The sequence below is a fragment of the Macaca thibetana genome, chromosome 11 (genome assembly GCF_024542745.1).
Source record: "Macaca thibetana thibetana isolate TM-01 chromosome 11, ASM2454274v1, whole genome shotgun sequence".
NCBI classification, from domain to species: Eukaryota; Metazoa; Chordata; class Mammalia; order Primates; family Cercopithecidae; genus Macaca; species Macaca thibetana.
The window spans coordinates 80,985,086-81,106,981 of NC_065588.1; the positions used below are offsets into that span (position 1 = coordinate 80,985,086).

General features: G+C 35.2%; 1 protein-coding gene and 1 pseudogene across 3 annotated transcripts; both read right to left on the bottom strand.

Annotated features, from left to right (window-relative positions):
• Nucleotides 1-38,508: 38,508 nt before the first annotated feature.
• Nucleotides 38,509-108,537, bottom strand: SLC6A15 (solute carrier family 6 member 15). Of its 3 annotated transcripts, none has more exons than XM_050746642.1 (13): nucleotides 108,147-108,537; nucleotides 87,507-87,989; nucleotides 81,940-82,097; nucleotides 81,464-81,590; nucleotides 79,895-80,076; nucleotides 72,548-72,658; nucleotides 69,116-69,357; nucleotides 68,632-68,824; nucleotides 66,482-66,674; nucleotides 63,025-63,184; nucleotides 59,437-59,599; nucleotides 57,891-58,020; nucleotides 38,509-38,683 (listed from the first exon to the last, which is right to left on the bottom strand). In XM_050746642.1, the coding sequence occupies exons 2-13, from the start codon at nucleotides 87,793-87,795 to the stop codon at nucleotides 38,589-38,591; spliced, it is 2,043 nt and encodes a 680-aa protein (XP_050602599.1). In that variant the 5' UTR covers nucleotides 87,796-87,989; nucleotides 108,147-108,537; the 3' UTR covers nucleotides 38,509-38,588. The 3 variants fall into 3 exon arrangements, with proteins under 3 accessions (XP_050602599.1, XP_050602598.1, XP_050602597.1); XM_050746641.1 differs by having other exon boundaries at nucleotides 38,593-38,683; nucleotides 57,707-58,020; nucleotides 108,147-108,536; XM_050746640.1 differs by lacking the exon at nucleotides 38,509-38,683 and having other exon boundaries at nucleotides 56,674-58,020; nucleotides 108,147-108,536.
• On the bottom strand, nucleotides 89,555-89,703 carry LOC126931943 (uncharacterized; annotated as a pseudogene).
• Nucleotides 108,538-121,896: the final 13,359 nt, after the last annotated feature.

The window sequence follows — 121,896 nt, forward strand, 5'->3', positions numbered from 1 at the left end:
AGGGTCACAAACAAGCCACCAGCATTCCCTTGCTCCATCAGCCAGCTTTTCTTCTTCCTATATTGTTTTTATTATCAGACAATTTGATCACTCATGGTACTAAAGATGGTCACTGGCTGCCCTAGGACCATACCATTCTTAGAACTCAGGCAAAAATATTTCTTGATAGTAACTCTTATTGGCTTGAATTTTGTTATACATTCTTCCCTGAACATGTAGTTAGAGAAAGGGAAATGCTGATTCACTATAGTCAGATGAAGGGAGATAATATGTGGCATAACCCCAAATACCAGATTGACAACCCTAGGAGATTAAGGGGACAGTTCTCAAAAGGACCTTATTTTGGACTGATAAAAAGACATAGATGCCTTTATGATAATATTGAGAAAGTCAATTATATTAACAGTTGACTCTTCTGCATATATAAAGGGAATAACACTATAACTTCTATAATGCTAAAGAGAATGAGAGTTATCAGTAGCTAAGAGACTTCTTAAAACGATTCTGAGATATAAAAAGGAAAATAACCCTAATGGTGTTTAATAGAAGGAATGAAATCATAAGCAAAGAAAGGACAGGAATTAACCCTGAGCTTGAAATTGCCATAGGATTAGAAGAAGAAATAAAACATTAAGGAGGTGAATTGACAGCAAGTCTGAAAAGCAAGTGGTATCCTCGTGTTTTCTTATTCTTTTTCCACGTATTCTATGATTTTGCTCCCTGGGTACAAGTAGCTGAGTGTTTACTCTCAGTCAAAAAGAACAGAGTATTCTTTAAAGAAATGGAACAAACTACTTGGGAAGCAAATTAGAGCAGGATATTCACACCTCACTATAGAGCCTCCCCAGTCTGGTATTTATTTGGGTCTATGACACACTAAGGGCTAGCTCTGCACTAGATAACTTAGAGTGAAGCCTGCAAGAAGATCAGCACTTAATATTCATCGTCTTCACAGGCAGCCTTATTTTATTTATTTTTTTTTCTGACGATGTTTCGCTCTTGTTGCCCAGGCTGGAGTGCAATGGCAAGATCTCGGCCCATCGCAACCTCTTCCTCCCGGGTTCAAGCGATTCTCCTTCCTCAGCCTCCCAAGTAACTGGTATTACAGGCATGCAACACCACACCCGGCTAATTTTGTGTTTTTAGTAGAGACAGTGTTTCTCCATGTTGGTCAGGCTGGTCTTGAACTCCCGACCTCAGGTGATCTGCTCACCTCAGCCTTACAAGCCTCAATCTTGAAGAGGAATGAACTCTATAGAAAATAGAATGACATGTACACATCTATAAAAGAAACTCATGCAACCACCAAAAATTACCAACTCAAGTTTTTCTAAAACATGATGAAAGTATTAAAGTTTACTAGACATATGAAAAAAATCAAAAGCAAGAGAGAACCAAAATAATATTACAATTCATCCTATACATAATAGACAACTCAGGCAACAGAAATAACTTTTTAAAATCAAGCATCCTCAATTATATTCAGGCCAAATTACTTTGCTCCTATAAAACAGAAACAGGGTGTTATTTTAAAGCAATAATTCAGGAATAAGAAATTCTAAAGAGAGACAGATGCAATGGGGAAAACTATCAAAAATGATTGAAAAAGATATCCTGGACTTAAGAACATCACAAGTCTGAAAATTTTAAAGGTCTATACAGTGCCAAGCCAGATAAATAAAAGACATACCATTATGAAATGCCAGTATGTAAAAAAGACATAAAGGATCCTATAGATTATGAAGTAGAGAAAAAAAAGAACTTAATGTTGATTATAAAGAAATGAGTGTCCTTCTCAATAGAATGCCAGATGATCGAGAACACTAGAGCAATGCCTTAAAGCTCTGAGGAAAAATGATTTTGAACCAAGAATAATCTACTCAGAAACATTACAAATTTAGAAAGAAGGGAGTAAGAAGACTTTTTCTGAGAAATAATGTACCCAGTCTCATTTTCAGGTGAGACACCAAAACAAGAAGTGGAAATAAGTGTTTACCAAAAACAAATAAATAAATAGTGAATAAGCCCTGTTAGAGGAAAAAAAATCCAAGATGATGGCAGTACACTAAGTTTAGAACTAAATTTGCAAACATAATGGGGAGAGTGAGGGGATCTGTGAAGGGTAATGAACTCAGAAAGCAGCTTGCCTTTCAATTCAGGCTGCAAAGAAAGCAGGTCTCAAGAAAGTCTGGCAGGAAAAATAGTTTCCTAAGTGTCAGACTCTATCTGTGAATTTTGTGTTCAAATTAGAACAGGTATTGAGTGGAAGCAAAGAATAGTGTCTTAAAAAATAATGGAAAAAATGATAAACAATAGATTTTGAAATGAAAAATATATCTCATTCCCATATAAAATGAATAGCATAAAGGAAGACGACTGGAAAGGAAGGAGAGAGGGAGAATGAGAGAGAGAAAGAAAACATAAGGCAAGGAAACAGGAATTTGACCAGAAAAAGCCTAAAAATTAATGGCCCAGAAATGAAACAACTAAAATGTGGCATGATTTCAATGACTATGGAACGTAAGAAAAAAAAGTCTATTTGACCTTGACTGTAAGAATGTGATCTTTCAAAGAGCCATCCTAAGCTTATCAGATTCGGTCTGAAGTATCTAAAACACATAGTCATAATAATAAACATGGAATTTATTTTGTTTTTACCTTTTAGAATTTGTTAAAACCAAAGTGTAAGATTAATGTATAATTATACAAAAATACGTACAGATTATTAATGATGGCCATGTAAAATAAAGGTCTACCTGCAAACATTTCGAACCCATTCATAGACAGGAGAGGTACAAAGAAGCATAAGGATCCTAACAATCCCTTTACAGCAGTGAGTCAAGAGATAATCTTAAGTGGGACAGGAAATAGAGTTTCCCATATTTAAAGTTAAATAAACAGCAGAATGAGTTGTTGGACTTTCTGCTTTCCATCCACATTACAAATCCTTTTAAGGTCTCCTTGTCTTGCTGAAGACACCTGGGAACTATATTTTCCCAAATGTCTTTCCCCGTGTGGTTTCAGGTTAGATTTGAGCAACTCATGGGAGAAGGGAAGCCATGATTCTCTGGGGGCAGCTGTGGCCTGATGCACTGGCAGATGTGAGACTCAAAGAAACTTCCTGGTGAAAGCGTGAGAACTACTCTTTTTCCTGTTAGATAGTAATGTAGTCAGTAAAAGCTTTTTAAATATGCTTGAGAATAGCAGGAGCTTCTTGAAAATGTCTTGAAAATTATTCTACTTTCTCCTTAAGGCTGAGTCTCATAGTGTCTATCTTCGTCTTACTCTCAGGAATGACTTTCTTGGGCTTCTCCCCAAATCTGCCAATGTTTGTGCAAGTTCCTAATGCTATATTAAACCTTTAATCCTGGTATATGTGAAATAGCATCTGGTTTCCTGACCAAATCCTGGTTGATACAAGCTATTAAAAAATGGGGAGAGGGAGAGGAAGCGGAAGTAAATGTGAATGCTTCACGGCATTCAACAACAGTTAGAATTTGTAAAACAGGAAGCATCCATATGGGTGGGCTGGGAATGGGGCAGGTTTGACCAAGGTAAGGGAGTACAGAAACTCTTTTGTTAGAAATCCATATGTATTTCTTACTATGTGTTTATATTTACTCCTTTCAAGACTTGCCTTCTGTATTACCCTGTTTTTCAATATAGTAGTTTCCTATTGCTGCTGTAACAAATTGCTATAAACTTAGTGGTTTGAAACAATGCACATTTATTATCTTACAGTTCTGGACGTGAGGGGGTTGCAAAGAGTCTCACTGAACTAAAATTAAGATTTCAGCAAGGCTGTGTTACTTTTTTTTTTTTTTTTTAATTTTTTCTTGAGATGGAGTTTCGCTCTTATTGCCCGGGCTGGAGTGCAATGGCGCAATCTCGGCTCACCACAACCTCTGCCTCCTGGGTTCAAGCAATTCTCCTGCCTCAGCCTTCCAAGTAGCTGGGATTATAGGCATGCACCACCACACCCAGCTAATTTTGTATTTTTAGTAGAGACCAGTTTTCTCCATGTTGGTTAGGCTGGTCTCAAACTCTCTACCTCAGGTGATCCACCGGTCTCGGCCTCCCAAAGTGCTGGGATTACAGGCATGAGCCACCACACTTGGCCAAGGCTGTGTTACCTCTGAAAGCTCTAGGTGAGAATCACTTTCCTTGCTTTTTCCAGATTATAGAGGCTGCCTGCATTCTTCGACTTGAGGCCACTTCTGTCTTCTGAGTGGGCAGATTATCACATTCAAACTTCTTCCTCATTCTGACTCCATTCTGCCTCCCTCTTCCATTTTAAAAGACCCCTGTGATTGCACTGGGTCCATCAAGATAATTCAAGATAATCTTATTTTAAGGTCAATTGATAAACAACTTTAATTCCATTTGCAATTTTAATTCCTCTTTGCTGTTTCCCAGCTTATCTTTGGGAGGTGCACAAAATTATCTCGTATTAAGACCCTTCTCCATTCTTAAAATCTTTTAGTATAAAAGGAACATTTTGAGGGGCCGGGGGAAGCATAGAGCCTGTCCTGTAGATAAGCCCACTTATTTCATTATTTCCATGCACATGAGATGCTAATCCATATCTGCTATGCTAACAATTTGATTTAAAGAACAGTGTATTAATTAATTCTACTTTTAAAATACCTACTGTGTATGAGACAATATGCTAAACACTGGGATTATGGAGTAAATATATTAAACACAGCCTTGGTGATTGCAATGGGTGAGAAAATAAAATGTACAACTATAAGTTTAAAGATATTATCTTTTTTTAAATTTTTATTTTAAGTTCAGGGGTACAAGTGCATGTTTGTTACATAGGTGAACTTGTGTCATGGGAGTTTGTTGTAGAGATTATTTCGTCACCTAAGTATTAAGGCTAGTACTCTCTCTTTTTTTTTTTTTTCTGATCTTCTCCCTCCTCCCACCCTCTACCTTCTAAAAGACTCCAGTGTGTGTTGATCTCCTCTATGTGTCCGTGTGTTCTCATAATTTATAAGTGAGAACACGCAATATATGGTTTTCTGTTCCATGATGCTTAGGATGATGGCCTCCAGCTCCATTCATGTCCCTGAAAGGGACAGGATCTTGTCCTTTTTTGTGCCTGCTCAATATTCTATGGTGTATATGTACCACATTTTCTGAAGTTATCTTTTTCTTAGTGTCAATCATTTTCCCAGTTTTATATTTTGCCTAAGAAAAGAGACTTAGAGAAAACAATGAACAATATTCATATGTGTATATATAAACAGGCAGATATTTAGTGGGGTTTTTCAAAATGTAAAATATCAGAGTAATGAAACATTATTAAAATGTATGCTTTGTGAAGGAAAAGTGAAATTTTGATCTTTCAAAGTCTGGTTATTACATATAAATTGACAAAATGAATCTTTAAGGTTATATCTTCTTTCATAAACTTTTTCTATAATAGAGATCTATTTTATAACTTTTTTCTTTCATAGGAAACATTCTTGTATTCAGTCTGTTCTTCCAGTATAGTTATCATTTTCATTTACTGCATTGGTAACTAGAGCACATGCTTGCTCATAACACTTTATCTAATATTCAAATGGCGTAATCTCAAAGTTGATCTTTATGAAGATATCTATACCACTAAGACATGTGTTACATTATCATTCCTATAACGTGAGCAGGTTTTTCCTGACTGATGCTATGATAATCAGTTGTCTTTTCAACTATTTTCTTTAGCTGGTAAAGTCAGGAAAGTAAGAACATTTTCATTTAACGTTATCTTTTTAACACCCATATGTGATACATTCTTGCTAGTTCCTAGGGATAAAAAAAAAAATTATCCATTTCTTTTCTCAAAAGAATCAGTCTAGTAGCATAGAGATGGGTGCTAGCACACACAAAAGGTGTAATACAAATTTTAATAATCTTTCTTTAGTTCACACCATCCCAATTCTTTTTGTTCTCATTTCAATTCATCATCCAGGCTGCAACCTCAGTTTTTTTTTTTGTTTTTTTTTTCTTAAAAGGTAAATCTCACCTCTTTGCTAACTTGCATTAAAAATCTTGATTTAAATTAAAGTATCTTAAGTAATATTGAATAATAATTTTGAAAATGGTCATCTTGAGCCATTTTCCATTTGGAAAAAAATAAACTCTGTTAGAAATGTTTGCATTATTTATTAGAAGAATAAGGGCACATGCACATTTAATCAGTAATTTATAACTCTCTTTTGGTCATTTCTTAGCAGTTTCCTAAATAACAAAATTTCATTGGCTACAGTATATCACCGATGGTACATCATTGTACAAAAGCTGTAGGAAGAGATTATTTACAGACTTTAGTAATAGTATCATAGGTGATTTATTTTGGAACCAACTACTAAAAACTTTGAGAATTCATTAATTGATAAATTACAGGCTATAAATATACAGATTTGTAAGAAAATACACTGCAGAATAAGCCAAATGTCTCTCAGCATTTAAAGCTGAAAATAGAAAAAATTCATATTTTATCATCAAGTAGTAATAATGGCTAACATTTATCTAGAATGTGAACACCTTACAAAGCTTTTTGTATTTGTCATCTCATTTATTCCTCATACCACTATCAATAAGGTATATTTTTATTGCCAATTTACTGCTATGGAAACTGAGGCACAGAGAGGTTTAGTACCAGTGATTACATAATGGAGTGGCAGAATCAGGATGCAAATTAGGCAATTTGACACCAAGGCTAGTACAAAAGAAAGAGAAATCTTGAATTTCTCAAGAAAAAAATTTAAAAATACACTCTTAGTATTATAACTCTCTCTGTAGTATCATAAAATAGAAGCCTAACTAGGTTGGACAAAAGGAGAATTAATTGGTTAACACATTTGAGAGTCCAAAAAATAGGAAAAACTTCAAGAGTATTTTGATTCAAGGGCACATACAATACCATCTCTCTATTTGCAGCTATGTTTTCCTCTACCATGGCTTCTATATCTAAGTTTCATTTGGTATCGAGATGGCTGTTGGCAGTTTTTAGTCCACATCTATAGGTTGAATTCCAAAGAGGAAAGAGAGGGAGAGAAGTTCTTGTCTATAACTTTGTTTAATTGTTGCAAAATCATCCCTGAATCAATCAATGTGACAAGCACAACGTGATGTTCTGCTTGGTCAGGTCTGATTTGCCTTCCAAACTCTGGCCCTAGAATTTGAGTCAAAACAGCCAAATCACCACAAATCGATCTTGAGAGATGTTTCATTGCTTAGAGAAAAATTGGAGCACTGAAACCTAAAGGAAAAAAAAAAAAGTCAGAAATAAGGGAGATAGGGAGCTATCCAGCATACAAATATGAAATCCTTCAATTTGTAGGAATTACAATTATCTACTTTATATGCCTGTGTCCTAGAAAATATACAGTGCTGACAGTAATTGAATGGTAGGTTACTATCTAGCAGAACAATGGACTTTAGTTCTCAAAAACTCTAGCAGTATTGTAATACCAGTATATGAATACAATGTTAAGAATAATTATTAATAACTCAGTTGATAACCAGTAAGAAATTATTGCTTATACCTAAAAATAAAAAGCACTTATTTGACTATAAGGACTAAATAAGAGAAGAGCCTTATTTTTTTCAGTACCTGACCCTACGAGGCAGATACTCCAACTTCAGAGATTAGGAATATTTGACTAAAACACTGGCATACAAGGCACTTTAAAAATTAATCCAACTTACTTTCATGGTACACTACTTCCTCTTGCAACTTTTATGCTGTCACATATGAAAGATTTCATCACTTTTAAAACACTCTTTTCTTCATGCCTAAAGCATGTTCTTGTGCTTACTGCTTATTTTACTGGACATCAACTTTTCTGTCTTCTCAGCTAAGTAAATTGATAATCGCCCATCATACTGTCATAAAACATATATTGCTTCTTGGAAGTTTTCCCAAATGAGATTGGGTAAGTTTAGACTCTCCTATAGAGTGCACTCACGTGGCATTATATTATTGATTATATTTGTGTACCTTGTATATTTCCTTCTCAAAATTTGCTTTCAAGTGACAGTTTTTTTTTTTTTTTTTTTTTTTTTGAGACGGAGTCTCGAGTCTCGCTCTGCACCCAGGCTGGAGTACAGTGGTGTGATCTTGGCTCACTGCAAGCTCCACCTCCCAGATTCACGCCATTCTCCTGCCTCAGCCTCCCGAATAGCTGGGACTACAAGCACCCACCACCACGTCCAGCTAATTTTTTTTGTATTTTTAGTAGAGGCGGGGTTTCACCGTGTTAGCCATGTTAGCCAGGATGGTCTCAATCTCCTGACCTTGTGCTCTGCCCACCTCGGCCTCCCAAAGTGCTGGGAATACAGACGGGAGCCACTGTTCCCGACCAAGGTTTGTATTTTATTCATCACTGTCTCTCTTACGCCTAGCATAGCATGGTGTCTAGAACACAGTAGGAACTCACAAACTCTGTATTTCATTACATCTAAAATACTTTCTTATGTAAGGGGAGCCATCATGTTATACACAACTAAGTAAGAAGAAAAAATACTTTAGCAATTAGAACTGTTTTTTATATGGTATTTTCTTATAGGTTTTAAAATATATTCCTGGAATGTATTCACACTGAATCTGAAATTTTAGAATTCCTTTTCAACTTGGATAGATTGGTATTCTTTTTATTTTTCTCACAAAGTCAAACTCTGTGTCATTACCAACACTGGATGTTATGGTATTTCTTGAGAGCATCCTTAACAATTATGCTAAATTCTCTTCCAAGAATGACATACATTCTTCAGGTTTTTATACTGGGCTTCTTTGATCAAGAATTCACATGCCTTCTTCCAATAGTACTTAAAAGTTTATTGATGAAAATGTCAATAGTTATGATTGTGCCATTGTGCCACCAAGAAGAATAACCAGGTTAGTGCTGAAGTATGTTTAAAATGAATAAAGAAAATAAAATAATTATATCTAATATTTATTTCTTTTTTTCAGCATATTATAATGAAGGCTTTCAAACATAGGGAAAAAATTGAAAAGTTTTACAGTGTCTACTCACCTACTCAGCACTTAGATGATATAATTAATATTTTATTATACTTTCTTTATCACATACTTACTCATCAACCTTTCTTCTATCCCTTCATAAACCTATGTTATTTTTAAGCACTATGAAGTTAGTTGCAGACATCAGTACACTCCTCTATGAAGACTTCAGAATATATATGATTATTTAGATTTTAAACTTTGTTTCTTTTGAGAAAATGCTTACAAGCAACTAAATGCAAAGATATTTAGTATATCATTTTATAAATTTCCACAAACACATACACTTGTGCAAGCCGACATCATATCAAGATATATAATATTAGCATGACCCCAGGAATTACTTTCATGGTAAATCATAGTATCAACTCCCCGGAGATAAACACTATGTTGTTTTGTTTTGTTTTTTATTATTCTAGAAGTTCTTATATATGTAACCATACAGTCTTATATATGTAACCATATGCAAGGTTATATACAACCATACAATCAATTCTTTGGCAAAATTCATTCATTCAGTGTTTTTGAGAGTCACTCATGTTACACATATCAATTGCGTGTTCTTTTGATTGCTTAATAATATTCCATTTTATGATTATGTCACAATTTGTTTATCCATTATTTTACTGAAGGACTCCTGATATATTGCCAGAAAGTTTTCACTACTATAAATATAACCAGTATGAATATTCTTGTAGGTGTCTTTTTATGAACATGCTTTAAAATTGTATTGGATAAAAAAGCTTAGGACTAAAATTGCCATGTCACGGAAAATATGTGCTTGGTATTATAAGAAACAGCCAGATCGTTCCAAAGTAATTGTAACATTTTAAACTCTCACTAATAATACTTAAGAGTTCCAGCATCTCCACATTCTTGCCAATATTCAGTGTGGTCAGTTTTTCTTTTTTATTTTAGCCATTCAAGTATAATAATAGACAGTGACTTCTCATTGTGGTTTTATTATGATTCTTTTGTGGTGACTGAGGATATTACACACTTTTTTTCTGGTTTTATTGTTCATTCTTATATATTTTAAGACATCTATTAAAATATTTTGCTAATTTATATTATCTTTTAATATTTGATGTAAAGGAGTTCATATTTTTGAGATAACAGTACTTTGTCAGAGTATGTTGAGCAAATATTTCAAATATGTTTTCCACATCTGAGACTTAAATATTTGTTTCCTTTATGACATCTTTTAATGAATAGAGTTTTATTTGATGAGGTCTAATTTATTTTTACTTTTATGGCAAAGTTTTACACCTAACAGACTTTAGTCTACTTACAAGTTGAAAAGATATTCTCCTGTCTTCTAAACCCTCAATGGAGGTTAACTTTAACATTTAAGTACATCATCCAAATTATTAATCTCAAATTAATTTTGTATATAAGGAGAAAAGAGTTGATTTTTTCCTCCATATATTTAGTTGTTTTACCACCATTTGTTGAAAAAAAAAGTCTCCTTCCTATGTTTTTCCTGATTCATCAAAAGATAATTATTTTCAGATTTTTGTATTAGACATTATAAATGATATGATGTAGAAATTCTGACTCTTATTTTCTCACAAATACTTTATTTTAAAACCAGCAATTTAACTTGGCTAAACTCTAATTAAGAATTGTTTCCCTTTCAGTGAACAACAGCTTAAATCTCAGATCAGGTCATTTAGCTTCTTCTGGACTGCTTGGAGACTTCCCCCAAGCATACATACTGTGGGGCCAAACAAAGATGTAAGAAGAGTATACATAGAACTTGGGATTCCCCTTTTTGACTTTCTTCCTCTCAGGATTTCACCCCTAGCTTTCCAGTAACTTTGGTCCTTTCCTGAGCTCTGCCTTGTTCTCATGTAAATAAGACTGAGGGGTTTTCATTGAAGTTTTAACTGACCCACAATGTATAATCTCAGACCTGCCTCCAAGTATGTAGTACACTGTAAGTGACAAATTGTAGCTATGAGATCACCAGTACCCTTAGGTCCACTCAAACATCTTGCAGTGCTGACACTATGTGTCAGCTGGCAATCTAGCCCAGGGATTTTCAGTCCTGGCCCAAGGACTTCCAGGAGGCAAGATCACCTCAGCACAGATGAAATTCTCATATACCTAAACCACAAAACAAAGCTTATCCTTACAAGTATAGCTTAAACTCCCTCTAAGAAAGAAACGTCTTGTAACTGACGTAGACTCAACACCGGTATAAGAAAGGAGGAACTATCCCCCAAACTCTGAGCACGGTCTCCAGATGTAGACCTTCTTGGGCAGACAGTCCTCTGACCCCTAACTGCATCTCTCTATCTGGCCCATGCCACAAGACTGCTTTCACTATCTGTGGTGGCATATGCCACAATAAACTGCTTGAATATCAGAGGGTATCTAAGTCTCTTTTTGTTGTTTGCTTGTTTTTAGACATGGTCTCACTCTGTAGCCCAGTGGTACTCTTATAGCTCACTGCATACTTCAACTTCTGACTCAAGCAATCCTCCCGTCTCAGCCTCTTGATAAGCTAGGACTACAGGCACATGCCACCACACCCAGCTAGTTTATCTGTTATGGAATTCAAACTGAAAGTGAAAAGTAACTCCTGGGGAAGCTGATTAACTATGACCATCCAAGAGTCCTGAGTACCACAAAGTAAAAGCTGTAAAAATGGGAAAATATCCCAGTGTAATTCTTTTCTTTTCTTCTAAGTGTCACCTCCTTTTCAGTATCTGCCTACTTTTGGACAGTCTCCAGTCTTCTGGTAGTGGTTTGTATCTTTTCCAGAGTTTGTGGTTATTCTTGGTGGTATGGCTGGTCCTGATTCAACAGGAGATGCACAGCCATACCTAATTACATTAGATAAATACACTAATTTTTTTACATCCACTTATATGTAGTAATTCATTTCTTCTACCAATAGAATACATTATGATACAGTGAGATTTTTCAGTAAGATTAATTATTTTATTCCATTTTTGTCAAAACCAATGGAAAATACTAGGTTTAACAGAATATGAACTGATAGTGGAAAGATAAGTCATAAAGGGAAAAAACAAAAATAAGTTTCTGTTTTGTTTGATAAGTTTATATCAAACATGTAGATAATCCAGGAATAAGACTATTTTTTTCTTTAATTTTTAGAACCAAAGATATTTTATATATCCTATATATAGCTTTTATGTTACTCTAAAAATGTCTTTGTTATCCAAGAGAAAACAACTTTTTTAAGGCCAATACTTTAAAAGAAGATATAAAATTTATCAAAAAATTCTGACAAAAATAATTTTTATTACTCTAGTAATTCTAAATACAAAATATTTTCAATCCTTCTGTATACAAGTGCATTATTTTCTCTATATATAGAAAGTATATTATATACATAATAAATATCAAAATAGTGAAATATTATTACAGGGAAATCAATAAATAACACAGAAGTCAACCAATCTGTGATTATTTATTTTATATATATACTTCCAAAACACCTCAATGAAAATTAATGTATCAACCACTTCTATATAAATTTTGCCAAAAATTATCCCAATGTTGCTAAATAACTGTCTGAATGTTTCTAACATATATAAAGTTGTTTTGAATTAGCTTTTGCTGTAATTCCACCAGGCAGTCTATATTTACGGAGTACCTATCTGTGCAGTCACTGTCTAAAAAACAATTATTCCAAATGAAGAAAGCTGAAGAATGATAAATACAGAAAAACAGAGAAATAACACAACCATATGAGAGAAACACAAATCATATTTTTTAAAAAAGAGGATTAAGATTGGCATTTGGAAAGAATTAGAAAATAAGAAGTTATGAGATTTAAAAGTGTAAAAGGTAAAAATAATAAAATGTAAATAAATGAAATCCAAATAAGAACCAGCTTTGCAAGAATTAAATGAAATGCCATTTAAAGATTGGAAAGAACATACACAGAGCATGTTTAAAACAAACTAAAAGCCCAATCATAGGGCACCTAAATGTGAAGTCCAGTTGACATAGCACGTGGTAAACATAATTATAGTTAAAATGGGAAAAAATAATTAAGATTAAATCAGTAAGAATATGAGTTTGAAAAATATCCATCAAATAAAGTAAATAAAAGGTAAGTGGTCTATAACAAGTTCCAATAAACAGTGCTTGAAATATATCACCTTCCAAAGGTCCAATTTGAGATTTGATTATGCTTTCCTTCTAGAGATGAAAGAATGCCAATTGCCATTTGTTGCTTTCTATCTTTATTATAACATATTTATTTTCTTGGTCTCATGTATAAAGCTTGTGGTTCAGATATATTTGGAATGGAGTTATGGTACACCATATTTTTTCAGGCTGTGACCTTGAAGAAGTCTTCATTTCCAATTATAAGGGAATTGAATGGATTTTTTTCTCTCTCGAACTTATAAAAATGAGTAAATTTTCTAGTCAAACAATACAAACAATAAAACAAAAAGTGTTCCATTTTGAAAAACCTTTAGTGATATTCGGTTCCCACACACACACACATTAAAAAACTCAGCATTTATATGTGCTCCTAAAATTTCCAAGTTATACTGTCTGCTTTTGATTTATGAACCTGCTTTAGATTCCATTACCTAAGTGGATAACCTATGTAATAAATGATTTAACTACATTCTTCAACATAATTCTTAGATAAGAAAAAAGTTGCAAAGAAAGATGGTAGAGTAAAATCTATTTTTAGTACATCTTCTCATTTACTGAAAGTCCATATCCATTCTGCACTGATGAATAATGTAAATAAAACTTTGTCTAAATTTTCATATTTCAAATATTATGATACACACTTTTTTATAGTTTAACATATCTTCAACTGGATATATCTTAGAATTGATGACATCTTACAGTCACTTTCTACCAGAGGGCAGTTGTGACAGGAAATATGCTGTTACTCTTTAGGCATTGGCTTAGTTTTTGTTCCTTGTAGCATGACAGGATAATCACAAGTCCTCAAAGTTTCAGTCATTATATTATCTAAGAATCATTTAAGAAAAGAATACCGGTTCCAGTAGTTACCTGAAAATGTTCAATTGACATCTTCTGGCAAAATCAACAAAGTGCTAGCATTAAAAATTAGAGTGTTTATCAGTGCCTTGTGTGAAAATCCTGGAAATAATGGTGAAACTCTCTTAAGGAAAAGAGAATTAACAACCCTCTTGATGACACAGAAAATGGTATTGTAAGGAAAACCGTGGAAATTGATGACTAATCCAAAAGTTATTAAGAAGATTCAGACTCTAAGTGGGAAAACATTTTGGTGATACCTTAACCAATGTATTTCACTTATATTTTTCTTTATATGAACACACAAGATGTGTGTATATATATGTGTATGTGGTAAAAACTTTCAAAGACAAAAATAAAACTTACCTTTATTCTAAATGTTTCTCTTCTTCTGTTAGACTATCTGAAATAAATTATCATTATTATTGAAAATTGGAAATTGATTTTGCATTTAAATTAGTAACTAGAGTAACAGTCATTTTTTCATATGCAGTATACATATACTACCCTATGATATTAAAAAAGGGGGAGTTCTGGGGCCAGACTTTTGAGTTCAAATCCCTTCCTTGAATGTTTAATTACTTAACATTTTTATGTTTCAGTTTTATTATTTGTAATACAGGTATAATATGTTATATCATAGATTTATTATAAAGCTGGCATGTGTAGAGTGCTTACAATAGTGCCTCCTATATCATTACTGTTAGTGTTATGTGTATTTACTATGCAATGAAGAGGAACTCAAAATTTAAAGCTATGGATATTACAAACCATTCAGTTTTTACTTATCAATCTTTTCTTATCTTTTTATCAACAAGTGATCTTTGAAACCAAGAGTGAGTGATGATAAATGTGGAAAAATATCAATCAAAAGAGAATTATTTTTTTTCAAAATTCTGCCTAGAGTCCATATAAAGCCTACTGATTCACTATTCAGGACAGGAGTGAGGTAGAGAATAGAGGTAATATGTGTGGGACAGGTTTTTTTTTTTTTTTTTTTTTTTTTGAGTTGGAGTCTCACTCTGTCACCAGGCTGAGTGCAGTAGCATGATCTCAGCTCACTGCAACCTCCACCTCCTGGGTTCAAGCAATTCTCCTGCCTCAGACTCCCAAGTAGATGGAACTACAGGTAGGCACCACCATGCCCAGCTAATTTTTGTATTTTTAGTAGATCCGGGGTTTCACCACGTTGGCCAGGATGCTCTTGATCTCTTGACCTCGTGATCCACCTGCCTCGGCCTCCCAAAGTTCTGGGATTACAGACATGAGCCACCACGCCCGGCCTGGGTCACCTTTTTATCCCAACCATTGAGAGTCTTTTTTTTTTTTTTTTTAATAGGATCTAGATTCCAGAATGACTCATAAAAATGAGACTTCCCAATGTTTCAACATTGCAACCTTTTTTTCTGTTTCTTAACAGCCAATTCAGAAGAGCAAAATGTGGCAACTATTTTGGTTACTTATTTTTAGTTTACTCTCCTCCAGAGAGTCAAGGAAAAGGGAAAATTAATAGCTCGTGCTTTTCTTTGTTTTCTTTGCCTCATGGAAGTCTCCCTCTTTCTCCTGAACTGTAATGTTATAGAATACTATGACTTCCTCTTTGATAATAACAGTGAACACGTTTTCTTTACAAGATCGAAGAAATGGCAAAGCTAGACATTTGAGTTGCTTTTAGATTTTAAAAAATTTAAAAAAAATAGCTAATTTTTAATGATTGTCAGTGTGATGTTTTGTGCTTGCTCTAAGAAAGGGTAAACAAAACTTCCTTAACAACAAAAAGTTGAAAACGCAAACCAAAAACATGATTAAAAGTAGGTAATGTGTTTACCTTTCTGTTCCTGGCTTATTTCACTAAACATAATGTCCTCCAGTTCCATCAATGTTGCCATGAATGACAGGATTTTGTTTGTTTTTTACTGCTGAATAGTTTTCTGTTTGTGTATACACCTCATGTTCTCACTCATGTGTGGAGGCCTTAAAAATTTGATCTCATAGAAGTAAAACAAAGGATACTAGAGGCTAAGAAGGGTTGAGGAAGAAGGAATAGGAAGAGATTTGTTGAAATTGAAAGATACAAAATTACAGCCTGATAGGAGGAATAAATTCCAATGTTCTAGATCACTGTAGGATGACTGTAGTTAACAATATGAAACAATTTCAAATAGCTAGGCAGAGGATATTGACTGTTCCCAACATAAAGAAATTATAAATTTTGAGATGAGATATATCCTAATTACACTGATCTGATACCTCTACATTATATGAATCACAACATCACCATGTACCCCATAAATATGTTCAATTATTATGTGTCAAAGTAAAATTTAAGTAAAAAGAGTAGATACATATGCTCTCCTCTTAAAATGTTACTAATACTAATAATAGTGGTAAAAATACCACTTTCTGTTTTAAAAATTACTGATAACAAACTTGGATCATCAAATTTTGCCCCAATGAATATGCCTTCTTGTAGATAACTTGTGTAATTAACTGTAACTGTGTAACTAACTGTAACTGTACATTGAATTTTATAGCAGACTGGCTTTTCTATGAATCTAGAAGTCTTGCTATATATAAACTTTAACCTTAACCAGGGATCCAGAAATTCCATTTAATGTCCAATCTATGCATGGATAAACATCAATAAATAAAAATCCTCAAAATTAGGTTCAATTTATTATTTTTACAGTTTATAGAAAGCACATTGTAACCTGGAACTCACTCTAAGATTGCATTAGGCTCCTCTCTAATTAATATATATGATTATTTCTGAAATTTTAGCTGTTTGGCTCTTTGTTAATTTGGAGGCTGCTCTTCAGTTCCCTCTATTTGTTTGGATCCTTCCACACAAGTGAAGGATTCATGGATCCTTCATTTATTTATTCAACATAATTATTTGTGAGCCTATTATGAACCTGACAAAGCAAGGAACAAAAAGGTGCTGTCCCTGTCTTCTGAGTCACTGGAGGAAAAGTCTACACTTTTGAAAAAAGAGTGGAAGGGAACTCTCAAGCTAGGTTTACATGAAGATGGAGTTTTATTAAGAATTGAGAATTTCAGGTTAACATCTGAGATGAAGGGAGGCTACTGAGAAGGAAAGCCTAGCATTTCAAGGGAATGGTTTCCCCTGGTTTCTAGGTGACTTTAGAAGCAACAGTCATGGGAATCTTAACAGAGTAGAGAGAAGTAATTTCTTTTGAATACACCAAAAAAGTACTCAGAAAGAATCTTGGTGTTAATAAAGGGCATTGAGTAAAATCCAGACATTTTTTTTGTCCAGTCATTTAAAAAACAGGTTTTTTTTGTTTGTTTGTTTGTTTTGAGACGGAGTCTTGCTCTGTTGCCCAGGCTGGAGTGCAGTGGCGCGATCTCGGCTCACTGCAAGCTCCGCCTCCCGGGTTCACGCCATTCTCCTGCCTCAGCCTCCCGAGTAGCTGGGACTACAGGCGCCCACAACCTCGCCCGGCTAATTTTTTTTGTATTTTTAGTAGAGACGGGGTTTCACCGTGGTCTCGATCTCCTGACCTTGTGATCCGCCCGCCTCGGCCTCCCAAAGTGCTGGGATTACAGGCGTGAGGCACCGCGCCCGGCCAGTTTTTTTGGTCTGTAATGTAGAACTATGATAAACCTTAGGAAACAGAACCAGTATCTGCCCTCTTGGAGTTTGTACTTTAGAAGAGCCAAAGTTTATTTATAAATATACTTATTGTGCTATATTCTGTCTTAGAGAAAATAAAGCAAAAAATATTCAGTATCCATCATGTGTGTTCAGATATAATTGTTAAGTAGAGCAGATTGGCTCCCTATAGGTGAGGAAAACATACCAGTCAAATACATACACAGATATGCAAACTGGCACATGTAACAAAGTGAAAGTATGGTGTACCACATGAGAGTACATAAGGGGTGACTGACAAGGTGGGGACTTGAGGAAGACGTTCCTGAAGTAATGATGACTGAGCTCATAATCAAAGGACCGTCAAGAGTCAACTAATAAAGTGAGATGGAGGATGGGGTGGAAGAATCAGGCCTAGGCCAAGGGATCATCTTTAGCAATGAAGATAAACTCCAATGACCTGATCTAATATCTTTCATAGCCTGTGTTCTAATCTACCATGATGGACCCAAAAGTTACAGTCATTCTCCTACACTTTGCAAAATGAGATACTAAAAAAGTCTAAAGAAAACAAATAGTGATTTTTCTGGGAAGAAACCTTCCTTAGCAGAATTCTATAGGAAATTATTTTTCCCCATTCGAAACGACCAAAGTGAGGCAAAGGGCTTTCATTGGGTTGACATAGAAAATGCAGGCAGGAAAGATTATGGAAGTCTTGGAAACCAAAATGAATGTTCCATTGTGTGTAAGGACAGCTCTGCCTAAGCCAGAAGGGTTAACATGTGAACACTAAGACTTGTGGACCTGATGACAAAAACAAAAGGAAAAGCATGAAGCCTGAGACATTTTAGGAGACCAGATGGCAAAATAAATAAATAAAATACCTCTTTAACAGCAGACCCAGAATACAGTGTGAGGCAACTGCAGTCAAGCAAAACCAATGCAGTGTTAAAAAGGAGAAGACCAAGAAAGCACATAGCAGTGGCGTTAATAAAAGAAACAGTGATGAAGAGCATTTCGTGGTTCAGTTTAGCAAGCCCTTGCACTGTGACAATATGATGCCATGTCTGAAAATCACTGGAGGCAACCTAAGAGCTCCAGCATGAACTGAAATGGATTAATGTATTTATTCATCAGTTTACCAAATATTGGTTGAACTCCCACTCTGTTCTAAGCACTCTGCTTGACATTAGGGATACAGCAGTGAACAACAACAACAAGAAAATCCTAGCCTTTATTCATTTAAAGAAGACCAATAAAAACTTGTAAACTAATCTTTAGTACAGTAAATAATTTTAAGTGCCACAGCGGGAAAATGTCAGATAAGAAAGCTAAACACTTCTGGGAGTGGAAAGTCAACCATAGCTCAGTGACAATGCAGCATTAAATAGAGTCCCACAAGAAGAGAAGGAGCAAATGATAGGGATTCCTGGAAAATATTCCAGGCAGAGAAGAGGAAATAGGCAAGACTCTTCCTCCAGAATTTTCCTCCTGAGTTCATAATAGTGGCTTAGACAGCATTCACTAAGTGCTAGGCACTGTTTCTAGTGATTAACAGAAGTACACTAAGATAACTCATTTCATCTTTACAACAGCCCTAGAAGTCATATACTATTATTATCATCATCCTATTTTACAGATGAGAAATGGAGGAAAAGAGAAGTTGAACAACTAATCCAGAATCGCAGTTACTATGAGGCATTGCTGGGATTTGAACCCAGATGGTCTGCGTCTATATTGGTCTTGAGGCCTTCTCACATCACATCACATCTGACCTTTTCCATAGCCACACCCTTCTTTGATTCTGTCTTTTCTGCCTCTCTTTTTCAATTTGAGAAACTCTTGTGATTATATTGCATCTATCTGTATAATCTGGAATACATTCTCTATTTTACAGTCAGCTGATTAGCAAACTTAATTTTATTGCAAATTTCTTTCTCCTTCACCAGATAACATAACATATTCACAAGCTCTGGGGCAGAATGTTGACATTTTTGTGGTGAGGACAGAGGGTGGGCAGGCATTAATCTGCCTACCAAAAGCTCTAAAAATGTACTCTCAACCACTAAATTACTCTACCCTTACAAACATAGCCAGAACACAGGTGGTTTCTGTTTGGGTCAACCAGACTAAGTCTCATATCCTCTGCATATTCTAGGGCACCCACATGATTAAAACTAGACAAATTTGGGTTCTGAAATATGTTTTGAGTCTAGTCACAAACTCAACAGGCATGGAGTTGAAATGTAAAGGACAGGGGTGCTACTCATTCAAGTGGCATGGGATTTGAGCCATATATGATTACTTGAAACACAATTTTATTATTTCTATGTTGTAAAAACATGAAAATATTTTAATATATAAAACTTTAGTTCTCTTACTTCCCACTTACTTCAGTTCTATTGTCATTTGTATAACTTGTTTCTAGTAGCTTTTTCTCTACTTTTTTACTCTGCATTCATTCTTTTGTATCACACATGAGAAGTTCCAAATGTTATTCCTGTCTGTTGTGTTTTTCAATACATCTAAAAGCAAAAATAAAGAGTGTCTGTCTACAATATAATTTCTCTCAAAGATTGAGACCATTTTCCTTTTCTTAAACCCATCCTATACTTAGTCTTATCTCTACAGTCTTCAATCATTGTTCCTTCATCCACTCTCCAGTCTTGCTGGTAAATTCTACTCATCTTTCAAAGCCTGGTTCTTTTCCCTGTGTACTCTTGATGGCATTTGTTTCTTCTTTATGATAACACATATTGTATATTGTTATGTTACTATTTGTTGCATTCATTTTTATGTATTACTTATTGAATTTTTTTGTGTAGCAGTATATACCTGCAAATGATTTTTATAAATAAACGTAACTCTTTAAATTTTTTTTTTGATAAATTAATACTGGTCACATTTTTCAGTTATATAAAAAATGTGTCGGCCGGGCGCCGTGGCTCACGCCTGTAATCCCAGCACTTTGGGAGGCCGAGGCGGGCGGATCACAAGGTCAGGAGATCGAGACCACGGTGAAACCCCGTCTCTACTAAAAATACAAAAAATTAGCCGGGCGCGGTTGTGGGCGCCTGTAGTCCCAGCTACTCGGGAGGCTGAGGCAGGAGAATGGCGTGAACCCGGGAGGCGGAGCTTGCAGTGAGCCGAGATAGCGCCACTGCACTCCAGCCTGGGCGACAGAGCGAGACTCCGCCTCAAAAAAAAAAAAAAAAAAAAATGTGTCTATAATTTTCTAACATTTCTTTATTTTCCTGAAATTAAATTCATAGATTAAATAATTACCTGCCTATGACTAATTAAAAATAATCTATCTAATATATCTAATGCCAACTTTGGAATCTGGCATTTGATAAATAAAAATAAAGTAATTTATAATAAAACACTGCTTTCTTATCCTGTGAATGCCCCAGCAGGTCTGCACTACACGATATGAGTGGCAAAAAGGTTGTGCCTGTGTATAAAATTACAATGGATTCACTGCCATGTATGCTCATTGATTCTGTGCATTATACTATCGACTTAAATATTATCATTGGCATTACTATTATTTATTTTATTTCCCACAACATGAAATACTCTTGGTAAATTCCCCAACAGAATATATATTTTCTCTTGATATATACAGTAGTAATTCTGTGTAAATCAAAATAGTGTAAAAATCCTTTATGATTACATGTAAAAGAGAAAGAAGAATATATTACAAATAGAGTACATTTAACAAATTTTAATAAGAACATACAACATGAGATATACCCTTATAACAAATTTTAAGTGTACAATATAGTATTGTTAGCTATAGCCATGATGTTGTACAGCAAATCCCTAAAACTTACTCATCTTTTGTAACTGAAACTTTACATCTGTTGGATAGCTTTTCATTTCCCCTTCCCTCATACCGGGGCCACCACCATTCTACTGTCTGCTTCCATGAGTTTGGCTATTTTACATACTTCATACAAGTGGAAAAAATACAGTATGCATTCTTTGATGACTAGCTTATTTTACTTAGCATAATGTCCTCCAGATTCATCCATATTGTTGCATATTTCGGGATTTCCTTCCTTTTTAAGGTTAAATAATATTTTATTACATATGTATACCACATTTTCTTTGTTAATCCACTGATGGACATTGAGGTTGTTTCCACGTCTCTACTATTGTGAATTACACTTCAATGAACATGGGAGTGAAAATATTAATTCTTTCCTTTCTCTTTTTTTCATTATTTACTCTCTCTTTGCAAAGAAATAGTGCAAGAGAGTATGATTTTACAGCATTTCCTTTTCCTAATGTTCTAAGATTTTTCTAAATCCAAACATCAAATTCATGTTTACACAATATGCAGCTAGTAATTGGTCAGACCAACTAATAATGATATATGTATGTCTATGTATGTGTGAAGGTGATATATTTTGAGCATAAAATAGGTATCTTAATAAACATTTGTTTAATTGGATTTAAAATCATTGTAGTCAGTACAGCCATGGTCCTTTCTTCTACTTTTTTTTCGCACTTTGATAATTAGGATTGTTGAAACTTTCTTCTCTAAGTATCCTCCACAACATTGCATATGTTATAGGTTTCAGAAACTATTTTGAATGAATTTTAAAATGAATGCATAAATAAAGTGACTACTAATTGTTAAGCAAGAGGCTTAGCAAGAGGCCTATTATGGTTTGCATTCAGCATCTGCCTCGTCAACTCTGAAATAATTACTTTGATTTTCACCATTACCTTATTTTAGAAAATAATGTTATTGGATTTTGAAGTTAAAATTGAGGATTATTTTTCTTGCCTATACCTACCTGTGTTTGTAGCTAGATCAAGAGGAACAAAAATGCACAGCTAATTTTTGAACTTCAAGTATGGTCTCCTGTGCTGCAAACTATGCAAATAAATTAACACACCTGGGTGACCTAGGTCAGAAAAAAACACATAAACAACAACTTCAAGTCTGTTTAGCAAATCTGGGTATTATTGCCTCATGCAGGCCATGTCACTGTGGACAGCTTCTACAGCTACAGCATGGCTGCAGTGCTGTACCACAGAAAATGTAGGCCCTGTTGGATCAAAAGTAAACAACCATGCAACAGTGAACTTTTGATAGACCACAAGTATATTTAAGTAGAAAAACAGCATCCCACCATGTGATTACTTTAGCCAGCTGTGTGAATTTGCCTTGGGCTGAGGCAGACCCTTCACAGTGCCAATCCATCATTAGTAGAATTCTGAGTATGTGTCTTTTAGAGCCAAGAAAATGGGATAGAGAGGGAGGGAGTATCCAAATACCTAGGTGCATTTTGGCAAGCAAATCAACTGGACACAATTATATTTTAAACTTTGCACAGTAAAAGAATCATAGCATTTGTGAGAAAAAGTGTCTCATTGATTTCTTTACCCTTGATCACTTGAATGAAAGGGCATTAAATCAGCCATCAACACGAGACAATGTTTTTCTATACAGAGAAATGTAAGACAGAAATTACTCACCATGTTATAGCAATGCAGAAAAAATAAAACGTGTTTATAACCCCACTTTAACAAAAAGAGTCATAAAATATTTCTTACTTATCTACTCTGTATTAGGAGCTGTTATAATTGCTTAATAGATATCTCTGAGAAAATGCCATTCTCCTTATAGATTATATGTTCTAATAATAAACTAAAAAATAAATTAAGATTATATATATGTATGTGTATATGGAAAGAGAGTACATAAGGAATATATAATAAGAGAATAATACAACAAAGAGTGATCAGGACAGGAAAGAAGTTTGAAAGTGGGCACTTATTTTTACTGAAACTGTCAAAGAAGACCTCAGAAATGACAATTATGTTTGTATGCATTCTTTTATTTATGAAACATATACTATAGGAGTTGAAGATTTCTAAGAAATTTGCCAATAATTGTGAATAAATAGACAAATATCCCTACCATCATTACCTTCCAATGATGATGGAGAAGAGGAGTGAAAACCAAAAATATGGTCAGCAAACATAATAAATAACTAATATAAGAGAGTATGATATGTGCCATTTAAAGGTGATAACAGATATTTGGGATCCTAAGAGCTGGTGGAAAGCTGCCATTTAAATAGGGATCAGGAAGTTTTATTGGAGAGATAATATTTGAGCAAAGACTTGAAGGAGGTAAGAGATCTAGCCATAAGATATTTGGAATAAGCATATTCCAGGAAGAGGCAACGTCTAGTGCAGAATCTTGAGGTAGTTTGCTTGGAGATTATCAGAAACAGCAAAGAGGCCATTATGTCTGCAGTAGAGTTAGGAAGGGGATAGATTGCAGAGAGGCAATGGGAATCCAGGACGTGTGGAACCTTATCGGACATTGTAAGGTCTCCGGGTTTGATTCTTAATGATGTGTCTGTAGCTATATGTCAAACTATTTTTGCCTAAAAATTCAGCACTGCTTTACTTGATAGAAAATAAGCTCTGAAGGGAGGAGGTGCACCTGTGCAGAATGAAAACCCCTTCCTTTTCTCTCTTGATCTTACAAAAGACTTCTACCCCAAATCTTCATCCACATACTTCTCCAACATACACCTATGTCTACATGCACTCCCAGCAGAGAAAATCATTTGTCTAAGTCAGTGGTTCACCACCCTGGCTGGGACTCAGCCTCACTGCTGGAGCTTATTAGCTGCACACGTCAGAGGCCCACTTGAATGAACCTAATTCAGAACTAGGTTTAGACACAGGCTTTTCTTTTGGTGTGAAACGTCCTTCAGGTGACTTTGATGGGCTGTCACATATAAGACCCACTGGTCTAGATGCTAGCTACTCAGTGTGCAGTCTGTGGTCCAGCAATATCAGTATCATCTGGGAGCTTGTTAGAAATGAGAAACTCAGGCTTCATCAGAAAACTATGAAATCAGAACCTATATTTTAACAAACTCTTCACTTGATTTGTATGCACACTCAAGTTTGAAATGCATTTCTCTAGCTCTTTTTCTCAACTCTGAATTACTTTACACTCAGTGTTCGTACATATGCCCAGGTACTTCAGATCATTTCTTAGATGAAAGTAATTGCAGATCAAGGAAATAAGGAGATTATTATCTCCTTCCTAACAGAAACACTTCATCAAACTTCTTGTGTAAATCTGTTCTTCTTTCTCACCCGTATTTTTATAACCTGGAAACGATTTGTAAAATACTTTATGTGACCAGAAATCCTTCGTGATAATTCTGTGTAATTTGATACCCTAATAATACAATTATTTGTTAATTCTTTGTTGAAACTTTTTTTTTTAAGTTTCTATGGGGAAGTCTTGAAATTAAACATTTCTCCTGATATGGTTTGGCTGTGTCCCTACCCAAAATCTCATCTTGAATTGTAATCCCCATAAACCCCATAATCCCCACATGTTGTGGGCAGAACCAGGTGGAAGTAACTGGATCATGGAGACAGTTTGTCCCATGCTGTTCTCATGAAAATGAATGATTCTCACAATACATGATGGTTTTATAAGTGTCTGGCATTTATTTCCCCTTCTTGCACTCACTCTGTCCTGCCACCCTGTGAAGAAGGTGCCTGCTTCTCTTTTGCCTTCCACCATGATTTTAAGTTTCCTGAGGCCTCCCCAACAATGTGGAACTGTGAGTCAATTAAACCTCTTGCCTTTATAAATTACCCAGTCTCAGGTATTTCTTCATAGTAGTATACGAATGGACTAATACAGTAAGTTGATACGGAGGTAGTGGGGCATTGCTATAAGATACCTGAAAATGTGGAAACAACTTTGCAACTGGGTAATAGGTAGAGGTTGAAACCATTGGAAGGGTCAGAAGACAGAAAGATTTGGGAAAGTTTGGAACTTCCTAGAGACTTGTTGAATGACTTTGACCAAAATGCTGATAATGATATGGACAATGAAGTCCAGGCGGAGGTGGTCTCAAAAGGAGTTGAGTAACTTGTTGGGAACTAGAGTAAAGGTCATTCTTGCTATGCTTTGGCAAAAAGACTGGTGGCATTTAGCACCTGCCCTAGATATCTGTGTAACTTTGAACTTGAGAGACATGATTTGGGGTATCTGGTAGAAGAATTTTCTTAAGCAGAAAAGTGTTCAAAAGGAAGCATACAAGTTTGGAAAATTTGCAGCCTGATGATGTGATAGAAAAAAAAATTCTGGAGAGAAATTGAAGCCCACTGTAGAAATGTTAATCACCAAGACAATGAGGAAAATGTCTCCAGGGCATGTTAGAGACCTTCATGGCAGCCCCTCCCATCACAGGCCCAGAGGACTAGGAGGGAAAAATGGTTGTTTGGGCTGGGCCCAGGGCATCCCTGCTCTACACAACCTTGGAACATGGTACCCTCTGTCCCAGCTGCTTCACCTCCAAGCGTGGCTAAAAGAGGCCAAGGTACAGCCTGGGCTACTGTTTCAGAGGGTGCAAATTCCAAGACTTGGCAGTTTCCATGTAGTGTTGAGCCTGTGGGTATACAGAAGTCAAGAATTGAGGTAGGAACCTCCACCTAGATTTAAGGGGATGTAAGGTAATGCCTGGATGACCAGGCAGAAATTTGCTGCAGGGGCAGAGCTCTCATTAAGAACCTCTGCTAGTGCACTGCAGAAAGGATATGTTGGGTGGTAGCACCCACACAGAATACCCACCGGAACACTGCATAGTGGAACTGTGAGAAGAGGGCCACTATTCTCCCATCCCCAGAACAGTAGATCCACCAACAGCTTGCACCATGTGGCTGGAAAAGCTGCAGACACTTGGTGCCAGCATGTGAAAGCATCTAGGAGGGGGGCTGTACCCTGCAAACCCACAGGGCTGGAGTTGCCCAAGGCCATGGGAGCCCACCTCTTGCATCAGCATGACCTGGATGTGAGACATAGTATCAAAGGAGATCATTTTGGAACTTTAAGGTTTAATGTCATCCCTATTGGATTTGGGACTTGCATAGTGCCTGTAGCCCATTTGCTCTGGCCAGTTTCTTCTATTTGGAACAGGTTTATTCACCCAATGCCTGTACCCCCATTGTACCCATTGTATCTTGAAAGTAACTAACTTGCTTTTGATTTTACAGGATTATAGGCAGATGAGACTTGCGTTGTCTCAGGTGAGACTTTGGAATTAGACTTTTGGGTTCATGCTGGAATGAGTTAAGACTCCAGGGAACTGTTGGAAAGGCATGATTGTGTTTTAAAATGTGAGGACATAAGATTTGGGAGAGGCCAGGGGTGGAATGATATGGTTTGACTATGTTCCTACCCAAAATCTCATCCTGAATTGTAATCCCCATAATCCCCATGTGTCGAGGGTGGGACCAGGTGGAGGTAATTGGATCCTGGGGTCAGTTTGCCCCATGCTGTTTTTCTGATAATAAGTCTCATGAGATCTGATGGTTTTGTAAGCATTTGGCATTTCCCCTGCTTGTGCTCACTCTGTCCTGTCACCCTGTGAAGAAGGTGCCTGCTTCTCTTTGCTTTCCACCATAATTGTAAGTTTCCAGAGGCCTTCCCAACAATGTAGAACTATGAGGCAATTAAAGTTATTTTCTTTACAAATTACACAGTCTTGGGTATTGCTTCATTGCAGTGTGAGAGTGGACTAATAAATCTCCTCTCCTAGCTTGTAAATACATGTGGAATCTTCTACATGTTGGAAATTAGAAAATGTTCAAATTAATATAGGGAAAATTTGAGGGAGGGGCCCCAAATATTTAGGCAAACTATGTAATTTTTTTTTCATTTTGTTCTCTTTCTCTCTCTGCTTTTAATGAGCAGACAGGAGGAATACACTTATGGCTCAGAATTTCTTTCTCCACATATGCATTTTAAATAAGAAATAACAGTCCCTAATTGAAACAAAATATTTAATTAAAAAATTTGAAAGGAAATTATTTAGGCTTTCACATATATAAATAAACTCTAAAAGCCTTATTTAACATGATACACTAGAGATTATCACTTTTTGGTAAGGTCAACTTTAATGAGAAAAGATTATTAGCTAAATTAAAAAATAGGAAAATGAGTAATTAGTTCAGGAGAGAAAAATAAGTAAAATACTTTGGGGGAAGCATCACAATGCTGTCATGAACTAAAAAAAAAAAAAAAAAAAAAGTTGGCCTGCACCTTTTAAATCCAAAAACCTGAAGATGTCAGATAAAATATACCGCATGTAAAAAGTGTTATGTAAAGACAATTCATATTTTTTTCTACTTTTTAAGGTAGCTTTTATTTTAAATATTTCATTTCAACCTCACTATAATTTTGTTAGTTCAGAAGGTCAAAATCTTTAGGACAGCTCCTTAGAAATCCAAAATCCTTTGGATTACTCATCGAAAGGTCAAAATCTTTAGGATTGCTCCTCACAGTCTTTAAACATTAACTAAGCTATCTTCCATCTAGGTATATACTTTCCAGAAACAACTATCTTCTCTAGTCCCTTGTACATTTTCTAAAGATCCAATGGTTTGAGGAACATAGAAGAATGGATGAAGAGAATACATAATATCAGTAATTTGATTTATTGACATACCTAGTATCCAAGAGGGAATGTCTCTGTGCCTCCATTTATAAGACCAAAAAAATTGTTCTTTGTAGTTAAATTAAATTTCCCTAATTTTTAACTAGAACCTTCAGATTCTAATACACAGTCATTATAGCATAAGTTAAAATAAACTCAAGGTTTTCAATAGTGTATGAAATTAGTTTGAATAATATATGCCAAAAAACTTTTACTGAATTATCTTAGAAAAAGAGAAATATGTATTGTACCTGTTTTCTTGAGTAATGTGGGAGTTGTAGAGGTAAGAAACTTACTGGTTTATTTTTAGCAATTCTCAATTATATCAAATGTTTCTTCAGAATGGAGCTATTGCAATACCAAAATATATGCATTTGAATCACTGACAATTTAGAGACTATTGTCTGGGGAAAAATTATGAAAGAAGTTCAAATATTTTGAAAACTGTTTCTAAAGGAAAACAACTTTTTGATAACACCCACATCTTTTCATCCTATTACACTAGTTCCCCAAATTTACCACACACTAGAATTTCTCACACTACTTAATGAAACTACAAAATTCAAATGTTAATCCCTGAAGATTTTGATTTGATAGAGATCTAGAATTTGAGTTTTCATTTTTTTAAAGATCCCAACAGACTTGGATGGTCCCCTAATATAGATATGAGGTTTTATAATCTATGCCAAAAGATGCAAATATATAAGATTATGTTAAAGAGATAATAAAATAAAACATAAAAATAAAAATAACTCAAAATATGTAACAATTCCATAAAAAATATAAATATTATATTTCAGTGTGGAACTACTTGAATTTTCAAATAAATTAGTTTTTTTTTTCTGTAAATGAGTCAGTCTAACTTGCTTAAGGCTATGTATTATCTCAGAGACCAACCATAGTGACTACGAAGTACAACTGGGCACTCATACCAGTGTCCTGAAGTAAACATAATCTTTTTCAGACAAGAATCAAATCCCAAGTAAATATCTCTGCAATTACTGTTTTCCACACTCCATTATGTCATGTTTATTCTTACCACTCTTTCCTATGACACTATGACATTGCTTTATCTATGGTTATTTTGGGAATCTACTTGAGAAATACAGGAATAAAGTGTTTGGTGAAGAGATTTTAAGGCTGTTTAGAGTAAGCCTCATTGAAAGTGTTCCCAATTAAATTTTGATTAGTGGAATTATGTGTTTCTTTATTTACTTTATTACTTACTGAAAAGTTACAAACTTTTCAGTATTTTGTAAATTTACATAATGTTTCTGAATTACTTTCACAATTAGAAAGAAATTTTTAAAAAGACCAAATGCAAATTGTAAATGGTATGAATATTGTTATAATAATCAAGGATATCTACACCAATTTGCTTATTCAGGTGATAAGATAATTCATTAAGTTAATAATTTCTGTGCTTTCATTCCTGTTAATATTTTTCCTTCCCTTTTTTTCAAACCATATCCTTGGGCACCCCTTCCTCAGAAGCAAAGCAAAATACTTTCCTTTTCTCTCACACAAAAATTTGAGTTCATTGAATGTATACAGACTGTGAGAGGTGAAAGGAAGCATTCATGATGATATGACAAATGTGAATTATTGAATATGAAAGTCATTAGTAAACATGAATTTATGTTTTAGAGTAGTTTTCAAACTATTGGGGTAAAAGGAAGCAAGGAAAGTGCCCATGCAGGGGGAAAGAATTAGCCAAAGACTCTGCATTGGATCGAAGGAAGTCAGATTATTTAGATCCAGGTGTTTCACAGTAGGACAGAGTTAAGGGCATCTGGTAGGGTAAAATAGTTTGTGCACCTAAGTTAGTGCAGTATGGAATATACTCACTACTTTTTTTTTCTTCTTCTCAATTACTAAAGTTTATTTAATATACTCTATGGAATAATATTTCTTACAGTAAGTGACACAAATCATTTGCATCAAGATCCCCGAAGATATTTGTTTAAAAAAAATGCTGATCACTGAATCCCTTCCAGATATGTTAAATTAGAATTTCTGAGAGCTCAGAAGTTATCATTCAAATGAGCTACATAAGTTGTTTTAATCACAGTAAAGTTTGAAAACTATTGTTGTAAATGCATAAATTCATATTTATTAAATACCCTTATATTCAATAATTAACGTTTATCATATCATCATTTTAAATATGGGAGAAAATCTTGTATCCTTTCCTCAGTCTGAGAGGAAGTCTTCTGTGGTCCACAATACATGAGAAAATAAGGATAAGGCAGTGAGTGTATAACTAGTTCTCAGCCTCCTGGAGAACTGATTGCTGTGAACAGGAGGATAATGAATCTTTATCACCCTATTCACTTCCATATATTTGCTTCTGTCTAATCTAAGGTAAGTAAATATGGTATTTAGTTTTCTGAAAGAACTTTTAGTAGAAGGTATCTACAAGGGACAGATGCTTGGAAAATGCACAGCAATTACCACAATTTCTCACTGGCTCATAACCCTTTGGGTATGGTTTTGGAATTAGGGAGAGCAACACAAGGGTGAGTTACAACTCTTTGGTGTCTACATGGAAGGCAACACACCCTATAGATATATAGTGTATTTAATATGAATATGGGCCTTATTGACAAATTATTATTTGAAACTTGGAGTGCCAAAATCTGATTCCAGACCTGTGAGCTATACCTGAAGTCCCAGGTCTCATACAGACAGTTCTGTTTAAGCCTCCTCTACATTTCTCAGGCAGTTTATTTTAAACAGAATGACTTAGACCTATGATATTTACTCAGGTCTATTTATTATGTCTCCCAGATTGTATTAATGGAGGGAAAGAAACTGATTATAAAATAATGGAGGGAAAGAAACGGATTATAAAATAAGGCTGGACTCTGCAGTTTTCAGTGGAGTTTTCCAAGAGGGAAAAATGAAACTGCGATAGCTTAGCGGGGAAGTATTGTCAGGAGATAGAGAACAAAGAAGGCCTTCATGTAGGGTAGCAGGGCTAGGTTCTGGGGAGTGTTCTCATGGGGGCCTGGATTAGTCTGAAAATCCTTTGGTTTAATGGTTTCTAATAGCATGGGAATTTTCCTAACACTTATCATAAAAGGAAAGACATTTTTTCCCATATTCTCTCAGAGTATAGGTGGGATTAGGAACTTTTGATTGTTGACAACGGACCTTAAAATCTGCATGAACTTTTCCCCAAAGAAGATAAAATTAACCATAATGGAAGTAACATGTAAGATTGGTCGCTATTTTAGTGTTGTTTTTAGAAAATAGGAAGGGAGCACCTGTTCATTGAACCCATCTCAAATGAGGTGATAGAATTATAATTGCCTCTTCCCATGACCCATTGTTTCTGCCCAAGTGGAAGTCGTAAAAGTGGCCAAATTCCTCTTTACTTTGCAACAGTCACCTGGTTGTAAACAATACCAGAACTTCCCTCTCTGGGAGGCCCAGAACTTCTCAGAGATTGAGAAAAGGAGGAAGAAGAGAAGGAGTCATTCTAATTAGAACTAAGGGATGAAACCTGTAGGGATAGAAACTGAATGTGTTTAATGCTGGTTTGGGGTAAATAATAAAAAGGCATAGTAGATTGGTCTCTGCCTCTGTGCCATTTTTGTTTCTTACAGAAGAATCAAACTAAAATTACATGATGTCTGATATTTGCTTTAAAATATTCTAGAAAACATTTACAGAATAGACTAAACAAGATTGGTAAATCTTTTATGATTATTTAAGTTGGATGAAAAAGGGTGCAGGAGGGTTTGTTTATTGTTACCTTCTCTCTCCCTTATGTATGCTAGAAAATTACATTAAAAAAATTGAGTTTTAGCCCAGAAAATGCTGTCATCTCTGATTTTAGCTAGCTCTAAAACAGTGACCTTTTTAAATGCCCCCTGCCTCTGCTTCGAGTCCCCAAGTGAAATCTGGCCTTTTGTATGGCAACACCTCTGTTGAAAACATTTTCACATATACTGGGGAGGGCAATGGTCCTGAAGCTTTAGACCATAATCAGTAAAGAAGTTGCAGTGAGTTCTATTTTAGAAGTGAGAGAATTGGGAAAGAATACTTTAAATATCTGCTTCCACACGATCTAGTTAGATGAAGATATAACTACCTTCTCTCTCAAATACAGTAGCAGAGAATGATCCTCGAGGAATATCTGTGTATTTCTACACGTGTCTGTGTTCCGTAATACGTTGCCAACTGCCTCTTCTTTTAAAGGGTTAGCTTCAATTCTGACAGTATATTCTTCCTCTATTTTTTATTCCAATGTCTCTATGAAGTGGTGGGGATAAAATATGGTAGCATGGCAAATATTTTTGAAATCTCATTTTATGTTGTTCTGCAGAACTGTTTTGAAATTATTTTTAAAAATCCAGGAATATTGTCTTTGTTTAATCTCCTTTATTTGTCTATTCCATCCCTTCATCTCATTCCTTTAATTATATGCTTGTCTTATTTGTTTACTTCTATAATTTTTCTCCTCTATTCCATCAAGTCTCATTATGTTGAGATTTGTACAATCACATACAATCACAGATATTTTTCTAATTAAAAAAAATCACTATTCACTCTGGTCACCTTCCAAGATTCCTGTGGACACACAACAAACATAAAACAGAAGGGTGCATATTATGTAGAAGTAACACCTTGATCTTCCTTTTGCAACGGTGAAGGAATTATGAAGTAAAAATTAACAAAGAGACTTTCACCTTTGTATGTCCAACATTTTTTCAGAGCTGTGTTGGTTGATGGTGATTACATTAATAAAGTCTATTTTAAAGAACAGAAACTGGGCCAGGTGCGGTGGCTCACACCTGTAATTCCAGCACTTTGGGAGGCCGAGACGGGCAGATCAAGAGGTCAGGGAGACCACCCTGGCTAACATGGTGAAACCCCGTCTCTAATAAAAACACAAAAAATTAGCCAGGCGTGTTGGCAGGTGCCTGTAGTCCCAGCTACTCAGGAGGCTGAGGCAGGAGAATCACTTGAACCCGGGAGGTGGAGGTCGCAGTGAGCCGAGATTGCACCACCGCACTCCAGCCTGGGTAACAGAGCAAGACGCCATCTCTAAATAAATAAATAGGTATCACAAAGAAAGTAAAAGGAAGAAGCAACCATCATCCTTTCAGTTGGAGGAAAAAGGAAGAAGTTGAAGGTATTAGAACTTAGAAGTTCGAAAGAGGAACCCTGTAGAGTTAAGACTTAGTCTTCTTAGAAAGGGGGAAGACCAAGTAGTGCTAATATTTTAGGAGCCAGGGAAAGGAACTCGACTGAGCTAGGACCTAGGCCTTGGAATGAAGATGTTGCTTGGCTGGTGCTGGTATCCCAGGAACTCAGATCCAGTGCTTTGCAAAGATGGAGCTCATATCTCTAAAGAGAGGGCTCTACTCATCTGGAACTAGTGCCTCTAAGGAGATACAATAAGTCTGTTTGGGGAAGAAAGTTATTCCTGTCACCATAATTAAAGTCAGGAATAACATTAGCATCACAGAGCAGATAATAGGTGTAAGTTTGGAGATAAGAGAAAAATGACTAACATGATAATAAATCCCTTCTGATTCTAATCACTTGTACACACCTTTCTGCATATATTAAAATGTCCATATAACAATATAAACAATTTTATGCTTTTGTCTCAAAGTATTCACTTATCTTTTATACACATGAAGATGTTGTCATCTACTCCCTAAGGGCAGACAAAATCTAAACAGTGATGGGATCCATCTCTGGATACTATCCATTAATCCCCATCTGAAAATACTGTAATCTAAAAACTCAACTGTAAAGTTGACCATCCATGACAATCCTTAATAAGATAAGGGTAAGAATGGGGGGCAAAGTAACTGGTACACATGAGCACACACACACACACACATTACATCACAACATGCAAGAAGAAACAGGCTTAGCTGTTACAGTACTTGTTTTTGTAACCAGCCTTAAAGCCATAGTTGATATTATGCCCTGATTTTTAGCATTGGCTGAATTCTGTGGCGGTAAGTATTCCCATGAATGCTAATTTCAAGATGTCAAAGTGATGTCACTAAAAACACAGTTGGGAAATGATGCACATCAGTGATTCTGGGGAGTTCATATGAACCTGTTGCAGGGTGCCAGCTCTTTCGTAGCATTGAAAGTTAAATTGCACCTACCCATCTTGCATTTGGCCATTTTGCACTCCTCATGCTGTTGAAACAGGATGCAAAGAGGATAGTATACTGAACAAGGCGATAGATCCTAACTAACATAAAATGGGGTTGCTACTCCACAGGGGAGCAAGAAGGGCTCTGTCTAAAACCTATGGAATACTCTAGGGGATCCTCTCATTCTTCCATTCCAACTGGTAAAGGTTAATTAAGAAAAAAAAAAAAAAACCTTCAATGAAAAGTTGGAGCAAAGTGCAAAACAAATGAAAAAACCAACAGGCAACCATAAAAGAGATGAGGCATGTTCACTCATGATTCAGACCTTTCAGAAATGAAGGTTGAGATCACTACCAAATAAAGAACTTCAACAAGCTGAGACTCTTGACACAAAACTAGGGGCATATGGAATATGCAATGAAAAAAGAATACTGACTAGCCATATTTTTGTCCCCAAAATCTAAGAGAGCTTTGGCACATTTAAATACTCGAAAAAGTACTTGCCAACTGAATAAAAATTGTCTACCAAGCTAATTAAATTGTCATTAAACCAAGTGATGTTTTCTGAACTAAATGATCAAATACATTGATGTCTTTGGGTTTGAAATTCCCATTGCCTGATACATGTGTGCCAAAATATGACCAAAAAGTGACTCAATTAATTTTGCCAACCTGATAAAAAAATCTTCTGAGTAATCCTGTACAGAGGTACCCACATTTCTCACTTTGCTTTTTATTATATTGATATGATGGCTTTTGAAGAACTGAAGATAAAACTTTTATCTTCACCTGACTTGAATGGCAGGGCTGAATAATAGCAATTAATTTGTATATTGAGCTTAAAGAAGAAATAACACCAAATCACCTATAATAGACACTGTTTTCTAATTCTCAGTATCATCCCTATCCTTCAACTCTCTCCCCAAAACTGCGGGGGAAAAAGGCCCTATTTCCCTAATTCCCTGTCAGTAGGGCCATGAGAAGCACTCATGTAAGTTTGGGAGGTAGGAGATGAGGAGGAGTATTCTGCGACAGCTGTGGGCAAGTTGAGGGAATCTGCAGGCAAGCAGCAGATAAAGGGTATTTGAGACAGGAATTCCACCTGAGGATTCTCCACGTTAGTATTCTATGACTTGAGATCATTAGTAGAGACTACCTGAGGCTTTCTGGGGTCCTTCAGAAAATGACCCACCCTGGTACTGCAGGCAGCTGAGGTCACTGGCAACTAGTTTTCTGCTCCATTTTCATTTCTCAATCTCCTAAAAGTGCCTTTCTCAGCCCTTATAATGGTTTTGGGAAGCTACTTGTTATTCATTTAAATCTTTTCCCCGTATTACAAATCTGTGATCACCTATGCATGATACACCATTCAATTCCATGCTTTTCCTTCATAAATTGCATAATGAAGACAGATGAAGCAGAAGGAATAAGGAGAAAAGGCAAAATAGATCAGTATTTGTTTATTTTTCTTGGAAATTAATACAAAGATTTCCTAGTCCCAGGGATACTTAGAGATGGATCAGATAAACATTTGTCAGAAAGTGCTGAAAATCAGTATTGTTTAAGGAATCTAATAATTATGTCTAAAATTAGCTTTAATGCTACAATATTGCATTCCTAAGAGCCATCATTGAATGGTAGGTGTTCTGAACCATTGTGGAATTGTTATTAAGTTATCTAAAATGTGATAGAATAATAGCAGTAATAGGACTGATAGCTTATATTACCACTTAAAACTATTTCTAGGTACAGGATTGCATAATTTCCTCCTAAAACTTTCCCTGTGGAAGCATTATTCTATCATTCTTTTCACTCTTCTAATTATTTTCAAATGATACAAAAATCTCCAATAAATTTATATATTAACACACACAAAATGTTTCATACAGACAAGACCCGATGCAATACATGTACTTTGGGAAATAGCAAAAAGTATAATTTACATGCTCCCTGATTTTACAGAGAACCTCAGAGTCATCCATAATCACCATGGGTCTGCCTCCTTATCCCTGCTTCTATACATTTTTCTCCCCATCCCACCACCACCACCAAGCTAATTTAAACTGAGCATGGAGATGACAGTTTAAAAAAAATCAGGATTATACAAATCACCTGATTTTAAACTTTCAGGGCTTCCACCTTTTTAAATTACAACATGCATATGCCTTTGGTCACTCAAGTTCTGCAAGACAGGGCTCCTGTACATCTCTCAAGCCTTATCTCGTAATACTGCACCCTTTCCCTTCCTATGCTGCAGCCACTCTACCCTTGTGTATCAACCTCCTTCCTTTGTGTTAGCATCTTCGTATTTTCAGTTCTCTCCCTTGTAAAATCATTGGTGTTTTCTTTGTTTGTTTGTTTGTTTTGAGATGGAGTTTCACTCTTCTTCCCCATGCTGGAGTGCAATAGTGCCATCTTGGCTCACTGCAACCTCTGCCTCCAGAGTTCAAGCGATTCTCCTGCCTCACCCTCCCAAGTAACTGGAACAACAGATGCCCACCACCATGCCAGTCTAATTTTCATATTTTTAGTAGAGACGGGGTTTCACCATGTTGGCCAGGCTGGTCTTGAACTCCTGACCTCAGGTGATCCATCCGCCTTGGCCTTCCAAATTGCTGGGATTACAGGCATGAGCCACCATGCCTGGCCCACTAGTGCTTTTTTCAAATAAAAAAAAATTTTTTTTTGAAATAATTTTTGAATTTATGTCAATGTTGTCAGCTAGTATTAAGAACTCGCAGAAGCCGGGCGCGGTGGCTCACGCCTGTAATCCCAGCACTTTGGGAGGCCGAGGCGGGCGGATCACAAGGTCAGGAGATCGAGACCACGGTGAAACCCCGTCTCTACTAAAAATACAAAAAATTAGCCGGGCGCGGTTGTGGGCGCCTGTAGTCCCAGCTACTCGGGAGGCTGAGGCAGGAGAATGGCGTGAACCCGGGAGGCGGAGCTTGCAGTGAGCCGAGATCGCGCCACTGCACTCCAGCCTGGGCGACAGAGCGAGACTCCGTCTCAAAAAAAAAAAAAAAAAAAAAAAAAAGAACTCGCAGAAGCACTTTTTCTAGAGTAGGACACTTGCATCGATAACCACAGCAAAATAATCACAATCGTGAAATTATCATTGATCAAATGTTGATTAAATATCATTATCTAATCCACAAACCTTATTCAAATCTCCTTGATTTTCCTTGTAATATGCTTCTAAGGACTAGATTCCAATCCAATATTGTATAATACTTTTAGTTGTCATGTTTCATTAGCTTTTAAAGACTGGAACGGTTGCTCAGGCTCTCACTGTATTTCATGGTTTTGAGAGATTAGAAGAATGCAAGCTAGTTGCTTTGCACAGTGTTTTATATTGATTTGTATTCTCATTACTTTGTATCAGAAAGTACATAATGGTTAATTGTCATTTTACTGATGATATTAACTTTTATCATTTTGTTAAGATAGTGCCAGGTTTCTCCACTGTAAAATTAAGTAATATATGCATTAATTAATGTATAAGTTTAATTATTTTGTGAGAAATATACTCTGACACTTTGTAACTGTCCTGTTCCTCATCAAAATTTCACCCACCAATTTGCATCCATTTAAGATTCATGCATTAATTATTACTATGATGATCGCCAAATGCTGATTACCCAATTCCATCATTTCTTTTGCACTTATTAGTCAGCAATCTACTTAAGCAGAATTTGCCCTCTCTTCCATTTAATATTTATTCAGTTATTGTTTATTTATGGATTTTAGATTTCTGTTCTACTCAAAATGTTGACATTGTTACTATAGTTATTTTGACACTCAAATTATCTTATATTTGTTCAGTGGAAGCCTGTTCAGTGTTGCTGCTATATCTTTTTGACACACCTACATTGTTCTTTGAGCACATTCTTACTCCAAGACCAAGTGGTTTCCAGCTCATCTTGTATTTCCTTGCCCAAGCCTTGGAGTGAGCCACTTCTTCAAAGAACCTTGGTTCATTTTAGTGAAGAATTATATTTATGAACCAAGACCAATGTGCTAATGTGCTCATTTCAAATGAAGCATCACTGTATATTGACTGGTCTGTGGAGAGAGTTGGGAAATATATATATATATATATATATATATATATATACACACACACGTATGTATATTTACACATACACACATATGTGTGTGTATATATATACATACACATACAAACTCACACATATGTATCTATTTTAATATCAACTTATATATAATTTATTCTTGAAAATCATGATTTCACGCTGCTACTTCAAATTCTAGCCATTCCATTTCCATGTCTGTAACTCCATTTTTTAACAGTGTGAAACTTAGCTTCCTTTTTCCTCAATTTGTTTGCTTATTTTCTTCATCCTCTTATATTGTATGTAGCAATCTGATAGCAGTCTTGGTAACAGCTCAACACCTATGCAGGGGGAAAAATGAAAAGAAAAACAAAGAAAGAGATAATCTCACCATGTCTTTCAACTAGTTCAATTTCACCCTTGAGGTCTTAGCTCAAATGCAACTACCCTTTAAAATGGCCTTTTCACACAGGGCCACACAGGTCCCAAGTGAAAATATAAGTACATTGACTACCTAGTTTTTATAATGTTGTTTTTTTCAATGTGTCAAATTTTTGATGCTTTATTCCAGTAAACTGGTTAAGATCTTAGACTCTTTGAGATTTGATTCTGCCAATTATTAGCATTATGAAATTGGGTGATAGATTTCAATTCTCAAATATAAAATGGAGCTCACTGTACAAAGACAGCTAACTCATCCAGATGTTGTAAAGAACAAATGAGATCAGAACTTAAAGTTCTTGGCATGAGTTTTATCTGGCATGTAGTAATCACTTAACTAAGAAACGTTAGCTGTTGCTGAAATATATTTGCGGTAGTATTGTTGTTGTTATCAGGTTCAATTGATGTTAATATTATCTTTAACACTCTTCAGATTTTTTCCTACAATAATTTATGTATCCTCCAAATCATAACTACATGCTATACGGTTACCATTAAACTGTCTGAAGATTTTTTCTTAAGAAACATATAAATTCACAGCAATAAAAATCTTGCATAATTTTAGCATAGTATTCATAAGGATGTGAATATATTGATTATGTTAGCCTACAAATTACAAAGAGATTCTGTTATTTTCAAGTTGATTCATGGCATTTTACACACGCTAATACACACCCACATATATAGATGCATAATACATGCCTAAGCAATGACGAAAAAACTGACAAATTCATCTTTTGTTTATATTTTAATAAAAGTGTTTTTAAAATATATTAATAATGTCCAGAATTGTTACTAGAAAATCAACACATTATATCAATTTTCTTGCTGCTTGCTTTTATTTAGAAAAAATTTTCTTGCTGTTGCAGCTTTATGGCGTTTGCAGTGAAAACAATATGTTTCAAAAAAAAAAAAAAAAAATGATTGTCTGTATTTTGTTTTTACGAATCAATAATGTTGGTCTCTCGTGTTTTTTAAGTAAAGGTTTCATTTCTAAATAGAAATAAAATACATTTTATTTTAAAGTTGAATGATAATAGAGTGTACAAAATAAAACTAAAACAACAACAATAACCAAAAACAAGAGGATTTTACATCAACTACACCTTCCAAGCAACCAATTATTAGCGTCAATTTACTTGGACATAACATCAATGAAAGTAGTTGAAAACCTACTGGTATGGAAATGTTCCACTGCCCTCTTATGGAAGATACTTGAATGACACTCAATGGTTTCACACATCACGTTTGGAGTGAAGATATAAATAAGATTACAGTAAACAATATGGTTTGATTCATTACACTTTATTCTGTTCATTTATTGTTTAGATTTTTGTAAGTTAATTTCCTAACTACAAAATATTTTAAAATTATATTTGTATAATATTAAAATTCCCCTTGAACTAATCAGTATAGAATTTTGATAAATTTCCTTCTCATATATCTTCCTTCAAACTTGTATCAGAATTATAACAGTATGCTTAGTGAAAAATTAAAATACAGTAGTTGAGCATTTATCTTTGCAGGTGGGTGACAATGCTTCATTTTAATGTTTAAATCATGGCTGGTTAACACAGATGGAAAAGCTGGATAGATGTGGAAAATAATAGTTCACATTATATAATATGTATTATTTGACATGCATTGTTCTAGGTCTAAAGTATTCCACATTATTAATCCACTATATGCTTACATCAACCTTATGAACCAAGTACTGTTATCATTTCTAATTCAGATGGAGGTATGGAAAAGTTACATGAATTATTCAAAGTCATTTGGATTCAAAGTAGCAGAGCTGGTATTTCAGCCAAGGCAACCTGGTTTCAAATAATTTATGTGAAGATCTTAGGCCTACCTTGTTTTATTACACTTTGCTTTACTGAGCTTTGCACATACTGTGATTTTTCTTTTACAAATTGATGGTTTCTTCCAACCCTTAATCCAGCTAGTCTATCAGAATCAATTTTCCAACACCATGCTCACTTCATGTCTCTATGTCACATTTTGGTAATTATTGAAATATGTTAAGCTTTTATATTATTATCACAACTTCTGTGGTGATCTTTTATGTTAGATTGTTGTTGTTTGGGGGTACCATTAACCTCCCCCTTATAAGACAGCAAACTTAATAAATGTTGCCGGTGTTCTGACTGTTTCACCAACTGACTTTTCCCCAGTCTCTCTTACTCCTAGGGCCTCCCTATTCTCTGAGACTCAAGAATATAAAAACTAGGCCAATTAATCGCATTACAGTTCTAAGTGTTCAAGCGAAAGGAAGTGTTACTCATCTCTCACTTTAAATCAAAAGCTAGAAATGATCAAGCTTAGTGAGGAACGCATGTCAAAAGCTGATATAGGCCGAAAGCTGATATAGGCTGAAAGTTGATATAGGCTGAAAGCTAGGCCTCTTACACCAAACAGGTAGCCAAGTTGAGGATGCAAAAGAAAAGTTTCTGAAGGAAATTAAAAGTGCTACTTCAGTTATCACACCAATGATAAGAAAGCAAAACAGCTTTATTACTGATACACAGAACGTTTTAGTGATTTGGATAGAGGATCAAACCAGCCACAACGTTCTCTTAAGCTAAGCGTAATCCAGAGCAAAGTACTAACTCTCTTCAATTCTATGAAATCTGAGAGTAGTGAGAAAAAAAGAAAAAAACTGAAGCTAACAGAGGTTGATCCATGAGTTGAAGGAAAGAAGGCATCTCCATAACATAAAAGTACAAAATGAAACAGAAAGTGCTTATGGAGAAGTTGCAGAAAGTTATCTAGAAGATCCAGGAAAGATAATTAGTGGGATGACTACACTAAATAATAGATTTTCAGTGTAGATGAAATAACTTTGTATTTTAAGGAGATGTAACCTAAAACTTAAAGTCAATGTCTAGCTTTAAATCTTCAAAAGACAGGCTGACTCTCTTGTTAGAGGCTAATGCAGCTAACAACTTTAAGTTGAAGCCATTGTTCATTTACCATTCCATCAATCCTAGGACCCTTTAGAATTACACTAAATCTACTCTGCCTGTACTCTCTAAATGTAACAACATAGCCTGGATGACAGCACATGTGTTTATAATATGGCTTACTGAGTATTTTAAGTGCAGTGTTCACTGTTAAGAACTACTCCTCATGGGGGAAAAAAAAAAAAACCCTTTTAAAATCGTATTGCCCATTGCCAATGCACCTGTTCATCCAAGAGCTCTGATGGAGATGTACAAGATTGATGTTGTTTTCATGTCTGCTAATACATTCTTCAGCCCAAAGAGCAAGGAGTAATTTTGGCTTTCAAGTCTTATTATTTAATGAATACATTTTGTAAAACTATAGCCGCCAAAGATAATGATTCTTTTGATGAATCTAGGCCAAGTATATTGAAAACGTCTGGAAAATTATCACCATCTAGATGCCATTAAGAACATTAGTGATTCATGGGAGGAGGTCAAAGTATCAACATTAACAGCAGTTTGGAAGAAGTTGATTCCAGCCCTCATGGATGACTTTGAGGAGTTCAGAGACTTAAATGGAGAAAGGAAGCGTAGACACGATGGAAATAGTAAGTGAACTGGAATCAGTAAGTGGAGCCCGAAGTTGAGACTGAATTGCTGCAATCTCATGATTCAAATTCAATAGATAAGAAGTTGCTTCTAGTGGATGAGCAAAAAAAGTGGTTTCTTGAGATGAAATATACTTGTAGTGAAAATGCTATCGACATTGTGGAAATGACAAGAAAGGATTTATAATACTGCATAAACTAACTTGATAAAGCGGCAACAGGGTTTGAAAGGATTGAATCCAATTTTGAAAGAAGTTCTGTGGGTAAAATGCTATCAAACAACATCACATCCTTCACAGAAATCTTTCACAAAATGAAGTCAACCTATGGGACAACCTTTATTGTCTTCTTACTTTTAGAAATTGCCACAGCCACCCTAACTTCAGCAACCACCACCCTGATCAGTCAAGTGGATATAGGTAATAGCATGTAGAAAGAAATTAAGTCAACAGTGCAACCATCAACATCAAGGTTAAATCCTCCACTAGCAAAAAAATTAAGACTCACTGATGACTCAAATGAATATTAGCATTTTTTAGCAACAAAATATTTTTAATTAAAATATGTACCCTATTTTTTATGCATAATACTATTGCACAGATAGTAGACTACAGTATTGTGTAAACTTTCTATGCACTGGGAATTTTAAAAATCCATGTGACTCACTTATTGTGATATTTGCTTGATTCAGGTGGTCTGGAACTGAACTTGCAAAATCTCTAAGGTATGCTGTGTATTTATCCATGATCCCCAAAGAGAACTTAGCAATGGTCAGCTCATCTCTACTTATATCATTATAATGAGTTTCCACAATTTAAGTGGGAAACTAATTTGATCCTATAATAAGAGTGTGATTGTTCAGATGGGGCTCTGTTTATTCTCCTCTAATGCTTCTTCCTCCTTCGATACCTGCTTCCCTTCTACCCCATCTACTTTAAAAAAAAAATACAAATACAAAAAGCATGTGTCTTCCATGTCAAGTGCTGTGTAAGTTCTGGGAACATGATTCTGAACAAAACAAAACACCTCACTTCTGGGAGTTTATAGACTACTGTAAGAAACATAATTTCAATACAGTAATGAATGCTGTTCCAAGGGTGAACAGAGCACATAATCAGGGCAAACAGCCCCACAGAAGAAAATACAATCTAAACTAAGAACCGAAAGATGTGCTGATTTTAGTCAATGATTAAGGGAAGAATGGTATAGGTAATAGCATGTAGAAAGAAATGAAGTAGAAGAAATTTAGAATACAATAGTTAAAGAACGATGAATATAGCAATTGCTAGGGGACAGAGGCAGAAACCTATTGCAAAGAAGGAGGGTTACCATCTTAAACACTTTGTACTAAAGGAAATAAAAAGACTTAAAATGATTTTTGTACCTTAGAAGGTGTATGTTTATGTAAAATCTTGTTTCTTTATGTTTTCTTTGCTTAAAACTTTATTTATACACCTCTACTAATATGTAATTTTAAAAGAAAATGTGTTTGTATTTCTCTGTAGAAATAAACTTAGTAAAATAATATTAAAAGGTCTACATTATTGATTTCTAAAAACAAAATACAATCATTAAAAGTGTTCTCCTAAATGAAAGCAAGCATCAAGAAAACTGATACAGTATATTCATATTCCAATAACAATTCTGGACATTAGTAAAATATTTTGAAAACACTTTCATTAAAATATAAATAGTGAAAAGATTAATTAGCTAGATTTTTTCATCACTGCTTTGGCATTATTGTGTGTGTGTGTGTGTTTATGTGTATTACTGTGTGTTAAATGCCATAAATCATCTTTGATAATAATAAAACCTCTTTGTATTAAGTAGGCTAGCACAATAAATTTATTTACATCATTTTGAATAATATGCCATATATGTCTAATACTGCTAAGATAATAATATAGATTTCACTATTTTCGTTCATATTTCTAGAGAAAAATACAAATAACTGAAAAATTTAAAAGTATAATTCTAGTCTGATCATTCTCTTAAAAATACGTCAGGCTTGATAGTTATTCAATGAGCCAGACAAGGTTGCCATGCCTGGCTGATCAGTGAAGGACATCAAAGAATGGAAAACAAAAGTAGGAGCTCACAGTCCATTACTCTGTCCCGTTCACATTTTTCTTTAATGATATTACACAGCTAATACTATTTTATATTAAAAGATAAAATCTCATCCACATATAGTTAGTCCTTCATCTCTGATAATCAAAACTATAATGTGAAGACAGAAATTTATAATTCTATTCAGTCTATTATCAAGTAATTATACTTTTTATTAAGACAAAGCATAATTTAATGCCAAAAATATTTTCTCCCTATATGAAAAACTTTTTTATGGCCTTAACATTACCTGAAATTGTATGACTATAATTTTAAAAAGTTATTATGCTTTAATAATATACAACTATTGAATTTTCTGAAACAAACTACTTGTGAAATTTCAGATATTTTCACGTAGTCATCAAAAATTGATGAGATAGAAAATTAGCTGGCGGAATCAAGGCAAAATCTCAGAATTACTGTTTATCAACATTACATGCATCATGAAATGCACAGTAATGATGAGAATGTGAAAAAAAGTGAATGTTTCTACCCATCCCTATCATAGAGGTTTTTGCTCACTCTGCCTAAGTGAATCAGTTCTAACAGCTTAATTTAAACAAATTGGAAATTTGAAAATTTGGAACCTCTGGAAAACTGAAGTTTAGTATTGAACTACTGTGTTTTCTAAAAACACACAGGTAAATATACAACAAATTCATAACAAAAATAAGTGTTGTTTTTGCTATTGAAACGAATGAATAGCAAAACCAGAAGATAGATTTATTTACTTATTTTGGTTGAAATTTGTTTGAATATAAATATTTTATTAACAGTTGAGAAAAAATAAAAATGAAACGGTCTTGGATAAGAAAATGCTCCCTCTGCTTTATGGATGAGTTATTATTAAAAGAGTTATAAAGTAAAAACACAATAGAAAATAACTTCCATATCATGATATTAAAGTGTATATGATGTAAAAGGTCAGACTTATTTTACTGAAACTAATTCCTAGAACCAGTTTGCCAGTTGCCTCATCTGGCGAAAGAAATGGAGAGTAGGGCTGGGCATGGTGGCAAGAGCCTATATAGTCCCAACTACTCAGGAAGCAAGGCAGGAAGATGACTTGAGCCTAGGAGTTTGAAGCTGTAGTGTACAATGATCACATTAGTGAATAGGTACTGCACTCTAGCCTGGGCACCATGGGGAGAAAAAGAAAAAAAAAAGAAAGAAGAAATGAAAGGGAAGGAAGAGAAGGAGAAGAAGGGGGAAAGAATGGAGGAAGAAGGGAGGGAGAGAAGTAAGGAAGGAGGGATGAAGAAAGGAAGGAGGGAGGGATGAAGGGAGGAAAGAAAAAAGGAGGGAAGGAGGGGAAGGGAGGGAGAAACAGAGGGAGGGAGGAAGGAAGAAAAGAAAGTGAAAGAAGAAAAAAAGAAAGTAGGAAAGAAAACAGAGAAAGAAAGGAAATAAAGAAAAGAAAGAAAGAAGGAAAGAAAGAAAAAGAAAGAAAGAAAGAAAGAAAGAAAGAAAGAAAGAAAGAAAGAAAGAAAGAAAGAAAAAGAAAGAAAGAAAGAAAGAAAGAAAAAGAAAGAAAGAAAGAGAGAGAGAGAGGGAGGGAGGGAGGCAGGGAGGGAGGGAGGGAGGGAGGGAGGGAGGAAGGAAGGAAAAAAGAAAGGAAGGAAGAAAGGAAGGAAGGGGAAAGAGAAAAAAGAGAGAGAGAAAGAGAAAGAAATAGGGTAGATATTGCTATTTTAGAATCGCTGGTTGTTTGGTTGGTTGTCTATTTCAACATTGCATTACTTGATACAGGAACTCAGAAAAAACGAATTTGAAAATATTAAATCTCTTGTAGGAATGCTTACATAAAGAAAGAATTCAAATTATTATTTTGAAAAGTGGATTAAGAAAGTATAGAGTGAATAGTTAAACTTTGGTCTGATTTGTTTAGCAGAGATTTGGATATCCATGTCCCTTCTGCTGAGACAGGCAATCTTCATTGTTCAGTTCTATAAGATATTAATTTCATTATTGTAATGCTCATATGTTCCTTTTAATATTTGCTCAAGCTAAAATCTTTAAAATTGAGGTTTAAAAAGGCATATCCCCGATGAGACGAAGAGTGCTCTGGAGGGAATAAATCTAAGCCAGGGGTCTGCATTATGAATTCTATTGACCTTGCAGTAATGTTTGTAAATGCTAATAATGAGCAGATAGAATGGGTGCCACATTGCTTTTGTGCTTGAAAATTTTAAAATTTACTCTATATTATCAGGTCAAGGTTTGCTGGGGTTTCATGTTCTACTTTTTATTTTTATTTTTATTTTTATTTTTTGCTTTTTATAATGAAACATTCCTTTAAAAACACTGAAACAACAAATTTTTGTAACTAGAATAATAGACTGTTCCGAAAAAAATTCTATTCTCAGAAAAATAAATGTCAATCTCTACTAATTAGTTTTTTAAAAAATCTTCTTTACTGTGCAACTGAATATACTTTGAAAAGGCAATCGATGAAAAATAATAGCAGCGGGGATATCACCACTCATCTACAGGGGATGGTTTCTTTTATTTACACGGCACCACATATGGTATTGCACAGGCATTACATGGCACATTTTTGCTGTTCAAACAAATCAAGTGTTTTTGGCCTTGGTGGTGACGGTGTGGGTACATAGGTTTTGATGGTGGTGCTAAAAACAATCATGGTGTGTTAAAGCAATAACCAAATCCAAAGGGCATTTAATTTAGGATAAGATAATGTGTAGTCCCTTTTTTTCTTTTCACCTCCATATGAGAGGCATTCTTAAGACAAACTTTTAGGTAGAATTTCATGTCATAATAACTAGAAGATGAGTCAGTTTTGGAGTCAAGCATTTGAGGCAAAGTAACATATGAAGCATTTTATTTCAGTTCCAAATTGTGAAGGTGAAAATATGCTCTACTCAGTAATATATAGCTTATGGAATGTTTTGTTTTGTTTTAATATTTCCAATAACTTTCTAGAGTTTTATGGTTTTCTCTTTTTGTCAAAACTTTATGGCTCAAAAATTTACAACTAAGCACTTTCATTTTCATTCTGTTTGAGAAAAGGCAATAATAATTTGTCTTATTTCATTTTGCGTTGCTATAACAGAATACCAAAGTCCGGGTAATTTATAAAGAAAAGAGTTTAATTAGCTCATAGTTCTGCAGGCTGAGAAGTTCAAGAAGCATGATGCCAGCATCTGCTTGGCTTCTGCTGAGGGCTTTTGTGCTGGTCACAACATGGTAGAAGGTCAAAAGGAAGAAGACGTGTGAAAAGGGACCAACCAGGAGGAACTTCCCTTTGCAACAACCCAATCTCACGGGCACTATTCCATTCTTACAAGAACTAATCCAGTCTCACAAGAGCGAGAACTCACTTCTGCAAGAAAGCCACCAAGCAATCCATGAGGGGTCCACTCTCATGACCCAAACGTTTCCCATCAGGCCCCATATTCCAATACTGCCACATTGCAGATAAAATTTCTACATGCATTTTAGTTGGGGAGAAACTATATCCAAAGGATATCAAAATCAGTATTTTACTTGTCATTTTTAAATTTTCTTTGCACCCATAAATCCTAACCAAGAATGCATATTAGAATAACTTTGAAGTTTTAAAAATATACCCTTGTCCTGCTTTCAATCCCAAAAGAATTTTTATTTAGTAGGTTGGAAATTGATATGGTTTGGCTCTGTGTCTCCATCCAAATCTCATCTTGAATTGTAATCCAAATTGTATTTCACATGTGTTGGGGGAGGGACATCATGGGAGGTGATTAGTTCATGGAGGTGGTTCCTTCATGCTGTTCTTGTGATAGTGAGTGAGTTCTCACAAGATATGATGGTTTTATAAGGGATTTTCCCTCTTCACTCAGCACTTCTCTTTCCTGCTGCCATGGGAAGAAGGACGTGTTTACTTTGCCTTCTGCCATGATTTTAAGTTTCCTGCGGCTTTCCTAGCCCTGCGGAACTATGAGGTAGTTGTACCTATTTCCTTTATAAATTATCCAGTCTCAGATATTTCTACATAGCAGTGTGAGAATAGATTAATACAGAAATATAGCTTTAACAAAGGTACAGGTGATTGAAAACATAATTTTAGTTAAGAAGCACTATGTATTGATATTGAATTTACTGGAACCACATACTCATTTGCTGATTTCTTAAAAAGAAGTAACTTCTGCATAAAAATACACACAAACACAAACACATGAAAATGCAAGCATATTTTCATGAAATTATGTCCTAAGATCTCCCTGCATCGATATACTAGACTATCTCATTATGACTCTCATACCTTACTCAGTACATTTTCTCCTTCATTCTTTTATGCTTTAATTTTTTATTTTTAATTATTGTGGGCACATTGCAGGTGTACATATTTGTGGCTGATATGGTTTGGCTATGTCCCCACCCAAATCTCATCTTGAATTGTAACTCCCACAATTCCTACATGTCATGGGAGGAACCCAGTAAGCGGTGATTGAATTAGGGGGGTGGGTCTTTCCTGAGCTATTCTTGCAATAGTGAATGAGTCTCACAAGGTCTGATGATTTTAAAAATGGGAGTTTCCCTGTACCAGTTCTTTTTGCCTGCCACCATCCACCATCCACATAAGGTGTGACTTTCTCTTCCTTTCCTTCCTCCATGATTGTGAGGCTTCTCCAGCCATGTGAAAGTGTAAGTTCATTAAACCTGTTTCTTTTGTAAATTGCCCAGTCTTGGGTATGTCTTTATCAGCAGCATGAAAATGGATTAATACAGCTGCATGCGGCCGGGCGCGGTGGCTCAAGCCTGTAATCCCAGCACTTTGGGAGGCCGAGACGGGTGGATCACTAGGTCAGGAGATCGAGACCATCCTGGCTAACACAGTGAAACCCCGTCTCTACTAAAAAATACAAAAAAAAAAAAAAACTAGCCGGGCGAGGTGGTGGGCGCCTGTAGTCCCAGCTACTCGGGAGGCTGAGGCAGGAGAATGGCCTGAACCCGGGAGGCGGAGCTTGCAGTGAGCTGAGATCCGGCCACTGCACTCCAGCAAGGGGGACAGAGTGAGACTCCGTCTCAAAAAAAAAAAAAAAAAAAAAAAAAAAAAAAAAAAAATACAGCTGCATGCATGAGACATTTTTATACAAACCTGCAATGCATAATAATAAACTCATGGAAATGGGGTAGCCATCCCCTCAAGCATTTATCCTTGTGTTACAAACAATCCAATTATACTCTTTTAGTTATTTTAAAATGTACAATTAAATTATTATTGACTATAGTCACCCTGCTGTGCTATCAATAGTAGGTCATAACTCATTCTTTATAACTATTTATTTTGACTCATCAAGCATCCCCACCTCCCCCACACTCCCCAACTCTCCTTCTACCTTTCCTAACCTATGGTAACCATCCTTCTACTCTCTATCTTAATCAGTTCCATTAGTTTGATTTTTAGATCTCTCAAATAACTGAAAACATTCAATGTTTGTCTTTCTGTGTCTGGCTTATTTCACTTAACAAGATGACATCCTCCAGTTCCATCCATGTTGTTGCAAATGACAGGATCTCTCATTCATTTTTATGACAGGATATATTCAATTGTGTAACTATCACATTTTCTTTAACCATTTATCTGTTAATGAAAACTTAGGTTGCTTCCAAATCTTGGCCATTGTTGTGACAAACATCGGAGTCTAGATATATCTTTGGTATACTGGTTCCCTTTCTTTTAGGCATATACCCAGCAGTAGGATTGCTGGATCACATGGTAGCTCTATTTTTAGGTTTTCAAGGAAACTCCAAAAGGTTCTCCATAGTGGTTGTACTATTTTACACCCCCACCAAGAGTGTACAAGGGTTCCCTTTTCACCACATCCTTGCTAACATTTGCTACTGACTGTCTTTTGTTTCTCTGCATTCTCTATTCTGTTCCACTGGTCTATGTGTCTATTTTTATGGCAGTATCATGGAGTTTTGGCTAGTATAGCTTTGAACTATAATTCAAAGTTTGGCAATATGATTCCCCTGGTTTTATTCTTTTTGCTCAGGATGCTAAAAATGGGGCCTTGAAGTCCCTGGCTATTATTTTATTGGAGTTTCTGTCTCTCTTTAGATCTGATAATATTTGCTTTATATATCTGGGTTCTTCAATGTTGGTCACATATATATTTATAATTGTTATATCTTCTTACTGAATTTACCCCTTTATCATTAAATAATGACCTTCTTCATTTTTTTATAGTTTTTGTATTGAAATCTATTTTGTCTGACATAAGTATAGCTACTCTTGCTCTTATTTGTTTGTTTCCAGTAATTTGGAATATCTTTTTCCATCTTTTATTTTCAGTCTACATGCATTTTTATAAGTGAAGTGTGTTTCTTGTAGGTGACAGATTATTTGTTCTTGTTTTTTAATCCATTCAGCCGCTCTATGTCTTTTGATTGGAGTATTTAGTTCATTTATAATCAATGCTATTATTGACAAGCAAGGACTTCCTCTTGCCATTTTGCTAAACTTTTTCCAGTTGTTTCATTGTCTTCTCTTTTTTCTTTTCTGCCTGTATTTCTTTTAGTGGATATTGTTTTCTCTGGTGGTATGATTTAATTTTTTACTTTTTGTATATCCATTGTATGTTTTTCAATTTGAGGTTACCATGAAGCTTGCAAATACTATCTTATAATACATTATTTTAAACTGATGACAACTTAATACTACTTGTATAAATGAACAAATATGCCAGAAGAAACCTTATAAAAACTCTATACTGTAATTTAATCCCCTACTTTACAAACTGTTTTTCTTTCTCTTCATATCTTATTGTACTATGTCTGAAAAGTTGTTGTACTCATTTTTAATGGTTCATCGTTCAGTCTTTCTACTTAAGATATGAGTATTTCATACACCCCAATTACAATGTCATAATATTCTATCCTTTTCTATGAGCTTACTATTATGTGTGAGTTTTGTATCTTCTTGCTTATTAAAGTCATTTTCTTCCAAATTCAAGAACTCCCTTTAGCATTTTTTTGTAGAAGAGGTCTGGTATGAATGAAATCTCTCAGCTTTTGTTTGCTTGGGAAAGCTTTTATTTCTCTTTCAGGCTTGAAGAATATATTTGCCATATATACCATACTAGCGTAAAAGTTTTTTTTTTTTTTAATTTTATTTTTGGCTTCAGCACTTTAAATATGGTATGCCACTCTTTTTTGGCCTGTAATCTTGCCACTGAAAAGCCTGCTCCCAGACACACTGACATTCCATTATACGTTATTTATTTCCTTTCTCTTGCTGCTTTTAGGAGCTTTTCTTTATCCTTGACCTTTGGGAGTTTGGTTATTATATGCATCAACATAGTTTTCTTTGGCTGAAATCTGCTTAGTGTCCTATAACCTTCTTGCATTTGAAAGCTGATATTCTCTAGGTTTAGGAAGTTCTCTATTATTATCCCTTTGAATGAACTTTCTACCCTGGTCTCTTTCTCTATCTCCTCTTTAAGGGCAGTAACTCTTAGATTTGCCCTTTTAGGCTATTTTCTATATCTTATAGACATGCTTGATTCTTTTTATTTTCTTACGTGTCCTCTGACTGTATTTCAAATAGTCTGTCTTCAAGCTCACTAATTCTTTCTTCTGCTTAATCAGTTCTGCTATTAAGAGATTGATGCATTTTCATTATGTCAATTGCACTTTTCAACTCCAGAATTTCTGCTTCTTTCTAATTATTTCAATCTCTTTGTTAAATTTATCTGATAGAATTCAGAATTTCTTCCTTGTGTTATCTTGAATTTCTTTGAGTTTCCTCAAAACAACTATTTGAAATTCTCTGTCCAAATGATCACATATCTCTTTTTCTCCAGGGCTGGTCCCTGGTGCCTTTTAGTTCATTTAGCAAGCTCATGTGTTTCTGAATCATCTTGATGCTTATGGATGGTCAGTGCTTCCGGGGATTGACGAGTCAGGTGTTTATTGTACTCTTTGCAATCTGGGCTTGTTTGTGCCTGTCCTTCTCGAGAAGGCTTTCAAGGTATTCAAAAGGACTTGGGCCCGAAGCCCAATAATGCTGTTTTGTTTTGTTTTATTTGCAGATTCACAGAGATACCACCTTGGTGACTTGAATAAGATCTGGGAACATTTTCTGGATTACCAGGGAGAGACACTTGTTCTCTTCCCTTAATTTCTCTCAAATAAATGGAATCTTTGTACTGAGCCACCTGCAACTGGGAGTGTGGCACTGAAAGTACCCCTGTGGTAAACACTACTGGAACTATGCTGGGTTTGACCTGAAGCCAGCATGACACTATGTCTCACCCAATGCCCTCTGTAATGACTACCTGGCTACCACCTGTGTTCATTCAAGGCCCTACAGCTCCACAATCGGTAGGTAGCAAAGCCAACCAGTTCCTTCCTTTCAGGTCCTTCCTTTCAGGTGGTGGGTTCTCCCAGGTCCCAGACAGGTCCAGAGATGCTGTCCGGGAGGCAGGGATTAGAGTCAAAAATCTTAAAAATATACCTGATGTTCTATTCTTCTGCAGCTAAGCTGGCACTCAAAGCACAAGACAAAATTCTTTCCACTCTTTCCCCCCTTTCCTCAGTCAGGAGCCTCTCTGTGGCCACCATCACCACCAGCCCATAAGGTTCTCTGCCAGACCACCACTGATGTTCACTTAAAGACCAAGTACTCTTCAGTCAGCTATGGTGGATGCTGCCAGGACTGGGACACACCCTTCAGAAAAGTGGGCTCCCCTCTGGCCAAGAGCTGGTCCAGAAATACTGTCCAAGAGCCTAGTCCTCAGCTCAGAGACCCCAAGACCGTGCTTGTTGCCCTAGCCCATTGTGGCTGAGCTGGTACCCAAGGTGCAAGACAAAGTCCTCTATTTTCTCCCTGATTTACTTAAACAGAAGGAGTCTTTTACCATTGTCACTAGAGCTGGGAGTATGCTGGTTCACATCTGAAGCCAGTACATCTCAGAGCCCAAGGCCCATGGCATACTGCTTGGGTATCACTACTGGTTATTCAAGGCACAAGGGCTCTTTAGTCAGCAGGTGGTAAGTCCTGCCGGGACTGGGTCTTTTCCTTCAGGGCAGAAGGCTCCCTTTTGGCCCAAGATGTGTCTAGAAGTGTCACCCAGGAGCTAGCATCTGGAATGGGGACCTCACAGCTCTACCCTGTGCCCTATCCTACGGTGGCTGAGCTGGTATCCAAGATGCAAGATACAGTCCTTCTTACTGTTTAATCTCTCCTCAAGCAAAAGGAAGGAGTCATTTTTGTTGCTGTGAGTCACACTGCCTGGGGTTGGGGGAGTGGTGGCACAGGCACTACTCCCTTAACCACCCAGGCTGGTGTTTCCCTAGGTCATGTGCCTCCGTAGTCCATCCTAGTCCCAGCCCAGCAGTAGGAATTGCCTAGGAATTGCAGTCCTTGTGTCCTAGACTGCCTTTCAAGTTTACCTAGGACCCCAGAGCACTTTGGCCCATGTTGTTGAGGCTTGCTGAGACACCCAAGTTTTGACTGCTGGGATGGGCGATTTCCTTCTGGCTATGCATGGTCCAAATACTCTCCCTGTGCACAGATGCTGACTGAGCCCAGCACAGCTTTTCTCTCTACTGTGGGAGGGCAGCACTGAGTTAAATGAAAAAGTCCCTTAGTCACTGTGCTTTCCCTTCCCCAAGTGCACACCCTGCACAGCAGGCCCTCTATTAGGAAATGGGAAAGAGGTGGCTTCAGCAATTCAAGAATGTCCCCTACCCTCTTCAATGCCTGTTTCAGCAATACGAAGTTAAAACCAGTATTATGAATGTTCACCTGATTTTTTTTGTTCTTGTGATCGTGCTTTTCTGTGTACATGCAGTTGTTAAAATTTGGTGTTCCTGCAAGAAAGATAAAAGGTGTAGGCTTCTATTCCACCATGATGCTCCACCCCGTCATCCTTGTATTCTACTCCAGAACATTTATTATCCCTCCCGTCTCAGTCCCTAGTCTCCTTTCTGTTTGAAGACAGACGAATCTTGGCTACATCACATGGAGGTGCAACATTAGGCCATAGTTTATAGAAGTAGTGGAAAGCAACACAAATTTGAAAGCCTCAAATTTTACAGTATAGAGAAGGCTATTTCAAACTGCTATTTGTGGATTAAATCTTACATTGCCTGGGAAAAGGCAGGTAGCAGTTCTCACTGGCAAACAAGAGAAAATGGAAAAAAATGAATAGCATTTATACTCTAATTATAATGGTGTCTTGCATAAAGTACTTATAATAAGTTAGAATTTTAGTTAATAGATCCTGAGTGAATAAATCAATAAATAAGTGTACAGCTGAAGAACTGACTGCATGAAGGAAGCAAAAAGAAGAGCACTTTGTCCATTTTTCTTTAACTTCTTTGGCCAGATTTCCTTATCTGCCAAGTGAAACCATAATAAGGGTTTTAAATTCTATTTCAACTCAAAAATAATATTCCTGCATTGTTCATATTACTCAGTGAATAGAAGGATGCAGAAATAATTCCTAGTGCAAGGCAGGCACCCAAACTGTAGATTATATCAAAAGGAAATGAAATCAGCACCTCATGGAAGATCTGTGCTCCCACATGCATTGCAGCATGATTCATAATAGCCAAGATATGGAAACAATCTAAGTGTCAATCAATGGATGAATGAATTAAGAAATTATGATATATATACACAATGGAATATTATACCATTTGCAAAAGCATGGATAAATTTGGAGGACATTATGCTAAGTGAAGTAAGCCAGACACAGAAAGAAATAGAGAAATAGAGCATGACCTCACTTATATGTAGAAACAAACAAACAAAAAAAAGCCAAGTATATGGAAACAGAGAGTAGAACAGTTGATTACCAGGAGTGGGAAGAAGGTGAAAATGGGGAGAAGTAGGTCAAAAGGTTCAAAGTTATATAGATGAATAACTCTAGAGGTCTCATGTAAAACATGAAAATAATAGTTAATAATATTGTATTGAATACTGAAAAAATTGCTAAAAAAATAGATTTTAGGTTCACTTGCCACCAGAAAAGGCAACTATGGGAGATGATTGACAAGTTAATTGCTGCAACTATGTTTATGTATATCAAAACAGCATATTGTACACCTTACATATATACTTTTTTTGCTTTCACTATATTTATATACATCAAAACAGCATGTTGTATGCCTTAGATATATACTTTTTTTTTTTTTTAAGAGCCCCCATGGCAAGAGAGCGAGAGAAGAAGAATGGTGCTATTTGGCAATGCATTATTGTGTTACAGTTAAAGTCTGGCAGGTTAAGTATTATAAAGATTAGCGTACTATATAAAAATATTGCCTCGACACAAAAATAAACAAAATTTTTATTACTTCAGCCTCTGAAATAATGAAGCACATTTGTGAGTATTCATATGTAAAATGCTGTCCAAAATAAATTTTTCACAGAAATAAGTAAAATATAGACGAAAGAATATAGAATGCTGTCATTTATGCAATATATTGTATTTCCAGAAGGATACAGAAGAAACCGGCAATGGTGATTGCCTTTAAGGATGGACAATGGATGGCCAGGAGAAATGTTGGATGAGAACTTGCTTCACACTGAATTGTCATAATTTTTTAGTTTTGTATAATGTGCATATACTGCCTATTTATAAAATATTAAACCTTTTTAAAGGGATACAAAACATAATACTCATGAATATATTTTAAAAGACTAAAAATTTATGCACCAGTGGAATTAATATTTTAAATGCTATGATACTGTTTATTAACATCTATCTATAGCAGAGCAAGAATACTGGCTGAAATAAATCAATAGATACGGCATGTGTATTATCTCACCTATTTTGCTGCTATTTCCGTCACTGTTTTTAACATGTAACTGATCTGGTGGTAGGATAAATGAAAGATTTTTAACTAGAGGGCACTCAGTGAGGTTTCTCTGCTCTATCCAATTTCATATACACAACAGTTTTATTTAAAAATCATAGTCTTTTATACTTTACAGACAATATTGACACAGCAAGCAGTCAATTGCACACATGGTTTCTTGGGAGGCTATAAGTACTTTTTCAAGAATCATAAGACTACATAAGAACACCATTGAACCATAATATTCTATTTTTCCTTTGTCTCTGAAGTGGTGGTAACTCTATTCAATTAATGTAATTAATCCCACTTGGAATGTGATGTTTAGTTATTATGAAATGCCTAAGTGCTGACTGAAATGAAAGACAATCCAGTTGAGGTGATACAAAGAAAATCAATGTGAAAAACAAACATTTCTAAACTTTGTTTATTTGTAGATTAAAATGTAATGCATTACAATTTTAACAATCACTTAAAAATGATGTATATTTGCATAAAACAGAAGCAAAACAGAAATAGATTAATTAAAATGCCATCTTGCTTCAAGTTTTCAAATTAGTACTTTAAGTACTTATATGCATTGCAAGTATATTGTATAAATATACTATGAATAATCTTGAAACCACAATAAATATCAAGTAGATTTTTAGGCACACGGCATGAGAAAAATGCAGAGTCTGCATAATTCTTGAGAGTGCTGAGTAACTCACTCTAGTTCATTTTCACACATATATTTTACACAAAATATACAGCCATCACTCACATGATTCTCAGTCACCTCTGAATCTCATCTTTCATCCCAGCATTAGTGCCTTCTTATGCTTTGATGCTATTGCTCTATACAGCTATTACATAAGAAAATATTTTGCAGTTTTCTTCAACTAATTGCCTAAGAAGGTATCAATGCTACCAAAATCAATACAGCCTATCTACATAATATATTCATGGAAATGTGCTGAGAGGCACCCACTTACAGAACTGCTCATTATGACACTGGAAGTTACCCTGAAGGCAAACTTATAAATTTTAAGGTATACCATTTTTAATTGCCAACACTACTAAACCCAGAAATTATTAGAAACTGAGGTAACACAATTTTTTTAAGAGATAGAAATACTTGAAAATACACCAAAAGTACTTAAAAAAAATCCTCGCATACATGTGCCTCAGCCATCCTAAGATTTGTCTGCAAACCTTTCTGTACAAATGTAAACCAAAGAATCCAAAAGAATGCTCAAGTTGAACTGACATACACTGTTAGGATTAAAGATCACAGCCATGGAACACCTGAGATCGCCCTCTGATAAGGGAAGCCTAATGCTTCTCTTAGTAGGGCCAATGTTCATTGGTAAAAATGAACCAAATAAAACCCACTGACTTTTCCCCCAGCTACAAATCAGATTCTGGCATATCTGGCATAATATCTGCCATCAAGTACCCTATTCCGTACCGTCCATTGGGAGCAGTATCCAGAGTTGGGGATCCACTCTGTTTTCGATAAATATTTTTACCAAAATTTGGAGATGGCATCTCGCTTGGTATTTTTCCGTGAATGAGGCTTGTATCATCGCCCTCTAAGTTTACAGGCTCTTTCAGGACCCTTCCTCTCTTATAGGTCACAGATGCTAAATTACCAGAACTATCATCTATAAGGTTGAAGCGACGAACAACGAAGACTACAGGGACCGGGAGTATTGCAAAGACAACCAGAGAGACACAGACGACCAGTCCCCAAGTTGGATAGCTCAGAAATTCTTCAGATGCCTGTTAAAGAAGAAAATAATAATTATTAGTAATCTATCTTTCTTTGCACATACATAAAATATTGTACTTGCTTCAGGTTTATGAGGAAAGAATCTGGGCTGGCTTGGTGACTTGTTTTGACCAATAGAAAGCGGTGGAAATGACGCTAAGCAAATTTCAAGACTAAGCCTTAAAGACCTTCCAATTTCTGCTTCTGTTTCTTACAATGTTGCCCTGAATCCATAATGCTTGGAAACGTTATAAATGAAAGACCACCTAAAAAGAGAGCCCAGCTCTCCTCCAAGTTGAATGCAACTGCTTGAGTTAGCCCAGGCAAGAAAAGAAGAACAACGGCTTAGCTCAGCCACGGAACTGTAAGAAATAATACATCAATGTTGCTTTTAGCCATTAAATTTCAGGGTAGTTTGTTACTAAGCAATAGATACCTCTTAAATGTGTCATATATCTTTCTCAAATCTGAAAACCAAACTTTTGAAGCACATCTGGCCCCAAGGGTTTTGGTGAGAGAACAGATTTGTTTATGCCTCAGTCTAGAATTATTAACCACAGGATAGTTAAAGGTCACAGGTATCTCTGAAAATAAGCACTTTGATTTTATGGCAGCTGAGATATACCTAATGATTACATTATTATTCAGCTTGAGAATAGAAATTGAAATAGTTATTGCTAATATAAATGTTATAACAGAACTTTACTTTAAAATTTACTAAATTGTGTACTTTGCTAATACATATTTTTCATCATTACATAAAATCTGGGATACAATTCTTATTGATTGATTGATTGATTGATTGATTGATAGAGCCTTGCTTTGTCACACAGGCTGGAGTGCAGTAGTAATCATAGCTCACTGTAACCTTCCACTCCTGAGCTCAAGCTATCCTTCAGCCTCAGCCTACCGAGTAACTAGGACTATAGGCGAGTGCTACCATGCCCAGCTAATTTTTTTTCATTTTTTGTAGAGACAGGGATTCTCTATGTTGCACAGGCTGCTCTCAAGCTGCCAGCCTCAAGTGATCCTTTTGCCTTGGCCTCCCAAAGTGTTGGAATTATAGGTATGAGCCACTGCACCTGGCCTGGGATACAACTTAATAAATTCATGTATTAAAACATTTCTGGTTTTGATTAATATGTTTTCTAGAGTCAAAGGCCCAATAATTATTGGTTCGTCAATGTTAAGATGGATATATCTGCTTTAATAAGGACAAGGTCAGTGTTTCATATGTGTTAAAAACATCCACAATGTATTTTAAAAATCATATATGCCTGGGGCAGGGCACAAACGTAAATCTCATATCCTTGCATAAAAGCTATGCCATTCATTAACAGCAAAAAAATGCTGTGACAGAGACAAAATGCTCTAAAAAAGCTTTTTATGTACCTTTAAAAAATGTAATTCCCTTATTTTGTATTTACCTTATCTTCAATCCATGCATTATAGCCAGGAGGACTTAATCCCATATTCACAACACTAGCTATTAGCAATGATAATAGCATTAGAGGAGAAATGTATTTCCACATATAGTAGTAATATCTGCTGGGAGCAAAGCCCAGCATATCTTTTAGGTCTTCCATAAACCTGAATAAAAAGAAAGTATTTAATTATTCCTTAATTTAATATTGCTAAACCTTAAAAATGTGCATTATATTAATGGTCTGACAAAGATTTAGCCATGGATACCCTATGACATTTTATATTGTATCAAAGTTCCTCTTGGAAGATGACTATAAAGTAAAATGAAAACAGTTAAGTACTATAATTTTTATTTAGGGAAAACTCTCTTAAGCCAATTATTGAATTCTTCTACTGATAACTTTCTATTCTATAAACAAAATATTTTCAGTGCATTAAAAATTTATTCTCTTTTTTAGTAATACAAGTAATAATTACTAAAAGAAATTATTTAGAAATTATTTATTTTAGTAATTATTACTTAATTATTATTAAGAAATATTAAGTAATTATACATTAAGGAATTATTACTATGCTATTAATACTATGCTATTAAGGAATTATTACTTTTAGTAATAATTACTTTTTAGTAAATAATAATTTTACTATTGCTTTTACTAATTTTTCTATTACTTTTAGTAAAAATTAGTAAAAGTAATAATTCCTTAATATCACAGCATTAAAAGCATAATAATTCCTTAATATCATCAAATATACCTAATCAATGTTGTATTTTCTGAACTCTTCTTTTTACATTCTGAATTTTTAAAAAGGTCTACATATAGTAACTAATTGTTATGAATTGTCATATCTCTTGAGTCCATTCTTTCTTTCTTTTTTTTTTGAGACAGAGTCTCACCTGTTGCCCAGGCTGGAGTACAGTGGCACAATCTCGACTCACTGCAACCTCGTCTCCCAGGTTCAAGCGATTCTCCTGCCTCAGCCTCCCAAGTAGCTGGGATTACAGGCGACCACCACCATGCCCGGCTAATTTTTGTATTTTTAGTAGAGATGGTGTTTCACCATGTTGGTCAGGCTGGTCTCGAACTCCTGACCTCAAGTGATCTGCCCACCTTGGCCTCCCAAAGTGTTGGGATTACAGGTGTGAGCCACCGTGCCCGACCCAGTCTTAATCTCTATGTTTCTCCTCCCTTTTTCATTTCTTCCAAGTTGCTCCAGAATCTTAAAGGACATCTTCAATGTAAGAATTCTATACCTGCCCTTTAGAAAAAATACGAACTTTGAAGAGCAAGAGACCTCATTTCAGATCACAGTTCTGTGTTCTTTTGATGTATATCTTAATCTCTCTAAGTTTCATTTTTGGTGTTTTCCAAAAAGATAATATAATACCCACCTTTGAGGGTTATTACTAGAACCATAAACAATGGATGCTTAGCATACTACCTCACATATAGTACAAAATCGACAGATACATCTATTAGTAGTAGTATTTTTTCTTCTGTTGTTATAAATAGTGTTATTCAGGAACACTAGCATTAAAAAGAGAGATTCTTTAGCAAGTTTATCATGAATAATTAACCGTCTAAATGGAAATCTAAACTACAAATGTATTTACAGATCAATCCAATAACAACATCAAATTCCATCATGGTACAGGTTATGAGTTTTGAGTAGCCTAGTAAAGCTTAGAGAAAACTGGCCTTGAAATGAAGGTCAAGGTTACAGTACTGGCTCTACAGCTAACATATTGTATCCTCCTGTAAAAGAAGGGGCAGTTTCCCATCTGTAAGATATGGTTCATGTTAGTTAACACGGACTATTTTTTTTATTACAGACTTTATTTTTTAAGAGCAATTTTAGGTTCACAGCAAAATTGAACTGAAAGTGGAGAGATTTCCCATATAGCTCCTACCAATATACACGCATAACCTCCTCCATTATCAGTATCTCCCACGAGAGTGGAATATTGGTTACAACTGATGAACCTACATAAGTTAACACATCATTATTATCTAGAGCCCACAGTTTACATTAGAATTCACTGTTTGTGTCGTAAATTCTCTGGGTTTGGACAATGTATAATGACATGTGTCCACCATTACAGTGTCATACAGAGTAGTCCCACTGCCCTAAACATTCTGTGCTCTGCCTATACTTCCCTGGATCTGGCCCAACCCCTGTCAATTGCTGATGTTTTTACTGTCTCCATAGTTTTACCTTTTCCGTATTATAATATAGGGGAATCTTACAATATGTAACCTTTTCATATGTGACTTGTTTCACTAAGTAATATGCATTAAAATTCCCTCTGTGTCTTTTCATGGATTGAATAATATTTCACTGCCTGTATGTATCACAGTTTATTTATCTATTTACCTACTAAAGCATATCTTGGTTGCCTCCAAGTTTGGGCAATTATGAATACAGTTGCTATAAACACCCACGTGCAGAATTTTAAGTGGGCATAAGTTTTCAACTCCTTTGGGTAAATACCAAGTAGCATGATTGCTGAATTATATGGTACGAGCTATTACTACTATTATTATACAGTACATGATTATTAAATGTAAGTTCTCCTAACCTTCCTGGCCTGGAGCTTTTGGCAACCATAAAGCTTTGTTACAAAGCTTTGTTACAAAGCTCATTCAATACCAACAATATTCTTTATGTTGCTTAAAAGGACTCTGGTCTTCACTTAAGCTGCATGCATTGCTACTTTACCTAGGGCTGTAATGAGCTTGGCGATCTTATTATCTCTCAGTTCATATATGTGATTAGAGACAGTGACTATAAAAAGTATTGGACAAATCCTCCAAAGGTCTTTTTCCCTTGAGATTACTCTGATGCTTCACATCAGTTAAAATACATATACTTTTCGTATCAGTGTACCTGATTGATGTGAAAAGTATATGTATTTGATATGAATTTATGAATAGTGAATTTATTCATTGTTTATGCACATAGTGAAATTAAGTAATGACTCCTTATAAATATAACGTTTATGTGCAGCAAATGACATACACGTCTCACCTGGGAAAATATCATTTCCCAATATTGTCCTGCTATATAAGTCATTATGACACATGCACTCCTCTTATAAATCAGTTTAGCAAAATAATTAGGAGATAAGCTTTAGAGTTAAACAGAAATGGACATGAGTCCCAGGTCTGTCGCTGTCCAGGTGGGTGACAGGCAAGTCACAGGGTATCTCTCTAAGCTTGATTTTCCTTATCTGTGAAATGTAGATAACAACTACATCTGTGGAATGTAGATTAACAACTCAAAAGAACCTAAGGTTCTTGGAACACTGCCAATACTTACTAGATCCTGAAAGTTACTTTTTGATAACCAGGACTAAATCAAAGCTCTAAAATTCTACACACTATTACATCCTATATAATTCTATTTGCCCAATAGGTAAATGTACTTTACCAAAACTGTTGAATCAATAAGAGCCTGCAAAAAATTTGATTTTTTTAAAGAATTGTTTCTTCTATTCATTTCTTTCCTCTTCTTAATGAAATGAATGTTGATAATTGATGTTTTCAAAAGAGAGATAAAAGTGAATACATAAAAGCAAATATACTTACTTATCTATGCCATAAACAAAGCATACAGCAATATTCTCCAAAATGACTACAATTAGCAGAGGCAGTGTAGCAGAATAATCATCAAACATTGTAACAAAGTAATTTCCAGAGCGTTGCACAAATATCAGGCCAATACAAAATGCCAGAAGACAACAGATAACTAGACAAAAGAAACAAATGAAAAAATGAGACTCTATGCAGAGCCAAGTCCTTCAAACTTTATTATAAATTATTATATTCAAACTTTTAAAACTTTTATAACATGTCCATCATATAAACAGGCAATACCTTTCCTGATACATGGAATGTATTCCTACTAGGAATTAGGTTACCTGGGTATAGTCCCAACATTCATACAAATTTATTCTAAGACAGTAATTCATCTCCCTGAATTCATTTACCAAGGTAAATTTACCAAGGTAAATAGGGCTGTAATGAGCTTGGTGATCTTATTACCTCTCAGTCCATATATGTGATTAGAGACAGTGACTATAAAAAATATTGGACAAATCCTCCAAAGGTCTTTTTCCCTTGAGATTACTCTGATGCTTCACATCAGTTAAAATACATATACTTTTCATATCAGTGTACTTGATTGATGTGAAAAGTATATGTATTTGATATGAATTTATGAATAGTGAATTTATTCATTGTTTATGCATATAGTGAATTTAAGTAATGACTCCTTATAAATATAACGTTTGTATGCAGCAAGTTATTCATTTACCAAGTACAATAATAAGTGAGACAAAATTTACAGAAAATTTTGAAAGTATAAATTTCCATACTCTATTCCTATAATTAATAGCAAAGTGACTTCTTCAGGCAGCAAATATTCATAGGTCATTTCTTCCTTTTATAATGTTCTGTAGTGTTGAAATATAGATGAAATTTTTGAATTAATAATGAGACTAATATGGCTTATAATATTATGAAATATACATATTATATCATTGATTGAAATATGGTTACTTTTCAAGCATAACTGAAAAAGTCTGACCACACCAAAAACCTCAACAATAATCCACATTTATATCTTTATCTTGCCTGAACAGATTAGTTTGGAAACAAATTATAATGGAGTTATGCAATCTGATCATCCAAATAACATCTAAGAAAAATAATCTAAAAAGAGTTTCCCCAGTAATAGCTAAGAAACAGATGCATAAATTTCTGACCAGCTACTACTTAGAGAAGATTTGAAATTCATATAATATTCCCATGTTTTTGTTAGACTCTTTGTTTTTTTGTGCTCATTAGCAGAGAAGCCTCCAAAGGTAAAAGATGACTGCATTCCATTCCTCAACCACATTTCGGCAGAGGTGAGTAAACTTGAAAGAAGTAGAGTAGTAATGGCAGCTAAGGAATAAAGACATCCATGGATTCAATCATATGAATGTTCCCTAACAATTTCAGCAAGTATGTGTTACATGAAGAAATTACCTCCATCTCTTAAGTACTATACTGGTGCTGTGAGTTACATCTTACAGAAATGAATATCATATGTAAACATCTAATGTAGAATAAGAAAAGTAACATTTACTTGGATTCTACTGCATATTAAATTTAAATGCTTATCACAGTATAAAATAATATTGCATTATCTCACTTAATTTTTATAACATCCCAATTGAACAATGTATTGCTTTCTTTACAGATTAGAGAAATGGTCCCGAAGAACGTTAAGTAATATGCTTAAAGTCTAAGCTGGAAGTAGCAGAGTCTGGATTTGCACTCAAATCTGTCTTTCTCAACAGCCTGTGTCACTTTCACTATCTCCTAATTACACCACAGTATGAGGCAAATATAAAAAAAGCACATTATAAGTGGTACAGACAGTAAGAGTTTTGCTGGAGATGTGAGGGAAAAGATAATGAGTAATTCATTTGCCTAAATCTTACTGCATAAAAGAGAAGAAAACACACCTACCAAAGAAAATGAGGTAATATTTCATTGAGGTCAAATATGACTACTATTTGAAGTATCAGTATGATCCCAAAACACAAGAAGTGGGAAAGAGGGTACATTCCCTTTTGCTCTTTCCAAATAAGTCTTCTAGAAGGAGTTAGAAAATACTACTTTATGTGATTTTCCCTTTACATTGTTACTTTTTCCTTAACCTGTAAGCCCTTTACTACAGGAGAGGACAGTTTGGATATGGTGAGCAAGGATAAGAATACAAAAATGACTTTAGCTTGCATTTCAGGCAGGATATGGATTTTCATATTAAGAAGTAGAAATCACTTTCTTGAATAATATAAAGCAGTTCCTCATTTCTGTTCAGCTGAATTGTGGATATGTAGCTATCAACATTAACAAACTGCTGAAATTAAATTGTTTTATACACACACATACATGCACATGCACAAACACATACAGACATACTTATCAGAGCAGCAAGTGATAAAGGTATATATTTGAGAGTTATTTACACATAAATTCTTAGTTAATTTTTATGGCTAAGAAATAGCCTTTGGGAGATGCACACCATTGTCCAGCATTCAAGGTTATCCATAAAATTTTTATCCAATCTTATTTTACATCACTTACTAGTACTATTTCTGTACTGTACTCTCGTATGGTTAGCTTTCTTACTGTTGCCTTTATCTCCATTTATGTATGTTTACTAAAGTTATCCTCTGACCCTTGAGAAGACCCTTCCTCTTTCCAATTCAACTTCCATCTCTTTCTCTGACAGCTCCATCATATATTTAGATGACTTAGAATCTTTTGAATTCTTACATGTAAAATCCATTATGCTCTCTATCAGTATTTTACATGCTATAAGTCTTATCTATGCAATCTGATTTTAATTTTAGTGTTATTATTTTTGGAGATTTTTAAATATATATTTGTATCTCTCTTATAATTTTTTATATCTTTTATATCCCTTAAATGAGAGTGTGATGCATTAAACTGGTACTTTAAGAATCACTTGTAAATTGGACCTATTAACTACCATTCATATTGATAAATTATTTTCTTCTCTACTTGGAGACATTAACTACTAATAAATCACTGTTGCTGCTGTGTATGAGAACTGGATTTAGGTTTATCATTTTCAGCTATGTACTTTTTGGATAGGAATATTGCATCTGAACTGCTCTAATTATGATTATTTGACTTGAATACAAAATTATACACAAACACTCCATGACTTTATTCTAGTGTCAGTAATTCTTGATAATGCATTACTATTAATGAATTATAACAATAAATATTTATTAATAAATGATAAAATGTAATTTATATTAAAACATTCCTATTTTATAATATATATACAATAAAAATTTATATAATTAAAATGTATACAATGTATACAATCATAAATAAATAGTAATAATAGAAATTAATAAAACTCAAAATATAAGACTTTCCAGTTTTCATCTCTAAACTTTCACCAATAATAAAATGGCCTGGCTTTGTTCAATGAAAAGTCAAATACAAAAATACTCACCAGTAAGAATTTCTTTCCTCACTTTGAAAGTGTCCACAATAGGCGTGACAATCCCTTCAATGGTTCCAAACATACTGCCAAGGCCTAGATTGACCAGCATGAGGAAAAACATCACTGACCAGAAGGGAGATGCAGGGAAATGTGTCATCGCTTCTGTAAAGGCAATAAAAGCTAAGCCAGTCCCCTGAACAGCCTGCAAAATACACAAAATAGCAACATTAGTACAGAATAATAATTAAACATTGGCTCTATATCTCAGTTACAATGAGGAGAAAAGAACTCTGAATAATGTCCAGGGCTGCTGGAAATAGACATGCTCACATCAGCTCTTAACCTGATGAATCATGTTGTCATTCTCAGAACCCGGATTTAATGAGATCAAGCAGATCCAAATAATGAAATTTTGTGTATAATTACTAAGCAGAGTACACGACTGTGTTGTATATACTATTTCACAAGACTCCTAGAATGAAAAATTATATTAAAGAATACATAATATGTTTGGTTTTTTTTTAAAGCTTATGAATATGAATAGTGACATATTATCATAGACATATAAATACATATATATATGTATATATATATATAAACTATTTCTGGCTCATATACATAAAGATTTTAAAAATTTGGTTTTACCTTACCTCAAAGTGGCTCAATCAATTGTTATAAAATATATATATATACTATGAATAATAAACTTGTTTTAAGAGAAAACTGCAAATGCAAAATAAAAGGATGTGAACAGAATAAGTAGATCATAAAAAGCCAATTTTTAATTTAAAAAATCTGTATCTTTACATTTTTTACTTCTGATATTCCTACCTCCCTGATTAAAAAAAAAAAAAAAAGTTGGGCTGGTTTTCATAATTCAGGAGACACAATGAATTTCCAGACAAAACTAATAACAAAATGAATTAAAAGACAGATACTCCAATTGGGCAGAAAGAAATTGACTTACTTGCCAATATTAATGTTAGCTTATTTTTACAAATATCACAAATATTGAGTTGTAAAATAACAACTTACTTCGTCTAACTGTACCTATAACCAAACTTCAAGTTGATTGTGTCGCCTCATAAAGATAGATGAGAATTAAAAAAACAAAACTTTGAATAGTATATTAGTAATTAATTAAATATTTCCTTGAGAAATTCAAGGTTTTTCTATTAATGATGGCTTTACGTTTTTAATGAATAATATCCACACATGATTCTTTACGTTAGTCTCAAGTACATTTAACTATCTTAAAGCAAATAGTGACTAATTTCCCATTATATTTCCCTTTTTGACATACAGGAGACAGTGGCAGCCAATACAAGCACATTTATTAACGCTGACCTTTTTCTTACTTAATACAACATAGCTAAGAAAAAGAACTTGATCAGTCGGGCACAGTGGCTCAGAACTGTAATCCCAGCACTTTGGGAGGCAAAGGCAGGCAGATCATGAGGTCAAGAATTTGAGACCAGCCTGGCCAACATGATGAACCCCCTTCTTCCATCTCTATTAAAATTACAAAAATTAGTTGGATGTGGTGGTATATGCATGTAATCCCAGCTACCCGGGAGGCTGACCAGGAGAACTGCTTGAACCTGGGAGGCAGAGGATACAGTGAGCCTAGATCGCACCACTGCACTCCAGCCTGGGCGACAGAGTGAGACTCCAGCTAAAAAAACAAAAACCAAACAAACAAACAAACAAACAAAAAAAACAAAACCTTGATCATGACTTGTGGAACGCAACAACTAAAATTTCTATTTTAAATATTATTCATGCATCAAAGCAATCATATGATGTATATGTAAATGAGAGCCATAATTCTAATTCTATATTGAATATTATAGCAAGAAAGATTTCAGACTGATCATCATTCTATGATGAAAATCACTTTATATTCATATTTTAAATTATTGTGGCTCAATCAATGAAATAACTTTTTAAAATAAAGCAAATCTTTACCATTTAAGAAAACATATTCTCTAAAATTAAGAATGTAAATTGTGAAAGCCTTACAATGCCCAGGAGCTTCTCTGGGCATTTTAAGAGCTTCCTCGGGCATTTGAAGACCCTTTCCCTGAAGGGAGTCTGCTGGATAATGCATATTTCAACTGAATGATAATTATTTTATTGCTCAAACATGGCTTACTAACTTTATTTAGCTCTTCTTCAATTTGGCAGGAATTGAGATGAAGAGCAGGAAACTCTTCTTCTTTCACTTTTTGAATGATGTCATAAACTAAATGATAATCTTCTGCAGTAACTGCTGAAAGGTTGATATGATGGGGAATAATATCCTGACTAATGTTTCCCATTTTCAAAAATTTCATGATCATCTCTGAATTTCTGAAAAATAAAACAACATACAAATGAGCACATAAGAGTTCTTTGGTGTATAGTTTGTAAACGACTATGCCATTATAAGCTAATGAATGAGCAATGTTCCCACACAAAGACATGATTAATGTTTGAGGTGATGACTATCCCAATTACCCAAATTTGACCATTATACATTGTATGTTTGTGTCCAACTATCACATGTATCTCATAAATATGTATAGCTATCATGTATCAGTAAAATTATAAATAACAAAATAAAAACTAAGAAAAAAGGCAAATGGAAATTAATATTCATACTGTATAATGCATTTCTCATTTATGACATTTGCTTTGAAGCCCAGAACTGCAAACACCACCAATGTTGCCAGGACAGAAGTGAAAAAATTGATGAAGGACACCAGGACAGCATCAAAGTGGCAGTTGTTGTCTCTCTTGTTGTAGCTTGAAAAGGCAATGACACCACCAAATCCCAGACCTAAGGCAAAGAATACTTGAGTAGCAGCTTCTCTCCAGACCTTGGGCTCCAGCATTATTTCAAGCTGTTTAAAAATAAACATAATAGAATAAGCTACAAAATAATATTTCAGAATAATTAATTTTTATAGAATTTACTGTTTCAATATATTACAATGATATTTATGCAGCCAAAGGTTATTTAAATCGGGAAATAATATATTCTTAAGCATAAATAAACATCTATTTTTAGGAAACAATTATGAGTAAGCTAGTTTATTAATCCTTTACATGGAGATTTTAAGTACATGGGGATTTTCCACTTACATGGTGGTTTTTAAATATTTTAAGGATATGAAAGGGAATATGAAATGAGAATATGAAGAAAAATTAGTTATCTTCAGTAATTTCCCATTATGTCTTTTTTCTTTCCATAGCAAAACAGGTCAATTACCAATAAAAGTTAAGAGTTGCTTCACTAACACTCCATGTTTTGTGTTTTCTGCTGTTAATCTAATGGTTGAAGCAGAAAACGATTATAAACTTGTTAGAGTTGAACTATTTGTACTTTGCATATTCACATATGTATTCTTCATTCATTTAAAAGTCTACTAAAAGATTTTTCTTTGAAAATAGAGTAAATTCATCTATATTGTCTATAAGATACTCTTTCAGATCTAAAGTTCTGACACTGAACAGATATTAAATATTGAACAGATATTTCATGCGGTTGTGCTTTATGTCTTAGATAATTATCACTGTATATAATCAAAACTTAAATGAAACAATTCAGATCAGCCATGTGTGGCACAGACCTCAATACATCAAAACAGTTCAGTTTGATTTCAGTAATAATAGTGTTTAAATTGGCATTTTATCTCTTTTTACCATTACAATCAAATTGCCTTTATTGAGAGCAATGTCAAACATGGCTAAGAACATGAGTTCTACAGAGAGTTTCAGATTCTGATTCTGCCATTTAGTAATTTTACAATAGTGCAACCAATGGCAAATGACGTGTCCTCTCTGAGTTTCAGCTTCTTCAACAGAAAGATCAGAATAATAAGAAGGGTACCACTTACCACAGTGCCTACCACACTCTAAAAATGCTCAGTAACCGATAACATAGACGAGCTATAGTGGCAAACACACTGAAAAGCATTTTATGTGTCTTAATTCTTTTAGTATTCACAACAACCCATGAAGTTGTTGCTACTTTTACCTGAGTCTTAGGAAGGTTATGTAACTTGCCTAAGGTTACACAGCAGCTCTGAGGTAGAGATGAAATAAGAACACAGGTAGATTCCAAAATCCATATTCTCTCAAACAATAGGATGTATTGTTTCAACTAATTTTGGTTATTAAAATCTATGAAATATGCTTATTAAACATAATCATGATTATCTTCATCATTTATGAGCAATTAACATATGCATATTGTTTACTGGCCATTGCTACATCATATTCTATTAAAATACACTCAATTGTCTATCTCTATTTTGCCCACTAGATGGCAGAAAAGACCTATTTACTAAAGACCTTGCCAGCATCCCTTCCAATCTCTGACCTAAACCTCCACTCACTGTTTCAGGAGTATTGGATGTGCTTACATACTTTCTCCCCTACACAAACAATGTAATTTTTTTAAAAAATTACAACTACTTCTCATATTGAGTATCACATCCTACAGAAATGTAATAGAGTCTTATCAACACTCAATGAAAAGTTAGCTGAAGGAAAATTAACATTTTAATAGTGATCCCCAGTCTAGGTAAAAAATGTTAATTCATGCTGCAGTTTTCAGTACTGGGACTATATATAATTATTATGTATAAGCATTTAAATTCTAAAATATCTAGTTAAATCAAATGTTTAGAATTTTGTCAGAAGCAATTGTCAGTTTAGAAAGAGAATATATTCTAGAAATTCACACAGAACTTTGGTTGTCTTGAACTCAGAAAACATTTTCTTCAATATTATACATATAAGTATTTTTGGTCATTAAGTATGGCCCATTTGTAGCAGATTTAAATTATAGTGTGGCTGAAACTCATAAATCTTAACTAGTTGTTCACAGAGAAGTTCCAAGAACTCTAAATGTTAAACAGGACATTTGAAGTAGCTGGGAAAACCAGACACCAGTGTCAGCATTTTTGCTACTACAGAATGAATACCAACTCAGAACCAGACGCACAAAGAACACAGCTTCTTTTACGCAGTATCAAGGCAGCTGCCAGGAGTGACAAAGAATTCCAGAGAAGCTAATCCCTTCTGCCCAAATCTCACAGCACAATGCTGCCTGCACATTCATCCTTCAGATAACTTTTAATTCCTAAACTAATTTTGAAATCATATCTTTAGACAGTTTCATCTTTATGTCTGCCTATGATAGCATTAGCAAACTAATAATGGGGATCACCTTCATTTCAGTGAATTTTTTATATATATACATATATACACACACACACACACACACATATATACTATCAAAAACTTATTTGTTTCCTGTTCAATCAATATAAGAAGTTATGATTAAGTCCACAGTTATGATTAACTAGGTTAAATGTGCCTAGTGTTGAGTTTGGCTCTACTAAGTTGCATGATGGATTATAAGTTCTGAGCCCTTGATGGCGTCTAATGAGAATTTTCCTAAAATATATATGCATCTATAGAAGTTACAGAATTTCACAAGCTGATCACTATATTCTTCCAGAAGATACAAAACTACAAAACCTCAAAAAAAGTCACTAAGAAAAGAAAACACTAATTTTCTCTGAGAGAGTATTTTAGGGTTCTTAATCTTATTTTAGGGTCCATGGATTCTAGATGATCGGTCAACCTCCGGATACACTAAGCAAATTAATATGTTCACTACTTTTTTTTGGTAAGAAAATCCTCGTCACTTTTTGAAATGGGTCCATAACACAAAAAGATTAAAAAGCACTAGAAGAAAGAGGAAAGAGTAAATGAAGACTGAAAAATTGCAGTTAAATCAGTATAAAAATTAGAAACAAATTTATTATAAAAGAGGAATTTTTGAAGTTGAAATAGTGGTAGCCTCACTCTAAAATCAAAATGGGATCTAGAAAATGGAGATAAATGTCTATAATTATACATAAAAAAATGCTGGTTTTTCTAGACTGGTTAAAAATTATATTTTAAAAGTTTAATGTACATATATTAGAACAATTATTCCTTAAACATAACTTAGAACATTTTACCAATAAACATAAAGCTTTCATGATCATAAGCCTTAAATAGAAATACGGTACATACCTTAGGGGTAAACATGTGGCGAATTCCGTCAATTGAACCATTTAAAAGGAATGCTCTGATGAGGAAGCATATAAGTACCACATATGGAAACAGAGAACTAAAATATACGATCTGCAAAGAAAGAAAAACAAAAATAAGTGAGATGCAATGACAATTATATTTTTATAGTTAAGATTTTATATGTTAGTTTCTGTGCTTTGACAGTCACTGTTTCATGACAGGGTTAATAAAACTATTAATAACTTCTAAAACCATTTTTAAAGAATGGTTTATGAGTTGTGATTTGGCCTTAAGATTCTATCTGAGATGTAATTTAAATTTGAAAGATTCTATCTCCTTTGAAAAAATCCATAAGCTATGGTGTGGCTTCAACAGTGTTGATTCCTTATAGTCCATAAAACAAGAAATATTTCAGACAGAAATGAACAGGCACTAACTACCTAATGAATTCCTACTTTTTTGTTGTTGTTCTAAGTAGCAAAATAAAGTCCTATGTCTTTTTCTTTTAACCAAATTTTCATTGTGATTCTGTAAAGCTTTCAATGCAGCATTGTTCCTATGCTGCATCTTCCAGAACCCAAACAATCAAACGTGTAAAGATTTTACTTTCCGCTTCAGCAATTTTCACCATTAAACAGTTCACCAGATATTTATAATAGAAAAGGAAGTGTGCTACTCAGACAGTCACTGCCTCCTTGACATCATCCTCTGGAGGCCTAGTAGGTCTCTAAAATGTTTCAGATCCAGAAGGAAACTTCTGAATTTCCCTCAAAGCTGTTCCCACCCATCTCTATTTCAGAAAATGGCCCCACCCTCCATCCCACAGGTAAAGCCAAACATCTAGAAGTGGTTCTGGACCATTCATAATATTCTCCTATCTGAATTGCTGGCTGCCCCTTGGTTTATGTCTTTCCCTGCTTAAAACACTCCAGGAATTTCTAATGCCATTGGAGTGAAGTGCTGATTCCACCCTCTGGCCTGCAAAGCCTTACGCCACAGTGCCTGCCTGCCTGCCCACCACTCTTCCCATGGAGCTCTGGCCACGCGGGCCCTTGCTATCCTGTGAGTCTACCAAGCTCAGCCAGCCTTAGGGTGCAGGGCTGCACCTTCCTTCAGAAGCACCTCTTCCTTATTTGCAGATGACTTGCTCCTCCTTACTATTTTAGTCTCATCTTCGTCTTCTCCCTGAGGTCTTCCCTGACCACCCAAAATAAGGGGACGCCTCTTTCCATCCTCTCTTCTCCCATCTGTCCCTGCCAACCCTCAGTGATATTACCTGGGTTTGTTGTTGTTCTTTAGAGTACTTAGCACTTTTGGCATTTTATTTATGTGTTTCTGTGTTTATTTTTTGTATCTTCTACCAGGCTAAAAGCTAGTGAGGGTAAAGATCTTTTCTGTTTACTGCCAAATCCCACACACCTAACACAGTTGCTGACATAGTAACTCTAGAATATGTATCTGTGGAAGGAAGGAATGGAAGGAGAATGGGAACAATGGAGGAAAAAGTGTCATAGCAAATGATGCCTCCGGGCAGGTAAGAGATACTGAATTCAGTAATAACTACAAACAACATAAACATAAGGCAACACAATAAGGGGCACTTTCTCTCTCTCTTTTACCCACTTAAGAATCATATTTAAACACGTGGCACACTCTAAGGAAAAAATATGGATAAAATGTCAGCATACTTTAGAACTCAATATTTTAAAACTAAATTATATTTTAACTTAATTAGTTGTAATGAACATAATTTTTTAATAATTTCAAATTGGTTTAATCCTTTGATTAATCCTTCACTCAAATTTTTTGATTTTTTTAAAAAATCAGAATGCTTTCAGATGGATTTTTTTCATTCTCCCTGCCTACTTCTGGCATTCATTAAATTTGGCAGTTGCCTTGATCTCACTTGAATTAAAGTTATCACCTTTATGATTCTTCTTCACAAATGTTGAGGCTAGCCAGAAGTATGGATTTACTTTTGAACAATAGCTTGTTTTTACCTTTTAAAACGAAACTCAAATGTACTGCTTTATTAATTCTACTTTTATATAAGTGTAATGAAGATTATACATTATAAAGTCTAGTTAGATTATGATTTTATCCAATAAAATATACCTTTTTAATTTTATATTTTATCTTTATATTTTTAATATAATTTCTAATTAGGTACTAAGAAAAGATTCTTCCTGTACTCATATTATTCCAGGCTAAAATATTCTAATCTATCCTTAGTATGTCCCTCTTCCTCAAATCCCGTAAACCAACTGATCACCACACCCAGCTAATTCTACCACAGAAATCTCACATCTGTCCCTTTGCTTCCCCTCTCAATAGCACAATACCTTTCAGTATGAAAACAGTTTCCTGCTCATCTTGCCTCCAGATTCTGTTAGCTTTCCTCTGCATCCCAGAAATCCATCTTTCACACTTGCCAGAGTGATCTTTCTAAAAATCTGGTGCTGTCACTGAACTATTTAAAATCCTCAAATGTTCCACACTGTTTGCTAGGTAACAGCCCATCATTTTACAAGAGTTCACAGATCCTTCAATATCATCAACCAATTTGCATATCATCCTTCATCTTCCACGAGCTGCACAAGTTGTATGTAAAAGTCACACAGAAATACTCAGCAGTCGTTGAGCTTTGCACATGCTGTTATCTGTGCCTACACACAGTTCTCTGTGAACTTGCTGGTGAACTTCTCTTCAACCATCAAACCCTGCTCCAAAATTTACATCCTCTGTGAAGCCTTCTTCCTAATCCAGTTTAATTACAATTGCTGACTCTACACCATCACACACTTTCTTTTTTCTTTCTTTCTTTTTTTTTTTTTTGGAGACCGAGTCTCACTCTGTCGCTGAAGGTGGAGTGCCGTGGTGCAGTCTCAGCTCACTGCAACCACTGCTTCCCAGGTTCAAGTGATTCTTTTGCCTCAGCCTCCCGAGTAGCTGGGATTACAGGCACCTGCCACCATGCCCGGCTAATTTTTTTGTATTTTAGTAGAGACGGAGTTTCACTGTTTTGCCCAGGCTAATCTCAAACTCATGAGCTCAGGCAAGCCACCTGCCTCGACCTCCAAAAGTGCTGGGATTACAGGCGTGAGCCACCGCCTGGCCACTATTACACACTTTCTATGTGCTTCTGTTACTCTACTTAGTATGTTCTAATCATCATTACAATATGTTGTGCTATTGTTGTTCAATAATATAATACTAAAATATATTGCACATTAAGATAAGACTTACAGGAATTTAAGTTTTTCTTCTTGTACACAATTCACTCATTGATTATGGGTTCCATGAGGACAGACTGTGGCCTCATAGGCATATCCATCAGTGCCTGACAAACAGCAGATATTCAAATACATTGTTCATTGAGATAGGATTTACAGGAATTTTGAGTTTTTCTTCCTGCACGTAATTCCTAAAATTGCAAGCTTATCTTTATTCTGCAGTATTTTGAAAATTATATTCTAATTATATGTCCAGATATTTCGATTTTCATTTATTAATTCAACAAACATTTAAATTCTTAAGAACACTGATCTGTATTCAATAAAACTCTAACACAGTTTCCTAGTAAGTTACAAGAACATTTCAAGCCCACAAAATGGAGAAAAATAAGTCAGTATTTCAAACATTTAAGTGATATTAAGAAGGCAACCCATCAATTGTATTCCTCTGTGAGCAGGTAAGAGGACAAAATATTTCATTATTAAATTCCATGATTTAAAAAGATATGTCTTAGGAGTCAGAAGGTTACATAAATATCTGTGTCATTTTAAAACACAAATTATTTGCATCCGGTCATATGGCTCTAATCTTATTAGACCAAAATAGCCAGTTGCATATTATTATTAAAATGAGTTAAATTCAACCTACTGACTATATGTATACCAACCACTTTCTTGTTTCCATGCTTTATGTTTTGTAACTTGAAGTTATTTTATAAATGTGTTTATTGTTTGCTGCCTCTGCCACTATAATGGAAACTCCATGAGGACAGGCACATTGTTTACCTTGTTAGCTGTATTTCCCAAACTAGATCAGTGTCTAGAACATAGTAAATGCTTAATAAATATTTTCTCAAAATAATAATGAATGGGTGAATCATTCTTACTCATTGGCCAAGAAGTATACATGTTTAAAACTGGGAAATGATACAATGAAACATGTTCCTTTGACTGATTTTTAAGACCCCCCTGGGCCTTGACAACTGTTATGCCTGTAGAAGCAAGTATGTTAGTAAGAGAGACTATTTTATCATTCAAAAGATTGTATAAAACATGTATAAAACATTTTCATTTTACTAAACTGTTTAAAAAATCGAAAACATAAACCATTGTTTTACATATGAAAATGTTTATTATAAATATACCTTCAGAATGTATCATTCTTTTTGAAAATTTTATAGTCTAGTTTTAGCCCTGTCTATCATGTATTGGTTGCTTAATTCTGGCCAAATATTTATTTTTCCTGAGCTTGTCAACTTTGCAGTAAAATGGGGATAAAACATGTAAATTATCTAGCTGACAGAAAGAATAAACAAGCTAATGTATGCACAGTATTTAGCATAGTAATAGTAACAATAGAAAAGTAGTCGGAGTAGAAAATACTACCTTAGAGTTCGAAGAAAGCTTGGAGCTGCTCATTTCTATCCTCCATATTTGAAACAGGCATCCCTTTATTAGATGCTATAACTAGGGCACATGCCACTTCTGTGTGACCACCTCCAGTGATGCTGAGCTCTCTACCATTGAGGCAACTGATTTCATTATTGTCAAGTTTGATTCTTGAAAGGTCTTTCTTTCTTTGAAGGCTTACCACCATCACAACCTCCTCCATAATAGCCAATATTTGATCATAGTTTTGCTTTCTATGGTCACACAAAGCAGCCCTATTCTTCTTTTGTTTAACTATTTGAAGACTTTGATCACAGAGCTGAAAGTTCTCATAATAAAAAGGAAAATACAAGATTTCAGTAAAATCCAGTATTGCAGATGTGGTCCAACTGATATGTGCCTACCTAGCCCAAAGGACAATGTCCCTATCATACCCCTCTTTTAATTCATGCAGTTTCCACTTAGCATTTTGCGGTATATGTATATGCATGTATGACTATGTGGTTTGACCAAGCACATCACCAGCTGACTCATTCTTCTTTTAGCTGCTAAATCCTCTAAGTTGTTTTTCCATGTCCTAGCCTTAAACAATATTTCTCTCTTCAGTACTTGTGATGCTGTTTATTTGGGGGCATTTTCTGTTTAGTAGGTAAACACAAAGCTTAACATTTAATTCCTCATGAAGTCATTCTTATTATACTTAACTCATTGTTTCAGATTGAGGAATTGTGACTATTTTGGCTTCCACATCTTTGCTCATATTACCTACAGCTTGCTTTCTCCCCATCAGTGCCTGTTAAATTCTTTCTTCAAATATTGCCCAAATACTAGTCTTTTCCTGAAGCATTCTCATTAAAATAATGAGTGTATGCACTAAATAAACTGTATTACATTTTCTATATAAATTTATACTATGTGACATGAGAAAAACAAGCCCAAGATTCTGTGATAAGAAAAGGATGCATAGTTCTTTAAGTGATGCTAAGACACAGACTAAGAAGAAACAGAAACAAAACGTGGTAGTAACAGAACTTGAGTACAAGAGTTTTCGAGCTTCTCTGGATGACCACAGTTGGTTTTCTTTCTACCAAATGATATTATGTTAGGAATCATATCAATATGTTTAGGTCTTATTTAAGAATCTATTCCTTCATTTATAATGTGAGTGGAATGTGGTTCTGACGTAGTGGAAGACACACAATTGAACAATTTGAAGTTATTTAGTCATACAATACAATAACATTTGCCAAAGACTTAAAGATATTTAGATGTGTTATCAAGTATATTCACAAATTCAAATGACAAAATGATACAGAGTTTCCTGCAGGAAGGTAAATGTAAAATCAGCTACAATTTACAAGTTAAAAAGTCACTAAAAATTTTAATTAAATATAAAGTAACAGGAAGCAAAGATGAATCAGACAGACTTCTGCCCTGAAAGAATTCACTAATTGTTGGGACTAGGACAGGGTGAGACATTATAGTGTTGTGTTAAAGAACACGGGCTCTAGATTTAGACAGACTTGCATTTGACTCCAAATACTAGAACTTAGTAGCCATGAAACTTTGGATAAGTCAACCTAATTTCTCAAGTCTGTTTATTTTAAATCTGTAAAATTGTTCTGAAAATCAAAATTACTTCTCAAGAGTTGTTTTTATAATTAAATGGGATAAAGCATAAAAAGTAGTTATCACAGTACCCAAAGCAAAATAAATTTGTAATAAATATTGGCTTCAATGATTGTTCTTACCATAATTATTGTCAGAAACATCTTTATCATCTATTATTATTATTATTATTATGACTACTTCTACTATTACTGCTACTACTACTAATACTATTGCCATTCCTGCTAGTATGTGATGATGAGTGGTAATAAGTTAGCCTGAAATCAGAGTTATACTTTGAAAAGGAAAATGGCACAGCTGTACTGTTAAACGGCAGAGAGAAGAGTCAACAGTAAATTCTTGCTATGATCCAGCCAAGAGATATAGAGAGCTTTAGAATAATGGCTGTAATAATGAAAAAAAAAAAACGTAATATGAAAGCAAAATAGTGAATAGCAATTACTTTCCTAGTGCATCCTTTAAAAATAACAACAAACAAGCTACCTAGAATTCACTTAATGTCTTTTTAAACCACAACCATTCTAATTTTCAATTTGCCTTAGAAGGAATGATATTTAGTCTTTTACACTACTCTGAATTCCTTGTTGGAATTATTATTAACTACTTAATGATGTTCAGAGCTTTAAGAAACACTCCACATGACTTTATTTCAAAATGTCTTATGCAACTATTCCTTAGAACGCCTACAGCAGAGTGAAACAAATGATATCAAACAAACAAAATGAATGAATTACTCATTTTACTACTTTCCCAACTTCCATAATTTAATTGGTAATTAGAGAGCTGAAACATTAGGGTTAATTGAATAAATGGCAAGAAGAAAGGACTTTTAAGTATTAACAAACATTTTAAAGATCTTGTTGAAATAAGGAAAGATTATAATTAACCTTAGATTTCATTATAAAACACTTATGTTTTTATTTGTCTTTTTAAAAATTTAAGCACACTTTTAAAGTGCCACTTTTCACTAATCTTTAACTACCTAGAATGAAGCGTTATGTGTGATTTGCCCACAGAAAATTTTAACAGAATTTGAGAGAGGGATGAATCCAGAAATGGTGATTAGCAGAAAAGAGAAGGGCTCTAACATACTAACTTTTCCAGAAGACTGAATGCCTTTGATCATAGCCAAGCAAACCATGACCCAGGCAGCCAACAAGCAGATGGTCATCTTCCAGTTTAAGCCCCCACTTTCAGAAATGGAACTTGAAATATTCAGTGCTTCCCTGTACCAGTAATAGGTAGTGGCAGAACTTTGTTCACATTCTGGTTCTACAACTGTAGAAAGAAAAGTAACACACAATTATTTCAGAATATAAAGAAAATGAGAAAATTTTTTGTCCAATAAACCTGTAAGTGAATTCTTAATGCTTCCTAGAAAAGTACTACCATTGTATAGCAGCATGTACATTCACAATGAACAATAAAATCTCAACTGTGCAACCAACAGAAATGTATCCTGTTAGATATTTCTTACGTAGTTCTGCAGTCAGAATATGTGAACTTCTTATCAAAGTGATTTTTATTTATTTATATTTTATTTTATTTTTATTTCTGAGACCGAGTTTTGCTCCATTGCCCAGGCTGGAGTGCAATGGCGCGATCTCCACCCACCACAACCTCTGCCTCCCAGGTTCAAGTGAATATCCTGCCTCAGCCTCCCAAGTAGTTGGGATTACAGACACCCACCACCAAAGCCAGCTAATTTTTGTATTTTTAGTAAAGATGTGGTTTCACCACATTGGCCAGATTGTTCTCAAACTCCTGACCTCAGGGGCTCCACCTGCCTCGGCCTCCCAAAGTGCTGGGATTACAGGCGTGAGCCACTGCACCCAAACCCTTATCAAAGTAATTTAAACAAATCAGGCTTATCACCCCTACTACCCCTGGAATTATGGGATTGCCTCCCTGGGTAAGCACTGTCAAATATGCTAGCTGCTGGCCAAGTTTTGCTTTTGAAATGAGGCCAATCTAAAGTGACATGTGTTACAAATGTGAAATTTGAACTAGATTTCAGATTCAGTATTGGAAATTATTGTGAATTATTATATTAATAATGCTTAGAGTAATTATATATTGAAATAATATTTTTATATATTAGATTAAGTAAAATATTTCATCTATTTCTTTTTACTTTCTTTCAACATGTTTACTTGAAAAATATAAACTATACTTGTGCATTAGAATCTATGTTTACTAGACATCACTACTATAGGTGACTGTTCTTTATAATATTTATATTATATTATGGGATTTAAAAAATGATGGGAAAAGTATGAAACAACAGAACCAAAGATATAAAGGCAACTATTTTCATTCAAATTCGTATTTCTGTCCCCTTTGTGTTAGTTTTAATGAAAATGTAAGGCATCAATCAGGGCCTACAAAATAAAGATTATCAAAGTTAATAAGTGAAGGCTTATAATACTTTACCCTAATATCATAGGGCATAGTAAAATAACTAGGAAAGAGCTAGAAAAACTAGATGGTCCCAAAAGTCTATCTCTAAGAGTATGTCAATCCTGAATGTGAGCAAAGTCTGTTATAATGATAATTTTGAATGATGTTTCTACATTATTTTTAAAAAGAAAATATCTCGAAAGCTTGTACCTTTGCCACTCTTATAATGCTTAAATACCAAAACACTATATTATACATATCTTACAAGTGTGTGAAGCATTTTTCACCAAAGGACACTGATCCCAAGGCAGGGGTTGCTGAAAAGACTGAGAAAAATAAAACAAACTCCAGCCAATGATGACGTTGTAGTAGAGAGCCACAAAATAGCACACCTGCAAAATAAAATGACATTCCATTAAACCTCTCATGCCTCTTCCATTAAAACAATGAAATCAAATGCATAAAATGTTACTTAACATTTAAAAATCCTCTTCATTTTATTATTTATTTGGAACACATTATCTTTTCTAAAAAGTTAATGTCTTTCTCAGGACTTAGAACAGGCATTGACACCACCGAGCTATAGCAATATTTATAGTTAGTCCATATGCCAGTAATGTTTTCTAAAACATGGTAAAAGAGTTGTTTATTAACACACACTCCAAAGTTTCATTTAAAAATGAATTATATCATTTCAAACCCTATAAAGATTATAGCATACATCAACACCAGGAAACTTACGACACAACTTGCAAATCCAATCCCGCCCAGTTTAGGGCTTATGTAATTCCATACACCAATGCTGCCTCGCCGAATTCTTTGACCCACAGAGAGTTCCAGGAAAAAAAGGGGAATGCCTATTACCATAAGTAGTATTAAATATGGTAAAAGATATGCACCTAAAGAAACAAGAACAAAACATAGATTATATTTTTAATACTCACAGTAGAAAACACACTAATTCACTTTATCCCATTAAAGATATTTGAATTACTATATAGTGTCATTATGGAGAACTCTGAAGAAAACACAATTTCATTACTTTGCACTTTCTAGATTCTGAAACTTGAATTTGATTTCTACAAAAGGTTTCTGATAATAAAATAACTAGGATAAAATTAAGAATATTAATGAATAGCTTTAGTTTAAATTTATTTAAAGAGTAAAACAGTTTCATTTTCCATAAAAATAATTGATTATTTAAAATTCATTCTTTTCTGGGGCAGGTTTCACAAACTCCTAGAAATCTTATTCACACAATGTTTATGAACTCATTTATTAAAATTTATGCAAACTCATTGAAATAATGCATTCTAAATCAGAAAAAATAGAGTGAATGAGATTTTATGGCATTAAAGTTGACTTTTATTTCCAAATAAAATATTGTCATGGAAGAAGAAACGTCTGCTTAGACTGAAAAATTTAAAAAAAAAAAAAAAAAAAAAAAGCAAAATAATTTCTACCGGAGACAAATGTCGTTTTTTCCCATAAATACTACAGAAAAGAAGTATACAAAGAGTTTTTTGTTTTCCAAAATTATCAGAAAAGGCAGTGAGTCATTAAGAAACGAAAACATTTAATGTCTATTGTAAAAATGTATATGTTATTATCCTTATAATAAAGTTTCCATATTTTAAAAAGTATTTTTTAGTTAAATCACAAATTAAGATGTATGACTATGACTGGTGATTTTAAAAGGTACCTAAATAGTTTGACAGTGTTAATACAAGATTCTATTAACTGAATTATAAAAAGATAAATGTGAAACCTTTACTCATTTGTTTGTGTCTTTCTTTTCTTTTGGAGACAGGGTCTCACTCTGTCTCCAAAATCCAGGCTGAAGTACAGTGGTGTGAACACTGTTCACTGCAGTCTCAAACTACCCAGCTCAAGGGACCTTCCTGAGGCTGCGGAGGTCATTCCTACAAGAAGCTACATGTGCAAATTATTATTAAATAACCTCCTAGCTAAACTTTTTATATTCAATTTTTTAATCTGCAGTTTTGTCCAACTAGATACTGTTAAATGTAAAGGTCTTATAATCAATGGTAACTAATTCCTATTTTCTATAAAGAGCCTTTTATTATGCATTTCCTACATATTTATCATATGTTTAATGGCACTGAATAGATTTTTGAAGCATTCAAATTGTCTTAATGGAATATTTAGTGGAATACAAATATTTAGTGAATAACTGTCTTCAGCTGAAGCAGTGAAATAATGGATTTTTTCAAATTATTTATCTCAGCATCTGTATATCTCTGTAATAATGATTATATACAGGAATTTTCCCTACATAGTGGTTGCTACATAATCTGAACCTTCCTATGACTGATTTTCAGTCTTTCATTCTTAGTTGATTCTAAAACTACATATCAATGTAAAAATTGGATGCATGAGCTTAGAAAACAAAATTCTAGTTCTAAAATGATGAGTAACATTCAGCAACTGTTGACCTGAACGTTTTTCCCAAAGACTGAAAGTGAATTTTAACACCTGCATCAAATCTTAGATTATGAATGGGTTGTTTATATGCATGTGAATGAGTAAGAAAAGAGAGAGAAAGAATTATGACTGAACTCATTGGGGATTTTTTTTTCCAGTTATGTGTGTGTGATGTGCTGTTGGATACTTAGACTTTTCTTCTATCTCAAATTCTTCTATGCAAAACAGTATGAAGATCTCTTAAAGAACTAAAAGTAGATCTCCATTCAAGACAGCAAGCCCACTCCTAGATATCTACCCAAAGGAAAAAAGTTATTATGTGAAAAAGATACTTGAGGCTGGGCATGGTGGCTCATGCCTGTAATCTCAGCACTTTGGGAGGCTGAGCCTGGCAGATTGCTTGAGCTCAGGAGTTCGAGACCAGCCTGGGCAACATGGTGAGACCCCTGTCTCTACTAAAAAAAAAAAATCCAAAAGAAAAGAAAATAGCTGGGCATGGGGTATGCGCCTGTAGTGCCAGCTACTTGCGAGGCTGAGGTGGGAAGATTGATTTTGAGTCCGGAGTGGGGGAGAGGTTGCAGTGAGCTGAGATCGTACCATTGCACTCTAGTCTGGGTGACAGAGTGAGACCTTGTCAAAAAAAAAAGCCAAAAACAAAAAGGAAAAGACACTTACATGCATATATTTACAGCAGTACAATTCACAATTGCAGAGATGTGGAACCAACCTAAGTGTCCATCGATTAACGAGTGCATAAAAAAAGGTGATATTATACACCATATAGAATACTACTTAGCCATAAAAAGGAACAAACTAATGCCCTTCATATTAACTTGAATGGAGCTGGAGGCCATTATTCTAAGTGAAGTAACTTAGGAGTAGAAAACCAAAAGCTTTATGTTCTCATTCATAAGTGGGAGTTAGGCTATAAGTGTGCAAAGGCATACAGTATGATGTAATGGACTTTAGAGATTCAGAAGGGGAAGACTGAGATGGGGGATAGGGTTAAAAAACTACATATTATGTACAGTGTATGCTACTTGGGTGAGGGATGCATTAAAATCTCTGAATTCACCACTATATAATTCATTTATGTAACAAAAATCCACTTGTACTCCAAAAGCTATTGAAATAATTTTTCTTTTAAGCATGGCACTTTGGCATGCTGGGTACCTTGAACTAAAGGAAATTGGAAGGAACTCGGAAGCCAAGGCTTCCTGGCCTTTCCCTTTACTCCTGTCTCCCACTCTTTTTTTGTCCCTGAAGCAAGTCACAGACACAAGATTTATTTTCCCTCAAGGTGGGTCATAGAAACTAGAATGTCTCTTCCCCAAAGCAAGCCACAACACCTAGAAAGCTCATTTTCTCCCTTTTCCCTTGAAGATCCTCATTCCAGAGAGGTCCTGTTTCATATCCAGGAGGAAGGAATGCTACTCAGAGAGGCCAAGAAGAATCTGAACAGACAGGATTTGCTGGGTTTGCTTCCTTTAGTCTATTCTCATTAGATCATACCCTTTTGTCCAAGTACATTTCTACATGGCTGCCTATTCTTCACATAATCTAAGCATAAAAACAGTTTTCCCTGAGTCTTTGGGTCTTCATTTCTGAAAGTTCTCATGTCGTGTAAGACTACGATTAAATAAATGTGTTATGCTTTAAATATATATATATTTGAACATTTACTATTTGCCAGCCACATTTCTAAACATATTACATGTAGCTATTAATTTATCCCTTACAAGAATCCTTGGAGAGAGATACAATTATTAACCCTATTTTACAGGGTGGAAACTAAGCCTGAACAAATGAGGTAGCCTGTGAAACGTCACATGGGTAGTGTGAAAAAGAACCAGGCTTCAAACAGTCAAATTGACTTCCAAACCTGATCTGGAAGTCTGTATATTATACCACCTACTTCGCTTAAACATTGTGCTTTAAAAGGATAAAATCATTTGGAAATTAAACTTATATTGACTCTATTACTTTTTCTTTATTACTCAGAAAGTGCTTAAATGATTCATGAATAAGATTTTGATAGCCTGAGGCTGAGAACTATCTTCTTGTTGTTTAGCCAGAAGATATTCCTCCAACAATTAGAAGACTCAATGCCATACTGAATTTTGAGTGCAATCTTTGGTACTGTAACAACCATTCTAAAATGAAAAATCAGGTGGTATTTTATAATATGTATAGTACTGCTTTCTAATATTTCCATTTAGTAGAAAATAAATAATACTAGAAAGATATTTTGACTTTTTTAACATTTGGAAATAAGAAGGAGGAGCCATTTTTGCTAAGAACCCATTACTACATATAAAATCTTTCAGCACTCTCCAGCAAGACAGAAATTGTACGAAATGGAAGTCAACCTGACTTTTTAGCCAAATCAGCTATCCTCTTTAACAGTGTGGTCAATACCATTTACAAGGCAAAAAAGTCTCAAAACCAGAATTGATCTTCTGCTAGTCTTGGCAAATGGAATGATTTGTGAGAAACAAAAAGCAGGAGAGTACATAGTTGCTTACAGCTGACTTGATAAATAATTCATGTGTCAGGTTACTGGCTAGCTAAGGAACTGCTCAGTATAGGGATGCACAGTGCATCACTGACTCTATGTATCGATCTTTACCTCTAAGGCAGATTTGCCAAATGGGCTATGTTTTCCAAACCTTTTGTTTTGTGCCTACTTGAATTAACTAAAAGATATCTTAAACATATTTTGTCACCATAACATCTTAGAGTTTCATGTTTCAGTGGCCAGGAAAAAATTTACATACGCATGGGTTTTATTATTTTATTTGATGCAGGGTTTGTAGATTACAACTATATTAAAAATAAACCATATTTTTGCCCAGTCAATGAAATTATCACAAACTAGAATCAAATACCAAAATATTTGTTATATACTTTGTGTCCTGAAATGCATGGCATATGGAGTATTTTGGTTTCAGCCACATTTATTTTAACAGCATGTACATGTACATAAATAATAATATTTCATATATATAAAATAACATTTCAATCCAATGTTAGATTAAATTCAGTTTGATTTTGGTATACTATGGAACTAGCATCATACATAAACAATTTTCTCTTTTGTAAAGTTTTTTCCCTAGACTTCTAAGATAATTTTTGCTAAATAAGCCTTTATAAGTACAAACACAGATATTAATAGCAAGAATAGCAATGATGTTGCAGATAATTTTGTTCAAAATTAAGGTTGCTAATTTCTTTAAAGTTGTCTTTGAAACTGAACATTGTTCCAAAATACCATGGAACTGGAAAGGAAATACATAAAATGCCTAAGGATGAAGAATGTCTAGCATTATATTATCTGTTTACATTCCTTCTACTGGGATTTAAATGTTCTTGTCAGCATTTGAAGATCATAATTATTCTAAATTACATACCATTTTTTATTTTTTGAAGAGTGAGGCAACTTAAAATTAAGAGTTAATAAATCATGGAGAGAAAATTCTCTATTTTCCTTCACCAGTATTGTCATATATCAGAAGCTTTAGATTATTCTTCAAAGGGAATAACTGACAGGCACAAATGATGCAATATTTGTTAGAAAAGTTTCATTCAGTAATTCAGAGATGTTTAATAAGCTTCCAGAGAAAGAAGTTGAGAATGTGTTACCCTTAAGCGATCCCGGAGTATTCACAGCAAGCCCATCTGCTCCTATAGAAACCTAATCCGAAAACATATCTGGGCTCACTTCCCACAAAGAAGTGGGTTTCTCTAGCTTTACAATGAAATTGAAAGTTTCAAAAATAATGAGACACAGCAATAATACGAGCTATTTGAGAAACCCAATTGCAATTCACTACAGTAATTTATCACTTAAAAAAATTACTTACCGCCCCCATTCTTCTGACATAGGTATGGAAATCGCCACACATTTCCTAAACCTACAGAAAATCCAACTTGGGCCAGGATGTATTGTAGCTTACTGTTCCAAGCTGGTCTTTCATCTTCGACTTCAGATCCTTCTTCAACATCTGTATCTTTCTCTTCCGGGCTATCAACAATTAGTTCACTTGTCTTAAAAGCATCATCAGCTGAGTCTTCATTGGAAAGAAGGTCTTTGACAGACTCAGTAACATCATCATCTAATTCTCTTTTTACCACCTTGCTATTTTTAGGCATTGGAAAGTATGGGAAGTATTAAAAAAAAAAAAAAAAAAAAAAAAAACCAACTCCCTATGGCAAATGTGTTAATTCTGTTTTTCAAAACAATGTTACTTGATAGGAAGACCGAGGATGATATCAAATAAATCCTTGATTCAAGGTGATAAAGCCTTATGGATTCTGAATCCGTATGTCCAGTATTCTGTAGGTACCTGTAAAATTATAAGTTGAAATGTGATTATATTTAATGATGAAAAATATTTAAAATACAGAATTATTCTTTTTTATTTTTATGATAGAAACCCTTTCTACAGAGTATAAGACATGTAATTGTCTTTAGCATTTCAGAGCTTAATATTCCCATAAGTATGAGAATTGTAAAGCACGTATGAGCTTCAAATATAATTTTCTTAGCTAACATCCTCCTTCTTGCAAAAATCTCAGATATACTCCAATGCATAATGAATATTCTGTTCATTAGTAACTAAACTTTTAGGACTGTTTTTCTTAATTCTTTATTTTTTCCTCCCTGACTAAAGCAGATCTTTTCTTATATATCCTTGATTTTTTTCCTTATAGAATTACATACACAATTGCAAACCAACTCTGTAAATTTGTCTTAAATATAATCTCTTCTGTTCAAATGTTTGTCATTCACTCATTTGATATTAATTGTTCTTCTTAAAAATTTAACCTAGTTTATTTTATTTTATTTTATTTTTGGAGACAGGCTCCCACTCTGTCACCCAGGCTGGAGTGCTGTGGCAAAATCAGGACTCACTGCAGCCTGTACCTCTCCCATAGATACTCTTGCCTCAGTCCCACAAGTAGCTGGGACTAAAGGTGTATACCACCACACCCAGCTAATTTTGTTTTTCCTTTTTGTAGAGGTTAAGTCTCACTATGTTGTCCAGGCAGGTCTTGAACTTCTGGGTTCAAGGGATCCTACCCTGGCCTCCCAAAGTGCTGGGATAATATTGCATAAGCCATTGCACCCAACCTGTTTGATATTTATTGTGATGGGGCTTTATGGGATATAATAATCAATGAAATGTACAAAGCATATTTTTAAGGATATTATATTTAACAGAGAGAAAGGGACATCAAATAACAATACTATAGTGCAGAATTTAAATGACCCAACATTATTACAACAGGAAAAATCAAGAATGTTGGATAAAATTAGAGTTGAGCACAAATGGAGTGAGGTCATACCCAAACATAAGGAAAAGTATAAATGAGATGAGAAATGGTCAATGTACATTATATATGTGATCAGTCTCTTAACAGCTCAAGAAAAACACTGTAATCACTTTGGGATTTTTTTTTTCCTTTTTTTATTTGTATGTTACATCTCCTATCCTTTTCCCCATTCAGACACAGACCGAGTAAGTATACAAGACATGTCTACAAATCAGCGACACCTTGTTAAAATGTGACTGAAAATATGAGCACTTATCTTCAAATCTGGATCAGGAAGCTTATGAAATGGTAGCCCAATAATTCTGCCCTTCATTTATGGAATAAAATATAATTTCTTAAGAGAGTTGCTATTAGATTGACATTCAAAGTCAAAGAAAACAGCTATCATATTTCAATCTACAATCTTAAGGAGCAAGACAAAGTGTTGGGTAACCCAATGGAAAAAAATTACCTAACTTACTATGTAACTAATTTGTTGCCTTTAGGTTGGATGATGTTTAGTTGTTTCTAAAATTAAAATATACACCCTAAGAGCAAACACTTCTCATTTAGGATTTGGTGAAGATTAAGAGAAAATTGTTTAGAAAATTGTGAAAGAGGTGCATTCCCAAAATATTTTGACTGATAGACACATCTCTAGAATAGGTGTAAAACTTCCCACAGTGATTAAACTGATAAGAACAGATAGTACACTTGATCTTAGCAAAAAGGCCGAGAAGTGATCACAGTGAATATTTCACAGAGGCCAACAAGGTTTTGATATGGAAATAATTCATGAGGTTTGACATTTTATCTGTTTAATTTATATTATTTTCCCCTACAGCTCAGTAATTATTAGTTAAATACATTAATAAATATAGCCATTGAAAAACTGAAATAAACAAATTTCTAGACAGTATTTGCTGGAAGAAAACAACAGGATCTATAAAAAATTGTGATTTGTAAGACATGAATTATCCAGAAAAAAAGATTTACATTTATTAAATTATCTGAAGATACAATGAGTTGGCATAGTAGCAAGTGGTATATGGATAAGAGCATGGATTTAGTCTGATAAATTTGGAGTTGTGTCCTAGCACTACAACTTATTAATTGTGTAAAAGCTGATAGTTATGCCTCTCTTAACCTCAGTTCCCACAATAAACTTTGGTTTCTTACTCCTTTTGCTTTTTCCATACAGACAGAAAAGTAAGGAGGATATCCAAGCTTAGAGATACTATCATAGTAAAAACACTCAACATTTTAAAAAGAAAAAAATTTAAATAGTGTTAACCATGAATCTCCCCCAAATTATTGTGGAAAATAGTATATCTCTTCTATACATTTCTATTCTTTGAACAAAATAATACACAAAGAAAAATCAAAATAAAAGGTAATACCTCTGGCGACTACTGCATGTTTTTTACACACCAACTGAATAATCCTCACCTATTTAGATAAGATATCCTTTGGCAAAGTTTACACTTAAAAATTCTGATCAGACTAACTAAAGGTCATATTTTCTATTTTAAAAAATCAGTATCTAATGTAAACAAATTTTAAATGTAATATTATATCATAAACACTTTGAATATACTCATATACTATAGATATTGTATAACAACTCTAGCCAAACTTTATATAATAAAATACTTATTAAAAAAGGGAGTTGAAGTGAGTATTTGCATGCATTAAGAGCTCCCCTTCTAATATGAGCAAAAAAAAATAATGAATCCTTAATGATATTATAAATAAAATTATTTAAGCTCTCTTTTCTTACTATTTTGTTTACCCTCTCCCACTTCTTGGTCTTTCTGGGGTGGCTGTAGGAAGATAGGGGAAGAATTGTAATTAATATTAAAGTATTCACAATAACATGTAAGTCTGGGAGAAAATAAGTCATTGCCTTGAGAATGACATTGTTTATCTTACCCCCATATTATCAGTGTTTAAACTCATCTGTGAATGAATGAACTGAAAGGTTTAAAGAATAAGATCATATAACTAAACAAGTATTGAGCACTATTAGATGTTTTCTTTTTTTTTTTTTTGAGATGGAATCTCGCTCACTCTATTGCCCAGGCTGGACTGCAGTGGTGCGATCTCGGCTCACTGCAACCTCCACCTCCCGGGTTCAAGCAATTCTCTGCCTCAGTCTCCTGAATAGCTGGGATTATAGGCGCCTGTCCCCATGCCCGGCTAATTTTTGTATTTTTAGTAAAGATGAGGTTTCACCATCTTGGCCAGGCCGGTCTTGAACTCCTGACCTCGTGATCCACCCGCCTCAGCCTCCCAAAGTGCTACGATTACAAGCGTGAGCCACCACACCCAGTTTGTTTGTATTTTTACTCCAAGACCATGCACCCACTGAACATAAGAATTCACTTCTTGTGCACAGGTTTCATACAGCCAAAAGTAAATAAATAAATTTAGTTTCTGAACAGATTTATTAAAACTAAGTATAGTGACAACAATTTAGAAGCCAGATCAATTTCAAATTTTTAAGAGAAACTTTCTTGAAGGATAACCATTTTTATAAATTCTAAAAGCCCGCCTAAAACCTTAGTCCATAAATGTAGTCTATAAACATAGACAAAAAAGAAAATCATAAGAGAGGTTGGCAATTGCCAAAAATGTGTTATAATTGTTACATCTGGGAATAGAAGAAGAAATGAACAGAATTGTCCAGGAAGAGAGATAGAGTGATAAAGTATCAGTGCTTGATAAGTCAAATGGACAGTGGTGGAATCAGTATCAAGTAACAGCACAGCCTCTGCCAACTTAGCAGCATCCATTTTTGTGACAGAGAATCAACTGAGGAACAAACTATCATTCACTGCACTTCCTCTGCACCGAAGAGTTGTAATACATGTCCTCATCATTATTTGGTAAGAGCCTCCTGTCTACAACTGTACAATAGAGGAGGAGTCAACAAAATATTGCTCATGGGCCAAATAAAACGCACCATCTATATTTTGTAAAAAAAGATTGTATTGGCACGTATCCATGCCCATAAAATATTGCTCATGGGCCAAATACAACGCACCATCTGTATTTTGTAAAAAAGATTGTATTGGCACATATCCCTGCCCATAGATTTACATATTGCTATGGCTGATTTTGTGCTACAACAACAGAGTTATTGTTATGGACTGTAAAGCCTAAAATATTTACTAACTCTTCACTGAAAACATTTGCCAACCTCTCTTTCAGAGAATAAATCTAAATGAAAAATGTGGAGTTCCCCAGTTCCCTCCATTTGTACGGCACTACTTTCCATGTCAAAAAATATTCTAATATAGAACTTTTCTTATTCAAAATGAGTAGTTTCAAATAATGAAAAATATGTGTATGGAAATGGAGAGATAGAGGTGATAGTGGACAGAGGAAGAAACATAAGCAAAAGACATATACAGAATATAAATATACACGGGAAACAATATGCTTCAGAGTTACAAAGAAAACATTTATTTAAAATAAATTTCATGGAAGTGAACTAAAAGATTAACTGAAAGAAAAAGGTAAGTGGATGAACACCAGAAATGGGAGAATTCATCAGGGGACTAAAAATCACATTAGAAGCAACTGAAGGCCGGGTGTGGTGGCTCATGCCTGTAAACCCAGCACTTTGGGAGCACTAGGTGGGTGGATCACTTAAGGCCAGGAGTTCGAGGCCAGACTGGCCAATATGGTGAAACTCCCTCTCCACTAAAAAAATACAAAAATTAGCTGGGTGTGGTGGCGGGCACCTGTAATCCCAGATACTTAGGAGGCTGGGGCAGGAGAATCATTTGAACCAGGGAGGCAGAAGTTGCAGGCAGAGGTTGCCGAGATCACGCCACTGCATTCCAGCCTGGGTGACAGAGCAGGACTGCGTCTCAAAATAAAAAAAAATAAAATAAAATAGAAAAAGAAACAACAGAAACTAGAATACATACTACTGAAACTATATCTGAGACATGGAGGACAGATGTAAAGAATGTTCACAAAAAAGAAATGAAAAGGTACAAATATCTTAAAGTAATTTAGAAGAAAGCTAATGGAAACTGAAGTCAGCTAAAGGTAATCCAACAAACTTCTAATTGGTATAGCCAAACACAATAATACAATTAATAAAACACAAAATACTAAAAGAAAAGCAGAAGTTTTGCTTGAAGACTTGTATTTGCAAATAATAATAACAATATAGAAGAATAAACACTGAGAAATTACTAAGATAAAGAATTCTGAGGGATTTCAAGCAGAATTAGAAAGATGAAATTAAAACACTTCTCATAATATTCATTAATACATGAAATTAAAACACTTCTCATAATATTCATTAATTTCAATAAAACTAAGAGAAAAATACGTGATTTCCAATTTTATACCCAATTAATTTGTATTCCGATTATAAAAGCCACAGGCAAATATTCCTATGCATGAGAGAAATGATGAGTCCTATGGGATGAAGGAGTGGGGAATGGAGGGAAAGACTAAATAATCATAAAATTTAGCCAAAGAGAGAAAACAAAGTAAAAGATCTTAGTAAAGAGGAGCCGTGTTAAAGAATAGAAGTGAACATTAATTTAAACAAGGAGATATGGTTTACATTTTATAGAAATTATGTGCAGGGGACAATTATGAATTAAATTATAAAAATAAAAGCAAAAATTGAAATGAGAGGAGAAAAAGAAATAAAAGTGTGAAAATATGCTCATCTTTCATGTAGGAAGTAATAGATACTGTGTAAATATGACTTGGTTGGGCTCAGTGGCTCACACTTATAATCCTAGCACTGGAAGGCTGAGATGGGCAGATCACTTGATGCCAGGAGTTCGAGACCAGCCTGGCCAACATGGTGAAACCCCATCTCTACCAAAAACTACAAAAAAGCACCTTTAGTCCCAGCTACTTGGTTGGCTGAGGCACAAAAATCACCTGAGCGAGGAGGTGGATGTTGCAGTGAGCTGAGATCGCACCACTTCACTCTAGCCTGGGTGACAGAGTAAGATCTGTCTTAAAAACAACAACAACAACAACAAAAAAAAACCTTATTATGTAAAAGAGGATAATGACCTTAAGCTCTTCATGTGTTCATATAATCTCTCCTATTTAATTGTAATGTGATATTATAAGAATCAATATGTGTTGATGTGAAAAGACATGTATTATTCCCAAATATTTAAATATAGATTTTAGAAAGAGACTATCTTGAGTGCATATTGTAACTCTGTCACTTATGGTTTTATGACCCTGGCCAAGTTACTAAACTGTGCTTCAGTTTCTTCATTTATAAAATGAGAACAATAATATACTTATCTACTAAAAAAGTGCATAAAGTCAATGTTAGCACACTGAGAGGACTCAATATATTCTCTTTTATTACTATGATTATCACAACACTATAGACTATAGTGATTTGTTGACTATAGTCAAGACTATAACTGATTTGTTGTATATGCTTCTGTAATATTAAGGACAATGTTAAGTCCAGAGCCAATGCTACATGTTTTAATTTTCTCCTTAACACAACTTTTTTGTTGTTTGTTTGTTTCAGATATCCATTGCTGCACATCAAATATTCTCTCTATTTAGTGGCTTTGAAAAACAGTTTAATTCGCTCATGATTCTCTGGATTAGCAGTGTGAATCAGGTTTACATGATCAGTTGTTCTTGAATTTGGTCCTGCACTGCAGTGATCTGTCAGTTATAAGGAGGTGGTCTAATATGGTCTAACTGACATTCTAGCAAAAGGCAAGCTATCAGATGGAGCACTTTGGTTTGCTTATAAGTAATCTCTCCAAAATACTAGCTGCAACTTGTTCATACTGTAGCTCAGATTTCCAACCGTAGCCAAAAAAAAAAAAAAAAAAAGAAGAGTCCAATGCACAAGTGCTACTGGAGCCTCTCTCTAGTTCACATTTGCTAATGCCTCATTGGCCAAAGAAAGTCTCAAACCTAAGTCCATGCTGATTCAAGAGTAGAGATAAACCTTACTTTTTGATGGAAGGGGCAACAAAACCCTACTGCAAAGGGTATGCGTAGAGAGGAAAAAAAAATACTGCCACTATCTTTGAAAAAAATTCAGCATCTGCTTAGTTTCCACCTCCCTTGAGTTTTAGTCTTGAGGAGAGGCACAAAGAGACTAAAAAAGTAGGCATGTCATCCAATTCCATCAAAGGCATTATGCCCAGGCTGTAAATACTGCTGTAGTCATGGACTTTGGTTCCTGGTTTTCAGAACTATTTTCATTCTTGTCCTTTTCCATTTCATTGCCAAGCACCCCATTGTTTCTTTGAGCTCCTGTGGCTGCCAATATTACTTTTCTTTTGCCTCTTATCCAGCGTAAGTTTCTACAGATTGCAAAAAATCCCAAATGGCACACCAATTATGAATAAAAACTACTGCTATATTTCCATTCATCTATCTCTGTATATGAACATAAATACACAAATATGTTGGGAACTTCATATTATTTAACCCTGAACTTGTATTTACCTCTTTCTCAAGCTCTCATTTTTTGTATTGCTTTAGTTATCTTCATATATTTTTCAAAATAAATCCATTTTGAAGCACTTAAAACTAGATCCAAAATTTTTATAACCATGATAATAAATTTCCATCTCAGTGGTTCTTAACCCCAACCATTTTGCTTTTTGTGTTCTTTCTCAAGATTGTTTCACCTATTCTAGGTTCTTTGATTTCCACATATATTTTGAAATCAGCTTGACAATTTCCACTACAAAACAAAACAAACAAACAAAAAAAACAGCCTACTAGGATTTAAAATTGAATTACGTTGATTTTATTGATCTATTTGGGGAACACTAACATCTAACCAATTGAGTTTTCCAGTCTATAAACTTGGTGTATCTTTTTATTTATTTCATGCCTTTAATTTATCTCAACAGTGCTTCAGAGATTTCATTGTATTGGTCTTAACACAACTTTTGTTAAATTTATCTCTGATTAATGTGTGTTTGGGGTATGACTGCAAATTCTTTTCTTAGTTACAGGTTTCAATTATATTTTGCTATTATGTGGAATATAACTGATTTTTAATATAGGCTTCTGCCCACAAAGATGCTAAATCAAGTTTTGTATCTTTCTAAGATTCTGGAGGACCTCCACTTACATAATCATGTCATCAGTTAATAATGATAATTTAATTTTCATTTGTATAATTGTTTACTTTTATATCTTTCTCTTGACTTATTTTACTGGTTAAGACATCCACAAAAATATTGACTAGATATGCTAAAGGCAAACATCTTCATTTATGTCTCAGTGTTACTTGAAAAGTAGTCAATGTTCCCCTATGTACAACGTTAGTTGGGCAATTTTTTCATAGATCCCTTTATTAGTTTAGATACGTTACTTTATATTCCTAGTTCAGTGTGGTAGTTATTTTGAATTATTGTGGTAAATTTTGACAAATTATTTTTGCCTTAATTAAGATAACCATATGAGTTCTTCATCTATTGATATGTAGTATCCCATATTCGCTGCTTTTGTATCTTAAAACAATCTTTCATTTATGAAACAAACCTCACTTGGTCATGATGAATTACTTTTTAATACATCACTAAAATCTGCTATATTTTGTTATAGATTTTCTTTCAACTGCATTCATGGGAAAGTGGGTATATACATATATATATATATATAAATTTATTTTGTTCCTCTGGTTTTGGTGGTGTCTTAGAAAGCTTTAAAATGATTTCTCTTTTATTTTCTTAGAGTATTTGTGTAGAACTAGTTTTATTTCTTCTTTAAAAGTTTGCCAGCACTCACCAATAACCCAAACCATCTAGGTTTGGGGTTTTCTTTCTGAAAATGTTTTAAATTAAAAATTCAATTTATTTCATTGATATACAGCTACTAAGATTTGCCTTTTCTTGTTTTACTTTTGGTAAGCCATCTTTTTGAGAGATTTGTCCATTTTACGTAAGGTGCCAAATTCATTGTCATAAAGTGTTCTATAATATTCCACAGTTTTTAAAACATATATAGAATTTGCCATCATATCTCATTTTTTTTGTTTTGTTTTGTTTTTGTTTTTGTTTTTGTTTTTTTTTTTTGAGACTGAGTCTGGCTCTGTCGCCCAGGCTGGAGTGCAGTGGCGCGATCTCAGCTCACTGCAAGCTCCGCCTCCCGGGTTTACGCCATTCTCCTGCTTCAGCCTCCCGAGTAGCTGGGACCACAGGCGCCCGCCACCTCGCCCGGCTAGTTTTTTGTATTTTTTAGTAGAGATGGGGTTTCACCGTGTTAGCCAGGATGGTCTCGATCTCCTGACCTCGTGATCCTCCCGTCGCGGCCTCCCAAAGTGCTGGGATTACAGGCTTGAGCCACCGCGCCCGGCCCTTATCTCATTTTTATTACTGATATTGGTAATAGGTCTTTTTCTTTGTTTTTATCTTGACCAGTCTTGCTATATAATATGTTCACTACAAAATTAACTCAATACTTTCTGCCATTCTTGTTCCATTTTTCAAAACTTTGTACCCCCCAAGCCATTGTTACAATCTCTTTTGAAATTATATTACATTTTAATTATATGCAAACACCTGAAGTAGCAGGTAGGTATCTGCATCTGACATAAATGATGGATGACTCAAACAGATGTCTGCACTGGCTAATTTTTGGCATTTGTCACAAGCTTCATATTCTATAATAAAGCACTAGAACACCAGTAAATTATCTCCCTGACTTTGACAACTCAAAACTTCACTGAAAAAAAAGTTTTATTTAAATATGAACTAATCTGAATATGGAATTAATTATTTACAGATTCAAATGCAATTCATTTTTCTATTCTCTAATATAGGACAAAAATAAAGACCATCCAAAAAAAATCAAAATTTGGACCATATTGTAATGCTCAAGAAAATTTGTCACCATATGCTGATTAGTTTATAGTTATGGTATAATTACAGAGAAAAAAACTTTCATCAAGAGATTTGGTGAAATACTGAAATAATAATCTTGAAGAAAAATATGATTTTTTTTTGCAAATTATATCCCCTTTACATAAAATTTTTGCATTGAGCTATAAAATAAAAAATTATAGACCCAATCAAAAGGAAAGGAAAAAAATTTTTTTACAAATAACAATACCAAGTCACAATTTATCCTTCATTAAATATATACTTTTTTTCCCAAAAGGTGGACTATAAATAACACACCTGCCAGAATGGCTAAACTTTGTTTTTTAAAGTAATAGCACCAAATATTGGTGAGGACATGTAGAAACTAAATCAATCACATGTTGCTAGTGGAAATGTGAAATAGTACAGTCACTGTGAAAAAAAGCTTGGTTACTTTTAACATTAATGAAGACCTCTCATAGTAACCAGCAACTATATTTCAGGGATATATCACAGAAAAATAAAATAAGACTTACAAAACTTTTATACTAATGTCCATAGCAGCTTTACTCATAATAGTCAAAAACTGGAAACTATCCAGTATGCATTTTAATGGGTGAATGGTTAAATTGTGCTACATTCACACCATGAACCACTACTCAGCATTAAAAAAAACTACTGATACATGCAACAACTTGCATGTACCTAAAGGAAATGATACTCAGTGAAAACAATATAAAAATGTCAATTTCAAAGAAATACATATATAACAATTTTTATATAACATTTGTGAAATAACATAATTATAGAAATGAAGAACATATCCATGGTTTGAAGAGTTAGGGACAGAGAGGGTATCCATGGTTTGAAGAGTTAGGGACAGAGAGGGTAAGTGGGTGTGCTTATAAAAGAGTAGCAGGTTACTATCTTCATTGTGGTAAGGGATACAAGAAGGTACACATTTTATAAAATTTCATAGAGCTATAAACATAGACATATTGTGGATTATGCCGCATCAATATGCTGGTTTTGATATAGTACTGTGTCTTATATAAGATGTTAAAGTGGTGGGGAAGTCAAGTAAATCGTGCACAGACCTCCACGTGCACCCTTCCGTGAAATTGTAATTATTTCAAAATTAATTATAATCATAAAGCAATTTCCATAAATTGGAGTATATTTTTGTTGACTTCTGTGAACCAAAGACAGACAATCTTTCAAAATTCTTTTAAAGATTTCTGAAGTAGAGAAAAAGTTTTTAAAACAAAGTTTTATTAACATATTAAGAACACCTCAGACTTAGGCATTATATTCATTTCCTGAAGATTGCTTTAACAAATTACCTCAAATTTAATGTCTCAAACAACAGAAATGTATTCTTTCATACTTCTAGAGACCAAAGAATCCAAAATAAGTTTCAGTCAACCAAAATCAAGGTGTTACCAGGTCGGTATTTTCTCAGGAGGCTCTAGGGGAGAGTGTGAACCTTGCCTTCTCCAGCTTCTGGTGGCTGCTGGCATTCCTCAGTTTGTGGCCTCATTACTCCATTCTCTGTTTCTGTGGTCAGATTGCCTACTTCTTTCTACTTCAGTCTAATATCTTTCTCCATCTTTTTTATAAAGATGCTTGTCATGGCATGTAGGACCCATCTGGATCTTCTGAAATCATATCTTCATCTCAAATACTTTATCTGCAAAGACTTTTCTTCCAAATTAGGTAACATTTACAGATGTCAGGGAGTAGGAACTAGACCAATCTTTAGGAGGCATACTTAAACTAATGTATACTATGTTTTCTAAAAATAATAATTTAAAGGCACTGAATATGTTTTATTTGTTCATAAATCCTTATAAAATGTTATTGGATCTTTCATAGTTATTTGCTATAGTAGGCTGTTTTCCCTTCTTTTCAATCTGGGTTACCTTTGAGCTTGCTTTGACCAGAAGGCAGCAGCAGTGAAACTATGCAAGTTCCAAGGCTATAGAAGCTCAGCAGTTTCTGCTTTCCCTCTTTTGGAAGCTAGGCACCATATAAAACAGTCTACTTCTCCCGCTAAAACCCCACATGGAAAGAGGGGGGGAGAGAGAGAGAGAGAGAGCGAGAGCGAGAAATAGTCTCAAGCAACCATCATCTGAGGTGAAGCTCCAGACATAGGAAAAAAGGTATTGATATTCCAACCCTAGCTGAACTGCCAGGTAACACCAATCAGAACAGATGAACCATCCAAAAGAGCCCAACCACCTCACAGAAGAATGATTTTAAAAAGTCATTATTTTAAGACACTATGTTGTAGAATGGTTTGTTGTGTAGCAATAGATACCTGAAACATTTGTCTATGGATAAGATTATGTATTGGATTTAACTAAAATTAAACAAACTTTACTGAAATTTAAAATACTGTCCAATAATCTTCACAATGTGGCTAGATCTATGTAGAGGATATGTGGTTTAGGTGTTTAAATACACACAGTGATTTTATTTTAACCACAAAATAGGTATTAACTTTCCAAGCCACATTCAGTGAATCATATGTAAAGATGCATATAGTCAATTTCATGCTTAAGGCATCTTGGAAATCATAAGTGAAATAGGAATTATCACCGCAAAATCTGCAGACATCAAAATGACCATGAGAGAATACTAACATAATCTCTACACACATACATTTAGTAACTTAGGTGTAACCAATCAGTTCCTTAAAAAACACAAACTACCATAACTTAGCCAATAAGAAATAGATCATTTAATAGCTATATAACTAATAAAGAAGTTGAATGCATAATTTTAAAACTGTCACAAAAGAAATCTCACTGGAAAATTCTACCAAACATTTAAAAAAGAATTAACATCGATTCTACACAATCTCTTTAGACAATAGAAGATGATAGAATAATTCGAATTTCATTTTATGAAAGCAGTATTACTCAGATACCAAAACCAGGCAAAGATCATAGTAAAAAATAAAAAACTACAGATCAATATTCCTAATGAATATAGACACAAAATTCCTTTACACAGTGTTAGAAAACAGAATTCAGCGATATATAAAAAAACTATATTCCATAACCAAGTAGGGTTTATTCTAAGTATTCAAGGTTGGTGCAATATTCAAAAATCAATATGTAATATACAATAATAACAGACTAGAGGAAAAATCACATGACTATATTGATCCAGAAAAGACAAAATTCAATATCCATTTATGGTCAAAAATTAGGAATAGAAGGAAACTTTCTCAACTTGATCAACAGCATCTACAAAAATTTTACAGTTGACATTATATTTACCAGTGAAAAACTAAATGCTTTTCCTTCAGGATAAGAAACAAGACAAAAACATCTACTCTCACACTCTTATTGAACATAGTATTGGAAGTTCTAAGCAGTGGCATAAGGTAAGGAGAAGGAACTACAGTCACCCCTTAGCGTCCAAGGGGCATTGTTCAAGGACCTCCCACAAATACCAAAATCCTCAAATGCTCAAGTCCCACATTCATCTGCGTGTCCTGCATCCCACAAGTATTAGATTCACATCTGCATTGGTTGAATCTGTGGATGCAGAACCTAAGGATACAGAAAGCTAACTGTATAAGTCACATAAATCAAGAAAGGAGAAGAGTCAAGTTACAAATTTATGTATAAGTCACATAAATCAGGAAGAACAGCCAAGTTACAAAAGAGTTCCATCACATAAGGATTCCCTGTGTTGGCCTTTTATAACTACAACCACTTTGCTCCAGTCCCCAGGCTCTCCTTAACTCCTGGCAACCTCTAATCTGTTCTTCATGTTCATTTTTTGGTCATTTCAAGGATGTTATATGAATGTTAATAATACAGTATTCAATTTTTTTGCAGACATTCTGATTGTCTATATTATAAATTCTAATGAATCTACAAAAATACCTTCTAGAATAATAGTACAAAAAAATCACAGAATACAAGGTAAACATACACAAATCATTTATAGTTCCATATGTTAGCAATAAACAAGTGGACACAAATTAAAAATGCAATAGCATTTATAATCATTAAACTGACATAATTACACAAAAATGTAACAAAACCTGGATGGTACATTTTTTGCTGAAAACTACAAAGTGCTGATAAAGTAAATGAAAGAAGATCTAAATGTATGGGAAGATATGCCATGTTCATGGATTAGAAAACTCAACGTAGGAAAGATGTCAGATTTCCCTAAATTGATATATGGTTAAATGAATTCCTATCAAAATATCAGTGACATTTTTCTACAAAGAAGATTATTTCAAAATTTATATGAACAGGCAAAAAATTAGAGGAGCTACAACAATTTTAAACAGAAGAATGAAGTGGGAGGAATGATTCTTTCCAATTTCGTGACTTATTATGTAGTTACAGTAATGAAGTCTATGTGAGGTTGGTGAAAGGATAGCCAAAAATGAATGTAACAGAAGAGGCTACCCAGAAAGAAGTGCACAGAATATGCCCAATTAATTTTTGATAAAGGTCCCAAAGCAATTTCAATGGAGAAAAAAATAGCTCTTTCCACGAATCGTTCTGGAAATAATTGGACAACCCTAGGCAAAAGTATAACCCTGAACCTAAACCTCACACCTTATAGAAAAATTAATTCAAAATGAATCACAAACTTAGGTGGAAAATATAAAACTTTAAGAAACAAATCATCAGATTAAATCTTTGAGATCTAGGGTTAACCAAAGAACCCTTAGACATGACAAAAGCAGGATTCAGCAACACAAAAACTGATAAACTGGGCCTCGAAATTTGAAACTTTTGCTCTGTGAAAGAACCTGTTAAGAGGATGGAAAAAAAAAAAAAAAAGCTTAAAAATGGAAGAATATATTTGAAGGTCACAAAGGACTGGTGTTTAGGATATATAAAGAACTCTTAAAACCCGACCGTTGCCGGGCGCCATGGCTCACGCCTGTAATCCCAGCACTTTGGGAGACCGAGGCGGGCAGATCACCTGAGGTCAGTAGTTCGAGACCAGCCTGGCCAACATGGTGAAACCCCGTCTCTAGGAAAAACACAAAAATTAGCCGGGCGTGGTGGCAGTCGCCGGTCATCCCAGCTACTAGGGAGGCAGAGGCAGGGAAATCTCTTGAACTAGTGAGGCGGTGGTTGCAGTGCGCCAAGATCGTGTCATTGCACTCCAGCCCGGGGCACAAGAGCAAGATTGGTCTTGGGAAAAAAAAAAAAAACTCAACTGTTGCCAGCCGCGGTCGCTCACACCTGTAATCCCAGCACTTTGGGAGACTGAGGCGGGCGGATCACGAGGTCAGGAAATCGAGACTATCCTGGGTAACACGGTGAAACCCTGTCTCTACTAAAAATACAAAAATTAGCCGGGCGTGGTGGCGGGCGCCTGTAGTCCCAGCTACTCGAGAGGCTGAGGCAGGAGCATGGCGTGAACCCGGGAAGCAGAGCTTGCAGTGAGCCGAGATCTCGCCACTGCACTGCAGCCTGGGCGACAGAGCCAGACTCGGGAGGAAAAAAAAAACAATAACCCACCATTATAAATAAAATAAGAAAATAGGTACAGACATTTCATTGAATATAATACATGAATGACAAATAAGCACATGAAATGAGGCTCGATATTATTAGCCATTAGGTAAATGCAAATTTAAAATACAATGAGATGTTGCTATATACCTATCAGAATGGCCAAAATATAGTGACAACCAAATTCTGGCAAGGATGCAGAGAAAATGGATTAGAGGTTGCCAGGAGTTAAGGAGAGCCTGGGAACTGGAGTGAAGTGGTTGTGGTTATAAAAGGCCAACACAGGGAATCCTTATGTGATGGAACTCTTTTGTAACTTGACTGTATCAATGTCAATATTCTGATTAGGAAGTTTTCATATAGTTATTACAAAATGTTATTTTTGCAAAATGTTATATATATTGTGTAAATGTTATGACACAATGTTATATTGTCAAGAGCTTACAAGAACTCTGTGTTATTTCTTACCAACTACATGGGACTCAACTCCCATCTCAAAATCAAGACTTTTTTTAACATGCTAAAATTATGCCTTTTTTTTTTTTGCTGGTATAATTGGCTAACTTTATTGAATCAAGTACTAAATATGCTTCTGCAATATAATTTTATTACTAAAACTCTGGAAAGAGGAAACTTTCTTGTAAATTCAGAAACAACAACAAAAATCAGGGAGTAGTCAAAATAATTATTGACTTTTGTACCTTATGAATTCCATGGCATATGATGAATGAATAAAACTCTACCAAAGGTGTTCATTTGCCTCTGTCTTCACTTTAAAATATTTTATGTATTTATATTTTGAATACAGAATACTATAATATGGTATTAAAGGGCACAGAGTAAAGAAATATATATATCTTCCTACCCTTCCTCCCTAGAATATACTGTACCATCTGTACCTCCCAATAAGTAATCAAAATATTCAATAAATATTCTCTGTATATACTAGCATATATATATATGTGTGTGTATACACACTTAAACACTCTCTATATATTCAAGCTAATATGTGTTTTCTCCCCACCAGCCCCCAATCTGCTTCTTTTTACACAATTACGATGTGCATAATTCTACCTCTTAGTTTTTCACTCAAATAAATTCTTCGAAACTTTTGATCTCAATGTAATAGCTTCATTTAGAAAAGCTTCTGTATGATATTGCTTGGTATAGGTATACCATATATTTAGATCACCGCTGAGAATTTGCTACTACAATGTTCCAACAAATTACTTTGTATATCTTGCATCTCCATATCTGTAGAATAAACTTCTAGAACTGGAATAGCTTGATCAAAAGGTATGACGCTCTTATAGTTTTGATAAATATTACCAAATAGCCCTTTATAAAAATTGTGTCCATTCGCACTATCACCAGCAATGCATGAGAGTACCCTCTTTCTTCTGCCCTCTTCTGTATAACAAATAATCTCTTTGATCTTTGCCAATCTGATAGGTGAAAAAGTTCCCAAAGTATGCATTCTATTTAAAAATAAAAATCAATTAATCTTATGTGAAAAGATACCTTAGCACATTAATCACAAGGAAATAAAGTGACCTTCAAGGCTGAACACAACTTACAACTCTGCCCTGTGTCAAGTGATACTATGCATTTAAAATTGCCCTATATCCCAGTTTATTTTTAGGGCTTGTTGTCCACAGAAAAAGAGATGATAATTACTGGTCAAAGTTAATACTTAAGCAGATAAATATATCAAAAATTATTTAGTAAAGAAGAGTAGTGTTATAAGTAAGGGGGAAATAAATCTAATGATTCCTGCTGTGTAACCTTGAATGTTGTTCATGCATCCAACTATGCCTGTGGATTTTTATTAATACCATCTGCTGAGAAACCATTTCAAAATCTACTCTGCAGAGCTGCATAGGAATATACTAATATATCCTATCATGCATATGTATGTAGTAATAAAGAATTAACACATACTCTTCCACAAGGTGAGAGGTCCACTGAGAAATGAAAGAAAAGTTTTTAGGAGCTTTTGATAGCCACCAAGGTCTCTTTTGGGTCTGCCATTCTAAGTCAATGATTGAATTGCCTAGATGATATAATCCAGAGTTAAAAAGGATGCAAATATCTTACCTATCACATACACATTTTATTTTATGATAGGAGAAGCATATTTACAATTTCAACTATGATCACTGGGTAAGGTAATAACTATGAATATGGACTTTAGATTTTAGTAACTAGTCTGACTTATTTTAAATGTTTCAGTAGGTGGTAAGGAAGGCATCTCATCTGATTATTGGCATCTCTCATAACTGTTATCCAGTTTTAAGATTCTGTATTATTTCATATTTATTCAGTGATAGAGTACTTATCTCCTAGAAACATATAAAAATGCTTTTATTTATTCCATTAAAATATTATATCTTGAGTTAACTATATTAGAATTATAAAATAATTTTTCAATCAAGTATATAATGTGCAATCAGAAAGAAAAAAGCTTATCAACAGTAAAGTATTATCTTTCTTTAAAAATCCTATTCATTCCTGTCATCCTTAAAAAAAAAAAAAAAAAAAAAAAGACTGAGAAAGCTTTATTTGGAGAAAAATGGTTAATAAATTCTGTTTTAAATTTGTTGGGATATGTTTTACTCCAACAAATACACATGGATCATTGATGATTCCATGAAAAGGCAACAATCCACAAAAATAAAATCACCAGATTTTGATGGTCGAATATCTTGAATTTAATATGAAAGAAAAAAATACATACTGTTTATTAGTCCAAACTGCACCATGCTGTAAGCTCCCTGCTGTTTTGCAGACCTTGGTCAAAGCGAAACATTTCACAGGGGTTCGAGTTGTGAGAAACATCCCGTCTAACCAACTGTCCACAAGGGGGACAAAGGCCCAACTAAAGAGACATCCCTATCATATCTTATTGGACAAAGGTCCAAGGAACACCCTGAACACCAGAACGACATTCCGCCGGAACAAGGGCCAGAACCGCCTCTTCATGGAAGCATCTTATCAATATCCCGCCGGGCAGCAAGCCGTACTGCTCAGATCCCTTCTGCCCATACCTTTAAATTGACCCAGCCTGTAAGTGGCAGCGGGCTCTGGCATTAGCCGGGTCCCCCACTTCTGTAGGTTTTATGCTGGACAGAAAGCCTGAATTTGCTGTTGAGCCGCCTTCTTTCTCTCTCTCTATGTGTGTGTGTGTGTGTGTGTGTGTGTGTGTGTGTGTGTGTGTGTCTTTCTTTAACCCTCGCCTTCCCTTCAAAACCTGACACTGTTCAAAAAAAATTTAGTCCATCATTAAGCATTTATTAAGAACGTACAAGTCAAGCCCAGTACTAGGTGCCTAAGACATAAGTAGGTCTGTATTTCAGCACTGTTCTTGCAGAAATGAGACTGGGTAGGTGAGGGGCTTGATGAGGGTTGTGTCTGCAGAGAATAATTCCTCAAAGCAAACACTTTGTTGCTGGTGTCGCGGAAAAGCAATCAGGCATTGACAGGTAGAAAATAGCTTTTACAGGATGGGCTATGAGGAGACCAAAGGCAGCATATAAAGCAAATCCTTCATTTTTCCCATACGTCTTAAGTAGTGAACTGCAAGGATGGTGCAGACTAAGATTGGGTCTACCTTTAAGATCTGGAGGGGAAAATGGCAAGACCAGAAGAAACGGTCGCAGACTCATTTGCATAAGCACCCAAACACTGCTTACGTCACTGCGCCGGAGTCCGGACCCCGCCCCGTCTTACTCCAGCCTTTCCCAGCTAGGGAGGAGGATGGAAAGGGAAAGCGGGAGGATGGAAAGAGAAAGCGGGAGGATGGAAAGAGAAAGCGGGAGGATGGAGAGCGCGAGCCTCGGGGCTTTGCTTTCCTCAAATGCATATCAAATGCTGCTTCTCAGCTCAGGGAAAATAATTCCCGCTCCTGCAGCCTGTGCCACTGGGTGGGTCATGCCGGTCCCCGAACGCCTCGGGCGTCTTGATTCATTCTTATGTATCACGCTGGTGCGCTACGTTAGAGTGCAAGATTTTCCCTGTACTCAATACCGTCTTCTTCCCAGTCACACACAGAACAGCCTAGTGAAAGAAAGGTAGAAACGATCTGGGTTTCTAACTGATTCCCATCTTCTTACAATCCCAGCAGCACCACCCTCACCGCCACACTCTCAAATTCCAGGTGCGCAGAAACACAGGAGCCGTGATTTCTCCAGCAGCCACGTGCCTTTCGCACGGCGAAAGGCCCCCTTTCGGGCCATTTATCACAGGATACCTCAAGCAAAAGGGAACTGTGGTCACGTGAAAACACTCTGTCCTCGGTAGTCGCCTTCAGCCTTTGCAAAAGCGAACGGAAGCGAACGAGGAATAAAGCTCTCCGCTCTCCCCGCCCCATCGCCCACCTGCACGAGGTTTAGCTTCCAATTCACCTCACGCCTCTCTCTGCCCTGACCCTCCCAACTTTCCTCTTGGACTTCCCCGTGTTGGACCCCACCCTTCAACCAACCCCGACTTGACTTGGAAACAAGTAGGTCTCTGGGGATGCTGTGGGTAATTTCCACGACGGGAAGGAAGGATGGCGGCACGTTTCAACCCATGTGCTTCCCCTTACATGTGCAGCCTGTCGCCCCCCACCCTGATTGTGCAGAGGTGCAGAGTTAGAAGGCTGCCCGCCCAGCCCAGCTTCTCCCTCCCAGGGCTTTTGAGCTGCCCTCCCTCCTCCCACCCCAAGACGCAGCGAGTCCTTCCCGGCATCCGTCTGCCAATTCGCTCCCTGTGCTGGTGCCCAGGCTCCTGGGTGGCTAATGGCGAGCCCCACCTCATCCCCAGTTGTGCTCTTAGCGTAGGCGCTTGCCATTACCGTCAGTGTGTCTTGACCAAGCGCCTTTTGCTGCTTCCACGTCCCGGCAGGAGCAGCAGCAGTCGCGAAAGGGTAGGGTCCAGGTGGCTGTGACGGAGGCCGAAGAGGAGCTGTTTTCAGAGAAGCAGCTTCTTGTCGAGGATGGGACCAGGAGCTGGGTTTTGGGGGTTGCTGCCCTGCAGGCTGGCAAGGAGAGACTCGTGAGCGCCTGTGTGTCTGCCAGGGAAACAGCACGGGATACAGGCGCGCGGGTGCGGGTGCGCGTGTGCATGCGTATGTGTGTGCGCGCGCGCGTGTGTGTGTATGTGTGAGGGTGTGACGGAGGCGCCCACGTGCCCGGCCCGCCCGTGTTGTGGGCGCCTACAGGCTGCAGAGGAGAAGGGTAAGCTGTGGGCGGCGGCGGGGCGCGGAGGGGTAGCCAGGAGAGCCGGTTGAGCTCCGCACTTCCCCGCCCCAAAACCCACTGATGCAACGGCCACTGCGGCTGCCCAGCGGCGTCTTCCCAGAGCCCAGGGCTGTGCCCGCCCGATGCGGGATACAACTGAGGAAGCCCGCTCCAAAGCAAAACAAAACAAATTCCTCCAGCCATCCCGTCTTTCTCCAACCCACTCAAACGAAAGAATGGACACCAGTTACCCGCCCCTGACTTTTGCCTCAGTGAGAATAATAATAGGCATGGTGCTACCTGGCACCATGTGAATATTCTCTAAGAGTCAGTAATGGGACTAGAAAAAAATGGGTGACCCGAAGAACCCTTTTCCCTGCCTATCTCCACAAGCCGGCCATTTCCATCTCTTGCGAAAGAAAAAGCCTCTGGGCATTGGCTTCTCCGTCAGGCGGTGGCCTGATAGCGCTCAGTGATTCCCTCCAGGTTATGAAAGGCCGTTTTAGAAAGCTGGTCCTCCCTCACCTATGGTGTGTTGGTGCCTCAGCAGCCGACTCTTTTCCAAGGGGTCTCATTAGAAGATGAAGCCTGGCTTACCTCTGCTGACAATCAAGGCATGGTCGTAATTAAGCCACGTGGAGAATTCCTAAAATATACATCTCTGAACACAAAGCTTAGCCTGCTTTTGAAAATGGCTGAACTGTCCCCTAAACAGTGCATATGCTCTAGGGATGAAATTTTCCGTCCTTGAAACATTCAAAATTTAAAAGAAATGCAAAATGAACCTAGAACGTAGGTAAAAGGTTAAGTAACTTAGCAAAGTACATTTTTCACTTCCAGATTATAAATATTACTCTTAAAAATACTTTTGTGCACTTTGAGGCCTTTTAACAATCCCTTAGATTTTTACAGTTCGCAACCAATTAAGATTGAATTAAATAAAAAAGGCCATTGCAGACAGGTTTTTCATGCAGTGAAAAATCTCTTGGAAAGAAATCACAAGACCTAAATTTCAGGTCAGAACATTGCTACTAATCCTTAGCTTTTAAAGCAGCCAAGAGAGCTTTTTCTCAGACTCTCTTCCAATCCCAACTTTGAAAAATTAAAAGTTAAGAAATTAAATTAGATTTGATTCCCTGATACCCCTCCCCTGCCATAAGTAAATAAATGCTCTTTGATAGATGGACCACAGGAAAAAATAAAAACAGTCAAAATAAACCTTTTATAGAAATTTTTTGCTTTTTACTTCACATTTTGGTGACAGGCAAATATTTAATGTTGATATATAAAGAAACTGAAATACAGTACCAACGTTATCAATAACAACTGAGAAAATTTTAAGAAAATAAGGAGATCTGTGTCCACCATGATCAGGATTAGGATTATCTGTGGGAAACAAAGTTATCCCTATGCTGGCAGAAATAGTTCACGGTAGTACCAAGAAGTACTGAAATTATTTCCCTCTCATGCGTTTTCACTTATGTCTGATACCTAATTCCAATACATACGCATAGGACCCAAAATATTTGTAGAGTGATGCCCTCCATAATGACTGATACTAAGTTGTGTCTCAATGCCAATGAAGAGAAGTAGGAGAAAGGAACTATTGTTTTAAGATTCCCACTAAGTACCTGGGGCTTAATAATATCTTACTTAATCCTCTGAACTAATTAATGAGGTGATTTTTCCTAATTTAGAGATTAGAGAGAGGTGATACTCAAAAAAATTGCAAAAAGTCAGACAACTTGTTCAATGACAGAATGGAGAAATAAATTCAGATCTGCTGGCCTCAAACTTCATGTATGTTTATACTATTTTGTACACCTTTAACAAATTTATATATTTTTAACAGGAGGAAAGAGTGGAATCTCAACACATGTGGTAGGCAACTTTGAAAACAATAAATAGAGGAAGAATGGAGAGACCCCAAAAGGAGAGTCTGGGAACCCCAGCCAAAGGTAAAATGTATCCATTTTTAAAATTTAACAACAATTAGCCTTCAGAGATTTAAAATTCAGTTGCTAATATATTTTAGGCTAATGATCACAGAGTTCTTTCTGTTTCACTATGGGGCAAAATAGCCAACATGGTATTGGTGTGGGAGGAAGAGGCAGCACACAAAAAGGAAAAACAAAAAACAAAAAAACAGAACTTGGAAGAATTAACTACAAGTTAAGGTAGACTAGTGCTTCTAGCCACACTGTGTTTAATAATATTGACAAGATTCATTAAATGTTAATTATGTCTTTGCAATGTACAGAATAATTTCAATATTTTATGAATATATACTTCTTAATTCTTACACCAACCCTGTGATGTAGGTCTAGTTATTACCAAACATTGTCAAAGAAAAAACTGAAGCTTTGATTGTCCAAGGTCATACAGTCAGAAGGCATCTGTTAGATATTGTAAAAATAAAAACCTGCCCCTATCTAAATCACTTTCTGAAATTGATACCTGCTTTCAAGCAATTAACATTATACTTATTATTTTTAAAATCTGATAAAAGATCACATGAAGGAAAAGAGTATTCTCTTTGACTAGAGGAGAGAAGGAATCTGACTCACCAAGCATTTCTACCTTATTTCTTAAACCAAATCCCTTAGAATAACAATATTATGTAAAAACTTCCAAAGATGTAGCACTAGAGTTCAGAAAAATAATTCAAACATTTACTAAAGGATGATTTTAAAACTACAATACTAAAAAAAAAAAAAAATTGAAAACAATTCACATCCTAAGATTACATTAATTCATTTGCTTATATTGCTATACGTGCAGTAGAGTATATTGTGAGGATCTTTTTTTTGCATTGTAATACAATTTTTAATTCTAATGTCCTCCATGCCAAATGTTGTTTGAAATATGGTCTCCAAATTTTTATGAAACCAAAGTCTGCACAAGCCCAAAATATCCGCTGAATATTCTGTTCTGTTCATACTACTGATAAAGAGCTGAGAGGTAGATGCAAGGAAAGTAGGTTCTCTGATGTCTCAGTAGGTAGAGGATGGGTTAACTGAATTGACAAATGCCAAAGTAATCAAATCAATTTTTTAACTAATTGATTAAGATAGTAAAGCAATTAAGACAATGTAGAAAATGATTGAATTTTGCTGTTTCTGCACTTTGAAGATAAAGCCTAAATGGCCCTGGCAAGTAAAAATACCAACACAGCTGTCATTTTTTTGACAGAGAAATGCACCCCCTACCTCTGTGAACTGATTATAACCACTAAGTTTTTAAGTTGCTCTTTTATTATAATGTTTAATATAATAGTAGACTATGTCTCTAAAACATTTTATGTGTGTCAGGTACTATGCTCAGCATTAGTCTATATAGCTACTTAAATAATCCAAAACCAAAATATTTAATGATATTTGTTTTGTATAAAGTATATGAGTTGCCTTTTATTTGCTGCACAATCTCACCGATATATAGATTCTATAGGCTCCATGATTTTTATACTTCTAAAAATAATTTGAATACAAAAGTGATACTTGCTCATTGAATACATTTCAATCTATGAACTTGTACATGGTGAAAAGTTAAGGCCCCTGTGTTTATGTTCCCCTGACTTTGAGGGGGGTCCCAGGAAAAGGGTAGAGTTAGATTTTAAATAGAGTGGTCAGGGTAGGTCTCACTGAGATTTTATTGGTGCAAGGACATGAAGGATTTGCAGGAGTTAGCCTTATAGATATTAGGAGATGCGGGAAGGTTCCAGGTACAGGTCAGTGAAAAGGGTCTTTTCAGTCAGTTTAAAAAGTTTGTAGGATCAGTGAATAGACCGTAAAAGAAGAATTTAACTGGTGTGTTTGAGGAAGAGAAAGGAAACCCAGATATTGCAAAGATGTCTTACTCCGTAAAGACAAGCTTATAGTTTTTATAATTTAATTTATTTTATAAAATTCATATTCATAGATTTTCTGTTATTGAACCATGCTTGCATCCCTGGAATAAATCCTACTTGATTATGAGATACTATTCTTGTTTATATAAATTGATGGACCCATTTTTTTCATATTTTTATAGAGTTTTTCATCTATATACATAAATGTAATTGGTAAGTGATTTATGTTCTCCTTATAAGGTTATTCTAGCATTGTAAAATGAGATCCAAAGCTTACACTTCTAGTCTCTCGAATACCCTTTTATGAGATAGACATTGTTTCTTACTCACCTGAGAAATCAAGGAAAGGAGGAAAGGGGTAAGACAAAGATATTTTATTTATGCTTTTTTTTTTTTTTTTTTTTTTTTTTTGGAGACAGAATCTGGCTCTGTCATCCAGACTAGAATGCAGTGTTGCAATCACAGCTCACTGCAGCCTCAACCTTCCAGGCTCAAGTGAACCTCCCACCCCAGCTTCCCAGGTAGCTGAGACTACAGGTGCATGCCACCATGCCCAGTTAATTTTTTAATATCTATTTATTTATTTATTATTTTGAGATGGAGTCTCGTTCTGTCACCCAGGCTGGAGTGCAGTGGCACAATGTTGGCTCACTGTAACCTCCGCCTCCTGGGTTCACGCGATTCTCCTGCCTCAGCCTTCCGAGTAGCTGGGATTACACACCACCATACCCGGCTAACTTTTTGTATTTTTAGTGGAGACAGAGTTTCACTATGTTGGACAGACTGGTCTCGAACTCCTGACCTCGTAATCTGCCTGCCTCGACCTCCCAAAGTGTTGGAATTACAGGCGTGAGCCACTGCACCCGGCTTAATATTTATTTTTGTAGAGACAGGGTCTCACCATGTTGCCCAGGTTGGTCTTCAACTCCCGTGCTCAAGCAATCCTTCCACCTTGGCCTCTAAATATGCCAAGATTACAGTTGTGAACCACAGTACCCAGCAATATGTTTTATTATTTATTCAGTTTTTCTGTTGGTCTATTCAAGTTAACTAGTTTTTCTCGAGTACATGGTAAATGTTGGCAGTTCATTTATTTTAAAGTGTTCATTTCACCTAATTTTTAAAAGTGCTTCAATAATTTTTATACTATTTTCTTTTGAATTTTAAATCCTAGATTACATTTATAGATATATGCACTTCTCCATATGATTGGTTTCAACCTTTTCTTCATTTCTCTTTTAATCTGTTAAATGCTAAACGTTATCTGTCAGGCTTTTCAAAGAAACAGCTATTACTATTACTGGTGTTATAATTTTTTATTTTCTGTAAATTTCTTTTCTTGTGTTATTTATATCTTTCTTCTACTTTCTTTGAGTTCAGTCTTTTTCTAGCTTTTGAATTCGAACAAGTGCATTATATTTTAATTTCTACATTGCTTCAAGGTTATAATTTATTTTATGAGTATAGCTTTAGCTGCAACCTAAACATTTTGGTTATATAATACTTTAAGTGCTCATTTAAAATAATTTCAGGAGTCTCTCTGAACCTATTCTGGCTTGAGGAGGCTACCCTAAAAAATAATAACCATAATTTCAATTATTATTTGCTTAATTTATAAGCATATTTTAAACTATTTTACTGTTTATTACTTATAGTTACATTTAAGTCATATAACTTAATCTTTATGATATCAATTCTGTTGAATTTGTTGAGACATTCTTTGTGGCCTAGTACTTGCTCACTTTCATTTACGTTATCTATGTTGGCTTCCAAAGAGTATGTATGTTTTACTTGTTAAATCCAGCTTATTAATTGTGGATTTTAAATCTTCAAATATGTAGCATAGAGTTTTAAGACACATATGATTGCATAATCCTATTCCAACTAGATTTAGATTTTTATTTGTTTGTTTGTTTTGAGAAGGATTTTTGTTCTTGTTGCCCCAGCTGGAGTGCAATGGCACGATTTCAGCTCACTGCAACCTTTGCCTCCCGGTTTCAAGCCATTCTCCTGTCTCAGCCTCCTGAGTAGCTGGGATTACAGACATGTGCCACCACACCTGGCTAATTTTGTATTTTTAATAGAGAAAGGGTTTCACCATGTGGGTCAGGCTGGTTTCAAACTCCTGATCTCAAGTGATCCACCGACCTCAGCCTCCCAAAGTGCTGGGATTACAGGTATGAGCCACCATGCCTGGCCTAGATTTAGTTTTTTGTTGTTTTATTTTCTTTTTCTTCCTTTCTTCTTTTTTTAAATTATATTCTAACTTCTAGGGTACATGTGCACAATCTGCAGGTTTGTTACATCTGTATACATGTGCCATGTTGGTGTGCTGCATCCATTAACTCATCATTTACTTTAAGTATATCTCCTAATGCATTCCCTTCCCCTCCCCCCACCCCACGACAGGCCCCAGTGTGTGATGTTCCCCACCCTGTGTCCAAGTGTTCTCATTGTTCAGTTCCCACCTGTGAGTGAGAACATGCGGTGTTTGATTTTCTCTCCTTGCAATAGTTGGCTCAGAATGATAGTTTCCAGCTTCATCCATATCCCTACAAAAGGACATTAACTCATCCTTTTTTATGGCTGCATAGTATTCTATGGTATATAGACTTAGTTTTTTTTTTTTTTTTTTAATTTTAGATTAAAAAAATAAAATGTGGGGAGGGGGGTTGGTTTGTTTTCTTTCTCTTTCTTTTTCCTCCTCCTCCCTCTCTTCTTCTTTCCCTTCACCTTCACCTTCCCCTTCCCCTTCCTTCTCCATCTCCTTCTCCTTCTCCTTCTCCTTCTCCTTCTCCTTCTCCTCCTCCTCCTTCTCCTTCTTCTCCTTCTCCTTCTCCTCCTCCTCCTTCTTCTCCTTCTCCTCCTTCTCCTTCTCCTTCTCCTTCTCCTTCTCCTTCTTTGACTTCTATACCTCCCAGGGAAGACTTTGGCTATGTTGGGTCACATTCCTACACCTGAGCCAACCAAGGTGGCTTCACAAATGAAGTTCATTTTTCCATATGATCAAACAGAGTGGCATAAACTTCTCCCAATGAAAGAAAGCACTATTAACAGAAAAAGGGCAAGAGGGAAAAACACACACACACACACACACACACACAACATTTTAAACACTCAAAAACATGAACAAATAAAAGATTTCCTACACTTCATGGTATGAAAATACCTTCTACAGGGAGTATAGCTACATTGGATACTAGGAACTGAAGAGTTTGAGTCATTGAGAAAAAGTTTGACGGTCTAGCATGTAATTAAAGGGTGATGTTTGGGCCTGGCTTTCTCAGCTGATGGTGGAATCATGAGTCACGAGTACTCAAATGAATAAAGAGCATCATCCCTGAGTAATGGTGAACTCTGACCTCCTACTGTTATTTCTGTATCTCATCCTTGCCCCCCCATCCCTGACCACAAGCAATATAATAGGGGTAGACTTACAGGTCACCAGTCTAATAAATTGGTAGTTGGCTTTAGACCTAGAGAATTTGGAATTCTCTAGGTGTACAGGGATTCAGCATATGTAATTTTATGCAAGTAGTAAATATTTACTCCTCCACCTCCCAAATGTGAAGTTTACATATGCTAGAACCTCAGTAGGTAAATGCCCTAGGATTATCACACCACATTCAGCAATACAGTAGTCTCTCTTTATCCTGGGATAATATGTTCTAAGACTTTCCATGGATGCTTGAAATTACGAACAGTACCAAACTGGATTGCCATCAGTTGGAACATGTTTCTTTTAATGTCTTTTATCCACAAATTTGATGCCTTTTCCATCTTATCCAAGCACTAAATATGCACTGTAGCTATAACATTTGCAGTTTGATGTGTGACAGGAAAACCAGCACAAATCTACTTTTTTCTTCACAATGACACAGATAGAAGAATTATTCTTAATGTAAATCTTAGCAACCTCAGCATACGATTGTTTCTTCTTTTCATATTGAGAGCTTTCATCTTTCTATTTTTATTTTTAATTATTGAGACAGATTCTCATTCTGTTGCCCAGACTGGAGTGCCTTGGTTCAATTATAGCTCACTGTAGCCTCACACTCCTGGGCTCAAGCAATCCTTCTGCCTCCATCTCCTGAGTAGCTGGGACTACAGGCCTGCATCAATACTCACAGCCTCACATTTTACTTAAAGAAGGCACTTTACTCCTTTCCCCTGGCATATCGAAATTGCTAGTATCGCTACTCTTACACTTTGGGGCCAATATGAAGTCAAATATGGATGAATTGAACACAAGCATTGCCATATCATGATAGTCTATCTGATAACCGAGGCTGATACAAAGTGACTAATGAGGAGGTAGTGTCTACAGCATGGAGAATCTGGACAAAGGAATGATTCATGTACTAGGCAGGACAGTGTGATACAGAACAAGATTTCATCACACTACTCAGAAGGGCCTGCAATTTAAAACTGTGGATAAAGGGGGACACTGTAGCTGTAACTCTTATTTCTATAAATTAACTTAATTTTTAACTCTGAACTCACATACAATTTATCTGGTAAAGAAAAAAAAAGTATACTTCATTCATTCTAAGGGCCTCCTTGCAATCTCCAAGCATCTTCCGTGCCCCCACCTCACTCCTACATTTTTATATCAAGGATTTTGGGACTTCATATAGGCCCCAGGCAAAAGAGTTGGTATCATCTGATTATTGGGTTGTGTGTGTGCAGAGATAATCACTAAGATGTCCACTGTCTTTGCTCATATGATTACTTCAGGTTTTATGAGGTACCACAGTTTCCATTCCAAGTTTGGAACACAAGACTCTGCCTTAGCAGAGTCTATGCTTAGAATTCCACCCAACCTACAGTTAAACTTTGCTGATTCCCTGTTGCCTCTATAGCTTAACAGATGCTAATACTAAGCCAGAAGCTATTAGGATTTATTAATTGCAAGGCAGTTTGCTTGCTATCAAATAAATACCCATGCATACTTCTTCACAGACCCACATATGCTACCATGTGGCCCTCCCTACTCAACCTCAGTATTTTTTTACTGGAAAGCACATGCCAAACAACGACACCCAGAGAACTGGAAACCCTGGGAAAGATCTTGTGATGCCCTCAACTTTACCTTATAGGGAACGTACTTAAGTAAAATCGCATTATAGCATCCTTCATAGGGAATTGTCCAATAATTACAATGACAACATTGTAAATTAATAAAATTGTTATGTTAATCTCTGTTGCATGAGGAACACAAAAATAAACAAAGGCAAAGTTACTCACCGTTAGAGAATAAGAAATAAAGGAGGGAAGCTTGTAGTGAAAAGGGGGCTATGTCATTCATGGGCATCAAAGTAAGGGGCAGAAACAGTTTAAATCAAGAGCAAATATCTACATTTGAGTTTCAGATATTCCATTTGTAGCTCTTATAGCTTGAGTGTGGTCCCCCAACTAATACTTCGGTGACACTTCTCATACTGACTCAGTTTTACCATTGTTATTTAGTGTCTTTCCTAATACTAAAGAGACTGTCAGAATCTCATTTACTACTAGCAGGGAAATCACTAAAGCCTTTTAATATAAGGAGATTCTAGAACCACTTTCAGACTCCTTTCCTTAAAGTCAGTTCTCCTAGAACCATTCTTGTATGAACATTTTTATTAGTCCTGGTTTGGTCAGCAAAGCAGAGCCACCATAAATGTTATAGGAATAAGATATTTAACATAGCGAACAGGACTTCAAAAATTTGGCAGGAATTGATGTAGGAGAGTAAAATTCTAGAATGCTACAGCCAGAGAATCAAATATTTACCAACAACTTTAGCTTCAAGCAATGTGGCAAACTGGTTGTATGACCTCCTGAAAATTGTGGCTTCTATTTATGTCTTCCAAAATATATGCACATTTATCTTCTTATCAAGCCCTAAAAACCTACAGGAAAGAGGATTCTTAGAAATGTACTGCCCACTACACTAGAAGAAAGTAACGGTAGCAACAAATTGACAACATCCAATCCAGTAAAGTATTTCTATCTCTAACAGAAATTTTTTCTCATGAGTTTGTGTGTGTGTGTGTGTGTGTGTGTGTGTGTGTGTGTGTGATATTTTTGTTAGATGTTGTTTTTATGGCAATGCTGATTTTTACAAAATGAATTGGAGATATTTTTTGTTTTACCAAATTGTCAAATAGAATGGATGTATCTTCCTGGAAGTATCTCTTCTTTGCAAGATTGAAATAAATTAGCTTGTAAAGCCATCTGGCCTGGTAGTCTTTAGGAGGTAATTCTTTCACATTTTTTCCAAGATCTTCTTTAAAAATCTGTCTATTTAGTTTTTTCTTCTTTCTCTATAGCCATTTTGGAAATTTTTTTCAGAAATCATTACTTCAAGAATATAATTTTATATTGAAAAATCAATTTTTCCTGTAAGCTTGTATTTCAGTTAGTTCAGGTTGCTATAACAAATTATCATAGACTAGGCAGCTTAAACAACATTTATTTCTCACAGTTCTGGAGGTTGGGAGTCCAAGAGCAAGATGCTGGCAGGTCTGGTGTCTGGTGAGGGACTGCTTCCTAGTTTGCAGATAGCTGACTTTTTTCTGTGTCCTCATATGGCAGAGAGCAAAGAGAAGAAAAACAAACCCTAGAATCCCTTTTATAAGAACACTAATCCTATTCATGAGGTGTCCACCCTTATGATCTAATTACTTAACTATGGATCAGTCCATGGCAGCTTGTCTCAGACAGCCTTACTGCACCACTATTCACCGAAAAATCTGAGTTCCTTACAACACAACACGCATTTATTACTCACTCACATTACATTCCTGCAACTGTAGTTTGCTCAGCTCTACGGCTCTGCTCCACTTTGCTCCATGTTTCTTCTCATTCTGGAACTTTGCCTGAAGGAGCAAACTTTCTACAGGACAGGCTTATTCTCTTAGGAGATAAGTGGGAAGGGAAGAACAAGAGGACAGATCAAACCACGCAATTACAAATAGAGCTTCTGTTTAGATGTGGTTAGTATGTTTCACATTTTTCAGTTTTCATTTTCCAAAGCAAGTCAAGTACATTTGTGGCTGCTCTTAATCTAGAGACATTGTACGGGGGGAAAGCCAAGTTGTCTAGCCTTCTACTCTTGCCACCAAACCCCACAATACAAATCCAATACTTAATGGCAGAATGGGGACAAAATTAGCTATGAGAAGCACTACCTTTTAGAGTATTCATTGGTTCATAGCAATTCTGCAGTCTCACTGAGCTAACTTTGTTGAGTGTTCCTACTCTGATCAAGGAAATGTTACTTAGAGGTTATGGTTTTCCTCCCCAAAAGTAGCACACTTGTCTTTTGTTCTCCATGACTCCTGGGTTCCCACTGTTTTTCCATTATTATATTTGGCCACATCTGAAATGGAGAGTTTTGTGCCTAAAATATCTGTCTCTCTAACTAAACTGATGGTGTTAGGGAAACAGGAGCCTATAAGAGCCAGAGTAACGCCATTTTAAAATCAACTCCATTTTGAGACTAGCAAAGCACATTTCTTGCCGATCACAACCCATATTCACAGATGCTTATAGCAAAAGAAACAACCTAAGGATATGTGCAAGGACACACTCCTACAACAGCAAAGTCCAGATCTCTCAAAACCAATAACAGTATATGTTCTTCAGATAATAACAGTTATGATTTCATGTAGTCACAAGCTAGACTGTCAAGGCTAGTTCTCTTTAAATAAATAGAGAAATAAATTTGTCATAATGCCTGCTCACCCACATGTGGACACAGCTTAGCTTAGTCTTTACATAGACAAGATCCCTATATAAATAATACCTTAAAGCCAGGACATTCCTCCTCTTGCTTGCTTACCCTACTCTGTACCCAGGCTGGAGCCCAGTGGCCGATCTTGGCTCACTGCAACCTTCACCTCTCAGGTTTAAGCAATTTTCTGCCTCGGCCTCCTGAGTAGCTGGGATTATAAGTATGCACCACCATGCCTGGCTATTTTTATTTTTATTTTTAGTAGAGACGGAGTTTCGCCATGTTGGCCAGGCTGGTCTCAAACTCCTGGCCTCAAGTGATCTATTCACCTTGGCTTCCCAAAGTACTGAGATTACATTTTTACTTTTACCAGTCAGAGAAGAGAACAAGTTATATTTCCAAATCCTGCAAGTCTTGAATTTCTAAACTGCTTTTCTCTTTCATCTCATTTTGAAAATGAGCTGATTCTTCCTTGAACTTAACTCTTTCTTGGAAGGTATCTTATCAAATGCAGCTAATACCAAAAAGCTCATTTAACAACATTCTGTTTAAAAGTTCCTTTTCCCAGAGCTACAGTTTCATTACATACAATTATGTGTTTTTTAAATTATTGCAAGTGACATATTTACCAAATATTTTGCCATTGCATTATGTCTGTTGCCATTTCTCTAGTAACTGTTTACTATCTATCTACAGCCTGATCACAAGCCAATATTACATGTGTCAGTTTTTTTGTCGATATTTGCTTATTTGTTATGTGTTATGTCAGGACCCACTTCTTGTATCAGTTTCTCTGTTAATCCTCTTTATTGGATAACAAACATGCTTAATGTAGCTTATTCTGGAGCTCTTGCAGCAGACGCCTATGTGTCCAGGCAAAGAGCAGAGGCAAGAATATAAGCAAAACCACAGGATCATATTCATAGCTGCTAATACATTCAGAATGTTTTAGTTTTGTGAAAGACCCAACTCTTAAACTTATTTATGTATTTTATCAATTTTTCTACTTTCGAATTTACTAAATTTGGCTTTAACTCTGTTATGTTCTTCTTCTCCTGCTATTGATTTGTTTGTTTTTCTATTTCTGACTCCTTAAATTAATGCTCAATTCATTTCCTTTCTTCCTTACCTTCTTTCTTACCTTTTTTTTTCTTTGTTACTGAGGAAGTGATCTTACCAGTCACAAAGTGGTATTGTATTCAGCCTCTTTCCTAGAGTTGCTGACTCAGTGTCAGGAACTTTCCCCAGATGCCCTTTTATTTCAGCTTTCTCTGAAAGTTACTTTCTGTTGTCTGTTGGCTTATTGACTTATGGTTTGACGTCCAGCTGCTTTCAAATTTAAACAGTTCCATTGCAGGAAAAAAAAAAAAAAAAAAAGAGATAAATGGTATCTCTGCCTCATACTTGATTGAAGATTGTACCCCTTGCTCTACAAATCAGAGTGCACTTAAGATGTTCTAAAAGGGTATGTCTTTATTATTTAGAAGTGACACAACATTTTCAAGGAGAAAAAGAATCCTCTTTATGCCTTCATTTGCTATATCTAGTTAAAATTCTTCACAGTTATTTTTTAACATCTTTCTTTAGTCTTCAGTTTATATTCAGAAATTTCCTCGTGAAAATTCCCTTTGATCACTGCAGTGAGGAGCCAAGGAGGATTTAATTGCCTGTGTTCATCTCACTCAAAACTTCTCTTTTGAATCATACGTATATAATGCAATACAGATTTCAATAATGTCTAAATACACTGAAGTTGTAGGGAGGCAGAGTTTTTACTTGTGGAGAAGAGTGATGCAAA

What these genes read in the sequence shown, in the direction of transcription:
- SLC6A15 (XM_050746640.1), bottom strand. Translation starts at nt 87,795, where the DNA reads ATGCCTAAAAATAGCAAGGTGGTAAAAAGAGAATTAGATGATGATGTT. An exon ending in GAGGAAAGAAATTCTTACTG is followed by an intron (nt 63,185 to 66,481) that starts GTGAGTATTTTT and finishes TCTTTTGTCTAG; the next exon opens with TTATCTGTTGTCTTCTGGCA. An exon ending in ATGCATGGATTGAAGATAAG is followed by an intron (nt 58,021 to 59,436) that starts GTAAATACAAAA and finishes CTTCTTTAACAG; the next exon opens with GCATCTGAAGAATTTCTGAG.